Source organism: Hibiscus syriacus, unplaced genomic scaffold, assembly GCF_006381635.1.
Source record: "Hibiscus syriacus cultivar Baekdansim isolate YM2019G1 unplaced genomic scaffold, ASM638163v2 tig00110264_pilon, whole genome shotgun sequence".
Lineage (NCBI taxonomy): Eukaryota > Viridiplantae > Streptophyta > Magnoliopsida > Malvales > Malvaceae > Hibiscus > Hibiscus syriacus.
The window spans coordinates 1,908,836-2,053,014 of record NW_024062653.1 but is presented as its reverse complement, the minus strand read 5'-3'; the positions used below and the strand labels follow the sequence as shown (position 1 = coordinate 2,053,014).

Genomic DNA, 144,179 nt, shown 5'->3' with positions numbered 1-144,179 from the left:
ACATGGCTCCTATATTTGATGTGTTTCTACTTCCTACAACACTCATTATAGAAGAAAACGTGATCAGTATCACACTGGCCCTTGCCCTAGATGATATCAAGATCAGTTAATGTCTCTTATTTAATTCAGCACTAGCATATTTTATGAATTTGACCAACTTTTTGGTCAGGAAATACACCAATATCTCACTTATATTCCCATTGAGTTTTGTTCTCAAGCGGTCTTGTGACATCATACAAAAGTTCTGAACACTATGAAAGAGCTTCCCTGACCAGAAATATGAGCAGAAGCCACATAAAAGGATGAATGTGTTGTCAAATCTTTAATGAACATCTGAGCAGAAGCCACAGGAAAGGATGAATGTGTTGTCAAATGTTTTACGAATCAGTTATGGTGCCGAATCAATGTTGTGATTATATGGTGTTTCCATTTTTTTATTCAAGATGAAGCCTATCATCTTCAACCCCAAGGTTAGAAGTGAAATATGATGAAGATTTCTTTTTACAGAAGTGGAGCCAACTAAGATTGAACAATATATTATTGTTAAACATCTCGACATGATATGGTCCAAGTTGCCTTATTCGAGATTTGATTAGATGGGGAGACATGAAAGGAATTAGGATAAATCCTCCTTGTGATGTGTTCAAGAGTCAAATCAGAATAAACACTACTCTCCTAATTAATCTTTGCTGAGTTTAGCATATGTACATCTACATTCTTCAAAGATGATAAATTCTCTCTTCAAAGATGATATATTTCCTCTTCAAAGATGATAGATTCTCTTTTCAAAGATGAAAGATTTATTGGATTTCTACACAAGTACATATGAAGAAATCTGGTGTTATCAAAGATAAAAATGGGGCATCCATTTCATAATTTTGATTACGACAAGAGTTCCATAAATGAAACATTTCTTCTGAGATTTTCATGAAACAAAGAAGACACAAATATACAAGTTAATCAAATGGTTCTTCAGCTTTATGGCATAGGTTGCTACACTGATATCTAGAGGTAACCCTGGAAATAAATGATCAAGTGAAGGAAGACCGAGTTCACCACTTTGAAGTCAAATGAAAATTACATCAACATTCATTCATTCATAAGAACATCATTTTCATAATAGACAATGCATTACATTGATACATTTGATTGCATTCAAATATGAAGTTTTACAGATCTTCGTATGAAAAAGAAGATTCATGATGCAAAATACCTTACAAGGAGAAGGTAGAATTCAAAACCTCGAATACAGGAATCACGCAAACATCTGAAGAATAGATGGACACAATCCACAAAAGAAGCATTATTTTAAAATGGGGCATGTTACCCAATCAACAAGTTATTTCAATGAGAAAACGCTATCCAAAGTTTCTCATTTAATCTTTTCTGAAAATGAAATTGTTGAATAGTAAGAAAATGATTTCCAAAGTTTCTTACTTAGTAAACTATTTCCCACATCTGTAAGCCCTTCAGTGCGTGATGTTTTCAAAACCTTCGGGTCATCTGTAAGCCCTTCAGTGCATGATGTTTTCAAAACCTTCGGGTCATCTGTAAGCCCTTCAGTGCATGATGTTTTCAAAACCTTCGGGTCATCTGTAAGCCCTTCAGTACGTGATGTTTTCAAAACCTTCGGGTCATCTGTAAGCCCTTCAGTGCATGATGTTTTTAAAAACCTTCAGGCCATCTGTAAGTCCTTCAGTGCATGATGTTTTCAAAACTTGCGGGTCATCTGTAAGCCCTTCAGTGCATGATGTTTTCAAAACCTTCGGGTCATCTGTAAGCCCTTCAGTGCATGATGTTTTCAAAACCTTCGGGTCATCTGTAAGCCCTTCAGTGCATGATGTTTTCAAAACCTTCGGGTCATCTGTAAGCCCTTCAGTGCATGATGTTTTCAAAACCTTCGGGTCATCTGTAAGCCCTTCAGTGCATGATGTTTTCAAAACCTTCGAGTCATCTGTAAGCCCTTCAGTGCATGATGTTTTCAAAACCTTCAGGTCATCTGTAAGTCCTTCAGTGCATGATGTTTTCAAAACCTTCGGGTCATCTGTAAGCCCTTCAGTGCATGATGTTTTCAAAACCTTCGGGTCATCTGTAAGCCCTTCAGTGCATGATGTTTTCAAAACCTTCGGTTAATCTGTAATTCTTCCAAGCAAGATGATAAGACCTCAGGGCCATTCATAAAACCTCTGGGTAGAATGTTTTCAATATTTCCATCCTACTTAAAAGAAGCCAAATGAAAAAATTATTGTTTTTTCTTCGTCTTTTCTCTATTCTTGTTAACACAAGAATGAGTAAAGAGGGGCAGCTGTAAACACTAATTTTTTCATTTCGTTTTATTATTATTATTATTAAAATTATTATTATTATTATATATTATATATACTATTATTATTATTAAATAAAAAATACAAGCCCAAATATATTACAAATCCCGGAGCCCAATAACCAGGCCCGTTTTACACAACTAGAACCGGCCCAATCTAGTCCATGCCCAACCAAACCCTAAAACCATATTAAAGTTTCCATCATCTCAGCTTACAACCGCCACATCTCTCAGCCATTGGATCTGAGAGATCCAACGGTCCACAGGAGGTCCAGTATGATACAGCTAGGGTTTTTAAACCCAACCTCAAGCTTTCAACCGCCTCTGCCAGATGTTTGAGCCCACTGCCACCACGCAGCCGACGATTCTGCTGCCGACATTACAGTACCACGCCACTTCACCGTCGAAGACTCCAGAATCACAAGCTGCCCCTCCGCATGTCGAAATCTAGGGTGAGTCACCACCAAAGCTATGGTGACTTACCTAGGTAATCTCTGGGACCGGTCCGAGAGCATCCTCGGTGGTGGCTATAAAAGCCACCACACCTGTGAAACCAAGGGAGAAGAAACGAAAAAGGGCAGAAAAAAGAGATACCACGACAGAACCCAGCAAGCAACCATTCGAAAAACAAAGAGAAGAAAGTGAGGAGACTTACCCTCGGAGAGTCCAAACGACGCCGGAACAGTCGGTAACCGAAGGTAATCCTCGGTTTATTTTAGATCTGGAGCTATTAAGGGATTTTTAGGGGTAAATAAGGGAGGATTCAGTTTAAGAATCGAATAAGCTTCGATTTGGGAATTTTTGAAAATTTCTGGCCACCACATACGGTGGTCGGTGGTGGTAGTCGGTGCCGGAGCACGGCTGCCGGCCCGTGGTTGGCTAACCTCCGGCGGGAGGTTTGAAGAGAAAGGGGCCGAATTTGGGGATTATATACCCTCCTTCATACGACGTCGTTTTGGGGGAGGGATGTCTGTGTAATTTAGGAAAAGTTTATATTCCGTCCGCAGTCCATAGAAGTTTGTAAACTTCCATTTTGATCACTGAAAGCAATTATTGAGCATTTTAATTTTGTTCCCTAATTTTATTTTATTATAATTTAATCCTTACCTGTATATATGTATAATTAGGGTAAATAATATATTTAGTTCTCTATAATTTTAATATTTTTTATTTTAGTCCCGTATTATTAATTATGGTTAAATTACGCTTTGAATACCCATATTTTATATATTTCGAATTAGGATTTTAGGTTTTATATTTTACATTTTAAATCACTATTTTAAACCATGCATTTTTAATATTTTGCAATTTAATATTATTGCTTTTAATTTCTTTATTTTGATCATTATTATTTTTATTGAATATTATATTAACAATAAACTACCATATAGTATTAATTTTATTTTTATTAAATACTTTAAATATAATATTTTTTTTATTTATTTATTATGTTTTATTCACTAATATTTACATGAAATACAATATTATAATTTTATAATTTGATTAGATAATAATATTTATTTATTAAATACTAAGAAATGACAGTCTTAAAGAAACTAGATGTCCTCTTCTAGTATATTAACAATAAATAAATATCCTACTTATAAAAATCAGAAAACACATATTGTTTTATCTAAATTATTTTCATAGGAAAAAATTATTATTTTTAATATTTATTTATTTTTCAAATATTAAGAAAAGACAGTCTTAAAGCAACTAGATGTCATTTTCTGATGTTTTAAATAAATAAATATTTTATTTATAATTTATAAAAAATATTTAATATCTTTTTCTTTCTTAGAATTATCTGATTAAAATACGAAATAATAAAGATCATAAATTAAATTCATATTTGAATTCTTAAATTCTATTATTAGAAATAATTTATAATCAACAGGTACCAATTTTGGGCGTTGTGAGGTGTTAATCATTCCTCAAACGTAACCGATCATGAATCCCTTTTTATTCCTAAAAAGAATGAATTTTTGGTTAAACGCATACCAATTTATCTTTTAACTAATGTTTTCTTAAAAACTCTTTTAAAAGATGATTTTTAAGTATTCGAGGCAAAAATCGGTTACGACAAGTACTGGTAAATAACTTCATCAGTGGTGATATTTCTTCCAATTTATCTGCTTGTTCTCATCTTACGTTGGTTGATATGGAAGGCAACCATCTAACAGGAGAAATACCTGCTTCATTGGGTCTCTTGTCAAATTTGAAAGTCCTTGAGTTTTAGGAACAACAGTTCGAGAGGCAGTATCCCACCCTCGTTGGGGAACTTATCATCCGTGGAGCTACTTGCTTTGACTTTAAACGGGTTCAGTGGGATTAGGGATGGCAAACGGGCGGGTCGGGTGCGGATACCCCTCCCCCATCCTCATACCCACCTAATATTTTTTAATCCACCACCCGCCCACCACCCATGATGGGTACAAATTTTCAAATCCATACCCGCCCACGCGGGTACATTTTCAAATCAATCCCCACACCCACTACCCACTAGCAACATACCCATCTAGACCCGCCTAAAAGCAAACTAATGGGATGTTGGAGTTGGTTCCCAGACAGTTCGTGATGGGGTAGCAGCGCATGCTTCAATTTGTCAGAGGAGTGGCTCTACGAATGTTATGGAGACAGATTGTAAGGAGCATGTAGTCGCAGAGCTGGATTGTTGAGTTACTTTCGATGTTAATGCTCATAGTGCGCCTAATATGGGTTTTGAGGGGCTAAAGAACATGTAAACTGCTGCTTTTGATGTTAATGTTTATAGTACGGCTAATTTGTGTTTGGATGGGCAGCATGGGCTAAAGAACATGGAAAGTGATGTGGTTAGAGGGATTATGGGTTTAATCAAAGAGCCGAATATTTCCCTAATTAAAGACCAGATTAAAGACTAAATATCCTTAATATTTGGTTAAATTATATGTTATATATTATACAATATTAAAATTTATAAATTATTCTCTAAAATTACACCTAAATTCATAATGGTCCAAAATTTAATAGACATTTAGCTGGGCGGGCGGATGTGGAACGGGCGGATGCGGGGCGGGTAATGTCTCAAACCCATTACCCGCCCACCACCCACGACGGGTACCACTTTATAAATCCACACCCGCTCATTACCCGCTAAAATTATACCCATCCCCGCTTTAATTGGAGAGGATGCAGTTCGAAATCCACGAAACTATACCCGTTTGCCATTGGTATTATACCTGAAACTCTAGGACGGCTGACCAATCTTTTAGTTTTCTCCGTAGGCGGAAATGAAATATCTTGTACTAATCCTGTCTCAATGTTCAATCTCTCCAGTCTTTGAGTCTTTGATATTGGTGCAAACAAGATTGAAGGTACTCTTCACTCTGACTTAGAAATCACCATGACATATGTTGACTTCTTTACAATATTTCAAAACCAAATCTCTGGACAAATCCCTGTTTCAATATCCAATGCCTCAAATCTCAATGTACTTCAATTTGGTGATAACAAATTGAGTGGAGACATGCCTTCATTGAAAAGCTGAATAAAATATTCTTGTCAAACCATTTAACTGGTGAGCTTCTTGTTGAAGTAGAAAAATTGAAAAATCAAGGTGAATTGGATCTTTCTCACAACAAATTATCTGGTCTGCTTCCAAACAGTCTTGGTAGTTGTGCAAGTCTAGAGAAACTGTTTTTGGAAGGCAATTTGTTTGAAGGGCCCATTCCATCATCTTTGAGTTCATTTAGAGGCCTTGAGGAATTGGATATATCTGACAATAATCTTTCAGGTGAGATTCCCATATATCTTGTGAACTTTGGGGCATTAAAGTATTTAAACCTCTCTTTCAATGATTTTAAGGGAATGTTACCAAGTGAAGGAGTCCTCAAGAATGCAAGTTCTATATTCGTTGAGGGAAATAATAAGCATTGTGGAGGCATCCCTGAGTTACATTTGTCAACATGCGGTTTGGAAAAATCATCATGCATTTCCATTAAATTGAATATTACAATTATTGTTGTGATTTTAGGGGTGGCTTTGGTTTTCACTTGTCTCCTCATATTGTGGTTTAAAAAGAAGAAAGAGCAAAAGCCTATATCAATTTGTGCAGAAAATTCGATTATACTGTTATTATACTAAAGCCTCCTAAGGGCTACTGATGGATTTTCCATACAAAATTTAGTTGGTTCGGGAAGTTTCCGTTCTGTATACAAAGGAATTCTTGAAGAGAGTGGAGCAACTATTGCAGTAAAGGTGCTTAATCTTCTTAATCGTGGAGCATCGAGGAGTTCTTGGCTGAATGTGAGACCTTGAAGAACATTCGACATCGGAATCTTGTCAAGGTGTTAACAGTTGTTTCAGGGGTTGATTACAAAGGCAATGATTTTAAAGCCTTGGTTTATGAGTTCATGCAAAATGGAAGCTTGGAGAACTGGCTGCATCCACCTATCATCATCAATGAATTGGAGACGATGAGAAACTTGAACTTCTTCCAAAGAGTTAATGTGGCCTTAGATGTTGCTCATGCACTTGAATATCTACACCATCGTTGTGAAATGTCGATCATTCATTTTGACCTCAAGTCGATTAATACTCTACTCGATGTCGAGATGGTTGGCCATATAAGTGATTTTGGCTTGGAAAAAGTCTTTTATGAAGATAGGTTTAATCAACCTACTAATCAGTCGAGCTCCCTTGGAATAAGAGGAACTATTGGTTATGCACCACCAGGTAATTGCATTGTATTCATTTCTTCTACAATTATTTAGAGTGTTTTTCTCTTCAATTATTTGTATATGTAATTTTTTATGAACTAATTGTAGAATATGGCATGGGAAGTGAGTTGTCAACAAAAGGTGACGTGTATAGTTATGGCATCCTCTTGCTAGAGATGTTTACAGGGAAAAGGCCAACTGATGAAAGGTTTGAAGAAGGTTTAAGTCTCCGCAAATTTGTTGAAGAAGCTTTTCATGATCGAATGGTCGAGATAATAGATCCCATCCTTCTTCAAGAGAGTGTTAGAGGAGGAACAGTTGCAAACGGCACTCGCAATGAAAACAGAATGAGAAATGACAGTCTGCAATGCTTGAATTTGATATTCGAAATAGGTCTCATTTCTTCTGCTGAATCACCAAGTGAGCTGATGAGTATGAATGAAGTTGTTATCAAGCTTTGTTCTGCGAGGGACAAACTTCTTCGTCCAACTTGATTCCGTCATGGGATTTAAACATGATACACTGCTCAATCATATTTTTTTGATTCCGTCGTAATTTACCCTTTAGAAAATCAAGGTAAACTAATCAAATCGTCGAACTTTCTTATCAATGATATTTTGATCACACACGTTTAAAATATTTTAATTTAATAACTTAACTTTATACATTGAATTTTTTTCAGTTAAATTATTAACAGAGTGATGACGTGGCTTTTTAAAATAAATTATTCTCACTTGTTTGACTTTTTAACTTTCTATTTTTTTCCTTTTTTTAATTTCTCTTCTTCTTCTTGCTCTGCTGAATGCTGAAGTTATGAAGAGTAATATTGTGAATCTGGTTTAGAAAATCTTTACAGGAGGTAGATTTAAGTGAAAGGAAGGTTTGATGGGGAGAGATTCACTAGTTGCTGTCTGCATGTGGAAGGTTTCATCATTAGAGTTCTATTGTTCATTTTCTTTGTTGGTAACAACAAAGAAATATGACAGACACTATATTACAACTTCATTGTTTTGCTTTTCTTTTTCCAATTACCATGTTTTTTTTTTCTTTATTTACAGCAACTTCAACCTGGTAAAACTTCCATAATGAAACTGCTACTCTTCCATGGCAAATAAAGACCACCTGCTAAATCCCGAGGACATATATAATAAAATGCAACTACATGAGACTTGAGAGTCCAACATTCTAAGTATGTTTTCCTCTACCTGCATGCAGTTAATCGGTATTTCATTTGTTTTTCTCACCATATCTGTAAACATATTTGATTTAGTTTCATAGTTTCTGCAATCGTGTGTCTAATTTTATGATAAAATTTCCATCTTTAATGAACAATATCAATCCTTAAAGCATTAATGTGTAATGTGGAAAGTGGTGGCAAAGTGCGTTTACTTCAAGTCTCCCACTAGCATTTCTTTTAAAAGAGCTTAAGTTTCCAAGTCTCCCACTACCAGGAAATTTATATGTCGGTGTTAAACATGAAATATGCGCCAAATTTAGCAGGGCCCCGGCACTTATTAGCCGCATGACTTTCAAAGTCAGAGCTGACTTCTACTTGTGCAGAAAATTCGCTTTTACAGTTATCATACCAAAGCATCCAAAGGGCTACCGATGGATTTTCCACACAGAATTTAGTTGGTTCGGGAAGTTTCGGTTCTGTATACAAAGGAGTTCTCTAAGAGAGTGGAGCAACTATTGCAGTAAAGGTGCTTAATTTTCTTGGCTGAATGTGAAACGTTGAAGAACATTCGACATCGAAATCTTGTCAAGGAATTAACAGACATTTCGGGGGTTATTTACAAAGGCAATTATTTTAAAGCCTAGGTTTATGAGTTCATGCAAAATGGAAGCTTGGAGGATTGACTGCATCCATCTACCACCCTGAATGAATAGGAGACGATGAGAAACTTGAACTTCTTCCAAAGAGTTAATATGGCCTCAGATGTTGCTCATGCACTGAAATATCTACACCATCATTGTGAAACATTGATCATTCATTGTGACCTCAAGCCGAGTAATATTCTACTCGATGTCGAGATGGTTGGCCATATAAGCGATTTTGGCTTGGAAAAAGTCCTTTATGAAGATAGGTTTAATCAACCTACTAATCAGTCGAGCTCCCTTGGCATAAGAGGAACTATTGGTTATGCACCACCAGGTAATTACATTGTATTCATTTCTTCTACAATTATTTAGAGTGTTTTTCTATTCAATTATTTGTATATGTAATTTGCGATGAACTAATTGTAGAATATGGCATGGGAAGTGATCTGACAACCAAAGGTGATGTGTATAGTTATGGCATCCTCTTACTAGAGATGTTTACAGGGAAAAGGCCAACTGATGAAAGGTTTGAAGAAGGTTTAAGTCTTCACAACTTTGTTGAAGTTTTTCATGTTCGAGTGATAGAGATAATATCTCATCCTTATTCAAGAGAGTGTAGGAGGAACAGTTGCAAATGGCACTCGCAATGAAAACAGAATGAGAAATGGCAGTCTGCAATGCTTGAATTTGATATTCGAAATAGGTCTCACTTGTTCTGCTGAATCACCAAGTGACCGGATGAGCATGAATGAAGTTGTTACCAAGCTTTGTTCTGCGAGGGACAAACTTCTTCGTCCAACTCGATTCCGTCGTGGGATTTAAACGTGATACACTGCTCAATCAACAGGTTATGATGCTTTCTTATCTTAGCAAAGTACTTGAGCATTTCATCACCTAGGCCACATTTACATTACGTTTCTGTTGAAAATGTTGTAATTAAACAAGTCCTTGTTCATAAATTGCAGTTGCAGGTATTTAAGGTGTCGTCTGGATGAACTTGAGAGGGTTGGGTCTTGAGGAGTGCTTCTTGTTCCCTTTTGTTTACATTCTGCTTTGAGAAAAGAAAACAAACATGGGGCCGTTCTGTTTTTATGTGCTTTGACTTGACTTGTTCTTAAGTAGGATCATTTTATCCGAATTCGATAGGTTTTGACCTAACCTAACCATATAAAGTCGGGATATTTTGAAACTCGGATTCGGATTGGGAAACAATAAGAAATTGAAGCTAAGATAATACAACAAAATTCATCAATCGAAGTAACAGCCAACACTAACAGTGTAAATCAGCAATGATTTTAAATAAATAGGAGAAACAAAAAAAATCCAAATGCATTACATTGATTCGACACTAAACTGAAATTCAAAACCTAACGAGCATTGATCTTCAATAAACTCGGAACCCATGCTTCAGCTTCGTAAACATAATGTCGAAAAGACTTGATAAGTAGCACGTTCACTGATCCATTCTACAGGAATGGGGGAAGAATGACCCATCTTCGGGGGTACTTTGGCTTTCCATCCTTACCGTCAAATAGCTGCAAGCGACAAGTAAAAGGAAAGCGTAAACTTTAATAGATGACGGAATGATGACCGCAACAGAAACTAAACGATACAGTTAATTTGCTACGTACATGAACTTATATGAGTTTATATGCAGAGAGCTCTGCCTATGTGTTTGATTAACATATAATGAAATAACTTAACATGTTAACTAAAGAAATATCTGATTTAGTGGTTCAAGTGGTAAAAGGAAATACCTTCTTCAATCGGCGGTTCTTTGCGAGGGCCCAATTTGTCATGATAGAAGTAGCAACCACAAGAAACACATAGCCTGCAACTGTCTGAGTAGCAATATTGAAACCCAACCATTGGTAAATCTCCGTTGTGTAATTCGCACATGTCACAATGTTGAACAGAAAGCCACAAGGAATTTGATATCCTCCACTACCATCGGGACCACGTAGATTCTTCAGTATGATATGACAATAGAAGTTTGCAAGTTGACAAACCAACCCAAACCCAAAGCCAATCTTCATCTGAAGGTCGCCAACAGGTGTGTAAAGTGGGTGGTTGACGTAGTAAGCAATGTACGCACCAAAGGTCCAGTAATAAGCACAATTTCTGAAGACGTTCGATAGTGGAGATGTCGCATGGCTGAAGCGGTGGACGAAGAATGTTTCCATAATCCGTTTGAAGTAGTGGAAACACCAGTAATATAAAGCATATGTTTGAACAGGGTGGTGAACTGGGTGGGTGACACCTTTGTATCCAAAGAACTCGTACACCGGGAAGTAGTAGAAGACGGGATAGAGGATCAACGGACCCAAGTACTCGAAGAAGAAAAGTGTTCGGTAAGACACTTGAGGACCCAAGTCCTTGAACACTACGGTTAAGCTATTCTCGTTCCCATCACAGTATTCTTTGAGACTCTTCTTGAAGTTAAGGATGGCAGGCCGCTCCCTTGATCCCGATGGCATGGGAAGCGTCAGTCTTTGTCTCGAAGGATAGAACTTTTTAGCTGGTAGTACAACATGCAAGAACTCAATTAGAACGAATTTAATGACCAATGAAACTACCTACACCGGTGTAATCAAGGGAAGACGCTCAAGATAACAATACACAAGGCATAAAAGTTGGTCAAAAGATCGACGTACCAAGTTTCACTAACTGGAATCATATGATCTACTATGGATATGAATAAAAAAGAAAAGAAGCTTCACTAATTGGAAATGTAGTGACCAAAGGAGATGCCAACCTCAGCGATATCGGTCACATCTTAAGGAATCAAGGGAAAATGCTCAAGATAACAATATTCAAGGCATAAAAGTCAGTCAAAAGATCGACATACCGAGTTTCACTAAACGGAAACATAAGATCTACTATGGATATGAACAAAAAAGAAAAGAAGATCCACTAACTGGAAATGTAGTAACCAAAGGAGATGCCAACCTCCGCGATATCAGTCAGGTATCGCAAAGGAAACGTTGCCTTATGCGATATTTTCAGTTACTTCACTACTCAAGAGTCAATACAATCAGGAAACCATGATACATGAAATACAATATGAAAAATAGAAAGACATAACAAACACTTAAAGGGGGTAAAAAGAGTATCTAATCGACTCTATCTGCAAGTGCAACGATTTGAAGCAAGAGAAAACCCAAAAAAAAAAAACAGATTTACAAGAAATTCCCAGAAGAATGCAATTATTCCCCACCAATTCAGATGTTCGAACTTACTTCTCTTGTGAATTGCCTCCTGCAGATCAGCCACTGTCGCCTGCAAAACAAAATAGAAAAGAAACACAATGAATTCCCATTTTTCTCCTCAAACCAAACCATTAAAAACAAACAAATCACAAGAGAAATACATACCGAGTCATTAAGCTCGAGGCCACCTTTGATGAATTCTCTCCCACTGCGCGAAACTAGAGTGACCTTCATCCTTTACCGAAAGAAAAAGAAACCCCGTTTTTTGTTATAGCAAAAGGAACAACCCCTTTGAAGCTTTGAGCTTGAAAAAGCTTGGATCTTTAGAGTTCCATAGATCTCAAAGATTGGAAATTTGAGATTATTACAAGTGTGGATATTAAAGGCGTGCGGTTAGGGTGGGAGAGCTAACTATCTTGGCCGATGAACCGACACCGATTCTTTAATGGCTGACGTGATTGATTGAGTGGAAGCAGGGGGACCATTTCGACGGTGAAGATCTTGACACATCATAAATCTTGTTTCTTTACCTTTTCATTAAATTCTGTATTTCAAAATGGAAGAAAGAGAGTGACCTTGTTTTACAGATTTATCTTGCTTTGTTGGTTTGTTACACATGTTAAATCAGTTCGTTGATTCAATCGATTTTTTTATTTATGAATAATAATTAAACAAAAAATTGTAAAATCAATCATAATTAGAATTTATAATTACAATTAATTAAATTGTTAGATTTTTGTCTTAAATTCTTTTATTTTTAATGATTTGCATAAATTCTAATTTTATTCTACTAATTCGATGGGTTCATCTTCATCATATCTAATTCGATTTTGACAATTATGTTTATTGTAGATTTAAGATCTTGATACAAAAAGTTATGTATTATATATAGAATCATTTAATTGTATTTAACAATTAATTTTTTATCTGAATTATAGATTAAATTTGAATTTGGAAAATTATAATTAAATAAATCTTTAAATATTAAAAATTTATCATGATCATGATTTTTCATATAAAAACTTATTTGATCTATAATTCAAATTAAAATTTTATTTGATTTTTTATACAATGAGAGAGATCAATTTAATAAATAAGGTTTTTTTATTTCAATTTGATTTAACTAAATTTTAGTACACTCAAATAGATTGAGTATGAAATCCATTGTTTCCAAATCAAAATAAATAAAATTTTGGGTAAATCATATTGTCAAGGAGTCAAATTATTAGGGTATTATTATTTTACTCACCAAATTATAAAAGAAATCATTAATGTCTTTTATCAATTCTATTTTGATCACTCTCCATTTAATCATTAACAAAAATTATCAATGTAACCTTTTTAAAATTGATATAACAATATTTCTCTCCCACATTCATAGAGTTCATTAATTTAATCATAATTCTAAAAAAATCAACAAATTTAATCCTTAATATCTATCTATTCTATAAATTTAATCATGAATTTAGATTTTAAAAAAATTAAAATGGATGTCATCAAAATAAAACCAAATGAAAAAAATATGAAGGTAAATAATATTTTATAAGATTTTCTAATTAAATTTAATTATGCAAGCAACTGTATCATTCATTCATGAGTATGGTTGAACGTTGATCCATGGGTAAAATATAAAGCCATGACCAAAATCAAACTTGAATTATAAAAATAAATCATTCATGAGTATGGCCATTTTATGTGAGATTGAGACATAGGCTTTTGCTCATGAGGGGATGTAGTTTATGAAAAAATTTAATTGTATAACATTGGCATCATTCATTCATGAGTGTCGTTGAACGTTGATCCATCACTAAAATAATAAGTATCAAAATCAGATTGCTTCCCAACTAATTTGGCTAGTTATTGAACCATCAATTCATTCTAAAGCATATGATCAATTCAATATGTAAGGACAAAACCATTGTGTAAGGAAGAAATTAGGACGAAACTTCATGAAAATAATTATAAATAGTAATAAAACGAGAGTCATAATCTAATTGTTAAGTAATCAATTCTTTCATTTGTCTAGAGTGAATACAAAATAATAACTATTAGAAAAACTCTCATCCATTTTAGAATGAACACTTGTACACCCTTATAAACTACATGCTCGAATCTAGGACCTCAAAAGATAACAACAATCTCTTAACCACTAACGTCACTTTGATTAATGCTTAAGTGATCAATTTAAAAGGTATTCAAAATGAAAAAAATGGTTGATAATGACTTAATTCATCTAGTTTCAAAATTAAAAGGGACTTAAAATGCAATTTGACCCCAAAATTGAAGAAACTATGCTTGTGTTTGAGGATATTGAACGTAACAATAGGTAGGTATCACGACTTCATTTATATAGCTTTAAGATCAAGGACTAGAAAACAACTAGACCTAAAATTTTGGGGGCCATGACCCCTCCACCACCCTAACTTTGGCTCCGACGCTAAATATTTATGACAAGTGACAACCTAAGAGTGGCAGGTAAGAAGTAGGAGCTCAACTCTTAGCCTCTTCTTAAGTAGAGGCGGCTGCCGCCATGGCGTCACCCTACAATCCCCCCAGCACCACTCTCTCTTCCCCTGCAAAGCCGAACATTGTTGTATTTGGCAGTTAAACGTAGGAAACTCGACACTCGATAATAACACAAGGATCTCAGGTAAGGTTAGGCAGTTAAAACAGCAAACCAACGCATCCGGGTTTCGTGTTATGCATTGGAACTGAAGCCCAAATGACTGTAGGAGGGCAGATGAATCAACCACAAAGAAAGCATGTCAATGCATAAAGGCAGTTCATGACAACTCAAATGATGCACAAAACAGAAGCTATCAAGCAAAGTCTGGTTGGTACATAATTCTGCACATGATAGAGGAAGGGTCATTAAAGATGGGTCATTGCATTCTCACCACATGAAGTTCTAAGATAAGTAAACTCCGACATGAAATATGTATATGATACAAAAAATAATTCAAACATGGACAGCTTAATTTTCCGGCCACAACTGAAAAAGGAGAGAAAATGAATCAGAACAGCCATCAAACCAGGAACCATCATAACTGTAGAGCTTAAGATCTTATCGAACCAAATGATTACCATCAAACAATCAGCAACACAATTTGATATACGCCTCAGCTACTGGAATCATTAAAAGAAGTAAACAGATGCATTTACTTCGAACACATTTATCCTTCATTCAATAACAGAGCCTTTTATAAAACCAGAAAACTAACATATGAATATAAAACAGAAGCAGCATGCATTGGACAAGCTACTGAAATTTGTGAGGAACAACTAATACAAAATGAAGATCAGATTCCATCAATATAACCTAAAATTCTAAGTATAAAACTCACTGGGAAACTACGCATATAGCCCAGTCCTCGATAGCCTTCAACTTTTTCCATCCTCATAACTTCACTAATATCAACTTTAAGGTAAGGTGAACCAATACTGTTAATCAAATGTAGAGGTTGAATTCTGAAAGTTTTCCGGGTAACTAAAGAAAGTGAAAGTTTTTAATATAGATTAACAGTATTTATCAAGCAAATGGTGCATTACAAAACAACCATGCATTGCAAAGTTAAGTTTTTCTGTTGAACAACTGATAAAGAGAATAAACATCAAATTCCATCACTACAAACCAGAATTCTGGGAACAACTCACTGAGAAACTTTGCAAATATCTTCATACTCGATGACCTTGAGCACTCTGCCATCATAGATTCCCTTCTCAATCTGCACCTTTGCACAAAACTTCTCTGTATCCACTCCCAACAACCTTGCAGTTGACCCACGATACGCCCCATTTACTATCTTTATCACACCCCCAATTTGTGGAATCACAGTTTCAAGCTCTTCCTGGTCAACTCTCAACACATGCTTACTCTCAAGCATTTCGATTTCCCCCACATACCTATCAATAACTTTCTTCACAACTCCCTTCTGCTTGTAGTACCCTTTCTGAGCCAATGCCTTACTCATCACCTTCACGATGATGCCCTCACAGAGCCAATAGTCTTTCCTATTACTCCTCTCTTTTTGCTTCTCTTCTTCTCTTATCAACTCTTCCAGAGCACTTTTTCTCCCACTATTTTCCTTCCTCTCAATCTTCGCCTTCGCCTTCATCTTCTCGTTCTCTTCCTCTTCAAAAACCAGCCGAGCATTACTGGAACTCTCACCTTTTTCTGCTTTTGCAGCACTTCCCCCTCCTAAAGAAAACCCTATTTTCATTCCACTGTCTAAATTTAACTCTTTGATTACAGCCTTTTGTTCATTCTCCTCAGCTTCCAAAGGGTTTTTTAACTGCTCAGCTTTCTCAATTTGCTTCTGAATTTCCCTCTCGTGCTTCTCTTCCTCTACCATATCTAACTTAATTCTTTTGTTCTTCATTTTCTCCTTAAAAAGGGTCTCTGAATCTCTATCAATATAGGTAATAAACCAACCTTTGGGCGTCTCATCAACCTTACACTTCCCAGTCCTTCCCAAATGCTTAATAAACTCCGTTAACGTAGCCCACTGTGTCGAGTTCATATGAACGTGATGTCGATCATTAATAAACTCATTGTAAACGACAGTGGCTGCGATGCGACTGAAACGGTGGCTCCTTTTCATAAGGTCAAGAAAGTTCCTTTCAAACTCTTCGGAATAGCCAGATAAAATCCGGTCAGGGTTTTGCCCAAAGATTTGCATTTGGCGTTGGTGAGATTCGCTCATGCAGTGGCACTTGAATCCATTTTCATCTCGGCATTGCTTTTGACACATTTGACAGTACCATCGCAGCTTCTGGAGACCTTTGGCTTTGATTCGATTTGCGATTGCTTTGGGGGTTAAGAAATCGTTTTTCCCCATCTGAGAACAAGTCAAAAACCCTAAGGTTTGGAGAAAAAATAATCAGAAATTATAACTGAACAGAAAAAAAAACACAACGAATAACGATTCAAACAATAGCAGTGTGAACAAATTTAACATCAATAGAGGAGATAACGGAAAGCTATTCCTGATAAATCAATAGCTATTAAAGTTCATCTTCTCGACTAAGTAAACACACAGAGAGAGAGGACGGATGAGACAACGCGACAAGCAACGTGATCGAAAACGCAAAATCAGATATAGCAGATACCAGATAATTCAAGTCGCATGACTCAATTAGAAGTCAAATCTTCATTTTAACTTTAGGGTTTCAAAAATTACCTTATTTAATTTCCTAGTTTATCGGAAACTTGAAGGCAATAGAAGACTTTCGGTCTGGGACTGGAGGAGGAGGAGGCGGCGGCGGAAGAGAGTAACTTAGGCTTGTTTGGCGGCGGCCGGTGAAGATCTGTGGGAACGGAATTGAGACTGGACGTCTTAGCGATGAAACAAATTGATATAATAATAGATACATCTTTGTAGTATTTATACGGCTTAATATAAAAATAAATATTTAAATTATATTTTAATAATTAAAGATTTTTTTAAAAAAAATAAGTATCTAATAATTTCAACATTATATTTTTAATAAAAAATTTTGTTAAATAACACGATAATTTGGATGATTTATTTTAAAATTTAAAAAGGTAAAACGGTATCAAAAGCCCTTGTACCTTTAAAAGAAAAAGCAATGTCACCCAATATGACAAGTTAGAAGAAAAAATCTCAATGCGCTCATTTGACTAACATTTTTTGTCATTAACCAACGGCTCAGTTATTTTGTGCTAACTTGGGATATTAACCAGACCAAAATTTTATATTTTTTTCTCAATTTGGCCCTCCAACTCAAGAAAATAATTCAATCTAACCCTCTTATTTTTTTCTCTTCTATTTTGATCACTAAACTTTAAAAGTTTTAAATTTAATCACTCAACTTTTGAATTACTCATGTTTTAATCATCATGATTTATTTTATTAATATTTATGTATAATGTGGCATTTATTGTTCTTATTTTATTAATATATGGTTAAAATAAAATTAATTAAATTAACATTTTAAAATTATATTGAAAAAAAAATATTTCTAAAATTATAATTAAATTTAAAACATTCCCTTTGATTTATATATTTCCAAATCTCCACTCTCTTCATTTATCCTCCTCTCATTTCATTTTTCTTACTTTTCAATCAAAGATTTCTTTTTTTTTCTTTCATTACCCGGTAGTTCATCCTCAATTTTTTTCAATTTTTTTTACAAATTCAATCTGGGTTCAATGAGTATGGTAATGAAAGAAAAAAAGAATTCTTCAATTGAAAAGAAAAAATGTCACATCATACATAAATATTAATAAAATAAATCATAATGATTAAAACATGAGCAATTCAAAAGTTGAGTGATTAAATTAAAAATTTTTAAAGCTTGATGACTAAAATAGAAGAGAAAAAAGGAGGGACAGATTGAGTTATTTTCTTGAGGTGGATGGCCAGATTTAGAGAAAAATAGGATTTTGGCCTGGTTAATGTGCCACATCATCACAAAGTAACAGAGTCGTTGGTTAATGACAGAAAACGTTGGTCAAAGGACCACATTGAGTTTTTTCTGACTTGGAGGGACACATTGGGTGCAAAAAAAATAAGGGTCACATTGAATTTTTTTTAAAGTACGAGGGCATTTGGTACTCTTTTGCCAATTAAAAAAATAAAAATAACTCTTATTAAAAAACCAAACAACACCCTGTGCTCCCTCCTCTCTCTCTCTCCTCTTCTATATTCCCCTTTCTCCCTTTCACTTTTCATAGTCGTTGGTCAGTCAGCTGTGATTGTCACTACCACCGTCATCAATATCGACGTCGACCCTAAACACTTATTGATTTTTTGTTGTAACATGCCACTGTTTGTCATGGAGAAGAATTCAAAGGTTCGTCGGATTTTAAGTCACCGTTGTTATTCTTTGTTAATTCCGACCTATTTTGATGTTCATAAGTCACACCGCCACCACCATTCGAATCACCGTGTAATTTTGATCGAAACCCATCTTTTCGGCGATGACGAAGATGGTCGGATATGGTCAGCAACGGTTTGTAATGGGGTTGAAATGAGAACTTTTTAATTTTTATGAGTTTTTTTATAATTTTAGTAAAAATTTGGGGCTTTTATGAATAAATTGAACTTTTTAAAATTTTATTTTTTAAAAATAATATTTTTATTACTAAAAAAATAAAAAAATATAATGGTATGACCTAAAAATATAACTGAGAAAACGTTAGACACATATTTTTAATAAAAAATTCTTTAAGCGCCAAAATATTTTTAGAGACATAATATGAACATTTATTTTTGTATTATGCCTATTTATATAGTTAAGATGTGGGTGACTCTGGGGACCATTCGCAGTGGCAACACATATTGCTCCATCGAGGAAACTCTGTACGTGAAACCCAACCTGACTTGGAGTGTTGGTTATTGGAAGTTCATGTTCTTTATTTCAATCTTTAAGAAATAATTTTTTAGGTTTTTGGTTGAAATAGGGGCCTTGCATGTTTTAGATCGAAATGGTATGTATCTTTCTCTAGAAGAACTATACGAGAAACTTTTGGATGGGAAAAGTGGATGCAATTGGGAGCTTTTTGAGGCGTATAGACACCTGAAATCTCTTGGTTATGTAGTTGGGCGCCATGGTATCCCTTGGTCTGTGAAGGGACTAAAGATCAAGTCCGGAACCTGTTCACTCGAGAGCAGTCAAGAGAGTAATGAGATGCTAGAAATGGAGCAAAAAAACAAGAATTCCATCATTGAGTTGTTCAATAATATGCAGATTACAGAAGTGACTCTGGCTTTTCACGTTTATCTTCCGAACAGCAAGTTTAGAAAGTCTTCTCCGGGTGATCAGAGTTTTATTCTATGCATGAGTAGGTAAGATTATATTGCTTATTACAAGAGTTTGAAACTCTTGTACACTCATGCATATGGTGATTCACTGCATTTCTTTCGTTCATATTATTGAATATCTGTCTTCGTGTTATTTTTTTCCCATGTAAGTTTTCCCTTGATGTTGAATGGCTAGGGGTGCGAGTGTACAAGAACTATAAAACATGTCCTCTATTATTCAACACAATTTCGGATACGGGTATTCTAAGTTACTTGGACTCATTGATACACTGTTATTCTAAGTTACTTGTACTGATGTGTGTGTCAGATACGGTTATGGTTACATTATGTATTGATTGATTTGTGGACTTGGGAGTGTCTTGCATTCTTGAAATGAACATGTATTCTGTTTAGAAGCATGTATACACTCTTGCATAAGATTCACTATCCGATTATATAGAAATTTCACTTTCTGCCCGACTTGTCTTCTAATACAGGGGCAATCCACCATCCAGATTAGAAATTGAGGCCGTCGGAAGAAAGCATGGCCCCAACCCTTAATATCAATAAAAGGAAATAAAATAGAATAGTCTAGTGAGAAGAAGGGTTGATCCGCATAGACTAAGGGAGTTGTCAACAATTTGGTCCTTGATTTTTTATCCTGAAGTGAATTGCAAAGAAAGTAAAAATGGGAGTTTGATGAGAAGTATGTAAAGAAAATAAAAGATTTAATCTAAAGAAAACAAAGAAATTGATTTAAAGGAAGTGAAGATGAAAACTCTATTGGTAAAAATCAACCTCAAGTTTAAGCTTTTGCCTCAATTCCAACCGATCCTTGAATAGGATTTCAACTTCGGATTCATGTCGGTTACAGTCTACAGGGTCCAATCCCTGTAACTTGTTTTTCTCTCAATTAACCGATCATCTAAAATCAATCTTTGGATCTCAATCCTTATGTGGACTAACCACTACAATCGTTTGTTAATCCAACTCCGTCTTAGTTTAGGAAAAAACCCGACTCGGATTATAGCGTCTCAATGAGAATTGAACTCGATTTATGTTTCTCTTAGCGGACTGCCGCTAAGTGTATTCACAGGAAGTCGAATGTGCTACAAGTCGATCCTTCCTTCCAACTATTAATCAAAATCGTAATCAATCCAATATGCACTTTTTGAAAAGAAAACATTTTTTATTATAAAAGGATGGTCGATTGCCAATCCTTGATTCCAGAAAACTGAAAATATAACCCGAAGGGTATGAGGTGCTTTTCAATTCTCACAATCAGAATTGACTCATCGCTTCAACCTTTGGCTTATGAAAAACTTAGCTAAGCATTGTAGAAATCATACTTGACAATTTAAAAGTAAAGAAAACTTGAAAAGAAAATAAAGAAAAGTGAAAGTAAAAAGGAAAAATAATTTTATAAAAACCAAATAAATGAACAAAAGAATTCGAGAGATGAGAGATATGTTTTTCAGCACAACTCGATGGGGTATTTATACTCTCCTAAAACCCTAATAGCATAAATGACAAATAGATAAATCTTAGAAAATATTCAAACTTAATCCTAAAAATAAAAGATAATTCCTAAAAACAGTAGATAATCCTAATTTCAAACTTCGAATGTGTGGCTAAGTCCCCCCCTCTTCACGAAAATGCTAGATGGACCTTCTAGAAGATGTTGACTGGATGCCACATTAGACGCAATCATTCCCAAAGTCATGCCCACTAAACCGACCTTGATTCCAGAAAACTAAAAATTGTTGAATTTCATCTCTTTTAGCATCATTTTTGGAATCTACTGTCCTGCATAGAAAATGAATGAAAACTCCCAAATCAATAACTTAAATCGACTAATCAAGGAGTAATTATCAACAAAATATTAACTAATTTAAGCACTAATTAAATTCCCATCACTAATTCAATGCTTGTCTTCAAGCATTTCTCAATTAACATGTCAAAAATCTCAAGTTGTCATCTCCAATTCCACAAGATTTCCAAGATTTCTAAGCAAATAAAATCAAGTAAATGTCAAAACTTAAGAAAAATTAAGCAAAGGTTCAACCAATTTAAATGTAAACAAATCATAGCATTCCAATCATCCATTAATCTCAAAGAAACAAGACTTATTACCTCACATCAGTTTACTCATTCTGCTCAAAGTGTTTCGTGTAAAAGAATCGCTCAAGTCTAAACTAATTAAACACTGCCATAAGCTTGTAACTAAATCTAATCTCCACTCTTATGTAGGAACATGATGCAATAATCAAAAAGTCTTTCAAAATGATTGTAACGACGCTAAGGTTCGGGTAGGATAAAGGCAAAAAATCGGTTAAAAATTCAAGATAAAGAGTAGATCGTTTCATAATTTTATTCTTAGGGGAAGCAAAAATGAAAGAAAAGAAATAATGAATCAAACAATAAAAACTCTATTCATCTTTTTCTTTTCTTTTTCTTCTTTTCTATTTTTTTCGAACATCCCCTTTTCTTTTTTCTTTTTTCTTTTTTCTTTCTGCACTTGTTCGAACAAAAATTGCACTATTTTCCTATGTTGCTTGGACATTTTCAAATATGTTTTCTGCTCAGTTTGAACCAAATCTTTTTTCTACACAGTTCGAACCAAACTACACTGTTCAAATATTTTTTTTGCACTGTTCGAACATGTATTTTTCTGGTTTTTTCGAACTCTTCTTGCTTTTTTTTTCTTTTTTTCACATAACAATTTTACCTTTGTCCTAAAAAGGGTGGCAAAAAGAGAAGAAAAGAATTGGTTGGGGTTAATAATATGGTAAACAAAGAAAGGGAATATGGCTCAAATTGGCTAAGGGGAAAATAAACAAAGGGTAGGCTATTTTCTGGGAAAAGGAAAGGATTGAAAAGTTTTCTTGTTGCTCGCGTGATTCAGCTACTCTGGGGATTGGAAATTCACTTTGTTCGAACCAATATTACTCTCGACTCAGTTTAAATTCGATTAAAATTATCGGGATACCTGAAAAAATAAAATAAATACCCAATAAAAATAAACAAAAAAATGGGTTGCCTCCCATAAAGCACTTTGTTAAACGTCGTTAAGCTCGACGACCTGATTCAGACTACAGGTTCTGAGAGAGACGATCTCCTGGATTTTGCCTGGTCATAAAATCGAAAACAAAAAAATAGATCAGTAATTTGCCGAAGTCCCAAAAAACGACACCAATTTGACACGCGTCATTTTCGTGTCAAAATAATTCATTCTTCTCAAATAATAAATAAAGGAAATTAAACATAGTAAGGGAGAATTAAGGGTCGATCCCACAGGGACTAAGGGGTTGTTTGTTTACTTCAGAATGATTAAACGCTGAATGATTCAGAGGCTCTGTATGAATTAGCTCTAAATGTGACATGTTGTTTGATAATGACTCTGAATCGTTCAGAATGTACTTCTATGCTTAATCATTCAACACTGTTTTGCTGAATCAGTCAGCACTGAATCATTCAGAGGTGCAAAACAAATGCGCTGAATGCTGAACGGTTCAACATTCAGCGCTGAATGGTTCCATTAAGAGGCAAACAAACAGCCCCTAAGTAAACTTCTTGATGTAGATTGTTTCTTAATCTTTGATATAGGCGAAAAACTGCAAGTAAAATAAATGGGGGGTTTTGTTGAGAGTTAAAGAAAATAAAGATTTAAAGAAAACGGATTTAAAGGATATGAAAATCAAATAATAAAAATCAGCCCCAGGCTTTAGCTTTGCCTCAATTGCAATTGATCCTTTAATAGGATTTTACTCCGGTTAAATAACGGTTTGAGTACGTAAGGTTTAATCCTTGTAGCTCACTTTTTCTTTGGTGATTGATTTTCCCAAATTTATTTTAGAAATCTCAATCTTTGTTCAAATTAACAACGACTATCGTTATTAACTCAAAACAGTTTAAAAGCACTTGGAAATACCCAACTCGATTATGCTTTCTCTATGAAAGTCGAACTCGATCCCAATTTCCCCTTATCGTGCTATCGCTAAGTGTGTTCGAGGGAATTCGAATCAATTAATTCTATAATCCCAATGGTGAATCATCACGACATCCAAGCCAAAATCTATTTTTAAAGTGAAAGCATTTTGATTTTAAGAAAGACAATTCGCCAATCTAGTTTCTAGAAAAATTGAGAAATTTAACCCGAAAGGTATGAGGTGTTTTTCAATTCTAACGTTAAGCATGGTAGAAACCATACTTAGCATTTCAAAAGTAAAGAAAACTTGAAAAAAAAAATAAAGAAAAGCTAAAGTAAAAAAAAAGTAATTTTATAAAAACTAAATAAAGGAACAAAAAAAATTTGAGATGAGAGATCTTTAAGGTTATTTTTTAGGCTTACCCTGATGTGATATTTATAATCTCTAAAAATCCCTAAAAGATAATTTTTGAAAATTAAATCCTAAAAATATGTAAGCATTGTTTTTAAACCCCAAAACCCAAAACAAACCAAACCCCAAAATATAACCCAACTTAAAACCAATAACCAAACCCATTTTACAACCAGGCCCTAAACCCAAGCCAAGACCCGAACCGGCCCAAACCAAGCCACCCAAACCCCCCAATCAATTGAAACCGACCCAGTGCCCATTCAACATACACCATTTACTGCCCCAATCAGACACCACCGTCCTCTGCACTCATCTCGGCAAAGTCCTCCATTCACGCCAAAGCAACTCCACACCACCCTGCATCAGAAACAAAAGAGAAAAAAAACAAGAGAATAATCATTTCATTTTCAGTTGTAAATGGATGTATAATCCATGCAGCTAATTTGTAAAATGGTAAAAAAATCCTTCTAAAAAATTATTGTAATATTATCCTCCAGCAATAACAAACTTCAAATGTTATCTATTACTTACTTTTTTTATTTTTGTTATTTGAATGCCTAGTTATTTTTTTCTTTAGATCTGTTCATTTCAATTCCAGTAGTTAGATTTGTTTCCAACTCGATTACACCCCGTATTATACCTTATCTCCTTGAAAATTTTATGATAATTTTTCTATAAAAAAAAAACCAAATATGCATGTATTCGAATATCTAAAAAAGGACAACCAATATTTTTTTATTTTATTTTCAAACCTAGCCTAATCAACCCAATAACAACAAATAATATAAAAATAAAAAGCCGAACGGTTTCGGTAAGTTTTCGAGTGATTCGAGGTCGTTTTTGGTAGTTTTAGGCTTCGGTTAGGTTGCGGATGAGTGGATCTATAATCGGTGAGCTTGTGGGGCCGTTTTGGTGTTTTCGACCGGTGTGGTGGTTGAGCGGTTTTCGGAGCAGGCTGGCGGTGACCGGCCTACTGCCAGTCAGGGGAAGGGGAGAACATCTCTCAATTTTTTTTTCTTTTTTTTTAGTTCTCGGCGAAGAATGAAGCAAATAACAAATAAGTTGATATATATAAGATAATTTAATGGGATATTTTTGTTTTAAATCCCTGAAATATTTTTCATGTTTTTATATTTTGGTCCCTTTAGGGACCAAAATTGATATTTTCCCTTTCTACTATGCAGGCTTTAATGTTTTGGTAAATTCATTGTTTTTAGTCCCCAAGCTTTGTCGTGTTTATACATTTTGGTCACTGGACCTTTCATTTCTAATTTATTGCAATTTTATTGTTTTGTTTTGTTTTAATTTAGTCACCATTAGTTACTAATTTAGATACTGTTATTTTAATTTTTGCATTTTGGTCACTGTTTATTTTTTATGTAGTTACTAACTTTTATTTTCCTGTATTTAGTCAATTTTATTTTATTTTATTTCGATTTAGCCCTTATATTTTGGTTTGTTTTAATTTAGCCCCTATTACATGTTCAATTTGTTCTTATTAGCTTGGTAAATTTATATTTATGCAATTAGGTCTTCATATTTTATTTTTATTTTATGTTGGTTTTTTACTGTTTTTATTTTTTATTTTTTATTATTTGTTTTTTGTTTTTTATTATTTTAATTATGTTTATTAATTATTTTAATATTTCATAGTTTTATTTCTTAGATTTAATTTTAAATTAGATTAACACTCGAATCGGATTTAAAAATTAGGACGACACTCTAGTTTAATTAGGGAGCAATTCGAGTTGAGTTTTCGGATAACATGCCCGATTACTCGAATTGATTGTTCGATTCAAAACTAAATTAATAATTAATATTTTCTAAAAAAACTTTAAGTTTAATAATTTAGATAAAAAATAGATTTTTAATTAGCCCCTAACTTTAGAAGTTGTTGTTTTAGGTCCTTATTCTTTTAAGTCTTTTAGAACTCGATACTCCAGACCTTGACCTTTTTAGTCCCTGAACTTATATTAGACTCTTAATATTGACATAATTAAATAGGTTAAACAGGGCCTCCATTTTAACTTAGATTTCAAATTAGACTCTTAATTTAGGGGATAATTAGAAGTGGCTCCCGCTTAAAAGCTCGATGGACCATTTCGGTTATTCGACTCAATAATCGATTAAAATCAAATAGGATTAATATTAGAGCCTACGTTTTTAGATTTAAGCCCCTAGGTTCTTTATTTTTCATAATTTGTCACCGTAAGTTAGAAAAAACCTTAATTTATTTTTAGTATAATTAGGACATATAAAATTTTGCTTGATCGTATTGTTTTTATAAATCTAAGGCATTGTTCACTTATTAAGAAATTAATAGTATATCTCCCGCAATCATGCTCAAGGGGTGACTACTGGTAATTCCCTAAATAAGTCATCCTTTTCAAAACCGCATCACGTTTTCTAAAAACAAGACAATATTCGGTTATTAGACATAATAGCTAATCTCCCACATTTACAATCGGGGACGAATGCTATCGGTCTCAATAAACGAATACCCTTTTCAAACTCTGCATCCTTAATGATTTTTAAATTAAATAAAGATCGAACTCAAAATTTACGATTTTAAATATAGGGTAATCAACTAGGTACCAATATTTGGGCGCTTGTGGGAGTGCTAATCCTTCCCCCACGTGTAACAGACTCTCAAACCTGAATTTTGGATTTTTCCAAAAACTCGGTATTTTGATAAAAATAATATGTTTTGTTAAAATCACTCGTTTTTATGGTGTCCTAATCGCACCTTAAATGATTGATGGCAACTCCTCACATTTCGAAACGATTTTCAAAGAGAAAATCCCTGAGTAGGTATCGATCTTTCCCCACCCGGGCGAAAAACAGTGTCGACAAAATAAAGATAAATCTCGAATGTAAATTCAAATTTTTGGTTGTCTTCTGCTTCCACGAAAATGATGACGGGACATTCTAGAAGATGCTGACTAGATTCCATGTCAGTGTTTTCATGCCCGCTAGGTCGCCCATGATTCTATAACAAAAAAGTGTAGTTTTCAAGTCTTTTAAGCACATTTTCCATAAGGCATTGTCATGCACAGAAATCATGTAAAAATGCCCAAATCAACAATAATAATGAACAATCCAGGAGTATTTAAACACAAAATATAGCACAAAATAAGCACTAGTCAAATTCCCCCTCACTTATCCAATGCTTGTCCTCAAGCATTTCTCAATCAACATGCCAAAATCATAAGTTACCATCTCTAATTTCACAAAATTTTCAAGTCTTCCAAGTAAATTAAAATCAATGCAAATGTTGAAATCTAAGGACAATCAAGCAAAGGCATAACTAAAAGCAAATTTAAGCAAAGCACGGCATTCCAATTATCCTTTAATTTAAAAGAAGCAAGACCTAGTACCTCACAGTGGTTCACTCATTCCGCTCAAGATGTTTTGGGTGAAATAATAGCTCAAGTCTGATTAATCAAAACATTACCATAAGCTTGTAACTAAATCTAATCTACACCACTAAGTATGAATATGATGCAATAATCAAGGGGTTTTAAAAGGGTTGTAACGGGGCTAAGGTTCGGGTAGGATAAAGGCTAAAAATTGGGTTTAAATCAAGACAAAAAGAAATTCGTTATGTAGAGTAATTCAAATGAAGTAAACTCAAGAAAATAACTCAAATAATCAAGCTTTATTCATCTTTTTTTTCTTCTGTAGATTCTTTTTTCTGTAGATTTCAATCTTTTTTTGTTTAAACTTTTTTTTTCTGCTCATTCGAATCTGAACTGCACTGTATGAATTTTTCTGTACTATTTTTTATGTTTTTTTGTTTGAACAATTTCAAATTTTCTGCACTGTTTTTTCCGAACTGCTCTGTTCGAACCAAAATTGTTTCTTTTATGCACAGTTCGAACCAAACTACATTGTATTTTTCTACACTGTTCGAATCTTTTTTTGGCACTGTTCAAACAATTTATTTTCTAATTTTTTATGTTTTGTTTTTTTCTTCGAACTCTTCTTTCTACCTTTTTTTCGCGGAACAATTTTATCTTTGTCCTGGAAAGGGTGACAAAAAGAGAGGAAAAATAAAATTGGCTCGGTTTAATAATGTGGTAAACAAAGAAAATGATACAAGACTCAAAATTGGCTAACTAGGGGAAAATAAAACAAAAGGGCATACTATTTTATTTTATTTTTTGAGAAGAGAAATTGTTAAATCCTAATGCCTCTATCACACTAAAGCATCACATTCGATCGTGTAGTCTCGACAAGCATTACGCTACAAGTTCTAGAATGTAAATAATTAGTCCGCACACTCAAATTAAACAAAGAGCATAAAATTTAATCCCACTTCTAATAATAAATGACTAAATTTATTACTATAAAGATACAAATATCAAAATATTAAAAACTTAGATCATATAAAATACCAAAGAAATTATATACCAATCACAGTTTAATTTAAGATTCGTATATGATTTCTTTGAAATTGTTATTTTTAAATGATATATTCTAACAAGTTAATCTATACACTCACTTATCAGTTAATTCAATATTTAAATATGTTTTCTTGGAATTGAATATATTATATAGAGTGGTCTTAATAACCATATATTCATTTTGTTTGTTATATTATGTTTTAATTTTTCTCATATAGTATTTTATTGTATCTTAATTTATCTAATTTTTGATATGGTATATGATGATTTTTTAAATGTGATTCTAAACTCATTTTAAAATAATAAAATATAGATACTTAAGTAATAATTTATTATGATTAAACTAAAATTATTTATGGTAAATTTTTAAAATTCTCAAGTGTGGGGTATAAAAATCTCAAAACCCGAGTATCCGTTACTCTATTTTCCTTTTATTTTAGTCCTTTTCTCTCTTTTTTCCTTTGTACTTATAAGATGTTGAAACGATTATATCCTTCAAAATGTAATCATCTTTTTTTATCAGATTGAGAGACAGAATCAGATAATGATTTAAACGATGTTACTCCCCACAATCATTTAAATAAAAATGTTAGGAGTATTAATAGAACAAATTCTATCATAAAGGAAGGTGAGAGATCAAATCATAAGAAGGCTAAAGAAGAAAGCAATCAAGATAAGGAAGCATTAAAGGAAGAGCAAGGTAAATTTTATTCTTCAATTTTTGTTCATTTTTATGAATCAATCAATAATGTCGTTAATTTTTTATAATTATGGAAGAAGCAAAAAAAAAATCAAGAAGATATGAAGAAGTTCCCGATGCCGGAGCTGGTTCAGGTTCTGATTCCGGCTAGGGTTTCTCCTGAACCACCATTCATGACATGACAAAAATTAGGAGAATCGATGAAGAAAAAGTATGAGCAACCATTGCATTACCTAACACAAGTCCTCTTGAAGCAATGGGATGAATCAAGAGCCAACAACGAAGAGATGATAAAGCGGCCCATTGGCACTGCCATTGATTCAAGTAGTGATGAGGCTAGTGTGTGGGTTATTGACCAATTTAATAGGCAATTTGCATCCCATCATTACATTGCTAAACTTTGGATTTCTGATCCAAATTATCATCATGTTTTTGATGATTTACAAAACTATCCATACCCTTAGTGTTGACAACTCAATTTTTTCTTCAGTTTTAATAAAATCGTATCTTTGTTTCTGAGTTTATTTCTTGCAAATTCAATATTCAGATGACTTTGTAATATCACATGTGTACCGAAAGGAAAGTACATGGAGAGTGGGAGGGGTTTTTGACCCTCCCAAATTTTTTGATCTAATAACATTTTAGATCTTCATCGGCATAAACTTAAATAAAATTAGACTTTTACCCCTATTATTTGGAACTCGTATAATTTGCCTCTCCCAATATATCAAATAATAATCTTATAAATATATATTATGTTTAACCAATAACGTAACATGTATTGTTTATGTTAATAGAAGAAAATATGAAATGTGAAGGACTAATTAAACAATAATAAAATTATTTAGGAGAATAATGTGGAAAAATCCAACGCAGATAACTAATAGGGACTATTAAAGAAATAAGTGGAATAAAGGCAACAGCGTTTTATTCCATTCAATTCTTTACCTACTCAACGGCAATAATTTGCAATGTTTAATCTTTTAAATAAAAAATAATTCAATACACTTAGGAATCATCAAATTATTTGTCGTTTATCGATTTTGATTTAAAATTAATATTATGATCAAATTGTAAACAATAAATTGTTTATTAATATTTTAATTTATAACTTTAATATATTATTTAAGATAATTAAATAAATATAAATTCTGAAGATAATTCACGTATAATTTCTAAAAATATCGATAAATATATACAAATTTACTTACCATATACAATAAATCCTTTTAGGTAATTATACTTGAAAAATATATGGTAAGTATCTGAAAAAAAGTATGGAAATTATCCTTGATGTATTACTGGATTTTAATTTAAATATAGGGAAGCGGGTGGGATAGTCGTATCCCTTAAAAATTTTAAATTATCATATATATATTTTATTGATAATTTTTTCTCTCCTAAAATTTTATAAATTTAGGCCCTAACATAAAATCATAGGTGTATTTCCATGTGATTAAATCTAGGATTTTAAATTACTATTACATAAAGTCCATAAAAATATGTGTTATTCCTTAAAACACCCCTTCCCCTTTCTCTTTTAACTTGTTACTCATGTCTTCGAAATAAATCTTTTAGATATGATGGTTACTCTTTCTAAAAAATAAATCTAGGATTTTAATATGAATGAAAGAAACAAACCAGTAAGTTATCTGAAACTAATCCTCAGCAATATCGATCTTGACAGGGGAAGCGTGGAAGGCAAGGAGCAGTCCATCCTAGGTTGTCATTTCATCCGCAACTTTATTACATTCACGAACAATGTATATGAGAATCAACTGCTAATCACGCATATTACCTTTCTATGAGATAAAATTTTAAAACTTTAATCAAATCCCTAAAAATAAATCCCCCTCCCCCGGATTTTGAAACCATTACCGCCGACCACCACAAATCCACCGTTGTTCGACTGCCATGATCGCCACAGTCGCCACCGACGGCTTCGACTTCACCTAACGAGCACAATCCCACCCGTCAGTTACCAGAATCGGTCGCCAATCATCGTAAATTTATAAAAGATCGTTCGAAACCCATTTTTCGATCTAGGCCACCATTCATCGGTAGACGTCACTGTCGGCACCAGTCGACGCACCATCTCTGCCCGATCAAACTCATGCTAACCACGCTCTGAGAACCGTCGTCGTCGACCGCGGAGAGCTCCGCGAAAGCTTCACTAGAAAACTTAAAACTCAAACGTTGTTTCCGTTATTTTCGGCCAAACCCGTCTTCCGTTTACTTCACTGTCTATGCCATTTGGTTCACCAGACAGTTTCGATCAAAACCCGTCCGGGTTCGTCGCTCCACTGTCGCTCGTTTACCGACTGCCATTTTGGTAAGCCTTTGATCCTTTTTCCAGTCATTTCTGATTGTTTCGACTTGATATCTGATATGTTATTGGTTGATTTTGGCGAGTGATTGAATGAGGAGTAATCGGTCATTCGAAACCAACCCTGTCGCCCCCGCACATGCCTCCGCAGCGCGTGGGACTTGTTAACCAATCGAAATTTCCAGAACCGATCCGAGTTAACTCAAACCGGACTGATTCAACTCGAACCGAACTGACTCAACTCGAACCGTTGACCCTCTGGATTGTTAACTTTGACCTCACCTTGGACCTGGTCATTGACCGTTGACTTTAACCTGGACCGCGTTGACAATTGACTTTGACCAAAAAGTCAAAATTTTGGAAAGTCATATTTTATTTTTTTTCAACATCCTGAGTCCGAATCCGAAGTCCATTTCACCAAATTGGAACCTGATAAGCTATTTTTTAACATGTTATCATCTTATTCGAATCGTTTCTAATGCAATTTCATTCGCCATGTATCGGAGATTTTTTGGGACGTCAAATTCAAGTTCAAGGGAGACCGAACGGAGTTTAAATGATCAATCGATATGACACAAAAATCGAGATAATCCTTTACTACCATATGTATACTTTACGGTACATGTTGGTAACTAATTTATTCATGAATTAAAATGTTTGGTCTAGTAGATCCCAATGAATATTCTTAAATTTGTACTGAATACATTATAAAGACAGTAAATTGATTAAGATTCGATTAGCTCGTGTAAGGAACTAGAAGACTAATAAGAAGTAATTTCAAGTTCAGTGATTAATTGGTAATTTTATTAGCCTCAGAATCCTTAAAATTCCGATTATTCTCATGGAAAGTATTAATGCTAGAAAATGCTTGGATAGAAAATTATGAAAATATCCTTATGATGTAGAAAGACAAGAATTGTGCCCATAAGTGGAATTAATCCTTGAAAGCTATACTTGACCCGATTAAACTACTAAATGCACAAGTTAAGTGCTTGTTTTGTTTAGAAACATCCAGGTGAATGATTATGATCTCCGAAATAGAAAAGGACTTAGAATTTCGAATCTTGAGTAAACACCAGAAGACAAATTACTAGAAGTAATGCATATGACGAAAATTGAATGAAATGACTAAAATGCCTTGAAATGAAAAAGAGACTCGGATCTCCCCTGACATTGGAAATGACCTAGGAATCCATTCTCGACTTGATAGAACTACAAAATCATCGATTAAATTCATGATATGAATGGAAAAATTTTTGGTAATTGATTCCTAGCTTTCGAGATTGCAACTTACTGGGATATTCCGATTTCAGATTAATTATCTGAAAACATATTTATTGGAAGTACTATATGTATATAAACTATTTGAATGGTCAAAATGCCCTTGGACCCCAAAATGACCTAAATACCCTTATGACCTAGAATTAGTGGATGACATTGGATGAATTCTCGAAACACCGGTAAACCTAAGTGTTGTACCGCCTCCTTAAGGTTGAAGCACAACCCAAGCATGTAGGACATTGTGTAATACTTCTGCAATACAAAAATCAAATAAATACCATCGGAATACCTATTCGTCTCATCAAGACCCGATCAAGGATGATTTTAAAGGTGACAAGTTCAACTAGTACAATCAACATTAAGAGGTGAATATTTGTGAAATATCACAATTTTTATGATTGGCTAGTATAGTAATGCTGGGAACTGTTTAGTTCGATTTGACTTGGAGTCTTGATAACTAGATATAAATCATGAATACTACAAAATACCGTTTTGCCCTTATTGAATTAACGTACTAAGAATTCTTCAAGATTCAAAATATCTAAATTGCCCTTGATAGTTTGAATAATGGAGTCACACTTGTGATATGTGAAGTTAAAATAATTCTAATGTAAAAGTTCCTGAATACCTTTATGACACAATAAAATTCTAAATGGCCCCAAAATATCTGATTAGAGATATTAGTAATCAAACCCTTCTTATAGGATCATGTTCCGAAATCCAATCAACTTATAAAAGCTCGTGTTTCCCTCTATGATAATTACTACGTGCCTCTGGAAAATATTTGAATCCTCTAGTGTGTTCCTTATGCACATGGATATTTTCTCTGTTTTTAAAAGTATGACTATGACATCTGAAATAAAAGTCTGATCTCTGATCTCTGTTTTCTAATATAAAAAATATCTGGCTCCTGATCTCTTACACTACTGGTACTGTCTGAAACTTTTTTACTTAGGTATTTTCGGTAGGTGTCTGGAGTTCTGAGGTTCAGCTGGTTGGTAAATCCTTTCGGTTTTGATCATTTTTATTGGACTCCTATACCCATCGGGTACAAGGTAAGTCTTTATAAATGCATTTCTAGGGAACTGTATTTTGGTGTATTGGTGGAGGGTATTACCGAGTTTTCAAAAAAACATGTTTTACTAAAATAAATCATTATTTCTTGTTTTTTTAGAACATACTAGACTCTGAACTCCATCTTCTAAATCTGTCTCTCTGAACATTTCCTCTGAACTATAAGCTTCATAACTGTTACCTGAAGAACTAATTAGTAACCTCAACTCATCGTTATGACATGTATATTCCTCGATAACTAAGAAAATCTTCATGTTGCATCATATATCTGCTTGGCCTTTAGCATCTGCTGGTAGTATTGTATTGTTGAGCTTTCCCAAAGCTCACTCTGTCACTCACTATTTCAGGTTAAAGGAATTGATCATGTGTAGAATCGTAATCAGTAATGAGAGTTCTCTCGGTGTTGCTCGTGTGTACAATACCCATATAATTAGGGGGCATGTATGTCATATTTATTTTTTTATACTGAGTTTGAAACTTGTACGATTATTAAAATTTCAAATTTTAATATTTGAATGATTTTTTTATTTTATTTATAAAGTTGTTTTTATGATTTTACATGTTTTTCTAAAAATTTAAATTTTCCCATCTTTTTAGTGTTGGTCGTTCTAGTAGCCCTAATGTAACACCTCGAATATAATCAGGTCACCCGTATTAATCTGAGGATGTTACAGCAAATTAGGCGTACGGATTAATTTAATGATAGTACACCACACTACACTATTATCATCTTGTCAATGCTATTTGTTAGAGGAAAAATAACGGCCAACAATATTTAAGATTCTGGCATAGTTATCATTAGGGTTGAGAATTTATCGAATTGTGTGCAAATAAATTGAGTTAACCCAAGTTTACGGGAATATTTCATCGTTCAAACTTTATTTACAAAATTTTTGAATTTAATTGAGTTTATGAAATTCGAATAAAATTTTGCGGTCATCAATATTTTCAATATCAACATAATTGATCTCGCCGTCCATCCAAATAAAACCTCGTAAAAACAAACTATATTCTATTTCATATTGTTGTAAATTTGTAATCAAAGCATTATGTTCTTGATGGCTGCATAAGATATGAAGCCATATTTTCCACAACGAAATCACATATGAAAAAGAAAGAGCGAAAAAATCTAAGAACAAACTTCCCGACCTCGTAAAAACAACAGGCTGGGGGAAACAAATATGAATCTATATAGTGTAGTCGACTTTTCAGGTTGTTTCGGACCAAACAATTCCGCAATACGGTACTTACCGACGCGACGTAGAAATGTCCGAAAGACAAAGCATGCTGTGTTATTGACTCCGTTGTCGGCTATATGAACCTACATTTCATTCTGAGGTCCGTGTTATTCACTACCAAGAAAAAAGAATAGCTAAAAGAAACGCCGCGATACAATTCATCTCTCACAAAAATGACAAAAAGAATTCCGATCTTCCGGATCAAAATCTGTGCATGTCAGAGAGCCCTGAATGAAGAGCGTCGAGCCCTCTCATGCTTCAATTTTTGGGTGTTATCGATGTTTATGGGTTTCAATAGTCGTTCTGCTTCTAGTTCAGACTGAAGAGAAGGCTGCAGCCTCCTTAAGTGCCCTTTGCACTGTTTATGGCCGGACCAAACGTTGCTGCCGCTAATATTGTGTTCAATAGGAGCAATCTGTCGCTGGTATGGTGATTGCCACTTTGCCTGCAAATAAGCAAGAGATCTCCATGGAGGGAACGGCATTGAGTTCTGCTTGAGAGACGACCGAGCAGCTTCAACCATAAGTTGAAGCAACTGTTTCAACCGAATCCAGGAGCCAACATAGACAACCGGTAGTGAATTCAATATTTGATCGTAAGAATCAACTGCTCTAGCTATCTCAAAATGGCTTCGGAAGTCTATATCGATAATCAATCGCTCAGAATTCCCGTTGTTGTAATTGACCACATCAATATACTCATGATCACCTGCACATATATGTCACAAACTGGTTTTCTCACTATACTTTTACATCTGAGCGGAAAAAAATTGTCATGAATCGTAGGTTTTTAGACTAATCAAACAGAATACAGTAACCGAATTTCATCATGAATGGTACGGATGAACTCTCTGATACGGGAAACAAAGATAGAGATGCAGCAGAATACAGATTTTCTACAACAAACTCTCATAAAACTTACGAGTACACAACATATTCTATCCTATAGGAAACAAAAAATTAGAGTACCAACTGATCCAGAAAAAATACAATGTATATATGCATACGAGTCATTTAGATTACACCGACTGAAATCACTTCTGATTTTGCAGGTAATTTGTCATGATCCGCACGATTCTTTTTTAGGGTCTTGTGGATATGACGTGTGCTAGATTTGAATCAAACTATATTCAGAATTAACAGATTTCAAAGACGTGGTATTTCAAAAAAAGAAATACCGCGGTATATTATAGTCACTCTGATTAAAGTTGATGAGAAGAAGCCATGAGCTAAAGAAATGTTAAGGACGAATAAGTCTATTTGGTTGTTATATTTCAACCTACAAGGTCAGATTATTTAGACTAATTATCTTTTTATTCGTGTTTGTTGCCGCATGAAAATTGTTCATTCTAATTATTATATGCTTATGGATTAGAAAATAATAATCATAAATTGTTACAAGACCTTTATATGAATGATTGAAAAGTAGTGTGATAGAGTGAGAGTGCATGTCTAGGATTGGTTTTGGGAAAGACTTGGCATTTAAACGTGCCTAGTGCGCCATGTATAATTTTGGATTCGGAGGCTATTTCCATACCTCCAGGAACTTTGCCACTACGCTGCCACCTCGATACACAAACAGCCGCATCATAGCCAGAAAGCCTCAACAGCTTTACCAGATAATATCTGATGCAACTGGCATTACACGGACCCGACTTCACATAGTGTAGGTGCGTCTCGACCATCGATAATATAAGCGAATGAACCACAGACAATAAGTCCAAGTCATACTGACACACCGAGTGCTTATGGTACTGTAACACAACAGAACAAAACAAAAGAGAATTAGATGCCAATAAGCAAATGCTTTTGGTAGGAAAATAAGAGGTTACTTAAAAGTATAAAGAATCACAAAACTCCCATGCTTATAGATTCAAAACCAAATACTCTGAACTATATCAAATATCTCGGAGCTTGTATTTCGAACTAAAGAAAGGGTGGGAGCAGGTCGTGCCCCTAAAATTTTTCGATCTAATGGCAATTTAGGTCCTATAAGTTTAAATATTAGACAAATTAGCCGATGCCCCCTCCCCCAAATTTTGAGTTTAAATAATTAACAAGCTCTTGTATTTTTGAAGTTTAGTAATTCAGCCCCTCCCGATGTTCGATCTTGTCTGCATCCCTGGTTGGTATCCAAAATTTGTTCATACAATATATCCTGGCTAAAATATCATTTATCATTTATTCTAATGAAGAGAGGCAAATCACAATAAGCATATCTGAATCAGGGATTGACTGAGGTCAGGAAATTTTAAATTCCCTTATAGTTTAATTATTTTCTTTATATTTTCCACTGGTAATCTAATTTAGCATCTACTAAAATTTTGTAATTCAGCACCACCTCTAAATTTCTAATTTAAGTTTCTCAATTCGCAAACCTTTAACAGAAAATCCTGTATCCGTCCATGATCCGAATTATGAACAATAGCCGTACATAGGATTTCTAATGAATTGACATACTCTTCAATCTCCAAACAGATGAAGATGGAATTCATTTCCCTCAATCTCAAAAAGGTGAATTCAAAGAACCCATCATATTCAAATTTGCAACCTAGATAACGTAAATTTCCTTAGCATATTCAGACTTATGGGGAAAAAATAACAACAAAATTCATTATGAAACATATAGAAATAATAATAAATAAAAAAACAAAAAAGGAAACAATTATTCTCAAAGGGGAAATGGATAAATACTAACGGAGATTTTATCAGAGAGGCTGATGAGATCGGATAAACCGGAGTCGGTATCGCTGCTACACCAAGAATCGGCGCCGGCGCTACCCCCGTTGTTTTCCAAGAAATCACTGACCATCAAAGCCAAATCATGTTCGCTTTCGTTGTTAAACCCCCACAAACTATTGTTATTAGAATTTCCTTTCTTGTTCTGATGATCCCCCGCGGATATCCATAAGCCGCACTCCATCATCGTTAGCCAAAACAACTCCGCCGTCTTAGCCGCCTCCGTCCGATCGCAAATTTCCCCGTTCCCTTCTTACAATTTCAACACCAACCACCGAAAAAAAACCCAGTAGGGGGCCGTCCGCGTAATTTAGAATGAGAATCAGAGGCTATTTTTTGGGGGTAAAGCAGAGAAAAACGAGAAAAGAAAGTGAAGGGGGAAACTGCGAGCGAAATTCCACGGTGACGAAGAGCTTTTTATTTTTAATGGTGGAGATGTGAAATGGCGAAAATGGGCTTGAAATCTTTTCGTTGTTATAGACGTGAAGTTGGTTTTTTTTTTTTCATTACAGATAATTTTTTTGTTGGATAAATAACATTATTACTGTTAGTTAAATTTGTTTTATTTGTAGTAATGTTTTTATATTATTTGATCATTATTAGATTAAATAAAATAGATTAATCATTGATATTTGATTTATTGACCGTTTAATTTAAATTGAATAATATATATATTTTCTATAGGACGAGTGACAACCCTTCTAACTAAGTTTATTTCATTCACGACATTAAAATTCGAAGTATTAATCATGCTTAAGAGATTTAGTGTTTATTTCATTAAACCAATTGAATATTATTTATTTAAATAAAATTTTAATATAATAGAAGAAATAGCAACCTACTTAATATAATTAATTTTAGGAAAATGGTTTTTAAGACATTTCATAATTGTAAAACATGTATTATATTCTAAATAAGGTTCAAAACGTTTTTCTGTTGAATAGAGGACGTAACAGAGGGTAGGTTCATTAAAATTTCCTGTTAGTTTTTTTTTTTGGGTTACGGTTTTATGGGTAAATATAAATTTTGGTACCTAACTTAGGAATTGCAATGCGGTACCTTTTTTTGTACAATTAGATACTTACTTTTCTTAATGATGCATTTAAGTACCTATTTTTTGGTGCAATTAAATACCCAACATTTTTTTTGGGTACAGTTTAACATATTTTTAAATTAAAATGTTCATATTTGAAATTTTAACACCTAACTTTTGAATCTGTAAAATATATTTTCTCTTTAACTAAACATAGGGGCGGAGTCAAAAAATTTAAATTATGATTTGAAAAACTAAAACGTCTAAATAAATTCATATGCATTAATGTATAATATTAATATCCTATAAACTAATGTATAGTATGGATGAAATATGGATGTAAATAAGCATAACGTTCAATGAATATTTAGTGAATCGTTCGTACAACATTCGTTTATTAAGTTAAACTAACAAGTATAAGCAAAACTTTTATATTTATTTAATAAATAAATGAACATGAACAAAGTGGTGTTTGATTCGATTATGTTCACAAACAAATACATTTATTAACTTGTTTACATGCTCGTTTATTTATTAATGATATTTTCTTATAAAATATTAAAATAATATCATCCTCTATTTTATTAGAATTTTAACTCATTAATCTAGATGTATGTACTTATATCAATGTAAGTATGTATTTATTTTTATATATCAAATGTATGAGTATATATATTTCTACTTTCCATTTCTAAAATTATTTTTGATCATCCATCTATCTAATATTTATATTACATTTTTAATAAAAAAAATAAAGTTTTTATAATAGGATTATCTTTGTGAGATAATTTTATATTTTAACTAGTATATTTTATAACAAATGTCCATTTATGGGATAATTCTCACGCCAAATTTACTTTATTCATAATGTCAGAGATCTAATGTCTCATTTTAACTTTATCTATTTAAAAGATGTAATGTCTCATTTTACTATATAAACTGATTATTTATAAAAAAAAAATTTCGACTAAAAATAAAGAAAAAGTTTCATTTTTAATGGGAAAAAAGGATTTATCGTTTTCTTTTATAAATAATGTTAGGTGAACAAATACATTAATCACATTCTTTGTGTGAAAATCATAAATACTTTAAGGGGTGAAAAAGAGAGCAATTTAATGCACCTAACTTCACATGACCAATTATGACTCATGTATGAGTTTATAGCTAAATATGTTCACAAAATTAGGCAACTTATTAGGTCAAGCAGTTTGACCTAATTCAACTTAGGCATTGATAGGGGGGGGGGGAAATCAAATTTATTTATATTAGTAAAAGGACTAAAATAAAAATAAGAGGAACCAAGTGAAGAAACCATCCCTTTCATCAAAATCAAACGTACAACCTCCTGGCGCCTGCATAGAATTTATTTATATTTTATCAAAAAATATTAATTACATATTATGTCATGTTGAATTATGTTTTATTTCATGTTTTAATTATTATATTATAAGTATCATGATCAACATCATCAAATTTATCAAATAATTTGTAATTAAGTATTAGTCATTGGTAGTAAGTTTTTTTTCTTAATATGATAACTAAACTATTTATTTTGTATTCTATTTGTAAACCATAAAATTATTTAGGATCGAACTCATACCTTTTTAAATATTACAAATAACAAATATATTAATTGAAATATTCATTGATTGATTGAGTGATTAAAAATGTTCATATTATCTTATTTTATGAGTTTAAATTTAATATTTATCTTGAAAGTATAAAAAAATCTTAATAAAAAAATAAATAGATCAATTAAATTAATAATCAAATCAATTACTAATAATAAATTTAATGTTTGAACTTTGATCTTACCTGGGCAAGCCTTGTAATAAATAATTGTGACTGATGAAACATGATTCCACCACCGCAAAAGAATGAAGAAAACAAAACAGCCATTTTGCAAACTCTCATTTATTATTAGGAAAGTTGTACCTCAATATCGTTAATTTATAAAAAAAAAATTAAAATTTTAAAGGACTTAACGTATAATTATAAATTTAATTAAAAATCTAAAGGTAAATTATTTAAACGATGATTGATTTAGATTTTTTTAATTTAGGGATTCATATTGATCCAATTATTTTTAAAAAAGATTATGAAAAATAATGTAATTAATATTTTATTTTAAATGATTTACCTTTAAAATTTTAATTAATTTATAATTATAAATTGAATCATTTCAAATTTTAATTTTTTATAAATCAAATTATTAATACTCAACGATATTTATCTTCAATAATGCTCAACTATAATCGTCGAAACATGACAGACTCTTATTATATTACATTGTATAGCTTTAATGATTGATTATAAGCTGCAGGCATGGCTTGTATGGAATACCCCCAACATGTTGTATCTCATCTAATGGAAATCTAATTATTGCATAAAAGGTAGACCTTCTCAACAACAATAAATTGCAATGCCAGCGAATGTCTGGTACAAACTGTTAACATGTATGATTCGAATTTAAAATTTTATGATATGATATGATTGATAAAAGATCATTTAAATATATAGTGGAAGCCCGATGACATAATCCGTCATTGATTTTTATCCGGATGTGAGGGTAGAATCACACAATACAATGCAATTTAATTAAATTAGAACTTATGTATCCGTACAAGTATACGCTAGAAATAACGCACACATGATAGGAAGAGAAATGAATTATCAAAAGGGCAAGTAACAATTTTACTTTGTTGAATCCGTACATAACTTCCGTGGCTAAGATTTTGAAACACAAACAAGCTGAGCTTCTGACACTGCCTCAAACTCACTCCAGCACAATCAACAAACCTAATCATGTTAAGATTCATTTCTTTAATTTAATATTTTGGTTTTGTTTTCCTAGGAAGTTGTGGATGAGCTCATATTCTATTTAATCTTATAAAACATGTAGGGATGAGCCGGTTTTTTTTTTTTTAATTTTAAAATATTTAGCTTATTAATTAGCCTTAGATAAAAGAGAATATTGTTGTTCTAAATTTTTTTAAATTTGAACATTTATATTTGTAGAGTGTGTTGTCAAATGATTAATAAACTCTAAACAAATACTATCTTATCCTATAATCATCCTAGACTATTCAAAAAAATTGAAAGTTTTCATCTAATAATTATTTTAGTCAAAATTTAGTCATGTTTCATTAGAATAATATATACATAACAACATTATAATAATTACCTTAAATATATATAGATAGTATTATACCATTTAATATGGGTTGGGTCAAGAAATTTTTACCACTCTATTCTAAGGTCAATTCTCTTTTTCACAAAATACATTCCAATTTAACTGAATGTGAATTTAAAAAAAAAATGACCCTTATAAAATTAAATCAGATTAAAACCAGCTAGATACAAGTAATTTGACCCTCCTAAGAACATGAGATACTTTTCTAGTTGGCTTCTCGGGAATATCCACACCTTTGTCTTGGGGTCTCCAATCTTTTTTTCCTAAACACAGATGGGGATTATCTTTTATGACTTATTGCACAAAGAGAGACATTTGGCGCAATGGATGTGATGGAGACAAGGAATATGCCTTGGGACCATTCCTATGGGTAGGGATTCAACTTTATTTTATACATCAAACAGCTCGCCATACTAATAGCAGTACTATTAAATTAAATGTGAAAAAGGAATAACTACTCTAGTTTTCAATATGAAAAGCAGATGCCTATCCAAAACATGAACAGCCTAGACAACAGCACAAATGCACAATCACGGACATCCAAATTGCAATTCTATCAACAAATTGGTTGCATGTGTAAGTACACTATATTGTGCATTTGTCCCTGTTGTTACTAAAATGTGGGTCACGAGGACTTTAAACAATCCATCCTTTTGATTATAGCGAAGAATCAATGATCTTAGTTGAAAACGATGATGAATGATACTAGGCTGAAAGAGCAAAAGAGGATTTCAAAATCCCTTCCCCAAAAGGATATGAAATTCTCAAGGCTTCGATCAACAAAAGATTTCTCCAAAGACGTCGATAGGCAGAAGAGTGATTGCGGAAGAGTATCTCCGGAGGTATAGTTATCCCTATGCTATATTTTCTTTCCTCCTTAAACCAAATCAAACATCCAATCTCTAGGGTATGAGATATTCAACTCTTACGTATTGTCTCATCACATGCAACAGTCCATTAACATCAAGCACAGGCACAAAGGTTACACATAATAGAAGTGATCGCATGGGTTTAGGACACTGATGAGGTGTTCAACAACTTTGTGAGAATATAACAACTTCAGTGACTTACAATAGGTTAACAGCTTTACTAACAAAGGTTCAAACCAAGTAGGATTCTCCGAAAAAAGTGTCTCTAGGAGAACAGAAGTACCTTCAGAGGCAGGCTGAAGTTTCCATTTTCGATACAGTTAATGAATCAAAAATGAAAATGATTTGTTATCTCCTCAGTGGCCGCTGCAAAGCAAAAGAAGAACAGTTAGAAACTATCTGGAGACTCGTTGCCATTTTTAGACATTTCTTCATAATAAAACAAAAATTCAGTAGGAAAAGAATGAAAAATCATTCCAAAAAATATTTGCAGACCACTGATCATAACACCATCCATTTCATGTTTAACCTTCAGATAAGACACGGACAAATAACAAACAAGAACGTACTCGTGGCTCATTATTAGCTACTCGGGTCTGTTGGCTGGATGCTCTGTCTACATCTGGTATTTTCTCTGGATTATCATGCTTATAGAATGCCTGCAAGGCCCTCCCCACAAATGGACGAATTATATTCACTTCCATTGCAGATAAATTTGGAATCTGGCCAATTAAAAGATATTAGAGGCAAGATACAAGGGGAAATCCAGTTTATCTGAATCATATTAGGAGAAACATAATTTAGCAATAATGTGCCTAAAACTCAGCGATAATAAATGCCAACAATTCACAATGGAAGGAAAAAGAAACCATACTTTCACTGCAGATGTCCCACTGAACTTTTCCAAGCTAGTCTCAACTTTATGAATACGTACATCCCTTATGTCCTCAATAAGGGATCTCACCTGTAGAGTGGATTCATGAAGAATCAAATGACAGTAAAAACCAGGATTACAAGAATCCTCCAACTCACCATATACATGTCAGGAATGTCATCACGTGCACTACCATCCACAAAAAAGCAAAGTATTAAAGCCTTCATACTGTTAAACTGTACAATAGAAAGAAACATGTCAAGCAGAACTTACTGATCAAAGAGAAGTCTAGATATCTCCACATAATGAAATGGAAGCACCTGAAATGAGCCTTGAGATTCCCGTTCTCCTTCCAAAACCCGTGTCAAATTTTCTAGTTCACAAAAAAAAATTCAGAAGAAACTTTAAAACATATTCATATTCTAAACTCAACTTCTAGGTCCCTATTCAATCAATACATGTTCCCCAGGCAATGAAGGTCAAAAAAAACATCATGATGAATGGACATTTCTAGATACAAACATGTGCCTTCTCCGTTTGATGTTAAAGTATAGTAAAAATGCTTGAAAATGTTGGCTCATTAGTAATGCACAAAAGGCAACTGGGACAAACTAAACACCTATGCTCACAAGCTACTCAAGTATGACTAAAATTCGGTCCAATCTTAGTCAATTTCAAACTCGAACAACTTGAGCTGTTGAGTGTTCTGAACTTGACAACTCTAATGCTGGGCTCGAGTAAATCAGGAAACTATTAGAAGCCCCTTTTTTTGTTTTTATCAATATCCAAAAATTTCAAATCGGACTAGAACTCAAACTAGAATACAAAGAATTGAACTTGAAGTCAGACATGAGAATCAAGCTAAACTTTTACTAGGTGAATGAAACTAGTCAAACAAGATTAAACAGTTTGATATTTATATCAAATCATGCTTAAACTTTAAAAGTGAAACTTTATCGGACTCGAGCCAAGCTTTGATGGTCCAATTTCAAGTCAGTCTCAAACTTCCTACAACTTGAGCACGGGAAAAACCAAGTTACCAGATTAAGCTGGGAAACATTTCAGACAGTCAATCATTTAACTTAATTGGTTGTCAAATTTTGTCATTAGGGAAAAACAAAACAAACCATAAGTAAAATCCACAACCCTTTTCCTATTTGAACGGACAGATGAGGTATTCGAGAAAAATAGCACCAAATCAAGAGTCGTCACTCAGAAACCAGTCTGATTAAACTTCAATGTAAAAAATATATCGAATAAAGAAGAGGAAGGTGACTCACCAACTGACATCCACTGAGGAGGCCGAATCGCGCATCTTCCTCTCTTCTTTAAAGCCACTGCGAGCCACAACGGCACCTGAGTTGGTATTTGCGGTAAAAATGGACCAAAATCACCCTGTCATTTTATCCAAAACCAAAAATAAAAACAAAAATAAACCAAATTACCCTTTAAAAAGGAAGAAGAAGAAGAAGAAATGATAGGTCAAACGGAATTGAAGATTACGCAAATGAAATTCAGAGGAGCCATTCGCATATTTGGCACAATCTCTATCAGTTCATCTTCAGCCATAAACTCCACCTAATTAGACCAGCAAAAAAACCAAAAGATTAGATAAAATCAATTTACGGGTATAGAGGAACAACGAGAAAGGGAAGGCAACCTCTTCGGCTGAGAAGAGAGAGATATGAGGTTCAGATTGTCCAGCCATATCTGAGAATCTAGTGTTTTCTAATTCAGAAATTGGACAGATTGGACAACAATTTTGAATTCAGAGATTCAGAGAAACCGAAAGAAGATGAAACCCTGAGTTGTGCCCGCCAGACTAAAGATACTGAGTTTGAATCGCTGCATACGGAAACCCTATATAACTATTTCTTCTTTTTTGGCGGGAATTTACGCACATATCACAACGCGGCAAAAAAAATCAAAATATTTCATTGAGGAAAATAAAAAATAACCCCTCAATTTTTTAAAAAAAAGTTAAATTCTTTAATTTTTTTACTTAATTAATTATTTAAATTATAAATTTTTATTACTAACAAAATTTATTATTCACCGTTTTAAGAAAAGTTCACTTATCCCATTAGAATTGTTATACCATGCGACGTGTCAATAAACTTATTTAATAAAAAAAACAATCCAAAATATCATAAAAATTTATAACTCACGTATTTAACTTTAATTTTAATTTCAATTATATCATCGAAATTAATAATAATATGAGTGACAATTGTATATGTCAATATAAAACAACTCATTTCGATGTAATTATTTTGATCACATTTTCTTTTGAGAAAAATTAAAGAAAAATATGAAATACGCTGAGATTTCAAACTAGAGATGGGAATAAATAATACTGAACATTTCTGATTAAGTTAACAATCAGTGATTAACACTCTAACATATGTTCCTAAGCACAGTGAAAAACAATTCAACGAGCCAAACGTCAACAGTTTTATACAATTACCACATACTAGTTAGTTAGTGCTCCTAATCAGAAGAAAACATTCGATTTTATCAATCATCTTCCTCAAAATCCGAATCCTCGGTAGCCTCCTCCTCCGTCTCTGAATCGCTAACAACATAAGTCGTCTTCGCCCTGTTAGCCCTTTGAGGCCTGTTCCTCGGTTCCACAACCACAGCCACTTCATCTTATTCATCACTGTCGATTTCCGCCATCGGAGACAGCGAAGAACCGTTCGCCTTGCCCAAGACGGAACCGCTCTTCTTGTTAGACGGCAACGCCTTCATTTTCCTCACTTTCTTCTCCGGCGATATCCCCGAACTTTCTGCGGGCTTCAGCATTTGAGTTAGAAGTTTTTGTTGTTGCTTGCCTGCTTCTGCAGCCGGGGCTCGCTTCCTTGCTGCCGCGGCAGGTAGCTTACCGGCTTTTGAATTCGCGGCAGGTTTACGTCCACCTTTCTTGGCTGGTGCTGCGGCAACCTCCACATCTTCGTCACCGATATTGATTTCACCTATGCTTTCGGAGATCTTTGCAGCAGCTGCCCTTTTACTCTGTCCTTTCTTTCCAACTGATTCTTGAACCACTTCACTCTCCATATCTGTAAAATATTATCATCATTATCTTTCTCTCAAAGTAGCTTATAAAGTCGTTAAATTAGATCCACAATAACTATTTACAATTAAATTTGAACAAAAATCCAACTCAATTCGACTTGACTCGAATTTTACTCCCCTAGCTGTTACATTATTCAGAATATGAAAATTCAGATTGAAATATAATTCAATCCGCAAGTTAAGAATAAAACAAACCTGCAGAATGTTCGGGAGAGGAATCGATATTATGCTTGGCTAGACGCTCTCTTAGATCAGTAATATCAAAGTCTTGGTCATCGTCAACGCTTTCATCCTGTGAATAAACATGGAAGTAACAAAAACTCATCAGTTGATAGACCAAGCATGAGAAAGAGAATATAATACATATACATATATACGATTGTGTTGTTTAAAATGATATGAAAACAAGAACCAGACCTTAGCTTTCTTTGCACCACCTCGGGCTTTGGGTTTCACAACAGCAGCAGGAACATTTTCTGGTTGAACCAAGTGGAAGAAATCATTATCAATTTTCAAATCTCATAAACTATTTCTCATACCAACATCACACATGAATGTCAAACCTGTTTCCATTGAACTGGGTGAAATATCTGAGGCTGCTGTAACAGCTTGGTCTTTCTTTTTTGTCTTCCTTGGGATTTTAGATGCTTGTCTCCCAGCAGCCTTCTTCCCTGCTCCATTCTTTTCTCGGTCGTTACCGTGCTGTTTTTCGGCTTCCTTATCAGCTTTATCTTGCTCCTGATTACACAAAACAGAATGTATCATGTTCAGGAGAACATTTGATTTTTTAAAAAAAAAACTATGTCAGGGTCCATACATCTAGCCTTTTCTCAAGTTCATCTAGGTCTTTCAGCCATAAAGACTTTGGAGTCGATGACCTCCAATATTCAACCTCGTGCTCGAGTTTATCTTTATCAGAAACAAGTTCGCGGACCTTCTCTATGGTCAAAGTACCAATTGTCATCGACAACAAATAGTCATAATCACTCTCAACAACTGCTGCAGGGCTAAACTCAGAGTTCTCCTCAGGCTCCTCCCTCTCGATATCCCCAGCCACGGATATTTCCTCCATTTTCTTGTTCTTTGGGAAAGGAGTAAAACCTTTCTCTTTCAGCTCAAGGAATAGATCAGCTCTCTTCCTATTGTTCACAATGATGTCCCCCTTTACCACATCAAGAATAAACCTAACTTTGTTATCCATTTTCAGCAACTCCAGTTCAAGAGTGTCCAACACATGTTTCTGCAGCAAATGATGAGTTTTTTTAATCAATATCAATTTAGATATTACACTAAACTAAAAAAAAAAAAAAAAGCTCTAGTGACCTTACCCTACGTTTGCCGTAAAAATCAAGCCTCGAGTGAAAAAATTCCTCAAGGACTGCATTTGACAAAAATTAAGGTCAATGTTGCAACATTTTAAACATTATTATTACTTAAAAAACAAGGCATATTTTAGCACATACTTTCCTCCGGGGTGTCATATTTCTTAATCACCCCTCTTGAATCAAACAAGTGCATGTTACTTGTGCTAATTGTTGTTGTTAGCTTAAACTGCTTCAGCAACCCCTCTTGCTTGGCCAACATCATGTTCTCCACGGTCATGACGACCTCAATGTCAACAGTTTTATCATCACTGAATTGTTTAAATTCCTACAAGCCACAAAACTTTATGAGTAAAAGTTATAAAGAAAAATTAATAAATAGAAACTGTCATTTGTAAGTAACAGAAACTACCTTGATGAATGAATCGTTTGAGGTTATGATAGATTCCAAAAATTCCTTGTAATCTTGAGTCCATCGACGTATTGGAAGTTCCTTTATTTTAAGTGTGGTCTCATTAACCTCCTCTATTGTTCCAGTTATAGTGTAGGTGACCCCAGATTCCTTTGATGCAGTTTGCTCAATAGTCCCTTTGAAACCTCGGTACCATGGATGCATTGGCTCCATTTGTTCAGCATCCAGCAAGCGCCTAACATTTTCCACTATATCTCTTGGATTGTAGTTTGGAATGTAAGAGCTCCACCCTGTTCCAATTCCTTCACTTCCATTGACGAGAACCATTGGTATGATAGGTACATACCTAAAAGTACAGAAGGCATTAATTTTACGCATATGAAGTTCCGATGCAAAGTATCTAGTTACTTTGATGTTGAATTTACCAGGAAGGCTCATTGGATTGACCATCTTCATTCAAGTAATCGAGCAGGCCATCATCTTCCCTAGGGAACAGGTATCGAGTAATGGAAGAAAGACTGGTAAATATGTACCTAGCACTTGCAGCATCTTTGCCACCCTGTGAAAGCAACGGACTTTGTATTAGTGAGGAAAATAGTAAAGATATTGAAGTGATAGACAGAATTGATACAGTTGTCACAACCAAGATGAACATCTACCAACCTGGTTACGAGTACCAAATTGACCATTTGGACGAAGAAGGTTGATGTTGTTACTACCCACAAAATCTTGAGCCATTCCAATAATGGTACTCATAAGACTCTGTTCGCCATGATGATAAGCAGAATGCTCGGAAACATACCTGAAAATTGAGAAACCTTTGCCTCTTTTACAAAATTTCTCTTAAAGGCACAGAAAAGGATTTTCCTCTGACCAGGCTTCAGGCCATCAACCATGGAAGGAATCGACCTTTGAAGATCAGCTATGGAAAACAAAATAAGTTCCTTATTAATAAAGTCACTATAATTGACAAGCTTTTCATTGTGATCAAGGTGCGTGCCAGGCTGCAATAAAAAAATGTAAGAAAATTTCATCAAGAGGCTAACAATTTAAGTTCTCTAATCTCTAGAATAATTGCATTTAAAGTTAGCATAAACTAGAAATAAGTAAGACCTCAAACTGTCGCAACCAATTCTTCCTTGCTTCAATCTTCTTCTTACTAAATGCAAGCTCTATGGAATCTCCATCCTGGTCACCTTTCCATACAAATTCTTTCTTGTGCTTATCAATATCTTTAAAGTAATCCTTCCCTTCAGCTGCTGTGCTAGTTCCCAACCCCTACAACAAAATGTTCATGTTAGGAAAGAAAGGCTACAAAACCCGAAACCAGAAGACAGAGGAAATCAGTCCTGCTTAAGCCATGAACCTTGTAGTACTTAATGGTCCAGCCCTTTGTGTTACCACCCAAACTTTCCTTCCAAGATTGGTACTCAGGCATTGAATAAAACGGTATCTCTTCCTTCACCTTGTTGACCATGCGAGAAGCCTGTACAAAAAAAAAGCATCAATAACAAAAAGGCTTGCATCAAGTTATTCAATGTATAAATTCTAGCCAGTATTACCTTCACAATAGGAGTTATAAACTCAACCATGAATGATTTTACTTTTAGCAGTGATGGCCAAAAGGAATGAATAAAATTGATCAGCAAACCCTTAATATGGGAACCATCATGATCCTGTGGAACAAGCATGGTGGTCAGTCACTAGCATAAAGACGAGCAATGACAGTATGTAAGAAGCAAATTCCATGAGAAAACTGCTTCGGCAGCACTAAACCTGATCAGTCATTATCATCAAATGCCCATATCTCAAGGATTTTACATCTGTATACTCCTTGTTCTGCTGGAGTCCAAGAATCCGCTTAAGATTCTGTATTTCAGCATTTTCCATTAACTGCTTATGGCTGGCTTCCCTCACATTGAGAAGTTTACCTCTCAAGGGGTAGACACCATAGTGGTTTCGACCTACAACAGAGAGCCCAGCCAACTGCAAAAAGTAAACACTGTTACTGACATAAATATTCACATAGTTACATCACATCAAAGTAGAAAACTCAGTTCTTATAAAAAAAAGTAGAAAACTCAGAACTTACTGCAAGAGATTTTGCCGAATCCCCTTCAGTCAAAATCAATGTGCATTTTTCAGAATTCCTTCCTCCAGCATCATTGGCGTCATCTAGCTTGGGGATCCCACGAATACTTCCTGACTTGGCTCCATCGGTCTTCTTAAGATCTTTGCTATGCTTGAATTCTGCCCACTGGAGCAAACTATCCACAACTCCAGACTTCGCAACTGCAATGCATTTCCCCAACCAAGTACCGGTTTAGTTAGCACTATACAGCTTATCGAACCTTAAATAAAAGTGAGCTATTTTAACTAACCTTTCTTCAAAAAATCTTCTGAAAGTTCACATTTAGAGCCAAAACTGCTCTGACGAAGTTTCAAAGTTTCCTTGGTTTGAGAATCAAAAGCAGGGTTGTCAATAAGAGCATTGACAAAAAGCCACAAATGGTTCTTCACATTATGTACTTTGACATTAGCATTCTTGTTCTTCTTATTTACAGCATTCATTACATAATTAGATATCTGATTGGTAACATAGTCGACATGAGTTCCGCCCTTGATCGTAGCTATCCCATTAACAAAGCTGACCTGGAAAGTACATCGTAAATAATGAACATCATTAAAATATAAACAACTGTAAAAATCTAACAAAAAAAATTAATGGTAGGAAAAAAATACCTGCTGAAACTGCCCTTCACTGATACTCACACAGACTTCCCATCTAGGATTAACCTTCTCAGGAATCCTGGAAACATATACATCTTTAAATGAGAAAAAAAAACACTTCAATTGGCACATGCAACGAACACATAATGGAATTAATAATACAGACCTTGGGAGAGGTTCGGTCTTTGTTTTAGAGGCAGCAGTAAGGTATAGGTTGACATAATCAAGAAATGATTTCACTGGAATGCGTTTCCCATTCAACTCAAGCTTCACAGTCTTGCCAAGACAGCCAGCCAAATCAAACACCCTCTTCCTCATCAATGCAACCACATCATCTTCCAAGTGAGTCATATTAAATTTGGCTAAGTCGGGCTTAAAAGTAACCTTTGTCCAATTCTCACCCTCCTTGCATTTAGTTATAGCAGGCTTAGTTTTATTTCCCATGTTGTTTGTAAATACCTACAAGTTGACGCAGCAGTTTGAATAAATACTAATTCAGCTGTTCGAATTGCATCATGTTAATCCAATACCAAACCTTAACATTAGAATTGAGAGTATATATTTAGTTTACAATACCAAAAACATTCAACCAAAATTATACATTTAATTTCTTTTCATTAGCTAAGCATATTTTAAACCACATCCTCATTAGAACAAATTCATTATTATTTTCAACTGTAACAATAAACAGACAACAGCAAACCCTCAAATCAATAATCCAATAGGAAAAAACCTGGAAAATGTTGAAATGTCAAAGCTTGGAAAATTGGTTCAAGTTAGGCACCTAATATTGCAATATCAAAATTAGGTGCAATAATGTCAAAATTATGTGCAATAATGTTTGAAAATTAAATGGGTAAATTATAAACTTTAGTCACTAAACTTTAGGGTATTTATAAGATTAGTCCTTAAGTTTCAACTATAAATACCCTAGCTCATTTAGCTTCAAAACCATCCCAAAGCATTCTAGCTTTCTTCCAATACTAGAGAGATTTTAGAGAGTTTCTTGAGAGTTGTTTTCTCCTTTTTATCTAGAGAGAATTATCATTGTTTTCTCCTTGGTAGATCGAGAGAGGTTGTAATTCCTATTTTCTCATAGTGAAATTCTTTTACCGTAGCCGTGGTTTTTACCCTAAATTTTAGGGGTTTTCCACGTTTGTGTCTCTTTTATCTTCATTTTTATTTTCTCAAATTATCAGTTGCGATTTTGCTCTATCCGATAGCCGTCTTCCGCAACAATTGGTATCTGAGCTAGATTAGAGTGTGTAATATCTGCTTATTGTCTTTGTGGTTGCCACCAAAAGGTGGATCCTCCAACATAAGAAAGTAAGAAGGTATTAACCATTCTTTGAAGGTTCCAGAGAACTATTCACGATAGTGAAATAGTGAGAGCTATCCGTAATAAAAGCTATGGCAACGAAATTTGATATTGAAAAATTTAATGGGAGAAATTTATCATTGTGGAAATTGAAGATGAAGGTCATCCTGAGGAAAGACGGATGTCTAGCAGCTATCAGTGAAAGGCCGGTAGATTTTACAGATGACAACAAATGGATCGAAATGGACGGGAATGCTATGGCAAACTTTCATCTAGCATTAGCAGATGAAGTATTATCAAGCATCGAGGAGAAGAAGACAACTAAGGAGATATGGGATCATCTCATCAAATTGTACGAGGCCACATCGCTGCACAATAAAATTTTCCTTAAGAGGAAATTGTACACTCTCCGTATGCCAGAATCTACTTAAGTGACGGAGCACTTAAATACACTGAACACCTTATTTTCTCATCTTACATCCTTAAGCTGTAAAATAGGAGAACAAGAACGTGCTGAACTTCTACTTCAAAGTTACCGGATTCGTACGATCAACTCATCATCAACTTGACAAACAGTAATGTCACCAGTCTAGTCTTCGATGACTTTGCAGCTGCTATTCTACAAGAAGAAAATCGGTGCAAGAACAAGGAAGACAGACAAGTAAATCTGCAACAAGCAGAAGCGTTGACAACGATGAGAGGGAGATCAACAGAACGTGGCCAAAGCAGCAGTCATAAACATGATAGATCGAAGTTGAGGAGCAAGAAGAATTTAAAGTGCTGCCACTGTGGAAAAAATGGTCACTTGAAGAAGGATTGTTGGAGTCTAAATAAAAACTCCAATCCACAAGGCAATACCGCAAACACTTCAGATGATGGAGATCCTCTATGCTGTGAAGCGTCAACCACCGTGGAAGGCAGAAAAAGATTTGCAGATATATGGCTCATTGATTCGTAAGCGACATATCACATGACCTCAAGAAGAGAATGGTTTCATCATTATGAACCTGTCTCAGGAGGATCTGTGTATAGTTGCAATGATCATGCCTTAGAGATCGTTGGTATGGGAACCATCAAATTGAAGATGTATGATGGAACAATTAAAGTTGTTCGAGATGTACGGCACGTGAAAGGCTTGAAGAAAAATTTATTATCCTACGGATTGTTGGATAATAATGCAAGCAAGATTGAGACACGGAAAGGAATCATGAAGGTGTTCCGTGGAGCGCTTGTGGTGATAAAAGGCGAAAATATAGCAGCAAACTTGTACATGCTGAAGGGAGAGACTTTGCTAGAAGCAGAAGCCTCTGTTGTCTCATGTAGTTCAGATTCGGCAATGCTATGGCATCAGAAACTTGGACAAATGTCAGAACAAGGAATGAAAGTCCTTGTGGAGCAAAAGCTACTTCCATGCTTAACAAAGGTATCACTTCCTTTGTGTGAGCATTGCATAACAAGTAAGCAACACCGGTTGAAATTCAACACATCAAATTCTAGAGGCAAAATTGTTCTAGAATTGGTTCACTCTGACGTATGGCAAGCACCAGTTACATCCCTAGGCGGAGCAAAATACTTTGTCTCATTTATTGATGACTACTCCATGAGATGTTGGGTGTACCCTATTAAGAAGAAGTCAGACATTTTTTCAACTTTCAAAAACTTCAAAGCGCGGGTGGAACGTGATTCTGGAAATAAGATCAAGTGCTTCAGAACAGATAATGGAGGAGAATACACAAGCGAAGAATTTGATGACTTTTACAGGAAAGAAGGCATCAAAAGACAGTTCATAGTGGCGAACACTTCTCAACAAAATGGAGTGGCAGAGCGGATGAACAGAACCTTGTTAGAAAGAACAAGAGCAATGTTGAGGGACGCAGGCCTAGAAAAATCATTCTGGGCAGAAGCAGTCAATACTGCCTGTTATTTGGTGAATCGAGCTCCATCAACTGCAATAGAGCTGAAGACACCAATGGAGATGTGGACTGGTAAACCAGTTGATTATTCAAACCTCCATGTATTTGGAAGTATTGTGTACGTGATGTACAACGCCCAAGAAATTTCAAAGCTGGATCCAAAATCCAGAAAATGCAAATTCTTGGGGTATGCTGATGGAGTAAATGGGTATCTCTTGTGGGATCCCACTGCCCGCAAAGTGATCATTAGCAGGGATGTTATCTTTGTAGAAGATAAACTACAAAGAAAAGAAGATGATGATAGCGCTGAAAAGTCAGAGACTACTCAGATACATGTGGAAAAAGAGTTTGAAGAAGGAGATTCTTCTGAAGCAGAACCAGCACATGATGAACAAGAACCAGAGAGTTCTGAAGCTCCAACAACTCATCAATCAGATCGTGTGAGAAGACGTCCCAATTGGCACTCATATTATGTTATAGAAGGTAATATTGCATACTGCCTTTTAACAGAGGACGGTGAGCCATCAACATACCAGGAGGCAATAAACAGCTCAGATACTTCACTATGGATGATGGCGATGCAAGAAGAAATCGAAACCCTTCATAAAAATAATACATGGGACCTTGTGCCACTACCACAAAGAAGAAAGCCAATTGGTAACAAATGGGTTTTCAAAATCAAGCGAAATGGTGACGATCAAGTGGAGAGGTATCGTGCAAGACTGGTGGTCAAAGGATATGCTCAGAAAGAAGGTATTGATTTCAATGAAATTTTTTCTCCTGTGGTTCGACTAACAACAGTTCGAGTAGTCTTGGCAATGTGTGCTACATTGAATTTACATCTGGAACAGCTAGATGTTAAAACAGCTTTTCTTCATGGAAATCTTGAAGAAGAGATTTATATGCTCCAGCCTGAAGGTTTTGAAGAAGACGAAAAGAAGAACTTGGTTTGCAGGTTGAACAAATCTTTGTACGGTCTAAAGCAGGCGCCGAGGTGTTGGTATAAGAGATTTGATTCCTTCATTATGTGCCTTGGATACAACAGACTTAATGCAGACCCTTGTGCTTATTTCAAGAGGTCTGGTGATAATGATTTTGTTATATTGCTGTTGTATGTGGATGACATGTTGGTTGCAGGACCCAGCAAAGATCATATTGAAGAATTGAAGGCACAACTGGCTAGGGAATTTGAAATGAAGGACTTGGGATCAGCAAACAAGATTCTAGGGATGCAAATTCACCGAGACAGAAGTAATAGGAAGATTTGGCTTTCACAAAAGAATTACTTGAAGAAGATCTTGTCACGATTCAACATGCAAGATTGTAAGCCAATTTCTACCCCTCTTCCTATTAACTTCAAATTATCCTCCAGTATGAGTCCTAGCAGTGAAGAAGAGAGGATGGAGATGTCTCGAGTACCGTATGCATCAGCAGTGAGAAGTTTAATGTTCGCTATGATATGCACAAGACCACACATTGCACAAGCAATGGGAGTGGTTAGTCGGTACATGGCGAATCCAGGCAAAGAGCATTGGAATATAGTAAAGAGGATCCTAAGATACATCAAAGGGACCTCAAATGTTGCATTATGTTACGGAGGATCAAACTTACTAATTAATGGGTATGTAGATTCTGACTAAACAGGGGATTTGGATAAAAGCAAATCTACTATAGGATATGTGTTCAAAGTTGCTGGTGGAGCTGTAAGCTGGGTTTCAAAATTGCAGCCAGTTGTGGCTATGTCCACAACAAAGGCAGAATATGTAGCAGCTACACAAGCCAGTAAAGAAGCAATTTGGTTGAAGATGCTATTGGAGGAGCTTGGGCACAATCAAGAGTATGTCTCTCTGTTTTGTGACAGTCAAAGCGCCTTGCATCTAGCAAGGAATCTAGCATTTCATTCAAGGACTAAGCACATACGAGTTCAGTACCATTTCATTCGTGAAAAGGTGGAAGAAGGAACGGTAGATATACAGAAGATCCATACCAAAGACAACATAGCAGATTTCACGACGAATGCGATCAACGCTGATAAATTTACCTGGTGTCGATCCTCTTGTGGCCTGTCAGAGACGTAAGCAACATGATGGTACAAGGTAGAAAGAATGGTGTGAAGATATGATTGTTCCAATCAAATCTTCAAGTGGGAGATTGTTGAAATGTCAAAGCTTGGAAAATTGGTTCAAGTTAGGCACCTAATATTGCAATATCAAAATTAGGTGCAATAATGTTTGAAAAGTAAATGGGTAAATTATAAACTTTAGTCACTAAACTTTAGGGTATTTATAAGATTAGTCCTTAAGTTTCAACTATAAATACCCTAGCTCATTTAGCTTCAAAACCATCCCAAAGCATTCTAGCTTTCTTCCAATACTAGAGAGATTTTAGAGAGTTTCTTGAGAGTTGTTTTCTCCTTTTTATCTAGAGAGAATTATCATTGTTTTCTCCTTGGTAGATCGAGAGAGGTTGTAATTCCTATTTTCTCATAGTGAAATTCTTCTACCGTTGCCGTGGTTTTTACCCTAAATTTTAGGGGTTTTCCACGTAAATTTTGTGTCTCTTTTAACTTCATTTTTATTTTCTCAAATTATCAGTTGCGATTTTGCTCTATCCGATAGCCGTCTTCCGCAACAGAAAATTGGACATAAGCTGAGAATATTTTAAATCATAAACTCGTTCATATAACATTTTCCCTCTTTTTGCTTTACTAGGCAGCAACCCAGAAACATTCGATCATAAGAAAACCGTATCCTCATTAAAGCGGAACTTTTATTTCAAAATCCTGAACCAGAGGAAGTAACTGGACAATAATGAAGCTTCGAGCCTAACTAGACACACATTTTCCCTCTTTTTTGCTTCCGAGCGAGGAACCCAGGAAAAATCGAAAATAAAGAAAACAATACCTGTTATACTTCTTCTGCCGTTTTTCATCAGCGGTCTCAATAACAAACTCTGTTGAAAATATATTGGTAAGCTTCGCACCTTACCCATTTCTCCCACCCGTCGTCTTCTTATGATTATCGTCGTAATTACTGCTAGTTAACAAGTGGCCAAAGATCAACTCCGACACATAAACCTTTTCCTCCTGATGAATCTCGACCGGTACTCCATCTCCATTGTTGTAAACGGATATCACGTTCTGCTCCGCGTCGATGACCACTTTAATGCAATCCATAGACGGATCCTGCTGCTTGTTGTCGGCGGCATTCACTAAGATCTCGTCGAAGATCTTGTAAAGTCCCGGAACGTATTTGATTTCGCGGTGAATCATTTCGTCGTTCTCGTAAACCCATAGCTTTTGGGTGTGTTGCTCGATCGAACCGATGTAGGTGTCCGGCCGTAGGAGGATGTGCTCTAATTGGGTTTTCTTTTGGTAAGTCTCTTTTATGGTCGTCGAGGCGTTGATGTTTGCGTTGTTGCCGCTTTGCAGCGGAAGCTTTGAATCGTCAACCATGGCGGATTTGGGATTCGTTTAGGGTTGCTTTTTTGGGGAGAAAACGAAAGGGGTTTTCACAGTTAGAGATGATCGGAGATTAACGTTAGCTGTGTTGTTAATTAAGTGAAGAACAGCGGAATTTTAAATTCGAACAAATGGGCGGGAATTTTGAAAATTTGGATACAAAAACGGAAAAGCTTCTCATCGTTACGTATCACAATTGGTGTGATGATCGGACGGTTGTTGTTTGTTCTCTGTGGGTTCGATTTTCACCCTAATACATATTGATCTATAAAAATACGAGGAATTAATCATACATTTTACTACCCATTTTTTCTACTTTTATGTTCTTTTACTAAAATTTCCAAAAATAAATTATTAATTAATTTTTTGGTTTACTCTTATTTTAATCATTTTATTTTAAATTATTAAAAAAATCATGCTATGATAATTATATGCATTTAGGGACGGCGAATATCCCTCCTTAATACTTATATATATATAAATTTTTTATATCCATCACATATCCACCACTTGTGATGGATCACATATCTACCACTTGTGATGGGTACACTTTATAAATTCATATTCACCTACACGATTATATTTTTAAATTTATCAGCACTTAAATTTATACTACTCATACCCACTAAATTTGTCTGTCAAACAGTCACTAATATTAAACATAAGGGTAAACTATACATTCAATACTTAAACTTTTATTTTTTTCAAAATCATACCTAACGTTTAGTTTTTATTTCATTTTAGTGCCCATGTTAAAAATTTAACGTTAAATTTTGAAATAAATTGAAACTTTAGGTATTAAAAATGACAAAACTGATAGTTTATATACAAAACGCATTAAGCTTTTAAGCGTGGAGTACTAAAATGAAATAAAAACTAAACATTAGATATGATTTTGAAAAAATAGAAAGTTTAGGTGCTAAAATAAACCAAAACTGATAATTTAGGTACTAAATACATAATTTACCCTAAACATAATTAATATAATTATTATTTCAAGCATTAGAACTCAAAATAACAATAACTATAATCATAAACCCCCATTTACTAATATATATATATATATATATATATATATATATATATATATATATATATATATATATAATAGAAACACAAGAGAGGAAGGGGACTCGTTGTCTCAATAACAACACTATCGCGAAGATTTAATCATATCAATTGTCATCAACAAATTAATCTCATAATTATTCAAAATTCATAATGATGGGTGGATAGTACACATGTGAATATACAGCAGGCGGATGTGAGATGTAGATATACGGTAAGTAAGGTTTCAAATTCATCATCTACTTGATATCCATTATGGGTATGACTTTTAACATTCACAATTGTTCACTATCTAAGGTTATAAATGAGACAAGATATATCGTGAGTTGCTCATGAATAACTTGATCAAAGTTTGATAAATACTCAACTTGAATAGACTCGACTCAAGCTTGAGCTCGACTCGAGTTCTCAACGAGCCGAAACGACCTACATGATACTTAACTCGAAAAGCTTGCGAGCAACTCGAAAAAGTAATATATTAAAAAAATTAAAAAAATTAAATTATTAACAATATTAACATTTATGTCTTGATTTTTTTAATATAGTATAAGATTTTCATGTACTTATCGTTCAGGTTCAGGTTCGAGTCTAAGTTTGAGCTTCAACCAAGTTAAGTTTAAGATTTTTTAAGCTTTTTCAAGATTCAATTCATGGTTTCAAATTTGAGTTAGGATTGAAATTTTTAGGGTCGCAAAATTTTTAGCCAACTCGAGCTCCATTTAAAATTTTCAAATCAAATCGAACTCAATAATATTTGAACTCTACTCAGCTCGTTTACAACCCTACCACTACCTATCAAACTCATAGCCATACCTCCATCAGCTAGAAGTAAGATAATAGAAAGAAAATAGGTTTTTTGAGATGTGTTTCAGAATGAGGTAATGCCTGATATTTACAAGGGTAAATTACATGTTTAGTACAAAATTATTAGTTTTAATCTATTTTAGTACCTAAACTATTATTTTTTAAAAATCATATATAACATTATTTTTCGTTTTATTTTAGTACCTCACTATTAAAAACTTCTGCATTTTTATGGGTAAATTACATCATTCGTCACTAAATTATCTTCTCACTCCGATTTTAGTACTAAAGTTTAAAATTTTTCAATTTTATTACAAAACTTTCAAGTTGCTCCTATTTTAATCACTCTAATTTATTTTATTAATAAATTTTGTGACATGAAAGTTTTCATTATTATTTTATTAATATATAATTAAAAAAAGAATTTTGAAATTAGAGTGATTAAATTAGGAGTAATTTGAAAGTTAAATAATTAAATTAAAAAAATAAACTTTAATGACCAAAATAGGAGCGAGAAGATAGTTGAGTGATGAATGATGCAATTTACCCATAAAAATTGCCAATGTGCAAATCACCCGTTAAATTTTTAATGGTGGGGTACTAAAAAGAAACAAAAACTAAATGTTAGGTACGATTTAAAAAAATAAAAGTTTAGGTATTGAAAAGAGCCAAAATTAATAGTTTCTGTATTAAATGCGTAGTTTACCTGTTTATAATATCAATCATAACACAAAAGGGGGAAATAACTAAATAGAGTAAAATACACCATTGCTCACTGAATTTTACTTCTCTCCTATTTTACTCATTGTAATTTCAATTCTTCTAATTTACTCATTGAACTTTCAATTGCTTTTGTTTTGATTACTCTGAATTGTTTTACTATTATTTTTGTATGATATGACATTTTTTATTATTATTTAACATAAAAGTAATTTTATTATTATCTCAAAGGTTGGCGGTGGTCGTCGGTGGGAAGTGATTATTTTAAGTCATTTTAAATTTAATAATAATAAAATATTATTATATTATTTACTTCAAATTATTTTTATATTAAATAACAAAAAAAATGTCAAGTCATACAAAAAATAATAAGAAAATAATCCAGAGTGACCAAAACAGAAGCAATTCTAAAGTTCAATGAGTAAATTAGAACAATTGAAAATACAGTGAGTAAAATAGGAAAGAGAGTAACGTTGAATAAAGAATGATATAATTTACCCAACTAAACATTATAGGGACAAATTAATCAAAATTAATTAAAATATTTGTAATGTGAAGAAGATACGAGAATTACCATATGTGTTCCTCGACTACATTATAAATTTCATTTTGAAATAAAATTATAATATTCTTTGATAAAAGATCAAGAAATCCTTTCGAAATAAGTTCCATTTACAACAATCAAGATAAAGATGTAAATAGATGGAACACCTCATATTATATATACGTTTATGTCTAATATTGCATATTTGATGTATGGCATGCTATAAGCACCTCATATTATATATGTTTGGTTGGTTCACATCACTCGTTGTATATAATTTTAGTCGGATAGTTGTTTAATAATAAGCTTGCAAAGCTTAATCTTTGAATTTATTTTCTTTTATTGCAGATCAATAGATTTGAGTAAGGTCAACGAGTTGATATCGATTCAGAATTTCAGTAATTAATTTTGTACAATACAATATTTATCTATTTTTAAGAGTATGTATATCATAATATCCTTTATAATTGAGTTTGCTACTCTTGATATTTCAAATTTTATTTTTTATATTGTTATATCTTTAAACTCTAAATTTGGTATAATTATTTTACGCTTATTTTTAATATTAGTATTATTTTAGATTTTATTTATTATTTAACTTTAAAACGTTTTATCCAAAAAATTTATGATTCAAAATAGATTGCTTGTAATTTCAAAAGAAAACAAAAAGGTGAGACTTGAAAATTAAGGGTTTTGCGAAAATTTTAATATCCCAAATTTTAGTTAGTGATCAAAATGAAAATTTTGAAAGTTTTATGGCCAATGTATAAACTTTTGAAAAGCTTAGGGACCAAAGTATAATTTTCAGAAGTTATGCATTTTGAACCCATAAAAGAATAGTTTACCCAAGAATGATATTTTCGTGGGTTTCATATTTTTTATCTGGAATTTGTATTAAAAACTATAAGGTGATAAGGTCTAGGAAAAATTCGGATAATCGGATCGAATCCAATTTTTGAGATATTTTGAAGGATGATAAAGTAAGGTTAATTATTTCATTTCCATATTTTAAATTAGTAGAATTTAACATGGATCATTGGATTTAAGTTGATTTTCCATATTAAATCAGGACCGTTAGATGAAAAATGACAAGATTTTAATTTTAGAAAACTACAAGGGTAAAGTTGGAAGTTAATAATGTGTTGGTTTATTTTGAACATGGTTATTTACATGAGATTTTCAAGGGTAAAATGGTCATTTGGCTTTAAATGAATTTTTAATTCATTTTGATATATAAACATGACAAATGGCTAGCATTAAAAAAAGTTTCAAGAACTCTCTCAAAGTTTACAGCTATTGTGGGGGTATTTGGAGCATTAAAGTAAATTTTTAAATTTTATTTTTAAGCTTTTTTTTAAGTTGGATTTAAGGTTTAGACAAATTCAATTTTATTCTCCATTAAATTCTTTACAATTTGGTAACATTTGATCATGGTTTTGGTTAGTATATGTTATGGAATTTGAGAAGAGAGAATTTAGGGTTTAAGGATTCAATTGAATTGATGATGAATTATGAAACATTAAATGATGGTTTATTCTTTTATATTTGATTAAAGTTGAAAACCAGTTGTTAAAGCCGTGAAAGCCTATTTGGCTTTTATGGAAAAGTTTACGATTTGAGATGAAAATTTATGTTTGGTTGTGTAGGATTTAGTGTTTATAAAGTCTTAAAGTGTTGATTGAAGTAAAAATCTAAGGATTTACTATTGGGGAAACTAATTTGGCAATTAAAAAAAAAGGATTGATGCGTCAATGTTGTTTGATGAGGAAATTGATATTGAATTGATTGATAATGCTTAAAAATGATGTTTGGAAGTAATTAAGTCTAAAGTGACCCTTCATATTTGGCCTATTGAAGATAAATTATGGAAATTTTTTATTAAGATTAGATATGATGAATGGATGATTATACAAGCTTTAGAATATTGTGTGGATCAATGTGGAAGTTTGTAAAGGTTAGGGACCAAATCACAAAGTGTAGAAAATATGGGATTAAAATGGAAATTAACATGAAGTTTATATGTAACGCTTAAATGCATTGTTAAAAATGCTTGAATGTGTTGTGGAAGCTTGAAATGGAAGTTAAAATGGTAAGGGACCATTTTGAATAGTTTAGAAATAGTAGGGTGAATTATTTCAAGAGTATCGGTACCTTGGGTCATAGTTTTGAAACTCCCATAAAGTATCAAAATTGGGCTTAATAGATTGCTTTAAAGTATCGATACTTACATAAAGTATCAAAACTTTTGCAAGAGTATTGATACTCTTGGGCTAGTATCGATAATTTCATTCTGTTTTGGACAAAAGACCAGTTTAAGGGGATTTGACTCGAGGTATCCCAACACTTTAATATATCCTTAAATAAGACTTCAAGCGAGAACAATAATTAATATCATAACAGTAGAAAACATAAATAGCTATATTTACATAAAAATAGCCTTGTTTGACGCTTGGGAAACGATCAGAACACCCGAGTTCCTTTTAGTAGAAATACAACAGTCAGTAGATCCAAGTCAGTGCCACGGCACTACAACAATCGATTGGGCGTCAGATGCCCCAAGACTTGATAGAGTAAGTCGGTGGGTGTACGTTTCGATGCAAAATTCCATATCTCACCCAACAATACCCGATGGTGCTTCGACAGTGCTAGAGGGGCGTGTGAGCTCTGAGATGCAGAATCCCTCAGTCGCACTATGATGCCAACCACATATTAGCAGTCCAATAGTTGTATACTCAGACCTGTGCCACTGGCCATTTCATTTAGTGAATGCATATAGTATAATATTGTTTTAGTGAGGCACTGAGCTCGTAAGCTCACGTTCGGAATGCGTTTCCGTACGCAGGTTCTTATGGAGTAGATCGTGGGGAGCTATCTTCATAAGATATTTTAGTGCAACCGATTCAGATTTGTAGAGACCTTTTAGAGTACGTTTTGAGTCATCTTTAGAGGGCATGTACTATTATGGACCTTGTTATATATTCAGTCGTAACTCTTTCGAAACTCATTATTTTGTATTATTTTACGGATGTATTTTGGGAGGTCCCCATTATTTTTAAACTCAGTTTATTATTATGTTTTTATGTTACATTATGAATGTCTAAATTTCAGAGATTTACAAACAATTTTAAAAGAAAATTTTGGGTCATTATTTCGGTAGTCCCATGTAACATTGTAATCCATGGATCTTCGGGTCTAATTGGATTAGGGTGTTGCATCGTGGGCACAACCTTATGTGTTTTAGCACTTCGGTGAATATTTGACTCGTATACCCAAGGTTCTCATAGGCTTATATTTGGGCTATGGTTTATTTGATAATAAATGATAAACATGTGAAAATCCTAATGAGCTTTTGGAATGAATGTCAAGTATATTAGTAAGAAATTTTATATGTTGTTTATATCATGTTAATATATGGTAACATGATTGAAATGCAGGTAAAGTGGTCATAATTCATTGAGTATTGTTATTTATTATATTTGTGTTGTATTGAATCAAGTATTACTATGATTGCCTCACTAAGTTTATACTTAGTATGTGATGATTTTCACACATAAGAAAAAGGGAGACCAAGTGGAGTAAGGAGTTTAGCATAGCATCAATTATTGAGGACTACCTATTGGTATCAGTAATGACATCCTACTTTTATTTTGAATTTCTAGTTGGCATGTATATGTATAATGAGTGTTCATAACATATTAAAATGAGTTAGAAATACTCTGACATATTTTTGATGTTTAAATGGTTTGTAGTAATTTATATAAGTAGAAATTTGTAAGTAATATATAATTATGAATATAGATTTTTGGTTTTATATTTTGATAAAGTATATGAGTAGAGATTTCAAGTAAAAAAGTTAGTTAGTAATGGACATTTAACATTTTCTTAATGAAAGAAAGGCTAAAGTACAAAACAAATTGCACAATGTTCAACATTGTACTGCTAGTTTTATTACTCGTATATATTCCATGCACTTCTGCTGGTTACAGTGACAGAATTCAACATTATCTTTTCAGTGGTATTTTATATATATATATATATATATATATATATATTACATTACTTTTTTAAATGTAAATTATATATCATAATATCATAGAAATAAAATAAAATTCCTTTGTTCACATAAAATTCAAAGAAACAAAATTCATATAATTTTTTTGTTTGTCATTGATTTCGCGGGACCTGTAACATATAACTATAAAATATATCAATTTAATTTTATAATAAATTCACATAATATACAAATTTAATCAATAAATTTTAAAATTATATTTATATTTATATTTATATAATCAAATATTTAGAGTCATTTTAAAAATATTTATATATGTGTGTGTCTAAATTTTTATTTTTGGAGATAAAAATTTATGAATCCACATAATAAATATAGATATTTAAAATAAAACCATAAATATAAATTAAATTAAATTAAAAATATGTTTAAATAATTACCTTCAACTAAAGTAAAATATTTGACAACTTGATTTTAATTTTCAACTCAAAGAAGATGAAAAACCAAACAAAAAACATAATTTGTTTTTATATCTTGAAAGGAAAATGAATTTTCATTCAATTAAAAATAAAATAATAAAAGTATACCAAAAAAATAAAATAATAAAAAAATTGAATGTTAACTATTTTTAATAAATTATATTTAAATGATTCCCTAATTCTAAATTAATTTACATATTTTTTGAAGGAACTAATTAGGGTCAGTTTGGCATGACTTTTGAAAAGTGATTTTTAAAAGTACGGTAGAAAAGAACTTTTAAAAGTGTTGTTTAGAAGTATAGTTTAAAGTTTAACTGTTTGAGATTATTTTTAAAAATGAGTTTAAAAAGATAAAATATTCATTATAGACATTACGTTGTAAATTAAAAATATAAAATTTAAATTATATTTACACTTACTAATACTGTAATATATAAAATATATCACTTAAACTATAATAAAATATTTTAAGATAATTTATTAATAATATTTTTAAACTATAATATTTTTGAAAGATATTAATATTAAATTATTAAAATAAAATGTAAATACATAATTGAATGAGCCCATGCATTAATAAGAATAAAATTATAATTTGCTCCCAAACGCAAAGTTAAAAATGAAAAAACTATAAATCCTTGCTCTTGAGGTTGGTTTGAAACCACTATTTCCACTTCATTTTTTTTTTCATTTTTTAATCGTTTGGTATTGTTTTTGTATTCAAAACTAGATTTTTAACTAAAAATGCTTTTGAAAAGCCACGCCAAACGGGACCTAAATTTAATAGTTTATTATATATATATTTTTTGAGAGAGTCAAATTTAATAAATTAATATAATACACATTATATCATGTGTATAAATGTACATTGTTTTTTTGGGGAGGGTGCAGTAAAAAGATAAATACACATGCTTTTCGATCAGGCTAGAACAGTCAAACGATCTACCATCCGCATTTGCCCGGCGAGTACTCGAAGAGAAGATCCCAATTTCGTTTAGTGAGTTGGGTAAAATGTGAAAACATTAATGACGATCCAGTCACCCCGAAACATATCCAAACATCGACAATTGTTTTACAATCCGTATCCGCCATGATCTTCCAATGACCTTGCCTCCAATCCACGGACAAACCTTCAAAAACGTCCCAAAGTTCTGCATCTAAGCTTGAGCAGACTCTAATAGTTTTGGCAAAGCTGGTAATACAATTTTCATCCTAAACTCGTAATATCCCTCTTCATGCAGCAACTATTATCGTGAGATGGTGAGCGCCGTCAATGTTAAGCTTTGCCCAACCACTTGGTGGAGCCTGCAGGAAACATCACGGTTTACAGGTCGTGCAACGCCTAGCAAGCGACCGACCCTCGTTGAGTAGGTATGAACAGCCTCAATTAGTTACATCAATAAAAATGTAGTTGGGCTGTGAGAAGTGTTTTTCAACCCAAATAGAAGGTCCCAATCGATTACATCTATGGATATTTAACATTTTAAGTGTCAAAAGATAGCTTAGACTTTTTTAATACACAAGTAATAAAATAATTAGAGATAATAAAAATCATAATATTTAAAGTTTATTATTTTCAAAAAGTAAACACTGAATTTCATGTGAATCATCACAAATAATTTCATTCGATTTAATTATAATCTCAATTATTATTATGTATATATAATATTTTTACTTTTAAATTTCAATTTTAGAATATTATTTTTACTTGTTTGATTTAAAAGTTAATAACATAAGAATTAGATTAATTGGAATTAGAAATAGAGGGATTGATTTTAAAAGTTCAATGAGTACAAGGATTGGAGCATAATTAAACCATTCATTCTATTGTCTGCTTATTCTCTATCGTATTACCAGAAACTGTCCATTTCTCCTCTCATCGTTGCTATTGTACTGTTCTTCTCAAATATTTTCTGGTAACTTTTCCTTTTTCCTCTCTATATCTTCATAGTTTCTCGAGGTTTTCATCACTTCCGATTCAAATTTAGGACTCTATTGGCGGTTTTTATAGTCTTATCGTTATGAGTAATTCTCTCTCTCTCTCTCAACCTTTGCATGCTTAACTAAGTAGTAGTAGCCTTTTGTTTACCCGTTTCGATGCATGCCAAATTTGAGTTTACTTGCGATGTTTGGTTTACATAAAACACTTAAAATATTGAGACTCTTGATTATTGTCATTTGATGCTGAAGAGCTTACGACAAAATATATTTATGAGCTTGAGATTTCATTTTCTTTATCATGTTCTGTTTTACCTTTTTTTCATGGTTAGAAATTGGGAATTAGGTTAATTGTTGTTAAAATCTTTGCGTTCATTGCATTTTAATGATAATTTTATGTTGCTTTTTCTTGGTTCCATTTTGTGCATTCTGTGAATTGAAGTGGTGATTTTCATTTTCATCATTTTCTGTTATACAGTTATTCATTTCTAATTGTTTCAGATATTTCAGTTCATTTTGGTTTAAGGATATTATATTGCCCCTTTTATAGGTTTCATTTTGTGCAATTTGTCAGGAATGTATCGAAGCCGCGGTTTATGATAACCTGGTGGTTGCAGGTAGTAGTCATTCTGAGGGATGCTTGGAATTGAGTTAATTATTGTTAAATTTTTCTATTTTGTAGCAGTTAAATGATATTTATGTTGTTTCTCTATGTTTCTTTTTCTGCAGTTTACTGCGGATGACTTGAAGTGCTGCATCAAAAGAGTATGTTATTCGGGATTTTCCGCCAGGGTGCGGACAGTTGGCTTCATCAAATGAGGCAGATATTTTCTGAGTCATAAAACTCAGCATCATTGTTTGATTGGTTGGGTTAATAAGGTCAAGTGTGAAAGGAGTTACTAGGTGACACTAAGCTAAGCTAAATTTCATTTTTGCAGAATGCTGCTGCTTCAGAAATTGTGATATTTCTGTCGGGAAAGAGTCACCACTACGAGAGACTTCCCTCCGTTTTGTGGAGGAAATGCTCCACCTCTCAGCTAAGAAGAGCGCATCAAATGGCTTACCTCTCTAGTGAACAAGGGTATTGAACCAATGACATTGGTAAACAAAGACAAGCTCTCCAATAAGATCATTTGTACTGATGTGAAAAAGTGATAGAAGCTTTTCAGGATGTAATTTCTTTAGAAGGCCATGCTTCTAGCCTATATGCAGAAGAAATTCGCCCTATATCGATGGAGCCAGTTTCTGAAAAAAGGAGGAAGCAAGGTGCTTATGAAGCTTCTTCTTCTAGGAATGATATGGCTGGTGACTCATCTAACAGAATGAGAAAGAGCAAGAAAAATTCTCCCACAAAACGGGATGATCAAGGACTCATCCAAGTGGTTATTGGTGATAAAAAAGACTCATTTCAGTGGGATGGTCAGTGCACAAACGATAGTTTTGCTCGAATGTCATATAGTAATGATGTGAGTCTTCCTCCTTGTGGAAACAGCACTGGATGCACTAGTAGGAACAAAGTGAGAGAGACGTTACGCCTATTCCAAGCCTTTTGTTGGAAGCTCTTACAGGGAGAGGGAAAGTTTATTAAAAGGGTGGATTGCCGAGCTGCAATGGTTCTCAAAGAGAATAACAGATATGTCAACACTGGTGAACCGATTATTGGACTGGTTCCTGGTGTTGAAGTTGGTGACGAGTTTCGGTACTTTATCGAGCTCAATATCGTTGTCCTACATCGCGACACTCAACGTGGTATAGATTATGTAAAGCAAGGTAAAAAGAGCATTGCTACCAGCATTGTAGCTACTGGGACCTATGAGGATGACTTGAGTAACTCAGATGTCCTGATGTACATGGGCGAGGGAGGAAAACTAACGCAGAAAAATAAACAACCTGAGGACCAGAAGCTTGAAAGAGGAAACCTAGCATTGGCAAATAGCATAATTGCAAAGAATCCAGTGAGGGTGATCCGTGGCGATACAAGGTCTTCTGGTTTGTCAAAAGGTAGAAGTAAGACATTTGTTTACAACGGACTCTATAGGGTGGAGGAGTTTAAGCAGGAAGCAGGACCACATCAGAAATTGGTGTATAAATTTAAACTGGTGAGAATTCCAGGTCAACTAGAGATTGCTTGGAAAGTTGTAAAGAAATCGAAAGAGCGGGAAGGGCTCTGTGTACATGACATCTTACAAGGAAAGGATACGAGCCCCATTTGTGCTATAAACACCATAGACGACGAAAAACCTCTTCCATTCGAGTATTTACCTCACATGCTACATCCTAATTGGTGCAGCCATGTTCCTTCCTGTCGTAACCGTCTTTCGGTTGTGCCCCGAAATCGAGCTTCGACTTAGATTAAATGAATTGGAGTCGCCACCGACTAGTTTAAAACGAATTTAGGTGGATCGGACACCATCTTACATGATCTGCGTTTTACCAGAAATGTGTCGGGTTCGGGAGTCGATTACAGTCAAGGAAGGATTAGCACCCTTGAACCGTCCTTTCGGTACCAATTAATTTGTCGGTTATTTTAATTGCGAAAAATTAAAATTTAAATCAAAATTTAAAAATTCAATTCGAATTACTTACCGTTGACTAGTTAAAAGTGTACCCTAAAAGGTCAAAATTATTAGATAAAAAGTATTAAATAAATATTAAATGAAATGAAATGAAAAAAAAATAACAAAAAAAAGTAATAATATAAAATAAAACTCATAATGATTGAGGGGTCATATGGAGAATTTACCCAAAATTAAAAATACTTGGGACTTTGTTTTACTTTCACGCAGAAGCCACAGAATTGGTCACAAATGGTTGCACATTTCCACGTGCATTTTAGATTGCTCTCACATACCAGTTTGTGGATAATCGAGGGTTGAACCTTCTCGTGTAAGTACTCCGAGCCCCTTGCCGCATCAACTGCAATTCTTACCCTCTGCATCTAGTTGAGAATTGGCCTCGGTTGTGCCCCTTGAACCCCCTTCCTTCCATGCAAAATGTCATGAAGCGAATCCATTGTTGCAAACTCATAGGCAAGCGCACGGTGATTTCATTCAACATAGCAACCTTGCACCTCGACAAAATTGTCATGCTTCAGTCTTGAAACCATGGGAAGCGATAGTTTGAGTTAAGATTCATCGTTGTTTCTTGCAACTTCAACGTGTACGTAACCGTAGCCCCCGATGTTTCATCGGATGGTGGTGTGGGAGCCATTAGTTCAGGCATCGCCCTTAGAGTTCTTCCTCGTAAGACAGTTTCCACCGTCGCTTGGCAAACACGACAGTTTCCACCGTCGCTTGGCAAACACGACAGTTTCCTGTCCATAAAAATACCGACGGCTCCGTTCAAAGGATTCACCGTTCTCCCACAAGCTTCGAACAAAAGTGATTGGAATAAAGCAGGACGTTGAGACGGTCGTAGTTTTTGAGGAGGATGGGCCACTGGGAAGTGCCGATGGAAGGGGTGGTGCTCTGGGGTTTGATCATGAAATCTTGCTCCGATTCTTTGGCTTCACCATGTCAATGGGCACGCAAGAATTTGCGTCCACCTCCCCCAACACTGGTTATCGGTTTGTGAAGACCTGCATGTGGCAATCTTTAACCAGCAATATCCTTGTTCTTCGATGGCAACCTCCAGTCTTGAGTCTTCTTCTTCAGTCCACGTGCCTACATTCAAAGCTGGATCTAGAGAATTCACCTGTTAACAAACCGACAAAAACAACATGAACACAGCAAAAAGTCAAAAATCTTTATCTATGTTCATGAAAATAATGTAGAAATGGGAAAGAAAGGAGAGAGAAGAAGAGTTATTTTCTAACAGCAGCAGCGAATATACAATTTATAACATTAATACTTCGAATTAGGAAATAAAAGAAGGAAAAATAAAAAAATAAATTGGAGGTAATCTATTTTCGTATTTGCAAAAGAGTGAGTGAAGAGATTAGAGCAGCTTAGCTTCTGCATAGGTTAGCAGTGAGTGTGGTGTTGAAAACTCGTTGGCATCTCGGATTTAGCCATGTGCACGATGTAAGTCTTCCTACGGCTCTTCTCCTTCCCCGATGTTGCAACCATGGACAAGTGGTAGAAACCCAGAAGCAAAACAATCATAAAACACTTAACCATCCCCATTTTTGTGCACTCTTGGATATTAATTTTTGTTTCACATGACTTCATATCCCTTTTTTTAACTGAGCCCCCGCCAAGAACTCCTTCTCCCCCCTAAAACCAAGATGGTGGCCCTCTTAAAAAGAAGAAAGAAAATGTAACTAAAAGGAGAAAATTATGGGATTTGTTTTGAGTTAGTGGGGGTAGTGGTTGCACAATGGAAGGGGAAAGTTGTTGGGTAGTGTTTGAGTGGGTTATTGTTTTCTAACTATGTGAGGTGCAAAAAGTTAATAAAATATTGAATGAATGGTTAAAAAAAGTGTGTTTACAACTGCCTCTCTTTGTCCATAGTCGTGTAACGGGTGTAGGACAAAGATTAAAAGACACGTTTTTTTGTTTAACATGAATGTATCCAAATTTAACACCATCCATATAGGGGTGAAATCCCATCGAATATCCTCTGTTTTAGAGTTGAAATCCGATATTTGGTCTAAAACACAAAATGAATCCCTCTCCGTGAGTTGAACTAGAAAATTCTGAGCACAAAATCCTTCGTTGTGAAGTTGAAAACGAGCTCAAAGCTTTTGACAAGTGGCCTCTGAATCGTCTTCTGGCTCAAGATACTTCGTCGTGAAGGTGGAACTTGAACTGAAGACTTTGGTGTTGTGATGTTACAGATGACCCCTTCGTCGTGAGGTTAAGTCAATCCGTTGGGGTATGATACCCTTCGTTGTGAAGTTGTACATGTATATGGCCCCTTCGTCGTGAAGTTGAGCCTGAGAATTGGATATCCTTCGTTGTGAAGTCGAAATCCAAGTAAGTTGTATTGTTTTGAGACCAATATCCTTCACCGTGAAGTTGAAATCAGTTCTGGAACTGGAAAGTTTATTGACAGACAATCCTTCTTTAAGTTGGATATCCTTCGTCGTGAAGTTGAAATCCAATCTAGAGATGGATGCTGCTTGTGTGCACGATTCCCTTCGTCGTGAAGTTGAAACCGCGGGTGGCCCCTTCGTCGTTAAGCTGAGCCTGGAATTGGATATCCTTCGTCGTGAAGTTGAAATCCAAGTAAGTTGTATTGTTCCAAGTCCAATATCCTCCGCCGTGAAGTTGAAATTGGCTCTGGAACTGTGAAATTGTTTGTTGACAACCAGCGGTCCCTTCGTCGTGAAGTTGAACTTGCATTGTCTGGAGTCCAATATCCTTCGTTATGAAGTTGAAATTGGTTCTGAAATTGAGAAATTGTTTATTGACAACCAACGGTCCCTTCGTCGTGAAGTTGAACTTGCGTTGCCTCGAGTCCAATATCCTTCGCTGTGAAGTTAAAATTGGCTCTGAGATTGAGAAATTGTTTATTGACAACCAGCGGTCCCTTCGTCGTGAAGTTGAACTTGCGTTGTCTGGAGACCAATATCCTTCGTTGTGAAGTTGAAATTGGCTCAGAAATTGGGAAATTGATTATTGACAACCAGCGGTCCCTTCGTCGTGAAGTTGAACTTGCGTTGTCTGGAGTCTAATATCCTTCGTTGTGAAGTTGAAATTGGAAAATTGTTTATTGACAACCAGCGGTCCCTTCGTCGTGAAGTTGAACTTGCGTTGTCTGGAGTCCAATATCCTTCGTTGTGAAGTTGAAATTGGAAAATTGTTTATTGACAACCAGCGGTCCCTTCGCCGTGAAGTTGAACTTGCGTTGTCTGGAGTCCAATATCCTTCGTTGTGAAGTTGAAATTGGGAAATTGTTTATTGACAGCCAGCGGTCCCTTCGTCGTGAAGTTGAACTTGTGTTGTCTGGAGTCCAATATCCTTCGCTGTGAAGTCGAAATTGGCTCTGAAATTGGGAAATGTTTATTTGACAACCAGCGGTCCCTTCGTCGTGAAGTTGAACTTGCGTTGTCTTGAGTCCAATATCCTTCGCTGTGAAGTTGAAATTGGCTCTGAAATTGAGAAGTTGTTTATTGACAACCAGCGGTCCCTTCGTCGTGAAGTTGAACTTGTGTTGTCTGGAGTCCAATATCCTTCGTTGTGAAGTTGAAATTGGCTCTGAAATTGGGAAGTTATTTATTGACAACCAGTGGTCTCTTCGCCGTGAAGTTGAACTTGTGTTGTCTGGAGTCCAATATCCTTCGTTGTGAAGTTGAAATTGGCTCTGAAATTGGGAAGTTGTTTTTTTGACAACCAGCGGTCCCTTCGTCGTGAAGTTGAACTTGTGTTGTCTTGAGTTCAATATCTTTCGCTGTGAAGTTGAAATTGGCTCTGAAATTGGGAAGTTGTTTGTTGACAACCAGCGGTCCCTTCGTCATGAGGTTGAACTTGCGTTGTCTGGAGTTGAGCGTAGTTGAACTCGAAGGTCTTTGGTGACAGATAACCCTTCTATCCTTGAGTTATGCTGTAAATGATATGCCCTCGAAGCTGAGTGTAATCGAACTCGGGGGTCTTTGGCAGATAGCCCTTCTCGACTTAAGCTATGTTGCAAATGATGTGCCTTGGAGTTGAGCGTAGTCGAACTCGAAGGTCTTTGGTTGGAACACAACCCTTCTAGACTTAAGTTATGCTGTAAATGATATGCCCTCGAAGCTGAGTGTAATCGAACTCGGGGGTCTTTGGCAGATAGCCTTTCTCGACTTAAGCTATGCTGCAAATGATGTGCCTTGGAGCTGAGCGTAGTCGAACTCGAAGGTCTTTGGTGACAGATAACCCTTCTAGCCTTGAGTTATACTGTAAATGATATGCCCTTGAAGCTGAGTGTAATCGAACTCGGGGGTCTTTGGCAGATAACCCTTCTCGACTTAAGCTATGCTGCAAATGATGTGCCATAGAGCTGAGTGTAGTCGAACTCGAAGGTATTTGTTGGCAGATAACCCTTCTAGCCTTGAGTTATGCTGCAAATATTGTCTTAAAAAAATGGCTTCCCTTCACAGGTCTAAGCCATCATAGTTCTTCAGGTGGTTCCTCTGAGCGGGTCTGAACCAAGTAATATGATTTCTGGATGACTCTCCTTCACAGGAAAGTTCAGTGATAAATTTCGTCAGCCGGATATCATCCGTCGTGGAATTAAAATCTGGCTTGAAGACATTAACTGGAAACATGTTGTTCGCTGTTGAGTTGAGTTGAACCAGATTTGATCTGAATTGGTTCTCGAACCAATCTGAAATTGATTTTGAGATCTGTAGATATGTCAAGTCGATTGAGGTGTAGCTTCTCACTGCTGAGCTAAGCAACCACCATCGTTCTTTAAAGGCGCTTACGAATCGAGTATCCTTCATCCTGAAGTCGAAACTTAACTCTAAAAGCTGTAAAAATCATGTATGCTAAAATGATGAATGTGATGCACCTAAGTATGTCTAAGATGCATGCAACATGAATGAATTATGTGTTATCTCTTCGTGCTTTGTCTGCCAATCAGGTCCTTGGAATGGATCGTGCCCCATTTGCTTCCCGAGCTTTGGCTTTACAGACCTTTCATATCTGAGACTGTTATGCTTGAAAATGTTTTTCTCCTTTTTCTTGTTTTAGGAGAGAGACATGATAAAAATGTTGTAAAATATTGTTCGCAATTGAATCAAATTGTAAATGTGAGTTCAAAAAATATCAAAGGAATCAAGAGTTCTTTTAATGCTTTCAGAGTTACAAATCTTTGACAAATGTTCAAATAGATGAGTTGGCTTTAGCTTAGCCTCCTTTCTAAGGTTTTGGTAACCCAAAATGTCATTTTTTTTAAATATCGAAATATGCTTTGGCATTTCATTTGGGTGCGGACAAAATGACGCAACTAGAATGACCAATTACTAGAGATTTTATTTCGGTCCTCTGAAATCTTCTATTTGTTCAAGCTTTGTAGGCTCCTCCAACAAAGGCAGTGCGAAAAATATCGGTCTAAAAATGAAATTCTTGAGTGCTCGTGTGTAGTCGACTATAACAGGTGTTCCTTAACTCCCTTAGTTTAACATTACCGAAAATTTCTTACTCAGATAAATTTGATTTAATTTGTCGTTATCTGGCAAGCTGGATCCATAAAGCCGGGGCGTTTAACCAATTGCTTTAGAGGGACCACTTAACATTATAATCAGTTTTATCAAGTTCACTGAAGGGTTCATCTCATCACAGAGTCTTCAGCCTGACAAGAGCAGTGGAGCAAACACCGAATTGCCAAGTGTCCAAGCAATGTCATGGTTTGAACGTAATCTACTCATAAGACCAGGGCTTTCAAGTTTCCTCTATAACCAATTGCCTTAGTGGAATAGCTCAGCTTTACGGATTTAATTTCTTAAGATTGTCAAGAAGAACCTGTTATAGCCTAGGTGTTTGTTGAAAGTCAAAAATTTCATCTTTAGAGTTCAATTTTCAAGCAACTGACCTAAACTAGATTCACATACTCGACTCTTTCATTTGTAAAGATCATCATCGTCATTGAACATCTTAAATAAAAAACATAGTAATTGTCATATGTAAATGATGCCCCATGTTGTCCGCACCTTATGAAAGGAAAAGGGTATATTGGTTAATTGCAAGAGCGGGGTACGGTGTTTGAGGGTATATTCTGAATAAGGTCAAAGTCCTTGTTTTAAATCATGTTACTTCGTCAAAGATCTGTAACTTTGAACCGTTTACAGAGTTTCTTAATTCAAATGATATGCAAAGAATTGCAAATTTGCAAATGTGATCCATTGCTTAACATCTTTTAAAGTAACATAAATTGATTCAAATGTTCTTACAGAAACTTGAGAAAAAGTGAAAAAACAAGTTCAAACAGAATGCCTCAAATGATGAAATGATATTCCTCACTTGGATGCCCCCAAGTTGTTGAAGTCGATCCAGTTGTGGTTACGCATCTTCTGTACGACTCTTTTGAATGCGTAACAGTTCTCAATTGTGTGCCCTGGGACACCGCCGTGATATTCACAATGTACATTCTCATCATACCACTTGGGGTATGGGGGCTTTATGGGTTCTACCGGGTATGGTGACACTACATGGGTGTCAAGAAGTTGATGGTAAAGCTCTTTGTAGGTCATAGGAATAGGGTCGAAATGTTCCCTTTCCCTCATTGGTTCTCTGGAATCTTGTTTAGAAGTACCTGACGGTACAGCTGTAGTTGATTTTGGTTTGGAGATCGTAACACCTTTACTGGCATGGTTGATGTTATTAATCTCTCCATCCCGCTCTCGCATAGGAGGTTTCCTACTGGCCTCGCCATCCATAATTTTGCCTTGCTTTATGGCCGACTCAATCATTTCTCCGGCCATAACCAAGTCTGAAAAGCTTCCTGATGTGATCGCAACCAGGTGCCCGAAGTATGGAGCCTTCAGGGTCTGCACGAAGAGCTTTCGGGTTTCCTTTTCATCTAACGGTGGATGAACTTGCACGGCCAAATCCCTCTATTTTTGTGCGTACTGCCTAAAACTCTCGTTATGCTTCTTTTCCATGCTTTGTAGCATAACTCGATCTGGCCTTATGTCATTGATATGCTTGTATTGTTCCAGAAATGACTTGGCCAGGTCCTTACAGGTCTTGATATTTGATCGGCTTAGCTGGTTGTACCACCGAATGGCTGAGCCCGACAGACTATCCTGAAAGCAGTGGATCAGGAGTTGGTCGTTTCCTCCATATCCTGTCATCTTTCGGCAGAACATGGTGATGTGAGCGGATGGGCAACTATCCAGTCAAACTTCTCGAACTCCGGGGGCTTAAATTTCGGAGGAAGAACCAAGTCCGGGACTAGACTAAGTTCCGCTGCATCGATTTCATGGTAGTCACGGTCTCCTTTGACTACCTTCATTTGGTCCTCTAATTGTTTGATTTTTTCCTCCATCTTCTTCGCTTTGTCATCTTCGTCCAAATCCGGTATATGGTAATAACCCGGATTGTTCTTAGGGTTAAATACAGAGGACGAGGGCTTCACTTTTTCAGCTTATGAGTCCCCTCGAGATTCTGGTAAGATTTCAGGTGAGATAACCACTTGCGGGGTAGGTTGTATAGTTACCCCTTCCGGTGAACCTGCCCCGGGCGCACTGGTCTGTTGTAGGCCAACTAACTTGGCAACGATCTGATCAATCAAGGACTCTTGGTTCTTTGTGATTGTTTCCAGAGTATTTAGACTATTCTGGTTTATCTTGTCTTCTAACTCTTTCTGTAGTTTCAACATATTCTCCTCGATTTGTGTAATTCTGGCTTCCATCCTCTTCTTCTTCAAACGAGTGTTATGTGGATGGGGTGTGTCCAATGCTTGAGGTGGTGTATCCAGTATTTGTTCCCTTTGATGAGACATGTTTATGTTAGTTAATGTGAATGCAAAGAAAATAACAAAATGCAAAAAAAATAAGAAATGCAAAATGTCTAAATATATGATGCATGAAATGTCCGAGGCATTGATCCAAAAAATGTGCCTGTTATTCTAAATAACCCTTATTGGTGAAAAAAGTGTTACGTCTAAAGAGACAAAAAACTTTTTTGATGGTACAAATCCTGCACAGCTTCTGACAAGTTGATTCGTCATTTTCACTGGTTGAATATCCTGTCGAACCATTCCGGCTCCTTTGGCTAAACTTGTGCAGGTGATGGGTTGCTTGCCCCAAAAGGGGTCTCGAAGGACTGCATCTTCGGCTTTCACTCTATGTCAAGCTTGATCCAAACAAAAGTGCCATTGGAGCCCTCTATCCGAAGTTTATCGACTTATTTCTAGAATTCGTCAATAATGGTCTGCAGCTTAGCTGGGGTTTCGCCACTAGTTATCGTAGTTTTCAAAATGAGCGTCTGGGTCAGTAACATTTTCCTCGTCTTGCCCCTGCAACCTTTGCCTCTGAGTATTCTTTAACCACGGCTGGACTTCTGAGCTTTTTATCTCTTTGTATTATAACTCATTTGTCCATTAATGCAGATTATTCATGTTTAACAAACACATTTTTGGTGGATCAACACATCGTTTTAAATGATGCAAACGATGAACACAAAATAAAAGAGAACAAAAAATAAAAGGGTTAGTGAGGTAAATCAAAACAATAAAAAATTAAAAATCCTACCCACATGATATCTACCTCGCATGTTTTAATCCCTAACCGGACATGATCTCTATCCCGCATGCTAATTTCAAACAAATCCTATCCGCATATTTGTCTAGTTCGTATGCTTTGAACATAAAATAAAGCAGGAAACAAAGCATCCTAGGGTTTGGAATGAAGTCTTGGGGTAGACTCTAATTCCCTGTACTCTCTCGGTTTAGGTTCTAAAAAGGTACTCGAGTTCTCCTTGTCGGTGCCCCCTTGGGCTTGCCAGACCCTTAGTCCTAAGCCCATTATAAGCTTGCATGGACTAAGTTAAACTCGAGAGGACACATTCCCTTATGTCTATGCGGTGAATAAATTCACACGAAGACGTAAGGTATATGAATCCCGAAGGTTACTTGCTAGGCATATGTGGTGAATAAATTCACACGAATGCGTTGCTTTCACCCCCACTTAAAATGGGTTCGGAGCTCGGGTTTAGAGCTTAGAGATGACAATTTTGAAAAAATCTGAAATCATTAAAAAACGTCAATACAACTATTTATTTGAAAAATAATCAAAGATAAATAATTAGAATCGAAAAAATAAATTAAAATTTAAATTTATAACTTTCGCTAAAAAAAGACAACCGAAAATTAATTTTGGCCTGACTCACTTACCTGTCCCCAGTGGAGTCGCCAAGCTGTCGTAACCGTCTTTCGGTTGGGCCCCGAAATCGAGCTTCGACTTGGATTAAATGAATTGGAGTCGCCACCGACCAGTTTAAAACGAATTTAGGTGGATCGGACACCATCTTACATGATCTGCGTTTTACCAGAAATGTGTCGGGTTCGGGAGTCGATTACAGTCAAGGAAGGATTAGCACCCTTGAACCGTCCTTTCGGTACCAATTAATTTGTCAGTTATTTTAATTGCGAAAAATTAAAATTTAAATCAAAATTTAAAAATTCAATTTGAATTACTTACCGTTGACTAGTTAAAAGTGTACACTAAAAGGTCAAAAATATTAGATAAAAAGTATTAAATAAATATTAAATGAAATGAAATGAAAAAAAAATAACAAAAAAAAGTAATAATATAAAATAAAACTCATAATGATTGAGGGGCCATATGGAGAATTTACCCAAAATTAAAAATACTTGGGACTTTGTTTTACTTTCACGCAGAAGCCACAGAATTGGTCACAAATGGTTGCACATTTCCACTTGCATTTTAGATTGCTCTCACATACCAGTTTGTGGATAATCGAGGGTTGAACCTTCTCGTGTAAGTACTCCGAGCCCCTTGCCGCATCAACTGCAATTCTTACCCTCTGCATCTAGTTGAGAATTGGCCTCGGTTGTGCCCCTTGAACCCCCTTCCTTCCATGCAAAATGTCATGAAGCGAATCCATTGTTGCAAACTCATAGGCAAGCGCACGGTGATTTCATTCAACATAGCAACCTTGCACCTCGACAAAATTGTCATGCTTCAGTCTTGAAACCATGGGAAGCGATAGTTTGAGTTAAGATTCATCGTTGTTTCTTGCAACTTCAACGTGTACGTAACCGTAGCCCCCGATGTTTCATCGGATGGTGGTGTGGGAGCCATTAGTTTAGGCATCGCCCTTAGAGTTCTTCCTCGTAAGACAGTTTCCACCGTCACTTGGCAAACACGACAGTTTCCTGTCCATAAAAATACCGACTGCTCCGTTCAAAGGATTCACCGTTCTCCCACAAGCTTCGAACAAAAGGGATTGGAATAAAGCAGGACGTTGAGACGGTCGTAGTTTTTGAGGAGGATGGGCCACTGGGAAGTGCCGATGGAAGGGGTGGTGCTCTGGGGTTTGATCATGAAATCTTGCTCCGATTCTTTGGCTTCACCATGTCAATGGGCACGCAAGAATTTGCGTCCACCTCCCCCAACACTGGTTATCGGTTCGTGAAGACCTGCATGTGGCAATCTTTAACCAGCAATATCCTTGTTCTTCGATGGCAACCTCCAGTCTCGAGTCTTCTTCTTCAGTCCACGTGCCTACATTCAAAGCTGGATCTAGAGAATTCACCTGTTAACAAACCGACAAAAACAACATGAACACAGCAAAAAGTCAAAAATCTTTATCTATGTTCATGAAAATAATGTAGAAATGGGAAAAAAAGGAGAGAGAAGAAGAGTTATTTTCTAACTGCAGCAGCGAATATACAATTTATAACATTAATACTTCGAATTAGGAAATAAAAGAAGGAAAAATAAAAAAATAAATTGGAGGTAATCTATTTTCGTATTTGCAAAAGAGTGAGTGAAGAGATTGGAGCATCTTAGCTTCTGTATAGGTTAGCAGTGAGTGTGGTGTTGAAAACTCGTTGGCATCTCGGATTTAGCCATGTGCACGATGTAAGTCTTCCTACGGCTCTTCTCCTTCCCCGATGTTGCAACCATGGACAAGTGGTAGAAACCCAGAAGCAAAACAATCATAAAACACTTAACCATCCCTATTTTTGTGCACTCTTGGATATTAATTTTTGTTTCACATGACTTCATATCCCTTTTTTTAACTAAGCCCCCGCCAAGAACTCCTTCTCCCCCCTAAAACCAAGATGGTGGCCCTCTTAAAAAGAAGAAAGAAAATGTAACTAAAAGGAGAAAATTATGGGATTTGTTTTGAGTTAGTGGGGGTAGTGGTTGCACAATGGAAGGGGAAAGTTGTTGGGTAGTGCTTGAGTGGGTTATTGTTTTCTAACTATGTGGGGTGCAAAAAGTTAATAAAATATTGAATGAATGGTTAAAAAAAGTGTGTTTACACTTCCAAAGGTTGCGATTTTGTAAACGGATGTTTGCAATCTAGGAAATGTTCGTGTGTGATGAGAAATGGAAGAGAACTCCCATTTAACCATGATGGAGCCATTGTTGAAATCAAGTCCCTTGTATATGAATGTGGTCCTGCTTCTTTCTACAATAGAGTCAGTCAACACGGCATAAAATTTCAGTTCGAAATCTTCAAAACAGAATCGAAGGGCTGGGGAGTTAGATCCCTTAATTCGATCCCTTCAGGAAGTTTTATCTACGAGTATGTCGGGGAGCTCCTCGAAGATAGGGAAGCCGAGCAAAGAACAGGAAATGACGAGTATCTGTTCGATATAGGAAATCATTACAACGACAGTTCTCTTTGGAATAATCTTTCAACACTAATTCAGGTATCTCTCCCCAAGGTGTGACGGAGAGCGGTTTCACCATCGATGCGGCACGGTTCGACAATCTGGGGAGATTCATAAACCATAGTTGTTCACCTAATTTGTATGTGTCGTAACCGGTTTTCGTTCGGGTACGAAATTTTTACTTGGCGGGAAAAATAATGTAAATAAATGGTTTTTATTGAAATGTTTTGGGAGTTGCCATCGGTCTTTTGGGTCAGGTAGGTCGAATACCTAAAAATCATCTTTTAAAAGAGTTTTTAAGAAAACATCAATTAAAAGATAAATTGGTCTGCGTATAACCAAAAATTTTAGTAAAAAAGGATTCGTGGTCGATTACGTTTAGGGAATGATTAACACCCCTATAACGTCCAAAATTGATACTTATTAATTATAAATTGTCTATATTATTTAGAAATTTAAGAATTCAAAGATATATTTAATTCATAATCCTGTTATTTCAAATTCATTAGTATAATTTTAAGAAAAAATATTAATATATATATATATATAAATAAGATATTTATTTATTTATAAATATCAGAAAATGGTTTCTAGGTGCTTTAAGACAATTCTTTTCTTAATATAAAAAAATAAATATTAAAACATTTATCTAAAAAATAATTAAAAAATAGATTAATATATATAATTATTAAAAAATAAGATATTTATTTATTTAAAAATATAAGAAAATGGACATCTAGTTGCTTTAAGACTGCACTTTCTTAATATTGAAAAATAAATATATATTTAAAATATGTTTTTTCTTAAAAGTCATTTTTAAATTTATAGATAGGATTTTAATAGAAAACAAAATAAAAAAATATTATTTATTATATATATATTTATAATAATAATAATAATTAAATATATTGAAAATAAACATATAAAATTATAACTAAATAATGACTAAAATAAATAAATTTAAAACTATATATTTAAAATATAAAAGCAATAAAACTTTAATTAAAAAAAATGAAAATAAAATTAATGACTAAATTATAACATACTAAAATTAAATACCTAATTCATAATTAATTATTTAAAATTACAGGGATTAAACATGCTATTTTTCATTTATTTAATTTAGGGACTAAAATAAAATTATATCAAATTCGTACATCAAATTAAAACAAATTAAAACATGCTATTCGGGTTTAAAATATTAATTAATAAAATTATGAGGGCTAAATCAGTTATTTGCCTAAAATATATATATATTTACTATAAAGGACTAAATTATTATAAATTAAAATTAGAATACCAAATTATAATAAATAAAAAACATGCTATAAGGATCAAATTGTAAGTTTTTAAAGTTACAGTGGCTGCACGAATAGTTTAGCCATGCGTAAAATTACACAAAGGCCCTCACCAAAACTACGTCGTTTTAGTGAGGGTATTTAAACCCTATTATAGCCAGCCCTAAGGGCCATTTTCTCATTTGTTCTTTCCTCTACTCTCTCTAGCTGAGAGAGAAAATTTTTTCTATGCCTTCCCTCTAAAGCATTCGACCGGTCACCGCACTCCGGCGCCGACCACCACTGCCGACCACCACATACGGTGGCCGAAAATTACATATTTTACCCAAATTAAAGCCTCTGTTTTTCTAAAGCTAAATCCGAGGTTATCTTAACATAAAAATCTACAAAACGTCATAGATCTAGCCTTTTTACCTTCGACCTTTCGATGTTACGGTGGTGTATGGTGGTTCCGACGACGATGGTAGTCTTTTTGGTAAGTCTCTTTTCCTTCTCAGTTTTCTTCCTTCGTTTTGGTTGCTGTCCTCCTCGTGGTTGCTTACTGTCGATTGTGGTTCCCCATTCTTGCCCGTGTTTTCTTTTCTTTTTTCTTTTTTTTGCAAATGCAATGAGGCTTTTATAGCCTTGACGAGATGCTCCTCAGACCGGTCACAAGAGTGGAGTCCGGTGAGTCACCAAACCTACGGTGGTGGCTCACCGAAGAAAGGCGATGTGTACGGCTAGAATGGCTATTCTGGATGCTTCGACGGGGCATCATGGCAGCAGTAGAGCGACGAGGAAGGGCGGTTGTGTGGTAGCTAAGGAGGCAACGCCGCGTGGTCTCTAGGGTATCATAACCCTAGGGTTCTTTTTGGCTCATCAGGGGCCGTTAGATCTCTCCAGATCTAATGGCAGGTGTGGCTGACGGTTGGGATGTAAACCCTAATTGGGATTAGGGTTACATATTTGGGTTGGCTCAGGGTGGGCTTGTAACTGGGTCTGATTAGGCTTCATTTATAATTTGGGCTCCGGGTTATGTAATTTGGGCCTTTAATATAATAAAATTAATAATAATAATAATAATAATAATAATAATAATAATAATAATTTATTAATAATAATAAAATAATAATCAAATGGAAAAAAACTAGTGTCTTCAGCTACCCCTCTTTGCTCATTCTTGTGTTAACGAGAATAATGCAAAGACAAAAAGACAATAAGTTTTTTTTTTCATTTGACTTCACTTGGAAATGTTGAACAAGTTCTTTTTGGGATTAGTTCTTCTCATTATGAACTTGTCAACTGGGGATGACAATTTATCTCCTTATGTGATATAATCTAGCAAAAGGTTGAATAAGGTTTTCTCATTATTCAGATGAGTTCTTCTCATTATGAACTCCTTATGGAAATGTTGATCCTCAAAAGAGGTATCGTTGATTCAACTCTATATGTGATGAATTAAGGTAAGGTTAAACAAGTTCTTCTCATTATGAACTTCTTCTCCTTCTTCAGATGAGTTCTTCTCATTATGAACACTTTTGGAAATGTTGATGCTGATCTATCTCCTTCTGTGATAGAGTCATGCAAAAGGTTGAACAAGTTCTTCTCATTATGAACTTATTCTCCTTCTTCAGATGAGTTCTTCTCATTATGAACTTTCTCTGGAAAAGTTGATGTTGATCTATCTCTTTCTGTGATAGAGTCATGCAAAAGGTTGAACAAACTCTTCTCATTATGAACTTCTTCTCCTTCTTCAGATGAGTTATTCTCATTATAAACTTTCTCTGGAAAAGTTGATGCAGATCTATCTCTTTATGTGATAGAGTCATGCAAAAGGTTGAACAAGCTCTTCTCATTATGAACTTCTTCTTCCTTCTTCAGATGAGTTCTTCTCATTATGAACTTTTCTCTGGAAAAGTTGATCCATCGAGTGATGAATTAAATCAAAAGGTTTGAACAAATTCTTCTCATTATGAATTTCTTCTTCCTTCTTCAGATAAGTTGTTCTCATTATGAACCCTACCTGGCAATGCCGATCCATCAAGTAATGAATTCGAGCAAAAATTTAAACAAGTTATTCTCATTATGAACTTCTTCTTTCTTCAGATGAGTTATTCTCATTATGAACTCTTCCGGAAATGTTGATCCATCAAATAATGAATTCAAGCAAAAGGTTAAACAAGTTCTTCTCATTATGAACTTCTTCTTCCTTCTTCAGATGAGTTCTTCTCATTATGAACTCCTTCTGGAACAGTTGATTCATCGAATGATGAATTCAAGCAAAAGGTTAAACAAGTTCTTCTTATTATGAACTTCTTCTTCCTTATTCAGATGAGTTCTTCTCATTATGAACTTCTTCTGAAACAGTTGATCCATCAAATGATGAATTTGAATCTTTGCTAAAATCTTTGAAATTCCTATCAAATGTTTAACATGGATAATATGAATGAAAATGCACCTATTTTGCAAATATCTAAATATGATGCATGAATGTTAAGTTCATCTTTATTTGATTTCAAAGTGGTGTACTCAGTCTTTCTTCAGTTGTGTAGAAATCCAATAAATATTTCTTCTTCGAAAAGAAAATCTATCATCCTTGGAGAGTGTAGATGTAGATATGTCTGAATTTTTTTATGATGTCACAAAACCACTTGAGAATAAAACTCAATGGTATAGGCTCTTGAAAAGTCCGCACTCATGCAACATGTTGATTCTGATAACTACTCATCTAATTAGGAAGTGATCTTTCAGGATGATTTTACATATATTGATAATTTTTCTGATACCGAGGAAATCCTGAATTCTGATTTTGATGAGGAGAATAAACTGTTATACTTGACGAAAATGGGGTACTCAGAGGCTGAGGCTTCAATAGCCATGAGATGTGGTCCGGATTCATCAATTGCAAATTTGACAGATTTTATATGTGCTGCTCAAATGGCTAAGGCTAATGACACACTTCTTCCGGTAGAAGATAGGAAGTCATTACGCAATGACCCCAATTACAATAAAAGACGAAACTCAGGTTATATTTTTGGAAAGGGAAGAAGCAGAGGAAGCTTGAAAAGAAGCTTCTTAATGAAGACTATCATGCATTTCATCTTCCAAATCCAATGATTGGTTTTGGGATTCCTATTGAATCAGATCAGATAACTCAAAGAACACTTTCAGAAGATGCTATTGGGCCTCCTTATTTCTACTATGAGAACGTAGAACTTCCTCCAGTTGGTATTTGGACTGAAATTTCACGGTACTTATACGATGTAGAGCTGGAATTTGTAGATTCGAAGTATTTTTATGCAGTTGCACGGAAAAGGGGCTATATTCATAATCTTCCAATTGAGAACAAATTTCCTCTTGTTCTGCTTCCAAATGACTCTATGATGGACATAACTTGCTTGCTTTTCAACAGTGATTACAAATGACGATAAGACTTACTTTATATTCCATGCACTTAAAAGTATTAACATAAAGTAATAGCCAGAAATATTTTGTTTGTTTTAAGATTATGTTAATCCATTTACAGGATGTTTATGTGAAAAAATAAATTGAATTTCGAACAAAAGAAATTGAATTTCAAAAATATAATCTTGGAATAAATAATAAATATATAAAAATGTATTCAAAATCATGGCAAACATATGAATGATAAAATTCAAATGACTCACCAAATTATTAGCATAAGTATTTCTAAACTAATCAACTTGATATAATTTAGAGCACTGAGGTAAGCTTATGTCTGGAAGATCTCAAACGTTGCCAGAATGCTTGTAGATGTAAAGTTTCTCCCAAAATATCAAGCTCTTAAGAGGGTTTAATTGTCAGATCCCTAATATCAACATGCATTTGAGCAGCCCTTTCAGGTTTTCAACTCAAATCCTTCCTTTGGTTGCAAGACGCCTTTTACGGGTTTTCATCTTAACCCTCATTTTCTATATATTTTTTCATCATTTTTTCTTTTTATTTTATTTTTTCTTTTTCTTTTTTTCTTCTTCAAGCATAATATTTCTTGATAGAATATGAGTTTATTAGATTTCTCAGAACTTTTCCATCTATTTCTGTCAAGATCAATGCTCCTCCGGAAAAGGCCTTTTTTACAACATATGGCCCTTCCCAATTAGGCATCCATTTCCCACAGAAATCTTTATGTATAGGCAAGATCTTTTTCAGCACTAGATCACCCTCTTGAAATTCTTTTGGATGCACTATCTTGTTATGAGACTTCATTATCCATTTCTGATACATCTGTCCATGGCAAATAGCTTTTAATCTATTCTTATCAATAAGGTTCAACTGATCAAATCGAGCTTGGATCCATTCAGACTCATCCAATTTTACCTCTCTCAAGATTCGAAGTGATGAGATCTCAACTTCATTCGGTAAGATTGCTTCCATCCCATAGACTAAAGAAAAAGGCGTTGCCCCAGTAGATGTTCACACAGTAGTTCGGTATGCATATAAAGCAAAAGGTAACTTCTCATGCCAATTTTTGTAAGTTTCAGTAGTCTTCGTAATGATTCTCTTGATATTCTTATTCGCTGCTTCAACTGCCCTATTCATCTTTGGACGATATGCCACTGAGTTTGCATGCTTGATCTTAAATTGTGCACAAAGTTTAGTCATCATTTTATTGTTCAAGTTCAGAGCATTATCTGTAATGATTCTCTCTGGTAGCCCATACCGGTAGATTATTTCTTTCTTTATAAATTTGCAAACTGTAGACCTCTTAATATTGGCATACGAAGCAACTTCAACCCACTTGGTGAAATAGTCAATTGGCACTAGGATGAAACAATGTCCATTTGATGCTTTTGGTGTGATTGCCCCAATGACGTCTATTCCCCACATAGAAAATGGCCAAGGTGCAATCATTACATATAAAGGCGATGGAGGTACATGAATCTTATCTGTATATACCTGGAATTTATGACATATCCTTGCATAATCAATGAAATCTGTGTGCATGGTGGCCCAATAATACCCATATCTCATTATTTTTCTAGCCATGGAAAGACCACTTGCATGTGTACTACATATCCCACCGTGTACTTCCTTAATGATGCTTCTGGCTTTGCTCGTATTTACACATCTCAATAGCATTTGATCATTGCTTCTTCTGTATAAAGTCTCGTCATCAAGAAAGTATCCAACAACCATTCTTCTCTATGTTCTTTTATTAATCTCAGATGCATTTTGTGGATAGCTTTGATACTTGATATATTGCAAGATATCATAATATCATGGCTTGCCATCTGTTTCTGCTTCCACACTGTAGCAATGTGCAGGAGTTTCATATACTTGCATTTTGATCAGCATCATATCAACTTTTTTAATTGCTTGAAACATCGCAGCTAATGTAGCCAAAGCATCTGCCATTTGATTTTCCTCTCGAGGGAGATAATTGAAGGTGTCTTTCTCAAATTCTTTCACTAATTTGAGGGTAAAAGTTCGGTATTCCAGCAATTTGGGATCTTTTGTTTCCTATTCTCTTCGTAATTGATATACCACTAATGATGAATCTTCGTATATCTTGAGAAATTTAATTTTCCTTTCTATGGATGCCTTCAATCCCATGACACAAGCTTCATATTCCGCCATGTTATTGGTGCAAAAGAACTCCAGTATGCTTGTAAAAGGATAATAGATATTTTCTGGAGAGATCAACACTGCTCCAATTCCTCTTCCCAAGGCGTTGGATGCTCCATCAAAATATAGCTTCCAAAATTCATCATTTGTTCTAACTTCTTCATTCATGGATATGCATAACAAATCTTCATCTGGAAAATTAAAGCTCAGAGACTGATAATTATTGGATACACGACTGGCTAGAAAATTAGCTATGACACTTCATTTTACAGTTTTTTGGTTGACATATACAATATCAAGCTCGGATAATAACATTTGCCATCTAGCCATTTTGCCTGTCAAAGCTGGTGATTCCATTAAGAACTTTAAAGGATCAAGTCTAGATATCAGCCAAGTGGTACGATATAACATGTATTGTCTGAGCCTTCGAGTAACCCACACCAAGGCACAACATAATTTTTGGATTGGTGGGTATCGAATTTCACAATCAGTAAACTTCTTACTCAGATAATAAATTGCTTTTTCTTTTCTTCCAGATTAATCATGTTGTCCTAGTACACATCCCATCGAATTTTCAAAGACTGTCAAATAGAGAATTAACGGTCTATCAGGCACTGGTGATACTAAAATAGGGGCATTGGATAAATATTTCTTAATAATATCCAAAGTTTCTTGACATTCATCATTCCGAACTTCAGGATTGTTCTTTCGAAGTAACTTGAACACTGGATCACATTTGTCAGTTAATTGAGAAATGAACTGAGATATATAATTTAATCTTCCCAAAAAGCCTCAAACTTCTTTTTTTGTATTGGGTGGCAGAAGATCTTGAATTACTTTTACTTTATCTGGATCAATCTCGATTCCTTTTTGGCTGACTACAAATCCCAAAAGCTTCCATGATGTCACCCCAAAAGTGCATTTAGCGGGGTTGAGCTTTAATTGATACTTTCTCAATCTTTGGAAAAGTTTTCTCAAATTTTGAATATGTTATTCTTCAGTTCGAGACTTGGCAATCATGTCATCCACGTATACTTCAATCGCTTTATACATCATGTCATGAAACAAAGTTACCATTGCTCTTTGATACGTTGCCCCTGCAATTTTCAATCCAAATGGCAGTACTTTGTACAGAATGTGCCCCACATGGTTACAAATTTTGTTTTTTCCATGTCCTCAGGGTTTATCTTTATCTGATTATATCCTGAAAAACCATCCATGAATGAAAACCATACATGTTAATATCTCTATAATCTACACATATTCGAACTTTCCCATTCTTCTTTGGTACTGGAACAATGTTGGCTACCCATTCTGGCTATTTCGCTGCCTGTAGGAAAACTGCATTAATCTACTTCATCAATTCCTCTTTGATATGCAATAACATTTATGGCCTCATTCGTCTGAGCTTTTGTTGAACATGTTTGTATTCTGGACTGATCGAAAGTTTATGGACCATTATATCTGTACTCAAACCAGGCATATTTTGATAAGACTAGACGAAGATATCTTTGAACTCTTGTAGGAGATCTATCAATTCTCGTTTTATCTGGGCTGACAAAGTAGTACCAATTTTTACTTCTTTTATTTCTTCATCGGTTCCCAGATTTGCAGTTTCAATTTCTTCTTTGTGAGGTAAGATTTGTTTGTCTTCTTTTTCTATTAGTCTTAACAATTCAGTAGGAACATCACATTCTACTTCATCCTCACACTCATTGATTTCCTCCAGACATATGGGCCGCTCTAAATTTATCTCATGATTAAATTTAGGAATAATCAGGCTATTAACATCGTGACACCTGTAAATTTAAGTCGAACATATTTCTGAAAGGATATAGTAAATTTATGAAATAAATATAAAGAATGAGAAATAATGAATGTAAAAATGTAAAATTTAAAGAATGATTGCCATTTGAGAATTTTAAAGAAACTTCTTATATTGATATTAAGTGAACTTAACAACTGCCCTTACAAGGTAACAAAAACTTTTTATATTCACGGGTTAAAACATTAAGATTAGTTCTGAGTATTACTCTGTTTTAATACTAAAAACTACATGGATATCTTCAGCAGTTCAATTGTTGAGTGTTTCACCAGGAAGACAAGGGCGAATCCCAGCCAAGTATTTGTCAGTCTTGTGGTCATTCGTGATCATGTTGATAAATAATCCTCCCATTGCTTCTTCAACCATGCTTTGATCTTTTGTCAGCTTTTCTTCTTTAAGAGCATTAACAAGCTGTTGTTCTACATTAACCATTCATTCTTATTTAAACGTGGTCTTCAATTGAGGGAAAGACATGCGTTCTCAAGGGATTTCTTCTCCTTTCAACCTTGCATTTCTATCTTTGCATCTTCTTTTCATCTCTTTGTTCATTTGCTAAAAATTTGGCTTAAATCCAAGCCCAAACTGATCTTTCTTCATCTTCATATTTACAGGAACTGAACTTCCCTGAAGATTCTTTCCCAAACCTTTCCCAGTTTTAGTTCCAATGCCTAAAGTCTGTCGTACAGTCATTTTGGTGCAATCAGACAATCTGGGATGTGGAATTTTGCTTTCCTCAGCAATGAAAGTTGCATTGACAAATTCTAAAGCTCAGAAAGAGCATTCGAGAGCATCATCATTGGTTTCGATATACGGAGCATCACTCGTTATAGAGGCAATGATTTCTTCCTCAGCTCCTACGCATATCAGTTGACCATCAACAACGAATTTCAGTTTCTGATGTAACGACGAATGAACAACTCATGCAGAATGAATCCACAGCCTTCCTAATAAATAATTCTATGTAGGGTGTATATCCATTACAATAAAGTCAATATTGTATACAACTGGTCCGATCAGCAGTGGTATTTCTATTTTTCCAAGCACCTCTTTTTGAGTGCCATCAAAAGCTCGCACTATGTTATGATAACTCTTCATGTCCGATTTATCTACTGGCATCCTTTGCAATGTAACCAAAAGCATTAATTTAAGAGCAAATCCATTATCAATTAGTACTACTGGCAATACATGGCCATGACAATGTGTTGTAATATTCAAAACTTTTATTGATCCTATTTCACCTTTCGGTATTTCATCATCAGTGAACGTGATGTAATTATCAGTATGTGCCCCACAATCCTGTCAAGTTTGTTGAGAGATATATCTTCAGGGATAAATGTTTGATTAAGAACTTTTATCAAAGCATTTCTGTGTACTTCTGAATTCATCAACAGATCAAGTATTAAAATTCGCGCTTGTTGTTTATGTAGTTGTTCAACCACACTATATTCGCTATGTTTCAGAAATTTCAAGAATTCTTGTGCTTGTTTTTCTGTTACGGGCTCATTGACTGTTGGCGGGGATTCATCATTAAATACCTTTTGAGGTATCACTGTAGCTTTTCCTTTTCCCTTTGCCTGTTCTGATGTATTCGATGTCTCGGGAGAATAACATCTCCCACTTCTTGTAAAGAATCCGACTTCTCTTACTACTTCAGATGTTGAATCCACACTCTGTATTTTCTCTTCTGCTTTTTCCAGAGAAACAAATCCTCCTACCATTGAAACATTGGTAGTATAATTCCAAGGTACCCTCCGGGTATCCTTATACGGAAATGGTAAAGGAGTAGTAATAACCACTTTCGGCTTTGTTGGTACAAGATTCAATGTAGATGCCTTTACAATGATGATCACGAGATCACTTGTTATCTGCTTAGGTTTAGAATCTTCCGATGCGCAAATGTCATCTTCTCTTTTCCTAGTTCTTCTTCAAATAACTCTATCTCTTTGTTATTCATCAATTTTTGCACCAAATCCCTGAATTCAGGGCATAATTAGATTCCATGTCACTTTTCTTGATGATATTCACAATAATTCTCACCTTCATTATGCTTTAGCTTGAATTGTTGCTGAATCATACCTGATAGGGAGAGTTGTTGAAATATCCAACTAAAGGGGGATTTAATTTCAGAAACATCAGTTTTGGCTTTCCTTCCCTTTTCTTCCTGGATTGCGTTCACGTTTTTATCTCCATGATTTGGCAGCGGATGATTTGATGTAGCTGGTGAATTGAATTCCAGTTTTCCAATATTAATCAAATTTTGGACCATCGTTTTGAATGCCAAATAGTTTTCAGCAGAGTGACCCGTAATTCCGTCATGATAAACACAGTGTGCTTTCACATCGTACCATGGAGGGAATGGTGGTTGCATGGGAATCAACAGATAGAGCCGTATAACATCTGCCTTTAACAGCGAATCATAGATCTCAGCATAGGGTACTGGTAATTGTGTGAAGAAAAGCCTTTCATTTTCCTTGCGAGATCCTCTGGATTCCGTTCGATTAGTATTTGTTTCCTCCTTCTTAACCCTTGGCTGGGTTATCATAACACTTTTCGAGGTATCCTTGTTCTAAGCGTTCGGATTGTTAACTTCATTCTCTTTTTTCTGGTACATGGGTCTTTTGGAACTAGACCCCTCACTTGATTCAATTTTGCCACTTTTCATGACATTTTCAATAAGTTCTCCAGAAATGACCAGATCTGCAAAATTTCTAGTTGTGTTCCCCATTAAATGGCTTAAATAGGGAGTCTTTAAAGTGTGGACGAACATCACTGTGGCTTCTTTTTCTGATAGAGGTGGCTGAACTTGGGCCGCTGTGTCACGCCATCTCTGGGCGTACTGTTTGAATGTTTCATTGTTCTTTTTTTTAAGATTTTGGAGAGTCCATCTATCAGGGACCATATCTGTCACGTGGCGATACTGCTCTAGGAATGCTTTTGCCAGATCCTTCCATGATCTAATGTTGGCTTTGGTCAGTTGAGTATACCACTTTAAGGCTGGTCCTGTCAAGCTATCTTGAAAGTAATGAATTAACAATTTCTCATCTTTCACATGACCTGCCATTCTACGACAAAACATGGTAATATGGGACGAAGGGCATGTAGTACCGTCATATCTCTCAAATTCTGGAATTTTGAACTTGATGGGGATGATTAGGTCCAGGACCAAACTTAATTCGCTGTCGTCAAACCCATAGAATGATTCAGTTACTTCCACGAATTTTATTCTTTCCTCTAAGCTCTTGATCTGTCTGGTCAATTCTTCTTTGGTTTTTTCTTTCTCATTCGACACATTCAAATCTGGAATTAGATGTTCAACATTAAATTCCCCTATCTTCATATCTGATATAAGCGGATTTTTGCTTGAAGAAGCGGGATCCACTTGTTGATTTTCATTAGGTTAGTCTCTTGAAGTGCCGATGTGCGAGCATGGATTTGCACAGGTGTGATGCCAGAATAATAAACCGGTTCCGGCGTGAAACCTAAAGGATACATAGGTTCCTGGTCGAAAGGTACATGATTTTCATGAATTTTTCAAATGGTAGCTTGCTTTCTGAGCATATCTTCTATTTTTTGCATCATACTGTCTTGTGAGTTTGCAATGCTAGCTTCAATTTTCTCTAACTTCATTCTCATTTATGTCTGTTCTTTATTATGCTGTTCCTCGAGACGTTGTATTTTATCCTCCATGATTTTCTTAGTAGCTTGTCTAGTACCGTAGTGATGTTGAATTTCTTGTTTGGCCAGAATAACTGCGATTGAAAATCCTTTTAATATTATTTTTTTGAATTTTATTTAATGAATGTTTATCTTAATGTAAAATAAAAACTATAAAGAAAATAATGCAATGAATAATGAATGTATGCAAAATGCATGTATGCAAAAGGTATTGATCTCAAAAAGTTAATTGTCATAGAACAACTTCCATCGGCATACAAAAGTTTCTTTATAATAGTTCATAACTATAGATACGACATAGCTTTCCTATTAAGCTATATAATTTCTTTCATCATCCATGTCATCTTCTTTCCATACTTAGAAAATGGATGAACGTGATGCTTAATAATCTTTGCTTCAACAGCTAACTCCCCAATATATCTGGTAACTTCGCTCATTTGTACCATGGCCTCGAATACCATACTGCATCTTTCTTCATTTCTTTCTTCAAAGAAGTCAGTAGATTTTTGCCATTGTTCATTAGTTCCCTTGAGAGTCTGCTCTGATTCAGTGATTCTAACTTGATAACAGTGCAGAATTTTTTCAAGATCTCAGATTCATCTTCGTAGTGAAGCATTTTCCTCATAACTCTCTTTAAGATCACTAGGTCCTAGACGAACCTTCTCTTGGAATAATGATTCTTCAAGTTGTAAGATGTAAGCATTAAACTCTGAGTTTTTGTTTCTAGACTGATCCAGATCCTCCTCAAGTTTTGTTCGTGCTTCTTGTGTTCTTTGACTGATTTTTCTGGATTTACACATTCTTGTTTCTATATCGTTACATCCAAGTGCTGACCACTTCTTACTCTACTTTAAGTTTGATGTTGAAATTCTTCCTCTCCAACTCCCATCTTTCTTTTTCAACATCGAACTCTTCAATCCTTTGGCCCCTGACTTCAAGTTCGTCAATCAGATTGTTCATTTCAGATTCAAATCCCTTGAACATGGTGTTTTTCTCATCCTCAAATCTTTCAAGCATGCCGTTCTTCATCTCTTCTAATTCTTTAGCTCGATCGATTTCTTTCTGCATTTCATTCATAATCTCGCGACTTTCAGCTTTGTGTTTCATAATTTGCTTCCTTTTGTCAACCTCAAGATCCTCCATTTTATGCTTTCCTTTCTCAAGGCTTTTGAGTAAACGACTATTATTTCCTTTTAAATCTTCAACTCGGCATTTCTCGATATTCAACTCTTTGGTCATCTGTGTTGTTGCTTTGCTTGATCCTGATGCTCTCCGGGATTTGTGTAGTTCATGGTAATTCTTCTTTAACGTTTTGAACTCACCATCAACTTTTTCTTTGTTTTCCCTCAGCATTGCATATTGTGCTGAATAAAAGTCAACATCGACGCCCAACATAGCTTTATCTCATCTCATTTGTTCTAACTCTTTCGACCAACCTTCTCTTTCTGCTTCAAACTCAGCCCTTAAGATTTCAATCTTTGATGAAACTGATCGAATGCAATATTTCATAGAGATATCATTATTTTAATCTGGTAGAGGAATATTTTCATTTTTCCTGACAGACCTCAATTCCTTATAATCAGGAGTTAACATTACCTTCGCTGCTTTAGCTCGAATACAGAAAGTTATTTTCCAAGCTGTAACGACATCCATGATGTTTCTTTTGTAATTTTTACTATGAAATGCAAACTCAGATGAATGTAATCCAGCAGTAACAAGAACAAATTGACGACCCTCGTACTGCCTTATAACCATAAGTGGTGCATATCCAATTCCTCCCCATAAACCGAGCAGCATCACCCAGTTGTAATCACCACATTTGTAAAAGAATTCCCTTTGAATTTGCCACGGGGGACGCCAAACGATATCGTCACTTTGTAGATTTCGAAGGGCATTGATCCACATATCTTTCGTGACTTCTTTCGGCCATTCTTGCTCCAGAAACTCTTTCAATGGTGAATAGTCCGTACTAAAGCAACGGTATGAAACCTTTTCTGTCCTCCAAAAATAGCTACGGATCCATACATATAACAATGGTGCACATCCCAAAAATCGTCCACCTCCTAGCCTTCTGCAAGCGCTTAACGATCGAAAAGTCTCTGCTAGAATTGCAGAAGCAGGATTGACCCGTTTTGGTAGCTGCTCGAACAAATCTACTACTGCAGCCTCAATGTATCCTAATACTTTCGGGAAGATGACCATACCATATATACCCAGAGCAAAAAGATCAAATCGTACTTTATCATCTGGATAACTCTGTATAATTTCTTTGATGTTGGTCCAAGCAATGCCTTCGCCCTCGCCCTTTTGTTTCGTACGGGCTACTACCCATTCTTCTCGTACTCCTGCAATCTTTGCTAATTTAACTCGGAAAGGTTGAGTTTTAACTGACCTTGAATAAATTCGATTTTCCAAAGCCCTTTCTATATGTAGCAAATTTGTGTACTCTTCAATAATAGGAACCAAATCCTCCTTATTAAAAGTGAAGCAATTATAACCAGGATTCCAGAATTGAATTAGGGCTCGAAGCAAGTTATCATCAACTTCGACATAGAGAAAATATATGATGTCCCATAAGACTGGTAGAACTGTAGCTTTCTATTTGAATCTCAACTCTCCCAAATGCCTTGCAAATCTTGCATATCATTTCTTTTTAGAGAAACTGGAGCATAACTTGCTAACTCGGGTACATAATCATCCTGCAGACTGTCTCCTCTTTGTCTTTGTAAGTCCTTAGACCACTGTCTTACTTCTGAGTTTGGAACTATTTGATTTGAACACTTTTTATCCATAGATGAAGATTTTCCAATGAGACGATTAACTCGAAGTTAAATACCTTTAATCCTTTATGATGATATGCAAACAAAAATAAAAGAACACACAAAAAGAAATGAATTAGTTCACATAATAAAGGAAAATTTTAATTTAATAATAATGTCTACCCAAATATTTCTATTTTAAACATGCTTTCTACATAGTAAATAATTTAAATTCATATGCAATTTATTTAGCAAGAAAATAAATAAATTAATTAATTAAAAGGAAAAAAATAGAAGTTATTTCTCATTTGTGTACACCTATTTTGGACAAAATTTCGGCATGGCTTCAGATCGGAAGAGTTTCTCAGGTTTACTATATGCAGAGTTTCAGTTCTAAGAGTAAAGGTACCCAAATTGTCCTTGTTAGTGCCCCCTTGGGCTGCTAACCCTCAATCCTAGTCCATCACAGACTAAAGTGGATCGAGTTTAATTCGAGGGGATACACTTCTCTATGCCTGACACGGAGAATAAATTCTCACGAAGACATAGAGCATATGAATCCCGAAAGCTACTTGCTAGGTCTGACACAGAGAATAAATTCTCACAAAGACGTCGCTTTCACTCCCACTTAAAAGGGACAAGCTTAATTATAAAGCTTATGTTATGCAATGCAAGTGATGTGTGTGAGGAGAAATGTTCAAACCTCTGACAAACAAATAGATAATAAAATTTAATACTTGAAAATAAAATAAAAGCATTAAAAAAATGATATATATATATATATATAAATTTTTGAAAAGAAAGAATTATAAATTAAATATATAAATTTTTAATTTCTAATTTATAGAGACAATTTATAATTCATTTAAAAGCTTGACCATGTCCCTAGCGGAGTCGCCAAGCTGTCGTAACCGGTTTTCGTCTGGGTACAAAATTTTTACTTGGCGGGAAAAATAATGTAAGTAAATGTTTTTATTGAAATGTTTTGGGAGTCGCCATCGACCTTTTGGGTCAGGTAGGTCGAATACCTAAAAATCATCTTTTAAAAGAGTTTTTAAGAAAACATCAATTAAAAGATAAACTGGTATGCGTATAACCAAAAATTTTAGTAAAAAAAGATTCGTGGTCAATTACGTTTAGGGAAGGATTATTGGTACTTATTAATTATAAATTGTCTCTATTATTTAGAAATTTAAGAATTCAAAGATATATTTAATTCATAATCCTGTTATTTCAAGTTCATTAGTATAATTTTAAGAAAAAATATTAATATATATATAAATAAGATATTTATTTATTTAGAAATATCAGAAAAGGGCTTCTAGGTGCTTTAAGACAGCTCTTTTCTTAATATAAAAAAATAAATAAATATTAAAACATTTATCTAAAAATAATTAAAAAAATATATTAATATATATAATTCATTAAAAATAATATATTTATTTATTTAAAAATATTAGAAAATGGACATCTAGTTGCTTTAAGACTGCCCTTTCTTAATATTGAAAAATAAATATATATTTAAAAATATGATTTTTCTTAAAAGTCAATTTTAAATTTATAGATAGGATTTTAATAGAAAACAAAATAAAAAATATTATTTATTATATATATTTATAATAATAATAATAATTAAATATATTGAAAATAAACATATAAAATTATAACTAAACAGTGACTAAAATAAATAAATTTAAAACTATATATTTAAAATATAAAAGCAATAAAACTTGTAATTAAAAATAAATGAAAATAAAATTAATGACTAAATTATAACATACTAAAATTAAATACCTAATTCATAATTAATTATTTAAAATTACAGGGATTAAACATGCTATTTTTCATTTATTTAATTTAGGGACTAAAATAAAATTATATCAAATTCGTACATCAAATTAAAACAAATTAAAACATGCTATTCGAGTTTAAAATATTAATTAATAAAATTATAAGGGCTAAATCGGTTATTTGCCTAAAATATATATATTTACTATAAAGGACTAAATTATTATAAATTAAAATTAGAATACCAAATTATAATAAATAAAAAACATGCTATAAAGATCAAATTGTAAGTTTTTAAAGTTACAGTGGCAGCAGGAATAGTTTAGCCATGCGTGAAATTACACAAAGGCCCTCACCAAAACTACGTCGTTTTGGTGAGGGTATTTAAACCCTATTATAGTATGCCCTAAGGGTCATTTTCTCATTTGTTCTTTCCTCTTCTCTCTCTAGCTGAGAGAGAAAATTTTTTCTCTGCCTTCTCTCTAAAACATCCGGTCGGCCACCGCACTCCGTTGCCGACCACCACCGCCGACCACCACATACAGTGGCCGGAAATTATATATTTTACCCAAATTAAAGCCCCTATTTTTCTAAAGCTAAATCTGAGGTTATCTTAACCTGAAAATCTACAAAACATCATAGATCTAGCATTTTTACCTTCGACCTTTCGATGTTACGGTGGTGTATGGTGGTTCTGACGACGATGTTAGTCTTTTTGGTAAGTCTCTTTTCCTTCTCGACTTTCTTCCTTCGTTTTGGTTTTTATCCTCCTCGTGGTTGCTTGCTGTCGATTGTGGTTCCCCGATCTTGCCCGTGTTTTTTTTGCAGGTGCAATGAGGCTTTTATAGCCTCGACGAGATGCTCCTCAGACCGGTCACAAGAGTGGAGTCCGGTGAGTCACCAAACCTACGGTGGTGACTCACCGAAGAAAGGCGACATGTGCGGCTGGAATGGCTATTCTGGATGCTTCGACGGGGCATCGTGGCAGCATCAGAGCGACGAGGAGGGGCGGTTATGTGGTAGCTAAGGAGGCAACGTCGCGTGGTCCCTAGGGTATCATAACCCTAGGGTTCTTTCTGGCTCATCAGGGGCCGTTAGATCTCTCCAGATCTAACGGCAGGTGTGGCTGATGGCTGGGATGTAAACCCTAATTGGGATTAGAGTTACACATTTGGGTTGGCTCAGGGTGGGCTTGTAACTGGGTCTGATTAGGCTTCATTTATAATTTGGGCTCCGGGTTATGTAATTTGGGCCTTTAATATAATAAAATTAATAATAATAATAATAATATTAATTTATTAATAATAAAAAAATAATAATCAAATGGAAAAAAACTAGTGTCTTCGGTATGCACAGAATGTCCTTTATGATCACGATGACAAGAGAATCCCACACATAAGGCTGTTTGCCGCAGAGAATATTCCCTCCTTGCAAGAGTTGACTTTCCATTACAACTACATGGTTGACCAGGTTCACGACGTGAATGGTAACTGTTTGAATAGTTTAATGATCATTTTGTAATATTTTGAAAACCACTGTCAAAAATATTATTTTTATATAATTCAATAACCTTTAGTGTATTTTACACAAATTTTGAATGGATGCAATTGAACACGTTAGTACTTTTAGGGTTAAGTACACATATGGTCACTAATTATGTTGAAATGATTTTTTGACCATTAAAGTTACAGAAGTTGTAAAATGATCATTAATTTTGTGATAACTTGATTTTTCTATTCAATTTTGTCTATCTAATTTATCTCAAAACCGCTAATAGTTGTGCATAGGGATGAGAATGAGACCTGAATCTGACGGTTTCTGACTCGATCCGATCGCGTCGGGCTTTTTAAAAATATTCGGGTTTGGGTGGGGTCGGATTTTTTTAACGGTGGTATTCGGGTCGTATTCGGGTTTAAGGTGAAAAAATATCTGACCCGATCCGAAAAATAATTTTACCTTATATATTTTAGAATAATTACAATAATACCCCTATGTATATTAATTTTTTCAATTAAATCACTATTTTTATTGAATAAAAATAATATTTTTTATTATTCGGGTCGAGTCGGGTTCAGATTTTATCTCAAAAAATTTGATCTGGTGAAGGGTATATATTATGCGGGTCAAGTCGAATTTCGAGTGGAGAAATCATTGTTCTGGGTCAGACAAAAAATTCGACCAAACCAATCCCATGCCCATCCCTAGTTATGCATGATTCCAACAAAACTACCAACAACTACATATAACTCACCACAGAAGGCAACTTTAATAAAACCATTTTTATCTAGAGATCACTTTATGAAACATTTCATATTATGATTATTTCTTAATATTAATTTTTTACACAATATTTTATCTAGCAAGATTCATATATATAGCTTATCCAAAAAAAATTCATATATATAAAAAATAAAATAAATATTTTTTTAAAAAATGTCAACCACACTCACCACAGTGGTGCATGACCCATGATGCAAGGAAAAGAGGAACGAGTATTTGGTTGGTGGAAGTTTAATGTTAGCCTCTCAGGTGATGACGTGGCCTCTACACTCTCCTTCAGGCTTCACCTGACTTTGCACCTAATCCCGTGGGGCACACGAAACACCCGCCTTGGAGATCCGAAAACCCGATCCGAAATACTATTTTACTTAATTATCTCTTATCTCTCTTCTAAGAATATCCGAATATATTGGATATAATAGTACTTTCATATCTGGACCAAGCTCCTTTTTCTCTCTTTTATATATCAATCCAGAAGGCATCAAAGCCTAGGCAAAGATTCTATTTCGAGAGCACTGGTGATATTCGTGATCGACCAGAAACAAAATTTTAAATTAAATATGGGAAGGAAGTTCTTCGTCGGCGGAAACTGGAAATGCGTGGGTTTTTCCTTCTCATTTTTCATTTTTTTTATTTTATGGGATAATTTCTATACCTTGATCGTGATTAGTATCTCATGATCTATTTTCTGTTTGGTTCCGAGGAAAATCAATGTTAGATTTACGCTATTATTATTATTTCATTGTAATAGAATTAAGTTATTAATTTCATGCAAGATCTTCAATAGTGAACTGATGTTTAATTTGAAGCAATGAATTATTTTTTTGTAGAATGGAACTACTGAAGAAGTGAATAAGATCGTGAGTACTTTGAATGCTGGAGAGGTTCCTTCTCAGGATGTTGTTGGTAAGCTAATGGATTAATTTTTTTTTTTTGAATTGAATTTGGATGTTTGTATTTCAAATGATGGATTTAGAGTTCAAAGATAGAATATATCGTGTAATAATGTGCGTTCAAATGTAACATTCATGATTAGTTTTTCTAAGTCATGAATTTGTTGGATGACTCATTATTCAGCGGTGAATCTGAAATACTTGTGGTAATTTTGAATTTGAGGCTCATGTTTTGTACCTTTAGAAATATAATCATATCGAATTTTGATTAATCACACATTATGCAGGGGAATTCCTCCTCACATTTTATAAGAAATTCAGAACAGAAAATTCATGTTGCCAAATGTAGCGTTAAAAGGTTTATCTTTGTACTTGATTTGTTGTACTGCAGTTTCTTTTCTTTTTTCAAGGAGCCATGCCACACTGCAGTAAGCTTTCAGTATTGAAATAGTGATGGAAACCATAAAGCTATTGACAAAGTGTTGTCGATTTACCTTTTTTATTTTCTTAGAAATCTAAAAATAGAGTATGCTTCCTGTATCTACTCTATTCCTTAATTCTTTTTTCATTTTTCTTTAGGGTTAATTTAATATACAGTTACCTAGCAGTTTTTTTCCTTTACTGATTTCCTTAATAAGAATTGAATTTTGTAATTAGATCAGTAGTGTTTTGCCTCTTGTGTTGTTGTACTTGTTCTTTTCTTTGCTACAATTAGTTTCTCTTTTATTGTTATCAAAAGTCAAAAGAGATGATACAGTGGATGGCTAATTCGGAGTAATATGCTATCCTTATACAGAGGTTGTGGTTAGCCCTCCATTTCTGTTCCTTCCTTTGGTCAAAACTTCACTGAGGCCTGATTTTCATGTTGCTGCACAAAATTGTTGGGTCAAGAAAGGAGGTGCTTTCACTGGTGAGGTTAGGTACGCACTCATTTCCTTTCCACTATTAATTGCCTTTAGTCTTTCATTCAATTTTCTTTGTTGCTTAAGCAAACTTTTTGTGTCAGTTTTATGTTTCCTACAAACAAATGTGATATTGGCTGTCAAAGAAAGGATGTGTGCGTGTATATATAAATATATTTAAATGTGTATTGGTCAAATGCTTCACTTGAGTGGAATATGATACAACCATTTGTTTCCTTAAGCTAAAAATTCCTGTTTATTTCTCAGTGCCGAGATGCTTGTCAATTTGAGCGTTCCTTGGGTTATTATTGGTCATTCTGAGAGGAGACTTATTTTGAAGGAGTCAAATGAGGTAAATTGTGTTCGATCAGACTATTAATACATCTGTTATATTCCTATTGGTAATTATAGTTTGAATTTTGCTCATTTTTACCTGTGAGTTAAACTTTCAGCATTTTGTTAACTTGCAATTTTTGTTCTTTGGTTTTAGTTCGTCGCAGATAAGGTTGCTTATGCACTTTCTCAAGGCTTGAAGGTGATAGCTTGTATTGGGGAAACACTTGAGCAACGTGAAGCAGGATCCACCATGGCGGTTGTTTCTGAACAAACTAAAGCAATTGCAGGTATGCATTTTAATTCCTTCATTACATTTATAAAGCCTTTAGTGTAATTGTTTTGGTGATTATTCTATATTTACATATATATGTCAATGCATTTTAATTCCTTCATTACATTTATAAAGCCCTTAGTGTAATTGTTTTGGTGATTATTCTATATTTACATATATATGTCAAGGTAGGAGGCCCTTTTAGTTGCTCTGTGTTGCTAGCATTTTTTTAATTATTTAGATGCTATCTTTGTTCTATATCCCATACATTTTTTGCGACGATTTGTTTGAATGACTTGTTCTCACATCTTTTGTGAGAAGTCTATTTTGAACATGTAAACATTATAATATTTCATGTCTTTCTGCATTGTACTCGTTGTCATGTAAGGCTTGTTGATGCATATTTCTCTATTTTTTGTATCGGACTGCATATTTACCTAGTGTCGTATATTTTTTCTTTTCTTTTCATTTCAAAATATTGTCTGTGTATGACTGTTCCATTGATCTTCATGTGAAAGTAAGTCGTTACTCACCATGCTCTCTTAACAAATGCTGCTGCTTTTGCATCACTTAAATGAGTGCTAACTGCTACAAAATCTAAGCATATGGCTGGTTTCCTCTGTAATTCCCAATGGCAGCAAAAATATCAAACTGGACAGATGTTGTTTTGGCTTATGAGCCAGTGTGGGCCATTGGAACTGGGAAGGTTGCTACTCCAGCTCAAGCTCAGGAAGTAAGTTAGGCGTTTTTATTTTATAACCTTATCATTGTGTTTTTTATTTTCTTTTATGATTTATACAATTTATATTTGTTAGGTCATAATTTCCATTTAATTTCTAGGGATGATTATGATCGTCTTATACATGATTTTCCTTTCTGATAGGTACATTTTGAGTTGAGGAAATGGCTTCAAGCAAACGTTAGTCCTGATGTTGCCGCATCAACCCGGATTATTTATGGAGGTCTTTCACATTATCCATTTACTCTCGCCTGTAATATTTATTAGTATGTACTTTGACTTGCCTGTATCCACTTTAAAGAAGCAAGGGACAGAACTTGTCTGTAGACATGAGTTAACATGGTCAACGATCTCATTCAAAGCAAGTTGATCAAGATGCAGTGTTAAAATAACATTGTTATGATTTCAACCTTAGTTTCTTGTAGGGTGGAGAAATTGAAGCTTATCGGCTTTTAGATTAGGAGGTTTATTGGAAGAAATCACTAGAGTACCGCTTTTAGCTCCAACATCACCTCAGATTCCCATCTTGGTTCATAGGGAAATCATTAGTGGTTCATGCAACTGGCATGACTCTCTCATTATTGTTTTTTGATGGAGTAGAATATCCAAATTCAAGCTTCGTTTTCTTCCCCGTTTCTTGCCTTCGTTATGAACTGGATGCCCCATTATTTTCAGGGTCTGTTACCGCTGCAAACTGCAAGGAACTAGCCGCTCAACCGGACCTAGATGGTTTCTTGGTCGGTGGAGCTTCACTCAAGGTAAACACTATCGTTCCTTCTCCTCTCCTCTCTTTGTCGTAGTCCCTTCTGTTCTATTATGGGTTTGTTCTTATTGTTTTACGGTGTATTATCGGCAGCCGGAGTTCATTGACATTATAAAGTCCGCTGAGGTGAAGAAGAATGCCTAAGGTCTGATTTAAGAGTACTTGCAGGCGCTTTTGTTTGGGAATGCAGAAGGTAGAGGATCTGTTACGTAATAAGAGTTTCTTTTTAATGAATACCAACTTTTAAGGAAATAATAATTCATACCAGCACCTTAAACTGGATTTTTATGTACTATTATTAATCAGTATGTTTTACAATTTCCCGAGCAATGCAATTTTTACTTGAATAAGTTTTATTCCCATGATTAATCAATATGTTTTACAATATCATGCTTTGCCTAGTTAGAATAAAATAAATCAAAAGAAAAGAATGAAAAATTAATTGATAATAAAAAAAATTATTACGAAATGAAATTTCCTTTCTCTTTCTTGAGAACGAGTTATAATAACCTTAAGGATACTATCACATGTAATGTGATATTTTAAAAATGTCCAATGTGATGTATATATTTTTTATTAAAAAAAACACATTTAAATAAAACAAGGAAAAGAGCACAAGTAATAGATGGCAAGAGCTCAACCCAAAACAAACAATTCTCCTGAGCCCAATAGACTTATTGATTGGGTTTCTCTTTCGGATATCTTTTGCAATCATCGTAAATACCAAACTCATCATCTTTAGTCACTTTATCGATTCAAATTCTCGTAAAATATATTTAAAATTCATGAAATTAAACGCAAAACCATTACTATTAGGGTTTGTGGATTTTCAAAAACAAGAATAATATACTTCAAATTAGCCTCATCAAACGATTGTCGGAGGATATTGAAGCACTTGATATACATTTAAATGTATCTTCATTGATTTTAAATGAGTTTTATAAAAAATAAATACGAAAAGAAAAAGATTAGTGAAATATAAAAATTACATTATCAATCTTATCACAAATGATGACCGATAATAAGTAAAAAATCGACTAACAACAATGATTAGAGGAGTTGAGAATTTTTTATAAGAAAAAATAATCACGTTATCATGTTGTTAACAATTTAGTGATTCAATAGTTAAATTGAAATATAAACTAAAATTTAGTTCTAAAGTTTAAGACAAAATGTAATATACAACTTAAAGTTTATGGACTAGTTTTGTAGCTTACCCTAAAATAAAGAATACAAAATGTTTTAAAAAGAGAAACACGTAATCAATTTTCCCTTGCGCATAAAGCAGAGAGAGCAAGGAAAGGGGAATCGTGTTCGCGCATTGAAGAAACTAAGTGGCGATTCCAGTTCAAAATGTTCATAGTTTTTTGTTTATAATTTCTTTTTATTTTATTTCATAGCGTTGATTATTCCCTTCGCTTCGTTTGTTTGCAAATCCCTAATTTTTTTCTGTTGGTTCTGCTTATAGCCTGAGGAGTTGGTTTTATTTTTCGGGTTTTCTTGGCAATGGAAGATTCAGAAAAAAAGAGGCATCGTGAGAGGAGGGATAGGGATAGGGATAAGGAATGGCGTCGTTCCGAGAGAGAGGAGCGGTGATTCCGATAGAGAAAAGGAAAGGGACAAGGAAAAGCATCGAGAACGGCGTCGTTCTGAGAGGGAGAAGAGCAGTGATTCCGATAGAGAAAAGGAGCGGGAAAAAGAAAAGCATCGAGATCGGCGTCGTTCTGAGAGAGAGAAGAGCAGTGATTCTGATAGAGAGAAGGAGAGGGAGAAAGAAAAACACCGTGAAAGAGGGAGGGAAAGGAAAGACAGGGAACGGGAGAAAGAGAAGGAGAGGGAAAGAGCAAGGGAGAAGGAAAGGGAAAAGCGTGAAAGGGAAAGGGAAAGGGAAAGGGAAAGAGAAAGGGAAAAACAAAGGGAGAGGGAAAGAGAAAGGGAAAGAGAAAGGGAAAGAGAAAGAGAAAGAGAAAGGAAGTTAAGGAAAAGGGAGAAGCGGAGGGAGTATGACAGTGATGATAGTAAGGAGGAGAAAGATCGACATAGGAAGCGTCGAAGGAGGGAGCAGGATGATGACGATGAGGCTAATAATGATTATAAGGAGAGGGATAGCAAATCGAACAGAGGAGAAAGTCCGGTTAGGAAAATGAGCAGAGAAGAAGAGACGGAGAAGAAGGGGAAGAAAAGTAGGGAGGAGGAGATGGAAGACGGACAACTTAAATTGGATGAGGAGATGGAGAAAAGGAGGAGGAGGGTTCAAGAATGGCAAGAGTTGAGGAGGAAGAAGGAAGAGGCAGAGAGGGAAAAACGCGGGGAAGGGAATGCTGTGGAGGAGGAGGAGCCTAAGGTTGGTAAGGCTTGGACTCTCGAAGGGGAATAGGATGACGATGAAGTCGGATCTCCCGTGAAACTTGAGACATATATGGATGTGGATGATAACGATAATTCTAATCCAGATGGTAAGGAAACTGGAGATGTGATTGAAGATGGGAATTCTGAGAATGGAAAAGATAAAATGGTTGTTGACCAAAACGGGGGTAATGAGGTTGCCACGGATGAAGATGAAATCGATCCATTAGATGCGTTTATGAATTCAATGGTGTTACCTGAAGTTGAGAAGCTAAGTACAGCAGTTGATCCTCCTCCTAGTGGTAATAATGGGAATTTGAAGAATGACAAAAAGGATGGCTTGAGTAATGGTGGACTGCAGCAGCCAAAGAAAGGCTCGAACAAGGCACTTGGGAGAGTCATTCCTGGGGAAGATTCGGATTCAGAGTACGGAGATATTGAGAATGTTGAAGAGAATTTAGAAGATGAAGATGATGATGAGTTTATGAAAAGGGTAAAGAAGACAAAAGCTGAGAAACTATCGATTGTTGACCGCACAAAGATTGATTATAAGCCTTTCAGGAAAATTTTCTATATTGAAGTTAAGGAGATCTCTAGAATGACATAAAAGGAAGTGACTGCTTACAGGAAGGAATTGGAACTGAAGATACATGGAAAGGATGTGCCGAAACCAATCAAAACCTGGCATCAAACTGGACTAACAAGTAAAATATTAGAAACAATAAGGAAGCTCAATTATGAGAAGCCAATGCCAATTCAAGCTCAGGCGTTGCCCATAATTATGAGTGGTCGAGACTGCACCATTGCTTTTGTGCTACCTATGCTAAGGCATATTAAAGATCAGCCACCTGTAGTAGCTGGAGATGGACCTATTGGACTCATTATGGCACCTACAAGGGAGCTTGTCCAGCAAATTCACAGTGACATAAAGAAGTTTACCAAGGCAATGGGAATCAGATGTGTTCCTGTGTATGGAGGTTCTGGTGTTGCCCAGCAGATTAGTGAATTAAAGCGGGGAACAGAGATTGTTGTATGTACTCCAGGTAGGATGATTGATATACTTTGTACCAGAGGGGGAAAAATTAGCAATCTGCGTAGAGTGACATATTTTGTTCTGGATGAAGCTGACAGAATGTTTGATATGGGTTTTGAACCTCAAATTACTAGAATTGTTCAAAATATTCGACCTGATCGCCAAACTGTGCTATTTTCTGCCACTTTCCCTCGCCAGGTTGAGATTTTGGCTCGTAAAGTGTTGAATAAACCTGTTGAAATACATGTTGGTGGGAGAAGTGCTGTGATCAAGGATATAACTCAGTCGGTCGAGATGAGGCCATAAAGTGAAAGGTTCCTAAGATTGTTAGAACTTCTCAGTGAATGGTATGAGAAGGGGAAAATTCTGATTTTTGTCCACACCCAAGAAAAGTGTGATGCTTTGTTCAGGGACTTGCTCAAACATGGTTATCCTTGCCTGTCACTTCATGGGGCCAAGGATCAGACTGATTGGGAATCCACCATATCTGATTTTAAGAGCAACTTCTGCAATTTGTTGATTGCAACAAGTGTTGCAGCTAGGGGTTTAGATGTAAAGGAGCTCGAATTAGTGATTAATTTTGATGTTCCAAATCATTATGAAGATTATGCTCACCGTGTTGGCCGGACTGGTAAAGCTGGGCTCCGAGGATGATGCAAGATATGCACCAGATCTTGTAAAAGCTTTAGAACTCTCTGAGCAAGTTGTTCCCGATGACCTGAAAGCTCTTGCTGATGGCTTTATGGCTAAAGTAAATCAGGGACTTGAGAAGGCCCATGGAACAGGTTATGGTGGAAGTGGTTTTAAATTCAATGAAGAGGAAGATGAAAAGAGAAAAGCAGCAAAGAAAGCGCAAGCAAAAGAATACGGGCTTGAGGAAGACAAGTCAGATTCAGAAGATGAAGATGAAGGGGTGCGGAAGGCAGGTGGTGACATATCACAACAGACAGCCCTTGCTCAGATAGCTGCCATGGCTGCTGCCTCCAAAGCTAGTACTGGTTTGATGCAGAATCCTCTATCTTCTGCTCAACTGCTTCCCAATGCAGCATTGCCTATTTCTCTTCCTGGTGTACTTGGTGTGTCAATACCGGGCACTGCAGCAGTTGTTCCTGTTAGTGGGTTGCCTGGTCTTCCAAATGAAGAGGCTGCTTGAAAAGCTGCACTGCAAGCTGCTCTCAATTTACAGCATAACTTAGCGAAGATTCAAGCTGATGTTATGCCTGAACATTATGAAGCTGAGTTGGAGATTAATGAATTTCCCCAAAATGCTCGATGGAAGGTTACCCACAAGGAAACACTGGGCCTATTGGAATGGACTGGAGCTGCCATTACTACAAGGGGCCAGTATTTCCCACCTGGTCGGATCCCAGGACCAGGAGAACGAAAGCTTTACTTGTTCATTGAGGGATCTTCCGAGCTATCTGTTAAGAGAGCCAAGGCAGAACTGAAACGTGTACTGGAAGACATCTCACATCAGTCCTTACAACTTCCTGGCGGGACTCAACCAGGCAGATACCAAGTTCTGTAGATGTAAGAATTCATCCAACTTATTATATGTTAAATTCTCTTCAACAAGTTCTTTGTAGATCTGCATTGTCACTCATGGTCAAGTTTTCTCTCTTGAATGGTTTGTGAGTTGCTTTAAAGTTTAAACGTGTAGTAAGGTGATCAAATAGGATTAGAGTATGGAATCTAACAAAAAGAAAACTGTAATTGTTCTGATGTGATAGTCAAATAGGATTAAAGTATGGAACCTAACATATTTATTATAGGCAAGCTGAATTGGTCCCGACTTTATGTTCGGTACAACGAGTGAACTAGTAAACTACGCGCCCAACTCTTGCATGGATTGTTGGATTTGTGGTCGGACTTGTCTTTCAGACCCAATAATCAATCTTCCTGATGGCGATACTCTTCGTGTGAATCAAGATGCATCCTTTATGGGGTATGAAACTAACCGATATTTGTCAAGTAAAATTAGCCATAATTGTAGTGCTATTGTTTGAAAGGGAAAAATCAATGATGAGCTTAAGGCGGTATGGTAATTAATTGGTGTCATTTTTGAACGAGGCAAAGTAATTTGGTAGATACTTGATTAATGTCACTGATGACCATGGCGAAGTAATTTGGTGCAAAATACAGTCATCTGGATAAAGCGAATATAACAGGATGTGAAATAAGAACAATGTGATATGCATCAGATAAGTTCTATCATTTTATATGTCAATGACTGATTTCTTTGTTTTATTTCTAGATGCTTGATTTAATCCCCTGTCAATCAAGTGAGAGCTTATGACCTGCATAAGTTGTTTCTCTTTGATTTATGTTTCGACCGTCAAATCCCGATATTTGAGACTCAAACTATTCTTAAAATAAAACTTTTAATAATTTTGATCGCTTTCGTTTGCCATATATATGTTGTTATTTGGTTAACTTCATAAACCTTATGTGGAATAAAAAATGAATATGTTGTTTCATATTGTTGCCATTTGCTTATTTAGTCGCTCATATGATATTTCAGTAGTTTCCTTATTCTTTCTGTTGAGATCTTATTCTATTTTATTTTTCAATTTCTGATCGCAGAGATAAATCTGTTTCTAGGTCTCACCTTTATGGGAGGAACTATCGCAAAAGTACTAGCTGATAAGGGCTGATTTTCTTATGTTCGTGGTTAATCTCTGTTGAGATTCATTTAATACTGGCAATTAACAAGGGTTCTTTTCTTCCTTTTCGTTCTATTGTTTTTCAGGCCTGAGAAGTAATGGACTATTGCAAAAATACTAGCTGATAAAAGCTGATTTTCTTATGTTCATTCTGATGCATTGCCTCGTGTTTACCTGGCCTCGGATTCACTAGTCCTTTAGTCAATTTCATATGGATTGTGCCTTGAATCCTGCTTCAGTCCTTGCTCGAGAACTTGGTGTAACCAAAAGTCAAATAGTGGAATGAGATGCTTTATTTCCAGAACCATATGATATGATGGAGTTTCTTTCTTTTATAGTCAATAGTGTTTGATGATGTTTCTATATTATTAATTTCCCTTTTGATGTGGAAGATGATGAATTTTTTTTTCATGTCTTAGGTGTTACTGAAAACATTTTGCCCCCTAATGCGAACTTCCTTGCTATCTCGGAAGGATCAATCTGAGATTGCATTTTGGTTTTAAAAGATGTGGATGTCCTGGATCCTTGGGAAGTTCTTACTTTATCCATACTTTGTTCTTAACTTGAGTTTTTTCCCCTTTCTTGAAGGTAATATATATGTTAGATCTGATTCCTATCTGAAGTTGTGAACAGCATATAGCAAATGCCGGCTGGGTTGGGATTTGATTTGTGTGTCATCAGAATAGATGATTACGTGTGGAGATCACCTTCTTTATCGGGAAGGGAAAGAAATAAAAATGATGGCCGGGTTTGTCGGACAAACGGATAGGAGCATCTCCAAGGAAAAGCCATCGATGGTGCATGGTAGGTTGATGTTTTTGGATCCCCATAATAACTCTGCTCTTTTTACGTCTTGTGTGAAATGTTCGGTGCATTATGCTTATATTGTTATTGTAACAAGCATCTATTATTTTTCGAGTGAATGCGTTCAGAATTGTGTTGCACGATACCGTACTAGTAAATTTGAGATTCGAACAAGCATTTTTGGGACTGCACTTGTTCCTGCTTTTTGTTTGCTAACTGCAACAAGCACCTTGGTGATTTTTTGTTTAATGTTCCGATGGCAGTGGAGGGCATCGAATTGGGCAGATATTGTTTTGGCCAATTGGCCTGTGTGGGCGATTAGTAGTTAGAAGTTTGCTGCACCATCTCGAGCTCCACAGAAGCTAGGTGAGGCCAAATGGCCTGTGTGGGTGATTAGTACTTAGAAGTTTGCCGCACCATCTCGAGCTCGACTGAAGCTAGGTGAGTGGGAAGAGTTATATTTTAATATCAAAATCACTCGGTTCTGTTTAATCATGTCTTTTATACTATCATTTGTAGATCGGTCTCCCGTATTATGCATTCAGACTCCTCGCGGTTGAATTTTCTGACTCAAATTAGTTGGTTAAAGTGTTCAGATTAAGAGATCTGTGTTTCCCGTCTTGTTGATGTGCCTCCACAGACGGTCTGACCCGGTAGTGTCTTTCTAGGATAACAAGGTTTATATAAGTAATCTGTGCAACATTAGAGGATAATGGATTGTGTAGGGCGGTTCACCTCTTCTGGTTAAGGTAGAGTCGTAGTTCGTAGTCATCAAAGAAAAGATTGGAATGTGTGTTCAGGCCCGATGACCTGTGCTTTGGGAGAGAATAGGGTCTATAAGTTGGTTTAGGCCATTACGAGGTTTGCACGTTCTACCTAGTCGATGGGGGCGACAAGTATCATTTGTCGTTGATGGTTTAGATTGGAATTGATCCTTAAATTTTAAGATGTTTTAATTAAGTTATTAAAAGATCAATATCACATCAACTTGATCTTAGTTTGAATTTGAATATGATGATACATTGAACCATTAAGAGAATTTAAAGATAAAAAGTATTGTTCTCTCTTGATGTGAGTAGTTGTATCTAGACATGCACAAAGTCAGATAAAAAATCGATCCGGTTTTTTCACCTATCCAAAAAACTGGATTTTAAAAAAATCGGTTCGGATCCTAACTGGTTTGGAGGATTGGATGGTGTAATCGGTTTCGGTTTGATAAAAATCGTTTTTTAAAAAAATCCAGATATAAAAAAACAGGTTTGTAGCCATGATGAACAAAAAATTACAAAAATAAGATTTGAGAGATGTTTAGGTATTGTGTAATAAGATTTAAGAAAGTTGTAATCAACCAAATATATTTCAAACCTATTTATACATGTTTAGAGTGGTAAAATGGTGATTTTTTTAATAGAAAAAATGGTCACAAAAACTTTCAAACGGTTATATTAACGGTTAGTTTTTAAAATCTCAGACTAGATTTTTTTCGGATAAAAAATGGTTTTTTATTTGATTTTTTTCAAACTGATTTTTAATCTAGTAAAAAAATCGATCGTCCAATATTTTTTCAAATCGGTTATACTATCCGATTTTTAAATATTCGATCTAGTTTAAAAAAAATTGGTTTTTTTCAAATCCAGTTTTGGATATTTTTTTGCGTAAAATCGGATATTCGGATTTTTTGTGCACCTCTAGTTGCATCTTCAATGGAGGTATATTCATTATCAATTGGCTAAATAAATTGTAAATAAACATTACTTTGTAATTGATTGTTCCATATTAGTAAAAAAATATGTATATGTTGATCCTAAAATTAAGTTCGCAACACTGCTAGCCGTGCACCTAGCATGCAATGTACAAATCTTGGGCGAAAGAAGACGTTAAAGTAGACCCCTAATAGAATGGTATAAAGCAGAAGGCGCCATCATTCCTGAGAATTAGGTGCAAAAGAGGAAACTACAGACTTGATTTTTTTTTCCAAGGGTAAACAATAGGTACAATTTTATTTTCGAAGGTGTAAATAAACTTAATTAACTAAATTATGTGTACTTAAAAATATACATTTTAGGTTCTCAATTAATTATTTTCCCCGAAAATTTTAATGGTTTCCAAAACAAAACAAAAAAATTCAGTTAGTAAGATGATGTCGACTCAGCAAACTTAACTACTTCGATCAATGATGATTCTAATTAGAGAGGTTTAATTAATTGTGAGTTTTCAAATAAGAACTCATTTGATCCATAATTAAAAGTGACTTTTGAGTATAATCAGAGGGGCCAAATGTATATTTCAGTTAATAAAATTGGATTATTCAAATTTCAAAGCTCGAGACAAGTTAAAATTTTCAATTAGAATGCATTGTAAAACAAATTGGTGATATTATTCTCCACAAATATGGAGATCTTATACAGGTTTGAATGTGGAAGGCATATCCGTATCAGCCCGACTCCGACAAACAAAAATGATGAAAATAATGAACTTTAACATTCTTGAATGTGAAACGATACCACTTTGTTTTATTAAACTGTTTGATGCTGTTGTCAAAATGCTAAACTAAGAGGGTTTAAGAGATCGGGTATCTCGTTCTTCTGAATTAAATATGGATCACTATATTGTCAATTTAAAATTTTGGATATTCGATTTTGTTTTGGATTAGATCAGATTCAAAATGCACAGCAAAAAAAAGTTATTTAAGCTTAGGCAAGAATGAGTGTAAATGGCGCACGTTTGTGGTTTTCTCTGGGCGCACATTAGCGGGTCTAATGGAATCTGAAAACCCTATCGTGTCGCCGACGATCTTTCTGATTCTTCACCGACTTTCTTTCCATTCTTCTTTTGTTCTTCAAGTTTTTAATCTCACCCAGTTTTTTGATGGAATGGCGCAAACTTTTCTCCTTCTCAGCCGGTCAACAACTGCATTATTTTCCCCCAAATGAGAAAGATGAGATCCCGACTGTTCATCCACCGCCTGAAGTATTTGAAGAAGGAATTGCTGAGTGGAAAATCTCTCTGGGCAAGTGCTCGGGGCAGCTCCGAACTTCTCATCATTACAGAAGATTATCGAAAGCTTGTGGAAAAAACCCTTGCAAGGTGCTAAAGTTCAGGTCAGTTATGATGGACCTAATCTTTACTTGTTTTCCTTCGATTCTGATTCTGCTCATGACTGGGTTTTGGAAAACGGCCCTTGGCATATATTTAACAAGCCTTTAATCCTTAGGAAGTGGGAACCTAACATGAAAAAACTACATTTTGACTTATCTAGAATTCCAATTTGGGTTCACTTGTATAATGTTCCACTTGAACTGTTCTCGAACGAAGGCCTAAGCTACATTGCAAGTGCCATAAGCTTCCCTCTCTCTATGGACTCTATTACAACTTCTAAGTCTAGACTAGAATTTGCTAAAGTCTGTGTTGAAATTGGGGCTTCGGATGTGATTCCTAAACATGTTAATGTTATTCTTAACAATGGACAAACAACTTCCATATCTGTCGAAGTACCTTGGCTTCCAACTTGTTGCAAATCATGTAATTCTTTCAATCATAGTGCTAAAGGTTGTAAGGCAACTCTTTAATCTCTCACACTTCTACCCAAGTTTGGAGGAAAAAGGATCTCTTAGCTACTTGTTGAGTTAATCGATCGATGGAATCGACCAAGAGGGGGGGGGGTGAATTGACAATTAAAATTTTGGTGGAAGCTTTTGCAGAAAATTGAAAGTAATTGCATAACGATTTAAAGTGGTTCGACTTTATCAACCAAAGTCTACGTCCACTACTTTAGCTATCCAAACTAAGGATTTTCCAACAAATTCACTAATTTGTTCTTTCTTTTGAGGCCAAAGAGATAACCTTACAACTCCCTCAAGAATATACCCCAATTCTTGAGAACACTTACAAATTTGCAAACTTACAAGAAAAACCTCACAAGGAAAATATGTTTGCACAATTCTAGAACAAAGAAAGAACACTCAATAATGAATACAATTGAGCACAATAAGTGTTCTTGAAAGCAAAAATGAATATTGAATGAAAAATAGGCTTGAAGTGCTCAAACTTGAGGTTTGATGCTTTCTCTTAGATTCTCTCTTGATTATAGTTGCTTGTTGTTTCTTGTTTTTGATCAATGGCTTCTAAGCTTGTTTAAATACACCTTGAATCACTTCTGAACGTTGGGGATGATTAGTGGAGTCAATAGAGCCATTTAAGTGTGAAAACAATTAATTAAAACAGTTGGGAGCGTCTGTGCATCGATGTATACCCATGGTGCATCAGTGTAAATTTCAAATATTTTGACCGTTGGACCCTTAGTGCATTGGTGCACTAAGAGTGCATCGATGCATCAATTGCATTCGATGTTTTTATAAAATCCTCAGTGCATCGGTGCATGGTAAGTGCATCGATGCATGAAATGCATTCGATGTTCAATTTAATTCATGGTGCATCGATGCATGGATTGGTGCATCGGTGCATCACTCTGAAAAATTGATTTTAGGCTTGATTTTGGTTCAAAATACTTTGTGAAAATTGTTTCAAAAAATATATTAAGTATAAAACACAATTTTACACATTTAGTAAGGTTTGAAATTGATCTTAAAAGACTTGGAGTGATAATTTGATATTCGATTAATTGAAACGAATATACTTAGAAAATCTTTTGTAAAATCTTAAAATTCATTTAAACTAATTTGTTATATCGAAACACAAAAATGTTTTCAACAATCTCCCTCTCTTTGATATAACAAAACATTTGTGTTATTTTAAGATTTTCTAAACTTTGAAATCAATTTTTGAAAAATTACTCCCCCTTACTATAACACTTCTCCCTTAAAACATAACATTAGTTTCTCCCCTTTTTGTTAAATCAAAAAGACTTAAAATTGATTTATACAAGGTATTGAAAAACATATCCAATTGATATATATATATATATATAGCTTAAGCTGCTAAGACCACAATCAAAAGAGAGATTAGCCATTAGTTTCATAATCAATATTCATAATAAAATGTGAAATGGTAAATTGGTCATATTTCAACTAAAAGGTAAATGATGCATATATTGAAACAAACCAAAATATATATATGAAATAAAAGTTTAAATATCCATCAAACAGTCATCCAACAATCAAAGAAAGACCATCCAAAATGTTTTAACAATTTAAATTCAAGTTCAACCCAAAAATAATCAAAGCAAGATAAGTCTATTCATCCATTGAAGGATCAGGAGGAGGAGGAGGGTAACGAGATCTCATCTCAAGCGAGAGTGCATCCAAACGATCATTCATATCTTGTTGTCGAGCTCCCAAGGTAGAGAGATGGGACTCAATGAATGTGAAGCGCGAATCCATGGACGCATACCGTAAATCAAATGTCTCAAAAAATGAACGAAAATATGGAGGCATTTGATCTTCTTGTGGAGCTGGTTCCGGTGCAGGCTCGTCATCAGGTTCGTGATCATCGATGTCTTGCATAAGTTGTTGAAATTCAGGATCATCGTCAGAATCCGGAGCCGGAGGAGGAGGAGGAACACGAGAGGAGCTAGGAGCAGCTCGTGAGGAACTAGCTCCCAGAGTTTGCTTTCCGGGTCTAAAAACCCATTGACCGGTTACCTCGTCTTGTTTCCAATATGCTTTCTTCAAGGATGTGAGATTGATTTGATTTTGGAGTGGGATAAGATTGTCGAGAGAGACTTCTAGACCAAGTCTGATAAAGAGGTTACTAAGAAGACATCCATAAATCAATGTTTCAATATGTTTTGAAGGAACAATGTTTACGATGTCCACTAGTTGACTGAATATAATGTGGGGCAGATTTATTTTGATTTTATTTTTAATACAATACATCCACCATAAATCCCTAGCACGAAGTGTGGAGTACCTACCTCCGGATGGTCTAAACCACCAAGAGATCATAAAATGGAGAAAACGATAGTGATGAGATCGTAGAGTACTAACACTTGAGTTTGGAACATAGGGATATTCCACATTTTTGCTCTCATTATATACACCACTATCATCTAACCTAAATTGGAAAGCTATAGTCTCAGGGTCAATATTAATATATTGGCCTAAAAGATAGGATCTAATGGCTATAGTTCCACATTGAGTTTCATTTTGAATACACACCGCATTGGAATAGAAAATGCATACCAATTGTTGATAGAAGATAGGTTTAAGCTGAAACAATTTATCAAACTTCCAAGCTTTAAGAGTCGAAAGGTATTCGAAGTCAATGTCAACCATGGCTTGAAGCGAATGAATACGCTCTTCAAGAATTCTATAAGTTTGGAAAGAATTTCTGTACGTAGAGTACAATTCATTTCTACGACGCTCAAGCATGTTAAAACAAGATCCTAATAGAGATGAAGGTGGAGGAGGAACGTGATTAGGAGGTTGGTTTGAACGAGAATGACTTGACGAAGTTCTAGGGCATTTAGGGTTTGACATGATTAAAGGAAATCAGAATAAGGAATATCACCTGCAATTTGAAACACATTTATGCACAATCAATCCAAAAACTCAAATGAGTCCTCAATAATTCAAGGTTCTCTAATCCATATCCTAATGGACATGTTTTGAAAACTATTTAAAAATAATATTTGATAATCATAGTATAGTTTTCATGAAAACAAAACAATTAAATCAAAAATATTACTAATTTTAGAAATCATAATTTTTTTAATTTTTTTTTCGAAATTCAAGGAAAAATCTTGAAAAATTGTTTGTTTTTGACGAAATTGGTAGTAAAATCTAGTTTAGAACCAACAAACAATCAATGTCCGATATAATGTTCATCCTAGAACTAATCAAAACTAGTTCTAAAATCAAAAAATAATAAAATAGAGGTTTTTGAAATATTACCTTGAAAATTCAGATTGAGAGGGATGAGGAGTTGCTTTGCACGATTTAATGATATAAACAGGTTTTGAAGATGAAAAGCACGAAGAAATCGATGATTTTCCAATGATTTTGAGCAAGAGGAGGATTTAGAGTGAGAGAGGGATGAATGGTAGAAGAGTTTTAGTTTTAGGGTTTAAGAAAATGAGGCATTTTAACCCAAAACCCGACAGATGTATCGATGCATGACCATGTGCATCGATGCACATTCAAGGCGTGCATCGGTGCATCAACATGATTAATCGATGCACATTCAAAGGGATGCATCGATGTACTGTTAAGTGTATCGATGCATGAAGCACATAAATGTCAAAAATCTATTTTAAACACTTAAAATGCTAAATTAATTAGCTCTAGTGGTATTGGCAACTCATATATTGAAAATTAATCATGTTTCAATCAAATCAATCTTTAAACAATTAATTTTCACCAAATAACATAAACTCCCCTAACTAATAGCAAAGAATGCAATCCAAAATTACCATTATAAGAATTTTTCATTTATTTTTAAAGTGCTAAAATTATTTTAAACACTAAGTGAAGATAGGTCAATTAAACCTAATTCTCTCCTAAGTGTCCAAAATCTTCCCTTATCTAAGGGTTTTGTAAAAATATCTGCTAATTGGTACAAAGTATCAACAAATTCTAGAACTACATCTTCCTTAGCGACATGGTCTCTAATGAAGTGATGTCTTATTTTAATGTGCTTAGTTCTAGAGTGTTGGATGGGATTTTTAGTGAGACAAATAGCACTAGTATTGTCACACTTGATAGGAATAGTACCTACTTCAATTCCATAATCAAAAAGTTGTTGTTTCATCCATAAAACTTGTGCACAACAACTACCAGCTAAAATGTAATCTGCTTCAGTGGTAGATAATGCAACACAATTTTGTTTCTTTGAAAACCAAGAAATCAACATATTTCCAAGGAATTGGAAAGTACCGGAGGTGCTTTTCCTATCTAATTTGCATCCTCCATAATCCGCATCAGAAAAGGCATGCAAGCTAAAGCTAGAGTCTCTAGGATACCAAAGTCCTAAACTAGGAGTGTCCTTAAGGTATCTAAAGATTCTCTTAACAGCTAGTAAATGTGATTCCTTAGGGCATGATTGAAATCTAGCACAGAAGCAAACACTAAACATAATGTCCGGTATACTTGCAGTTGGATAAAGTAAAGATCCAATCATTGACCTATATAATTTAACACTTACATATCTTTGAGGTACTTAGCTTGATTGATGAAGATGCCATCTTTTCTTTGCTTGATTTGGAGTCCCAAGAAAAATGAGAGCTCCCCCTTCATGCTCATTTCGAATTCGCTTTGCATTAGCTTAGAAAATTCTTGACAAAGAACATCATTAGTAGAACCAAATATTATATCATCAACATAAATTTGAACTACTAATAAATCTTTACCTTTATGTTTTAAAAACAATGTAGTGTCAACCTTCCCTTTTGAAAAACCTTTTTCAATTAAAAAGTTTGACAATCTTTCATACCAAGCTCTAGGAGCTTGTTTTAAACCATAAAGTGCTTTTGTCAATTTAAGAACATGATCCAGAAATTTTGAAACTTCAAAGCCTGGAGGTTGTTCCACATACACTTCTTTTATAAAACCATTTAAAAATGCACTTTTAACATCCATTTGATATAATTTAAATTCATGAAAACATGCAAATGCTAATAACATTCTAATTGCTTCCATCCTAGCTACGAGAGCGTATGTTTCATCATAGTCTATGCCCTCTTCTTGAGTATACCCTTGAGCAACAAGTCTAGCCTTGTTTCTCACTATATTACCACTCTCATCAAGCTTATTCCTAAATACCCATCTAGTACCTAAAGTAGATTTATTACTAGGCCTTTCAACTAATGTTCATACTTTACTTCTCTCAAATTGATTTAACTCTTCTTGCATAGCCATAATACAATGTTCATCATTTAATGCTTCTTTAATATTCTTAGGCTCTATGCATGAAATAAATGCAACATAATTACAAATATTTCTAAGAGAAGATTGAGTTGTTACCCCTTTGGATGGATCACCTATAATCTCATCATCCTTGACATAGTTGTACTCTCTTGGATAAGATACTTCCCTTTCTTCAATGGTTGGATTCTCGAGAGGATCATAAGTTTCCTCATCTTTCGTTTCTTCCTTTGATGATGATTCTCCAACGTCATGTCTAACGCCATTTGTATTTATAATACCTATATCATCATTAACACAAGAATCCTTCCTCGGAAGGAGATTATCATCGAAAACAACATGTATAGACTCTTCTACAACTAAAGTTCTTTTATTAAAAACTCGATAAGCTTTAGAATTTAAGGAATAACCCAGAAAAATTATTTCATCACTTTTAGCATCAAAATTGCCAAGGTTTTCTTTACCGTTGTTTAAAACAAAACATTTACATCCAAAAGGATGAAAATAGCAAATGTTAGGCTTTTTATTTTTGAAAATTTCATATGGAGTTTTCTTTAAAATTGGCCTAATCATTACTCGATTTACAACATAACAAGCGGTATTTGTGGCTTCCGCCTAAAAGTATTTTGGCAAATTATTTTCACAAAGCATGGTTCTAGCCATTTCTTCTAAAGTTCGATTTTTCCTCTTAACAACTCCATTTTGTTGAGGGGTTATAGGTGTTTAAAAATTATGGCTAATACCATTAGAATTACAAAACTCATTGAATCCAAGATTTTCAAATTCAGTGCCATGATCACTTCTAACACTAGTGATAGAGTAACCTTTTTCGTTTTGGATTACTTTTGAAAATGTGATGAAATTTTCTAATGCTTCATCTTTAGTATTTAAGAATAGAACCCAAGTATATCTAGAATAGTCATCTACCAAGACAAATGCATATTGTTTTCCACCCAAGCTAGTAGTCCTAGTTGGCCCAAAAAGATCTATATGGATCAATTGTAATACTCTACTAGTTGATACGCCATTAATGGATTTAAAAGAAATTAGCTTTTGTTTTCCTTTAGCACAAGCATCACATATTTTATCATTATCAAATTTAATCTTAGGCAACCCTCTTACTAAGTCTCCTTGAATTAGCCGTTGCAAAACACTCATACTAGCATATCCTAGTCTCTTATGCCATAACCAACTATCATGCTCATCCTTAGCAACTAGGCATAAATTAGTCATTTCTATAGAGTCTAAATGCACCATGTATATGTTTCCTATTATATGACCAACAAGCATAATCCTATTAGATGCAATATCAATGACTTTACAACCATTAGTTTCAAATATGACATTGAATCCCTTATCACATAATTGACTAATACTTAAGAGATTATACTTTAATCCATTCACATATAACACATTTTTAATTTTTATGGAAGAGGCATTACCTATAGTACCAATACCTTCAATGTGACCTTTTGAATTATCACCAAAAATCATTTCTCCTCTATTTTTGGCATTAAACTCTATGAACCGGCTTTTGTCTCCGGTCATGTGTCTCGAGCATCCACTATCAAGGTACCATGAATTTTGGATTTGTTTCTCATGCCTTGTAGCAATGCTCCTTTTCCTACAAACATAGATTAATTTCTAATTTTTGGTACCCAAATTCTTTTGGGTCCATATTCATTAGTTTCTAAAATCCTTGTCCCCTTTGGTATCCATTTATTAAGGACATTTTTATTTTTAGTAGTAATGAATTCTTTAAGAACCCATATACTCCTAACAATTTTACCATTCAAGGTTCGTTGAGGACTTCTATGATTGTAGCTTCTAAAACTTTTCTTAACAAAGTTGGATTTTGAATTCTCACCTTTTTCAAAACTTTTTGTTCCAACCTTATTAAAAGAAGTTTTAAGATCATCAATCTTCTTTTGATGATCATCATGAACTTTTGAAAGTAAGTTATGCAAATCAGTATTTTTCTTTTCAAAATTATTAATTTTCATTTGCAATTCTTTGATCTTACTTTCAAGCTCATTGTTGGTCTTGGATATAAGACTATTTTCGTTTCTGAAATTTGAAATATCATTTTTTTATTTTGAAAATAGAGTTTTATAATCCGAAGCAAATCCATTATAATCCTCTAATAACTCATCATAAGATAATTCATCCACATCGAATGAGTTAGAGGTTACCTTAGAATCTTCCCCGATAGCCATCAATCACAAGTTTGTAACTTCTTGTTCCTCTTCATCGGAACCTTCTTCATCGCTCCATGTAGCTACATGAACCTTGTTCTTCTTTTTGGATTGACCATTTTTCTTCAATTATGGGCAATCATATTTGACATGCCCAGGCTTTTTGTATTCATAGCAAATGATCGGGTCTTTCTCATTTGATTCAGTTTTGAAGCCTTCATGACGTTTGAATTTTCTTCCTCGCTTGGGCATCATCAATTTTCTGAATCGTTTTGCAAATAATGCCATTTCCTCGTCATCATTATCGTCATTTGAATCACTTTCATCTTTTGTGGATTTGAGAGCAACTCCAATGTTTTTCTTCTTTTCCTTCTCCTTTGGTGTCTCGTTAATCTTATCAAGGTCCACTTCATCTTCAAGCATCATTTCATGAGTGAGAAGGGAACCGATTAGTTCTTCAAGAGTTAAGGACGTTAGGTCCTTAGACTCGATGATTGCCGTATTCTTTGATTGTCATGATTTTGGAAGGGAGTAGACTAACTTCCTTACAAGCTTTTCATTTGAAATGATCTCACCAAATAATTTAAGACCATTGACAATCGTTGAAAATCTATCCGTCATAGCTTTGATATCTTCATTTGGTTTCATCCTGAAATTTTCATATCTATGCGTTAGAATACTAATTTTAGATTTCTTTACCTCATCAGTACCTTCATGAGTGACTTGAAGTTTATGCCATATTTCTTTAGCGGTTGTAAAAGATGAAACTTTTTCTTATTCATCTGGTCCAAGAGCACAAAATATGATATTGATGGCTTTGGAGTTGAGCTGGAACATTCTTGTCTCTCATTCACTCCACAAACTTGGATGAGTGAGAGGCTTGATGTATCCTTCTTCTACGACATTCCATGCTCCCATGTCACTTGCTTGAATGAAGTACATCATCCTATTTTTCCAATAGGCATAGTTAGCCCCATTGAAGAAAGGAGGCTTGTTGATGGGCATCGAATCGAGACTGGAGTCAAAGTTTGAAACGGAGGCCATTGATGACTTGATATTCGATGTAACTCTTCCCGAATCGACTCAAGAGGTGATTAAACATTCAAATGAGTAAGGCTCTGATACTAATTGTTGGAATTTGATATCAATACCCTATGTTAAAATTAAGTGCATATGCATAAAGTTTTCCAAAAATGTTATGCATTTTGAAAATTTTGATATCAATTGTTAGAGAGATATCATTTTCATTTAAACCACATGCATAAACATTCAAATTTAGGTCAAAAATTTAAAATTTGTAAAATCAAAGTTTTTAAAAAAATTTGATATCAATTATTAGAGAGATATCATTTGCATTAAAACCAATTTTGACCAAAATTTTATTATGATGAACTAAAAATTTTGAAAAATTATTAAAACTTTAAAATTGTTCATTATACCAATTCTTTTCAATATACATGAGATTGAAACAAAACATAATCATTTAATATCACAACTCATGCATGCTTAAAATCAAATGAGCAACCAATATTAAATCATTAAGCTTAGAGGTTACCCATTCCTTTTTCATGTGTAGCTAGAGCATCTTGAATATCATCACTTTCATCACCATTGCTCTCACACACCTACAAGAGACATTTATTTCGATTTTGGTATCCAAATTAATTTGGATCCTTCAACGTTAGTTTCAATGCCTCTTGTTCCTTTCGGAATCCATACTTGTCTAATTTTAAAACGTTTTCCTTTCTTCAAAGGACAAGTATGTTCCTTGTGACGATGATAATGACAATATGAGCATATTGTCATTATTGAACTAAATGAAATATTTAAAATGATTTCTTTTTCTTTTGTTAAGCATTCAAGCTTAACTTTTAAATCAAAATTTTCTTTTTCCAAACTTTCAATTTTTATTTTTGAAAGTTCTAAATCCTTTTTCAAAATTTCATTTTGGCTTTCAAAATCTATTTTTGTTTTCAAAAGAAAATCGTTTTCGATTTTAAATTTTGAAATCATTTTCTTAAATTTGGAGTTCATGGTCTCAAACATCGAATATAACCTATTAAAAGCATCTTGTAACTCATCAAACGTATATGAATTAGATTCATTTGAGTTAGAAGATACCTTGGGCTCTTCACGAGCCATTAGAGACACCACCTTTATTGGTTTTTCTTTCTTGTTTCCATGGATTTCCTCAAGCTTATTCCAAAGCTTCTTGGCACTTGAACACGAAGAAACTCCTTCATAGATTTCAGGACCAAATGCACACAATATCATGTGCATTGTCTTGGCATTAAGTTGAGCTTTCTTCCGTTCTTTGTCACTCCACTTCTCATTCTTCTTTGGAGAAGAGTAGCCGTTCTCGATCATCTCCCATGCATCAAGATCATTGGATTAGATGAATACCTTCATTAATTTATTCCAATGATGATAGTTGGCTCCATTGAAGTATGGAGGCTTGTCGTTTGGTAGGGAGTCTTCCATTTGGAACGAGCCGGAGGTGGAAGCCATCTTCTCGGTTGTGTCGGGAATTGGTAGAGCTTTTTCTAGGATCGTCTCAAGGTGGTTAAACCTTCTAATGAGTTAGTCTATGATACCAATTATTGAGTTAATCGATCTATGGAATCGGCCAAGAGGGGGTGAATTGGCAATTAAGATTTTGGTGGAAGCTTTTGCAGAAAATTGAAAGTAATTGCACAACGATTTAAAGTGGTTCGACTTTATCAACCAAAGTCTACGTCCACTACCTTAGCTATCCACACTAAGGATTTTCCAACAAATTCACTAATTTGTTCTTTCTTTTGAGGCCAAAGAGATAACCTTACAACTCCCACAAGAATATACCCCAATTCTTGAGAACACTCTTTTCTCAAAGAGAAGATTACAAATTTGCAAACTTACAAGAAAAACCTCACAAGGAAAATATGTTTGCACAATTCTAGAATAAAGAAAGAACACTCAATAATGAATACAATTGAGCACAATAAGTGTTCTTGAAAGAAAAAATGAATATTTAATGAAAAATAGGCTTGAAGTGCTCAAACTTGAGGTTTGATGATTTCTCTTTGATTCTCTCTTGATTCTCTCTTGATTCTAGTTGCTTGTTGTTTCTTGTTTTTGATCAATGGCTTCTAAGCTTGTTTAAATACACCTTGAATCACTTCTGAACGTTGGGGATGATTAGTGGAGTCAATAGAGTCGTTTAAGTGTGAAAATAATTAATTAAAACAGTTGGGAGCGTCTGTGCATCGATGCATACCCATGGTGCATCGGTGCATCAGTGTAAAATTCAAATATTTTGACCGTTAGACCCTTAGTGCATCGGTGCACTAAGGGTGCATCGATGCATCAATTGCATTCGATGTTTCAAAATAGTCAGAGTGCATCTATGAATGGCTGGTGCATCGATGCATCAAATGAATTCGATGTTTTCATAAAATCCTCAGTACATCGGTGCATGGTAAGTGCATCGATGCATGAAATGCATTCGATGTTCAATTTAATTCATGGTGCATCGATGCATGGATTGGTGCATCGGTGCATCACTCTAAAAAAATTGATTTTAGGCTTGATTTTGGTTCAAAATACTTTGTGAAAATTGTTTCAAAAAATATATTAAGTATAAAACACAATTTTACACATTTAGTAAGGTTTGAAATTGATCTTAAAAGACTTGGAGTGATAATTTGATATTCGATTAATTGAATCGAATATACTTAGAAAATCTTTTGTAAAATCTTAAAATTCATTTAAACTAATTTGTTATATCGAAACACAAAAATGTTTTCAACACTACTTCTCCCTCTCAATTACAAAAAGCAGAAGACAATGAAGATTTGGTGGACTCAAAGCCAACGGATTCTAACTGTTTAGTGGATATTAATCTTAAGGAATGTCAAGCAAGTGATCAACCATTTTCTGTATTTCGATCCTCTGATAATTTCTCTACTTCTCTGGATGTTCTCCATACCCTTGGAACTCATTCTCCTTCCACTCCCTGTCTAGAAGCTGATCCTGACCTTCAAGCTGCTAATGATCCCATCAATCCAGTTCATCAAAGCCCTGCTGATAGATTAAAAGCCTCATCTTCTTCACCTACTAAAAGAGGTAGAGGAAGGCCTTCAAAGGATAAACCCAACAAAGCTCTAGCAGGCTCTAGTAATAGGTTTGAGATTCTAAACTCGATTGAAGAGGCTCAACCTATTTTTGAAAATCATGGTAAAAAACCAAGAGCAGCAGCCTCTGGTGTAGCAATACTGATCAAAGAACTCAAAACATAAAAGAAGTCAAATCTTGGAAAGTCTAAAAGTTCTATTGTTGGTAGTAAAGGAGGGGAACCAATTCCGTTATCCCAAGCTTAATGATTATCTCTTTTTGGAATTTTAGAGGATTGAATAATCCTCTCAAACAAGGCAAGGTCCTTAGAAGGGTAGTCCTTAATAAAGTTGATATCATTTGCTTGCTGGAAACCCGCGTTAAGTTATACAAATCTGTTGACATATTAGATTCTACCTTTGAGCATTGGAATATTTATTCCCATTATGACTTTGCAGCGAATGGCAAGATATGGTTAGTGTGGAGAAAAGACTTAAATACTTCTTTATGCTATGTCTCTGCTCAGAGTATCACTATCAAAAGCCATTTCAAAAACAATACCTTCTTAATTACTGCAATTTATGGTTGCAATGATGAAATTACAAGAAGAAATCTTTGGTAAGATCTCCGAAGCATTGAATCAAATTTTAGTAATCTTCCTTGGATATTGGGAGGGGACTTTAATGTCATCCTACATCCACATAAAACTTCTGGTCATGAGCAATTAAGAATGGTCACCTCCCCTGATATGATTGAATTCCAAGAAGTCACCATGACCTTCAACTCCAAGACCATCCATTTTTTGGTCCTACTTACTCATGGAGTAACAAGCAAAATGATAATTTTCTTGCTCGTAAACTTGATAGAGTTCTCATCAACCCTCTGTGTTCTGAATCTTTTCTTCACTCATTTGTGGAATTCTTGGCTCCTGGCTCATCTGACCACTGTATGGCTTTGGTGTCTCTTCACAAAGAGGTTCAAACAAATATACCCAAGCCTTTTAAATTCTTTAATTGCTGGACTCTCCATCAAAACTTCCTCAATATATTGAGATTATTTTCCCCAAAAATTTTAATGGATTCCAAAACAAAACAAAAAAATTCAGTTAGTAAGATGATGTCGACTCAGCAAACTTAACTACTTCGATCAATGATGATTCTAATTAGAGAGGTTTAATTAATTGTGAGTTTTCAAATAAGAACTCATTTGATCCATAATTAAAAGTGACTTTTGAGTATAATCAGAGGGGCCAAATGTATATTTCAATTAATAAAATTGGATTATTCAAATTTCAAAGCTGGAGACAAATTAAAATTTTCAATTAGAATACATTGTAAAACAAATTGGTGATATTATTCTCCACAAATATGGAGATCTTATATAGGTTTGAATGTGGAAGGCATATCCGTATCAGCCCAACTCCGACGACCAAATATGATGAAAATAATGAACTTTAACATCCTTGAATGTGAAACGATACCACTTTATTTTATTAAACAATTTGATGTTGCTGTCAAAATGCTAAACTAAGAGGGTTTAAAAGATCGGATATCTCGTTCTTATGAATTAGATATGGATCCCTATATTGTCAATTTAAAATTTTGGATATTCGATTTTGTTTTGGATTAGATCATATTCAAAATGCACAGAAAAAAAGTCATTTAAGTTTAGACAAGAATGAGTGTAAATGGCACACATTTGTGGGTTTCTCTGGGTGCACATTAGTGGGTCTAATGGAATCTGAAAACCTTACCATTTCGCCGGCGATCTTTCGGATTCTTCACCGACTTTCTTTCCATTCTTCTTATGTTCTTCAAGTCTTTCATATCACCCGGTTTTTTGATGGACTGGCGCAATTTTTTCTCCTGCTCAGCCGGTCAACAACTACATTATTTTCCCCCAAATGAGAAAGATGGGATCCCAACTATTCATCCACCGCCTGAAGTATTTGAAGCAGGAATTGCTGAGTGAAAAATCTCTCTCGTTGGGCAAGTGCTCGGGGCAGCTATGAACTTCTCATCATTACGGAAGATTATCGAAAGCTTGTGAAAAAAACCCTTGCAAGGTGCTAAAGTTCAGGTTAGTTATTATGGACCTAATCTTTACATGTTTTCCTTCGATTCTGATTCTGCTCGTGACTGGGTATTGGAAAACGACCCTTGGCATATATTTAACAAACCTTTAATCCTTAGAAAGCGGGATCCTAACATGAAAAAATTGCATTTTGACTTATCTAGAATTCCAATTTGGGTTCACTTGTATAATGTTCCACTTGAACTATTCTCGAACGAAGGCCTAAGCTACATTGCAAGTGCCATATGTTTGCCTCTCTCTATGGACTCTATTACAACTTCTAAGTCTAGACTAGAATTTGCTAAGGTCTGTGTTGAAATTAGGGTTTCAGATGTGATTCTTAAACATGTTAATGTTATTCTTAACAATGGACAAACAACTTCCATATCTGTCGAAGTACCTTGGCTTCCACCTTGTTACAAATCATGTAATTCTTTCGGTCATAATGCTAAAGGTTGTAAGGCTAACTCTTTAATCTCTCACACTTCTACCCAAGTTTGGAGGAAAAAGGATCCCTTAGCTACTTCTCCCTCTCAATTACAAAAACCAGAAGACAATGAAGACTTGGTGGCCTCAAAGCCAATAGATTCTAACTATTTTGTGGATATTAACCTTAAGGAATGTCAAGCAAGTGATCAACCAGTTTTTGTATTTCGATCCTCTGCTAATTTCTCTACTTCTTTGGATGTTCTTCATACCCTTGAAACTCCTTCTCCTTCCACTCCCTGTCTAGAAGCTGATTCTGACCTTCAAGCTGCTAATGATCCCATCAATCCAGTTCATCAAAGCCCTGCTGATAGATTAAAATCCTCATCTTCTTCACCTACTAAAAGAGGTAGAGGAAGGCCTCCAAAGGATAAACCCAACAAAGCTCTAGCAGGCTCTAGTAATAGGTTTGAGATTCTAAACTCGATTGAAGAGGCTCAACCTATTTCTGAAAATCATGGTAAAAAACCAAGAGCAGCAGCCTCTGGTGTAGCAGTACTGATCAAAGAACTCAAAACAAAAAATAAGTCTAATCTTGAAAAGTCTAAAAGTTTTATTGTTGGTAGTAAAGGAGGGGAACCAATTCCTTCATCCCAAGCTTAATGATTATCTCTTTTTGGAATGTTAAAGGAATGAACAATCCTCTAAAACAAGGCAAGGTCCTTAGAAGGGCAGTCCTTAATAAAGTTGATATCCTTTGCTTACTGGAAACCTGCTTTAAGTTAGACAAATCTATTAACATATTAGCTTCTACCTTTGAGAATTGGAATATTTATTCCAATTATGACTTTGCAGCGAATACCAGGATATGGTTATTGTGGAGAAAAGACTTAAATACTTATTTATGCCATGTCTCTGCTCAGAGTATAACTATCAAAAGCCATTTCAAAAACAATCCCTTCTTAATTACTGCAATTTATGGTTGCAATGATGGAATTACAAGAAGAAATCTTTGGTAAGATCTCCGAAGCATTGAATCAAATTTTAGTAATCTTCCTTGGATCTTGGGATGGGACTTTAATGTTATCCTACATCCACATGAAACTTCGGCTCATGAGCAATTATGAATGGTCACCTCCCCTGATATGATTGAATTCCAAGAAGTCACCCATGACCTTCAACTCCAAGACCATCCATTTTTTGGTCCTACTTACTCATGGAGTAACAAGCAAAATGATAATTTTCTTGCTCGTAAACTTGTTAGAGTTCTCATCAACCCTCTGTGGTCTGAATCTTTTCCTCACTCATTTGTGGAATTCTTGGCTCCTGGCTCCTCTGACCACTGTATGGCTTTGGTGTCTCTTCACAAAGAGGTTCAAACAAATAGACCCAAGCCTTTTAAATTCTTTAATTGTTGGGCTTTCCATCAAAACTTCCTCAATATTGTTAGCCAGTCTTGGTCTATGCCTATCCAAGGAAATCCTATGAAGAAAATTTTTCTCAAGCTTAAACGTCTTAAAGTTAGTCTCCAAAACCTCAACAAAGGCTTTTTTAGGGATATCTCAACTCAGGTCAGACAAAAGAGAGAAGAAATTGAGAAACAACAAGTCCTTACCTTAAGAGGTGTTGAGCCCATTGATAAGGAGTTGGAACTGCAAAGTGATCTCAAATCCTTAGAGGAAGCCGAGGCAATGCTTCTAAAACAAAAAGCAAAATTTCACTTGCTAAAAGAGGGAGACAGATGTACCAGATTTTTTCACTCTGTCATTGCAACAAAGAGGAAAAAAGACACCATCAGGGTGATTGTAGATAAGCAGAGAAGAAGGCTAGAGTCTTTTGATGATATGTCCTTGGAAGTTGTTAATTTCTTTAAAAAAAACTATTAGGCTCTTATGATCCTAATGTTAAAGAATGCTCTACTAGTCTTCTTAAAGACCTCTTGCTACCTATTCCCTTCCCTGAAGACTATGATGGCCTCACTAAGGAAGTCACTCTTGAAGAGATCAAAGAGGCTATTTTTAGTCAAGGAAACGATAAGGCTCCAGGCCCTGATGGTTTCACCTCACTTTTCTTCAAAATAAAAGCTTGGATTGTGGTAGGAGATGAAGTGATAGAAGCAAAAAAAATTTCTTCCAGGAGTCTTACATTTATCCAGCATTTAATGCTACTACTATTGCCTTGGTCCCTAAAATCCTGAATCCCAACAAAGTTTCAGATTTTCGCCCAATTTCTTGTTGCTCTGTTATCTATAAGGCCATTACAAAGGTCATTGTTAAAAGGATGACTCACCTGCTGCCAAGGATTATTTCCTCTAATCAATCTGCTTTTGTCAAAGGAATGAGTATTATTGACAATACTCTTCTTGCCCAAGAAATTGTGAAAGGATATGGGAGGAAAACAATCTCACCCATGTGTGCCCTGAAAATTGACTTTCAAAAAGATTTTGACTCAATTCACTGGGGCTTCATTCCATCAATTCTTAAGGCTCTTAAAATTCCAAATATTTTCATAGAGTGGATTGTGGCTTGTTACTCTGCTGTAAATTACTCCATAGCCTTTAATGGAAGCTTGATTGGGGTTTTTAAGGGCGCTAAGGGTCTTAGACAAGGAGACCCACTTTCTCCAATATTGTTTGTTATGGTTATGAATTTCTTATCCAAATTACTCAATAATGCTGCTGCAAAAGGGATCTTCAACTTCCATCCTAAATGCAAGAAAATTTGTCTTACTTAACTCTTGCTGATGATTTACTAATTTTCTGCAAAGGTAACATGGAATCTGTCATGGGAGTCACTATTGTTCTTGATTACTTCTATGAAATTTCTGGTCTCAAACTTAATATTTCTAAATGTGAGATCTTTACTGTCGGTATTTCTGTTCAATCCCTTAATAATATTATTAATTCTTCTAGTTTTAAGCATGGAACATTACCTGTTAGATACTTGGGGATACCTCTGGTCATAAGGAAACTTACTGTTAAAGACTGTCAGCCTCTCATTGACAAGGTCAAGTTTAGACTTCATCAATAGTTCAGGATGAAGCTGAGTTATGCTGGCAGATTGGAGCTTATTAAAACAGTTCTTTTTAGTGTTGCCAACTACTGGTGTAGGCAACTTATTTTTCCTCAATCCATTATCAACAAGATTGAACAAATTTGTTCGAGATACTTCTGGAAAGGTTCTGACATTCCAGTTGCAGGAGCAGGAATAAACTGGGACAGAATTTGCAATCCAAAGTCTGAAGGTGGACTTGGTCTCAAGGACATCAAGTCTTGGAACAAAGCATGCATGTTACTTCTCATTAGGAGATTACTTGCAGGGGAGTTCGCTATGGGTTGCTTGGATTCACAGCTATTTAATCAAGAATCATGATTTCTGGCTCATGGAAGAACCTCTTAATTCTAGCTGGCTCCTAAGGGAAAATCATGAAACTTCAAATTATTGCTCGACCTCTTCTTGCTTCTGAAGCAACAACCACCAAGCAGATTTGGGAAGAGGTTCGACAGAAAAGCAGTAAAGTCCCCTGGCATAATCTGATTTGGTATTCATTTCACATTCCCAAGCACAACTTGATTTCTTGGATGGTAATCTTGGATCGTCTTCCTACCAATGATAGCTGCAAAGATTTGGTATTGATACAAATGATCAGTGCATTCTCTGTTCTGAAGCACGGGAATCCAGAGATCACCTATTTGCCGAATGTAAGATGACAACTTCAATCTGGAACTCAATTCTTCAGTTCACATGTATACACAAACCTCCTTTCACTTGGACAAATTTGCTAGTTTGGGCATATAACACATGGAAAGGGAAATCTCTGCTTACTAATATCCTGAAACTTTCTTGGTATACTCTCAACTATACCATATGGGAAGAAAGGAACCAAAGACTTTTTAGAGGAACCTACAGATCCGAGGATGAGATTCTGGACTCAATCAAGTAGATTGTAGGAACTCAACTTAGTAATAGGAATGTTAATAGGTTAGAAAGTACTAACTTTTCTCTTTATAATCACTGGGGTATAGTATAATTTTTGTTGTTAATAGGTTCCCCTTCTTTAGTTCTCTTGATTGTATTGGTTTTGTAGCAGTTATCTGCTATTTTTGGGTAATAAAAATCTTAATTATCCAAAAACAAAAATGCACAGCCCTTATCATGGGCACCTATGACTATGCAGCTCTCGAGTACATTCCAACAGGTGCTTTTTAACTAAATTTTGTTCTTATGAAGGCCACCTAACTGCAGGAAGCGATGTGTATAGTTTCGAGGTTCCTCTTCTCGAGTCACTAACCGGCAAGCAAGCATCGCATCAGAACACACCGTCCGGAGAACATAATTTAGTTGATTGGGCCAAGCATTGCCTTACAAGAAAACACAATTTTCGGAGTTGCGGATGCTCATATCGAAGGCCAATACACGCATGGAGCGACGTTAAAAGCTGCATATTGATGCAGTATGGAAAGCACCTGAGCAACTTCAAGACTCCGGCGACGACGAAGGGGGCCATCGGAATGCATCGGTTCATAGTTCTTGTCCGAATTCGAGGTATGCTCTCGAGGAAAATACCGACATCTCCATTAAGGACATGAAACCGAAAAGAGTACGATGCAGTACTTTCATTATATAAAAAAAATACTTTTATTTCACTTAATTTTGAATCAAAGTACAAATTTATTTAATATTGAACAAGGTGATCATCTTCCCCCGACCCTTAAACACATCTACTTATAATAATAATATCGATTTTCGTTTTTCAATAACGTCTCTTAATTTCAACCGAGATTTTTAACAAGATCTTCGACATTTTCCAACATCCGTTTAAGCATGAGAACTTCGTTGAACTGCTGTTTGTCCGGCAATTGCGCTTCCACACTCGTCAATTCCTTCTCGCAGTTCTCGACGTTAGCCACGGCAGATTTCATGTTGTATTTCTCCGCATTGCGGTTCCTGATTTCCATGGCCGTGCGGAGCTTGTCAAGTTCCTTCATAGCGGACACGACTTCATGGTCGCATATTCCGTATTTCGCCTTCACCTCGGGCGTCAACGGTTTAGGACCTTCGAGCACCGTAGTCTTGAGGTTTCGAGATACGTCTGAGGCGTTATTAACGACGATTTTGATAATTATGGACGCGATCACCTCCGGCCTGGCGGTGTCGGGGAGGTATCGGCCGATGTACGATTCCTGATAGCTGGAGATGCAAAGATCCTTGTGGCGGAGCTTTTCGCAGAATTTGGAGACGTCAGGGACAGCGTTTAGTGAAGGGAAAAAGGAAAGACAAATGAAGAAAGATAAAAGTAATGCAACATTATTTGCGATGGGATTCATCGTTTTAGTCTGTAAATTATTGCTTCTTTTTTTTTAACAATTTCTGGAATTGGAAGATAACTTGAATGAAGTTGAATAAAGTTGAGTCTTTTTATAGTTTGTGTGTGAAGTTTGTTATTCAATTACTAAAAAGATAAATGCGCTTAGCCATTTATTGTCACCCTTAAAAATAGCTATGGTTATTAGATTGAAGTTTAATTAATGTTATTTTTAAAATTAAAATTTTGATTAAATTACACCATTCTTCACTTAATTATATTCTCTCTCATACTTTACTCATCATACTTTCAATTTTTTTAATTTACTCATTAAACTTTCAAATTGCTCATATTTTGACTTTGGATTATTTTATTATCATTTTGGTGTGACGTGAAATTTTATTATTATTATTTAATATCAAATAATTGAAAATATAAAATAAAATCAGGAGGTGGTTGGACACCATCCCCAGCCACTGTAGATGGTGGACGTTCGGTCCCAAATTTTATGGGTTGTTTTCCCTCGATCCCCTGAGTCCGAATCTGATGGTTTTTCACTTGAAAATGTCCCAAAATCCGTGAATCTTGATTAAAACATTTTGGCTTCCCTCACTTTCGATCTCCAACTCGTGGACTTTAGAGCAAGTTCCAACAAAATAGAGGTCATATTCAAACTCACGATGTTGAGGCGAAGTGACCCATGTAATTTGAGATCGAACGACCACCATCTACAGCGGTCGGCGGTGACCGACGGTAGTATATGACCACATTCTATTTTTTATTTTATATTTTACATATTTTATTTTAAATAATAATAAAAACATTGCGTCATACAAAAATAATAATAAAATAGTTTGGAGTGATCAAAACATAAGGAATTGAAAAGTTCAGTGAGTAAATTAGAAAAATTAAAAGTATAATGAGTAAAATAGGAGAGAAAGTATAATTTAGTGGAGAATGATGTAATTTACCCTAAATAGGAGCAATTCAAATGTTCAATGAGTAAATTAGAAAATTTAAAAGTACTTTGAGTAAAATGGGAGAAAGTATATTTCAACGAAAAATGGTGTTATTTGTCCTAAATTTTTATTTATAAACAATAATTAGATCGATTAATTCCGATTTAGATTCTAAAATATAGTCCATTCAACTTAGATCTTAAACTGTATCAATCATGTGATCTTAGTGATTAAGGGACTTACTGTTATTCTTTGAGATCCTAAGTTCTAGCACGCAAATACCGAAATATGAACGTTCATTGTCAAATAATTGAAAATATTTGAACATATATTATCTTGTATTTACTCTAAACATATTAGAAAAACTTAGATCCTAAATTAAATAAATTTTACCCCTAAAATTTTATAAATAAATTATAATTAAATTTAGATTTTACGCTCTTCATAAACATATTTTGATAATATAATTAAGAGTGCGTTTAAATTTGATGTCATTTGACTTAATTACACGAAAGAGAAAATTACCATAAATCTTTTAGTTAATTGTAACACATGTCCTCAAAGTATGACTATCATTTTAAATTGGTCTCTAAATTTTTAAATATTCCAATTTTATCCTTAAACTATGAATATCATTTTAAATTAGTACTTAAACTTTTGAATATTATAATTTCATACTCAAACTATGACTTTAATTCTAAATTGGTCTCCAAATATTTTCAACATTCCAATTTCATCATAAACTATACGTATATACTAACCACACCCCTGAATATGTTATTACCTTTCATTCCCTTAAACTATTTGTATTTAATATCAGTGTCTGTCACATAAACATGATTATAAGTTATACTATTCGAAAACTTGAGTTTTAGGAATGTAAATGCAAAATTATTCAAATTATATAGTTTTAATTTCCCTGACGGTCAATAAGCACCAGTGGTCTTGAGGTAAAATATTACCCAGCCATATTAAAGGCCCCGATTAGATTCCCTGCTGGGGGTAATTGTTGAAGCAGTGACAATAATTGCACTCTAGTGATCGTTTGGAACACAATGATCAAAGGTTACTCTAGGACTGGTTGCTCCAAACATGGGATTTCAATGTATTTAAACATTTTGAGAGTTTAAGCCTCTGATAATTACACGTTCTCGACAGAAATGTCGGGTTTTCATGTGGAAAGGAGTTGCATTGTCATATGGTGAAATTTGGGTTTGATTCTTTAATGTATTTTGCAAAAATACTTTGATCCATATGTGATTAAATATCGTTTCTTGAAGTGTGATTATGTGAATGGACCAAACCAAACTTGGGTTCTTAATAAACATTTACTTTAAGGTTTGCTTGCATCCAAAGATAAGGAATATGGAACAAGGTCTGATTAAGCCTTTGAGGATTATGAAACATTTAGGTAAGTGTAATTCAAAAGGCTTCAAAGATTATTTTAAACTTGAAATATGCATGCATTCGTTCGTTCATTCGTTCGTTCGTTCACACACACACACACACACACACACACACACCACACACACACACACACACACACACACACACACACACACAAACACAAACACACACACACACACACACACACACACACACACACACACACACACACACACACACACACACACACACACACACTCACTCACTCACTCACTCACTCATACATACAGACATTCATTCATACATACATACATACATATATACATACATACATTCAATGTATATTTATGAGCCATACCTTACAAATCTCCACCTTGGCGAATATCCTGCCCCTTAGAAACATTCAATGTGGGTTGGGTTACCTTACTTCTTTAACAACTTGAAACATTCAACAAGTCCAAGCAATGCTTGAACTTGTCTGTTGTAACTGGCTTGGTGAACATATCAGCGGCATTCTCATCAGTGTGTACCTTCTGAAACAAAATCTCTCCAGATGCAACCAACTCTCTGATCTTGTGAAAACGTACATCAATGTGCTTAGTTCTAACACAATATACCTGATTCTTAGCTAAGTGAATAGCACTTTGATTGTCGCAGAGCAGCTGAACTCCACCTTGCTGACCACTCAACTCCTTCACTAAACCAGTGAGCCATAAAGCTTCTTTTGCAGCTTCAGCCGCTGCCATGTACTCAGCTTCAGTTGTAGATAGTGCCACAACAGATTGAACAATAGACTTTCAACAAATAGGTCCTCCACCAAAAGTAAAAACATACCCTGTCATAGATCTTCTATTATCCAAGTCACCTGCATAGTCTGAATCCACATATCCTACAACCAAAGGATTATCTCGTTGACTACCAAAAATAATTCCATGTCCCACAGTACCCTTTAAGTACCGAAAGATCCACTTGACTGCTTCCCAATGTTGCTTACTAGGTTTAGACATGTACTTACAAACTTGACTAACAACATGAGATAAATCAGGACGAGTACATACCATTGCATACATCAAGCAACCAACAGCATTAGAATACGAAACCTTTGCCATATCTTCAGCTTCCTTATCTGTCTTAGGGCATTGTTCTGATGAGAGCTTAAAGTGGTTCACCAATGGAGTGCTAACTGGTTTTGCGCTGCTCATCGCAAACCTTTCTAGCATTTTTTTAACATAACCCCGTTGAGATAGCCACAGTTTCCTTGAGTCTCTGTCCCTGCAAATTTCCATTCCAAGAATTTTCTTTGCAGCACCTAAATCTTTCATATCAAATTCCTGACTCAATAAAGTTTTCAAACCGATAACATCATCCATGTTCTTCGCAGCAATCAACATATCATCAACATACAGTAATAGAAAAATAAAAGAACCATCATCAAGGCTCTTAACATAGACACAACAATCATACTCACATCGGTTGTAGCCAATCTTGATCATATAGGAGTCAAACCGTTTATACCACTGTCTCGGAGACTGTTTCAACCCGTACAAAGATTTCTTCAATCTGCAAACTAAATGCTCATTTCCAGGTTGAGTGAAACCTTCAGGTTGCTGCATGTAAATCTGCTCCTCTAAATCACCATGCAAAAAAGCAGTTTTAACATCCATCTGCTCTAAATGCAAATCCCAACTGGCTACCAATGCAAGTACTGCTTGGATTGAAGTGTGTCTGACCATAGGAGAAAAGATTTCATCATAATCAACTCATTTCTGCTGTGAAAAACCCTTTGCTACCAAACGAGCCTTGAACTTCTCCCCCTCTTTTTCTGTTACTGTTGGTTTCTTCTTATACACCCATTTGTAACCAATCGGCTTTTTACCCTCAGGAAGGGGAACCAACTCCCATGTACGATTGTGATTCAAAGGCTCCATCTCCTCAACCATGGCTGCCATCCACTTGTCGTTTTCCTGACTAGTAATAGCATCATGAAAAGTAATCGGATCATCACTGCTAACAATAAGTGCAAAAGAGACCAAGTCTTCGAAACCCAATCTACTCGGAGGCTTTATATTTGTTCGTCTCACCCTGTCTCTGGCGGGACTATAATCCTACAAATCATCTGTAGTGGAACCACCAGAAGTCAGTTGAGACGTTTCTGGTTTCTCAACTGGAAACTGCTCGAAATCCACCACTGTTGTGTCTTTCTTCTGTTGCAACATGGATTGTTCATCAAAAACAACATCTCTACTGATCACAATTTTATTCGCAACTGGATCCCAGAACTTGAATCCTTTGACACCTTTCTTGTAACCCAGAAAAATGCACTCATTCAATTTTGCATCAAGTTTGGATCTCTCATCAGCAGGTACATGCACATAAGCAGGACAACCAAAAATCCGTAAGTTATCAAAACTAACATCATGACCAGTCCATACCTCTTCTACAACTTTCCCAGCCAATGATGCCCTTGACGATCTGTTGATAAGCTAACACGCCATGTTAACAGCCTCGGCCCAGAAGTGTTTGGGAAGCCCCACATTCAACCGCAAACATCTGGCTCTTTCATTCAACGACCTGTTCATCCGTTCCGCAACACCATTCTATTGTGGTGTCTTGCGCACTGTAAAATGTCTCTTAATCCCGTGCTCCTTACAGAAGTGTAAGAACTGTGAATCTGTGTACTCCGTACCATTTTCAGACCGCAAACACTTGATTTTTTGTCCTGTTTGGTTTTCTACCTCTCCTTTCCACAGCTTGAACTTCTCAAAAACTTCAGATTTCTATTTCAAAAAATACACTCAAACTTTTCGTGAAAAATCATCAATAAAAGTAACATAATACCTAGATCCACCCAAAGACGATGTCGTGGGAGGCCCCCATACATCAGAATGCACATAATCAAGAATCCCTTGAGTTGTGTGCTTCGCAGTCTTGAAACGGACTTTAGTCTGTTTACCAAGAACACAATACTTGCAAAAATCGAGCTTACAACTTTTGACACCATGCAACATATTTCTTTTGTGTAATTCTATCATACCACGTTCACTAAGATGAACAAGACGCATATGCCACAGTTTTGTAGTATCACCACAGGATTCAACAGAATGAACTCCACCTGCAACGGTACTTCCTAACAATCTATAAATATTTCCTGCAGTCATCTTTCCTTTCATCACAGTCAAAGCACCTTTAACAATCCCAATGGTTTCCCTATCCTCATCAGCCTTAGGGATAAAACCATTCTTGTGCAAAGTGCCCAAAGAAATCAAATTCTTCTTCAAATATGGGATATGTCAAACACCACTCAACGTCCGAACAGAGCCATCATACATCTTAATTCTGACATCACCAATACCAACAATATTGCAACATCGATCATCACTCAAATAAACAGAACCAGAATTAGCCGACCTATATGTCGAAAACCATTCCCTATTTGGCGTGATGTGATAAGAATATCCAGAATCAAGAATCCACGCATCCGTCAATTAAGTCATTGAAATAGAAAGCATATCACCCTCACTGCAATCAGAATTGTCATCCTCGACCATGTTCACAGACTTGGATGAAACATCACGCTTCTCATCAGTCTTCTTTTTCAACTTCGGATAGTCTTGCTTCATATGTCCCGCCTCCTTGCACTTGTAACAGTGAATTGTCTTCTTATCTCTAGATTTGGATCTGGAATTCCTCTTGCCAGACCCTGCCTTCTCTGGCTTCCGTCCACGGTCTCGATTACCCTTGAAATATAAGCTATCGACTTGAGAGTTTTCCCCTGCATTCTGCTTTCGCTGGTTGTGAGCCAACAAGGCTGTAGTAATCTCCTCAACGTTGATAGGCTCTTTCCCATATGTAAGAGTAGTCACCATGTGTTCGTAAGAGAGAGGCAACGAACACAACAAAATCATCACTCTGTCTTCATCCTCAATTTTTACATCAACCCGAGCCAAATCAGAAACGATTTGATTGAAGACATTCACGTGTTGCGCCAAATCATGATCGTCCTTCATCTTCAGCCCATATAGTAGCTGCTTTAGATACAGTTTTGTCGTTAAGGATTTGGACATAAACTGACTTTCCAACTTCCTCCAAATTTTGTCTGGAGACGATAGATGCATGACGTGATACATAACCTCGTCCGCCAAGCATAATCGTATGGTTCCTACCGCTCGTTGTTGCAATTCTTCCCAATCTTCCTCCTCCATCGACGCCAGCTTTGTAAGTCGCAAAGCCTTCAGGATCCCCTGCTGCGCCAACAGATCCTTCACCCTCGTTTGCCATAATCCGAAGTTACCCAGACCATCGAATTTTGCAACTTCGAATTTTGCTCCTGACATCTGATACCAATTGTTGATAAATCGGGCAAAGTAAATGAAAGAACACAAGAATTTTAACGAGGTTTGACAATGTGCTTATGTCCTCGGTGCCTAGGCGGCGTTAGAAAATTTTTATTCAATGATAATAGGTTTAGGTTACATCTCTATTTATAATAGAAAACCCTGGTACATAATTATAAAATTAACCCTGTACCGTACCGCGGGGCACAGCCCCCGCACCCCCAACCCACATAATCGTAACCCCCTCTACAAGACTTTCTTTGTAAGGACAGTTGATGTTCGCTGCGTTCGCTTCGCTCACTCCACTCCATCCCATGTCCTCTTTACCAGTATATTTATGAGCCATACCTTACAGTAACTAATAACTGCTTTGACATACTCTCCCTCATCACTGGATGAATCCTTCTTTTGTGGGTTAACAACGGTTGCGATTTGGCTCATAACAATATTGCAGGAAGGACAAATGGATTTAGAATCGTTCGCAACGTAGAGACCGCAGCTGCTTCGGTTGTAACTATTACCACACCTATACATTTTGATGGTCTTCAACGAATCAGCTGTTGGCAGCAAGGGAGGCACAGTTGCAACATTGTTGGAAACTGCAGGCCTCAAAAGGTGTCTTTTTTTACTTCTGGCTGAATGTAGGTATCGTTCATCGTCTTAAGGCTGTGGTAAAGGCTTCCAAGGCAGCCCACCATTTCTTGTTTCGTGAGGAGCGATACAACGGTCCCAATGGGTAACAACAGAATGTTGAAAAGAAAATCAACAAAATCTTTCCCAGCTTCTGCAAACATAACCCTTTGGCTCGTCGACTCGACTAGAAGCTTCAAGCTTATAGTGTTGGCAGCCATGTTGTGAACACTATTGTAAATACTGATTTATCAGGTGTTATTGAAAGCAATGGAGGACTAATAGGAAATAGATGGCATAAACAAAGATATGGCTGCTCTTGTAGATGCGAGTAATAAGTGATTATTTCCACTACGTTGAAGTCTCATTTTACCTATTATAAATTTATAACATAAAAGTGGAATAAATCCACAAATAACTGTAATTTTTGCAAATTCTTTACTTCAAGAGATGTGTCTACCTTCTCATTGATGCCCTATGCAATTCCACACCCTATCGAAAAAAAGTTCAAGTGTAAGCCAATGTTATTAAGGAGTAAGGGTTGTTCATGGACAGTTAAATGTACCATTTAGTCTAAACGGTTGGTTAACTATTATAACGGTTATTAGATTTTTCTAAATATAACCTAACCATTAAGAAATGATTAACCACTAATGGTTAATCGTTATTAACAGTTTGGTTACAAGTTAACTTACGGTTAACATATTACAATTTTTTGTTAATTTTTTTCATAATTCATAGTAAAAAAAATGTAGCACTTAGCACATACTTACATCGACTGCTTCAACGGCTATTCACTCCCAATATTCAACCCATTTTGTTCAGCCATTCACTCCCAATATTCAACCCATTGTCTGCAGTTTTTGATTTCAACATAAAAACAAAAACCTAGCCTAAAAAAACCTGTTCCCCCTCAACGAGTTCTCCTCCTAAAAAAACCCTTCTCTGCGCCGCTTCTCTTTTCCTTGTTTCCCACTCGATCGTTGTTCCCCCCTCGCTGCAGACCTCTATCGCTGTTCCCCCCTTGCTGTAGAACTTGTGTTCTTGAGTCGATCGCTGTTCCCCCTCGTCACCGGTCATCTACCACAGGTATGATTTACTGTGTATGCTGATTTGTGTATGTTGATGTTTGTTTTTGTTTCTTTGAGACCCTCCTGAGACTCTCTTGTTAACAAATTAGTACTTCTTTGCTGTTTGTTTTTGCTGGTTCAAGACCATCATTTTTGTTGATTTTATATATATGTATATATTGTTTTGTTGTTTGTATATGTATGTATGTAAATTTGTTGTGACAGTATCGGATCGAAGATCAACTGTTCTGGTCACCATTGTTACTGAAATTTATCCCCATAAAGAAGATTAACCAAAACAATATGATATGCATAACTTCAGTTAATAATGCCAAGCAAAATGATCCTTAGTAGTATTCTTCCGAGTGAGATAGAGTTACCAGGACTAGAGTTAAAAACCCATAGATTAAACCAAATTATGAGAATCAGAATGTCACTGATTACTCTCAGTTCAAGAGTAAATTTGTTTTTCCCCCTAGAACTGTTAATAATTAATATTTCACTGTTTTTAACATGGAAATTAGAACTGCCAACATGTTGAACAGTTGAAGTAATCTCAAGGAAATTCAAGAAATTTTCCGATCGATCTCAACCTGTCAATTGACTTTCGGCCCCGAGTTAGCAGGTACCCATATCAGCACCTGCAAAGTTTTCCATTTCTTTTTCTACCTTGAGTTGATAGTTTAGTCTAATACAATGTTGTAAACAAAGCTCATACTAACTGAATCTTTTATATTGGTGAGAAACCTTTTTAACGCTATAAGATTCTTTTTTATTTTCTACTGTAGGCTGATGCATTTATTTACTCAAGACATGAATATTTCGATAAATTTAATAACATTTTTGTAACTTTCTAAATTGAATTAATAAATAATCTATACCAAATATGGATGAATTAAACATATTAGTAACAAAATAGTAAATCATGGATAAGGTTCACAAAAGTTTAAACTAGGCTATTATATATATGTTGATTTATATATATATATGTATGTATATATTGTATTTGTTGTTTGTATATGTATGTATGTTA

General features: G+C 34.9%; 9 protein-coding genes and 3 pseudogenes across 10 annotated transcripts; 6 read left to right on the top strand and 6 right to left on the bottom strand.

The window, feature by feature from the left end:
* Nucleotides 1-5,592: 5,592 nt before the first annotated feature.
* LOC120115516 lies at nt 5,593-7,514 on the top strand (annotated as a pseudogene).
* Nucleotides 7,515-10,084: 2,570 nt separating this feature from the next.
* LOC120115438 (very-long-chain enoyl-CoA reductase-like) lies at nt 10,085-12,412 on the bottom strand. Its single transcript, XM_039136161.1, has 4 exons — nt 12,216-12,412; nt 12,081-12,120; nt 10,599-11,359; nt 10,085-10,376 (listed from the first exon to the last, which is right to left on the bottom strand). The coding sequence occupies exons 1-4, from the start codon at nt 12,282-12,284 to the stop codon at nt 10,308-10,310; spliced, it is 939 nt and encodes a 312-aa protein (XP_038992092.1). The 5' UTR covers nt 12,285-12,412; the 3' UTR covers nt 10,085-10,307.
* Nucleotides 12,413-15,676: 3,264 nt separating this feature from the next.
* Nucleotides 15,677-17,380, bottom strand: LOC120115437 (KIN17-like protein). The gene is made up of 2 exons (XM_039136160.1): nt 17,231-17,380; nt 15,677-16,908 (listed from the first exon to the last, which is right to left on the bottom strand). Exon 2 carries the CDS (start codon nt 16,886-16,888, stop codon nt 15,701-15,703), a length of 1,188 nt encoding a protein of 395 aa, XP_038992091.1. The 5' UTR covers nt 16,889-16,908; nt 17,231-17,380; the 3' UTR covers nt 15,677-15,700.
* Nucleotides 17,381-34,941: 17,561 nt separating this feature from the next.
* Nucleotides 34,942-38,297, bottom strand: LOC120115436. The gene is made up of 3 exons (XM_039136159.1): nt 37,879-38,297; nt 36,718-36,934; nt 34,942-35,889 (listed from the first exon to the last, which is right to left on the bottom strand). Exons 1-3 carry the CDS (start codon nt 38,104-38,106, stop codon nt 35,399-35,401), a joined length of 936 nt encoding a protein of 311 aa, XP_038992090.1. The 5' UTR covers nt 38,107-38,297; the 3' UTR covers nt 34,942-35,398.
* A 4,860-nt stretch (nt 38,298-43,157) lies between these two features.
* On the bottom strand, nt 43,158-45,714 carry LOC120115374 (DNA replication complex GINS protein PSF2). Its single transcript, XM_039136100.1, has 9 exons — nt 45,549-45,714; nt 45,392-45,466; nt 45,169-45,283; nt 44,162-44,261; nt 44,047-44,077; nt 43,889-43,978; nt 43,584-43,736; nt 43,354-43,380; nt 43,158-43,315 (listed from the first exon to the last, which is right to left on the bottom strand). The coding sequence occupies exons 1-8, from the start codon at nt 45,594-45,596 to the stop codon at nt 43,363-43,365; spliced, it is 630 nt and encodes a 209-aa protein (XP_038992031.1). The 5' UTR covers nt 45,597-45,714; the 3' UTR covers nt 43,158-43,315; nt 43,354-43,362.
* Nucleotides 45,715-46,481: 767 nt separating this feature from the next.
* Nucleotides 46,482-57,653, bottom strand: LOC120115433 (DNA topoisomerase 2-like). The gene is given in 20 exon segments (XM_039136157.1): nt 46,482-46,950; nt 47,162-47,261; nt 47,384-47,442; nt 47,530-47,704; nt 47,784-48,206; nt 48,295-48,344; nt 48,430-48,616; nt 48,701-49,046; nt 49,126-49,259; nt 49,364-49,503; nt 49,506-49,704; nt 49,814-49,978; nt 50,067-50,186; nt 50,263-50,376; nt 50,477-50,686; nt 50,793-50,992; nt 51,082-51,352; nt 51,443-51,509; nt 51,597-51,889; nt 57,565-57,653. Coding segments are annotated over 19 exon segments (3,648 nt in total). The 5' UTR covers nt 51,875-51,889; nt 57,565-57,653; the 3' UTR covers nt 46,482-46,540.
* On the bottom strand, nt 57,621-58,143 carry LOC120115435 (DNA topoisomerase 2-like). The gene has a single exon (XM_039136158.1). The coding sequence runs from the start codon at nt 58,113-58,115 to the stop codon at nt 57,645-57,647; it is 471 nt and encodes a 156-aa protein (XP_038992089.1). The 5' UTR covers nt 58,116-58,143; the 3' UTR covers nt 57,621-57,644.
* Nucleotides 58,144-67,005: 8,862 nt separating this feature from the next.
* On the top strand, nt 67,006-100,634 carry LOC120115515 (annotated as a pseudogene).
* A 948-nt stretch (nt 100,635-101,582) lies between these two features.
* Nucleotides 101,583-105,362, top strand: LOC120115432 (triosephosphate isomerase, cytosolic-like). Of its 2 annotated transcripts, XM_039136156.1 has the most exons (10): nt 101,583-101,707; nt 101,939-102,014; nt 102,798-102,921; nt 103,171-103,255; nt 103,394-103,526; nt 104,149-104,243; nt 104,394-104,472; nt 104,925-105,007; nt 105,106-105,180; nt 105,212-105,362. In XM_039136156.1, exons 1-9 carry the CDS (start codon nt 101,669-101,671, stop codon nt 105,154-105,156), a joined length of 765 nt encoding a protein of 254 aa, XP_038992087.1. In that variant the 5' UTR covers nt 101,583-101,668; the 3' UTR covers nt 105,157-105,180; nt 105,212-105,362. The 2 variants fall into 2 exon arrangements, with proteins under 2 accessions (XP_038992087.1, XP_038992086.1); XM_039136155.1 differs by having other exon boundaries at nt 105,106-105,264.
* A 933-nt stretch (nt 105,363-106,295) lies between these two features.
* LOC120115431 lies at nt 106,296-111,422 on the top strand (annotated as a pseudogene).
* A 19,168-nt stretch (nt 111,423-130,590) lies between these two features.
* LOC120115513 lies at nt 130,591-132,196 on the top strand. Its single transcript, XM_039136208.1, has 3 exons — nt 130,591-131,206; nt 131,350-131,517; nt 131,619-132,196. The coding sequence occupies exons 1-3, from the start codon at nt 130,591-130,593 to the stop codon at nt 132,194-132,196; spliced, it is 1,362 nt and encodes a 453-aa protein (XP_038992139.1).
* A 38-nt stretch (nt 132,197-132,234) lies between these two features.
* LOC120115512 lies at nt 132,235-132,834 on the top strand. Its single transcript, XM_039136207.1, has 2 exons — nt 132,235-132,473; nt 132,573-132,834. Exons 1-2 carry the CDS (start codon nt 132,235-132,237, stop codon nt 132,832-132,834), a joined length of 501 nt encoding a protein of 166 aa, XP_038992138.1.
* Nucleotides 132,835-144,179: the final 11,345 nt, after the last annotated feature.

Coding starts and splice junctions, on each gene's coding strand:
- LOC120115374 (XM_039136100.1), bottom strand. CDS start 45,596: ATGGCTGGACAATCTGAACCTCATATCTCTCTCTTCTCAGCCGAAGAG. Junction 45,467..45,548: donor CTCTCTTCTCAGCCGAAGAG/GTTGCCTTCCCT, acceptor TGGTCTAATTAG/GTGGAGTTTATGGCTGAAGA. Junction 43,979..44,046: donor ACATTCCTGACATGTATATG/GTGAGTTGGAGG, acceptor TCCACTCTACAG/GTGAGATCCCTTATTGAGGA.
- LOC120115436 (XM_039136159.1), bottom strand. CDS start 38,106: ATGATGGAGTGCGGCTTATGGATATCCGCGGGGGATCATCAGAACAAG. Junction 36,935..37,878: donor GCCTCTCTGATAAAATCTCC/GTTAGTATTTAT, acceptor GTTGTGTTACAG/TACCATAAGCACTCGGTGTG. Junction 35,890..36,717: donor TAGTGGCAAAGTTCCTGGAG/GTATGGAAATAG, acceptor ATATATGTGCAG/GTGATCATGAGTATATTGAT.
- LOC120115512 (XM_039136207.1), top strand. CDS start 132,235: ATGGAATCTGTCATGGGAGTCACTATTGTTCTTGATTACTTCTATGAA. Junction 132,474..132,572: donor CCTCTCATTGACAAGGTCAA/GTTTAGACTTCA, acceptor CTACTGGTGTAG/GCAACTTATTTTTCCTCAAT.
- LOC120115513 (XM_039136208.1), top strand. CDS start 130,591: ATGGTCACCTCCCCTGATATGATTGAATTCCAAGAAGTCACCCATGAC. Junction 131,207..131,349: donor GCTAAAAGAGGGAGACAGAT/GTACCAGATTTT, acceptor AAAAACTATTAG/GCTCTTATGATCCTAATGTT. Junction 131,518..131,618: donor TAAGGCTCCAGGCCCTGATG/GTTTCACCTCAC, acceptor ACATTTATCCAG/CATTTAATGCTACTACTATT.
- LOC120115438 (XM_039136161.1), bottom strand. CDS start 12,284: ATGAAGGTCACTCTAGTTTCGCGCAGTGGGAGAGAATTCATCAAAGGT. Junction 11,360..12,080: donor GGAGGCAATTCACAAGAGAA/GTAAGTTCGAAC, acceptor TTGTACTACCAG/CTAAAAAGTTCTATCCTTCG. Junction 10,377..10,598: donor AGAACCGCCGATTGAAGAAG/GTATTTCCTTTT, acceptor TGTCGCTTGCAG/CTATTTGACGGTAAGGATGG.
- LOC120115432 (XM_039136156.1), top strand. CDS start 101,669: ATGGGAAGGAAGTTCTTCGTCGGCGGAAACTGGAAATGC. Junction 103,256..103,393: donor TTTTGAAGGAGTCAAATGAG/GTAAATTGTGTT, acceptor CTTTGGTTTTAG/TTCGTCGCAGATAAGGTTGC. Junction 104,244..104,393: donor CTCCAGCTCAAGCTCAGGAA/GTAAGTTAGGCG, acceptor CCTTTCTGATAG/GTACATTTTGAGTTGAGGAA.
- LOC120115435 (XM_039136158.1), bottom strand. CDS start 58,115: ATGGTTGACGATTCAAAGCTTCCGCTGCAAAGCGGCAACAACGCAAAC.
- LOC120115437 (XM_039136160.1), bottom strand. CDS start 16,888: ATGGGGAAAAACGATTTCTTAACCCCCAAAGCAATCGCAAATCGAATC.